General features: G+C 42.9%; 2 protein-coding genes across 4 annotated transcripts; one reads left to right on the top strand and one right to left on the bottom strand.

The window, feature by feature from the left end:
- The first annotated feature begins 3,382 nt into the window (after window positions 1-3,382).
- On the top strand, window positions 3,383-51,386 carry LOC117361138 (glycerol-3-phosphate dehydrogenase 1-like protein). Its single transcript, XM_033946075.1, has 8 exons — window positions 3,383-3,530; window positions 20,214-20,391; window positions 34,477-34,617; window positions 35,874-36,012; window positions 40,851-40,963; window positions 44,151-44,384; window positions 49,019-49,125; window positions 51,122-51,386. The coding sequence occupies exons 1-8, from the start codon at window positions 3,490-3,492 to the stop codon at window positions 51,216-51,218; spliced, it is 1,050 nt and encodes a 349-aa protein (XP_033801966.1). The 5' UTR covers window positions 3,383-3,489; the 3' UTR covers window positions 51,219-51,386.
- Window positions 51,387-61,247: 9,861 nt separating this feature from the next.
- On the bottom strand, window positions 61,248-138,601 carry LMLN (leishmanolysin like peptidase). Of its 3 annotated transcripts, none has more exons than XM_033945116.1 (17): window positions 138,404-138,601; window positions 134,192-134,289; window positions 134,083-134,113; window positions 133,432-133,514; window positions 115,045-115,162; window positions 111,879-112,057; window positions 110,998-111,103; window positions 96,637-96,731; window positions 96,117-96,234; window positions 85,640-85,747; window positions 83,003-83,079; window positions 82,562-82,672; window positions 74,480-74,612; window positions 73,334-73,493; window positions 71,030-71,160; window positions 69,587-69,797; window positions 61,248-63,313 (listed from the first exon to the last, which is right to left on the bottom strand). In XM_033945116.1, exons 1-17 carry the CDS (start codon window positions 138,584-138,586, stop codon window positions 63,213-63,215), a joined length of 2,043 nt encoding a protein of 680 aa, XP_033801007.1. In that variant the 5' UTR covers window positions 138,587-138,601; the 3' UTR covers window positions 61,248-63,212. The 3 variants fall into 3 exon arrangements, with proteins under 3 accessions (XP_033801007.1, XP_033801008.1, XP_033801009.1); XM_033945117.1 differs by having other exon boundaries at window positions 111,879-112,054; XM_033945118.1 differs by lacking the exon at window positions 69,587-69,797.
- Between the last annotated feature and the right edge of the window lie 5,578 nt (window positions 138,602-144,179).

Raw genomic sequence — 144,179 nt, 5'->3', positions numbered from 1 at the left:
GCTTTTGTTGCTCAAGTTAGGATAACTACTGCATTAAAACTAAAATTACTTGTCCTTAGTTTTCAAGGGCCAATCATATCAAAGAATGATGCTTATCAGGTTGGTTGTATCCCTACTCACACAAACACTTGTAACATTGACAGACTCTCACATACGCAACATACATGTCATCTATTCTAGTGCATACTTATTAAGGGAAATTAAAAAAATAAAGTAAAATTCTGGAATCTCTTGTGGCACACAAAATCTCTTTGGAGCACACAGTTTGAGAGACACTGCATTAGACATTAGAGACTAGCAGGATCCCTATAACAGCAGATTAGTCTGCCTGGGGCCCACTGATTAGGGAGAAAGCATTTTGTCTACGTGTGTCTTTATGCTGGGAAGGGGGGGTGGAGGACTTTTAGATGCTGGGGGGGATCAGATGGCAGGAAATAGTTATTGCCAAGGGAGAGTTGGTGATGGCACTAGTCTTGGCCATTACACCTGCCCTTTCAGCAGGCACTTAAGTGTGCCTTAGGGAAGGTGTAAATGCCGACCTCTCTCTGGCAGAGATATGTATTCTTCTAAAAGGGGGAATACAGGTCACTACTCCCTGTTTATGGATTTTCAAAAGGCATTTGATAAAGTGCCACATGAACAACAACTCCTGCGAGAACTGAACTGACAGCATCACATTTTAAATGTGGCAAATGTTCCACTTGTACCATCACTCAGGAACTTTCAAACGTCTTCATTCATCCACTTACCAGTCAAATTTTCAATCTAAAACATAGGACCTCTTGTATGTCCACTTTTGTAGTCTATGTGTTCATGTGTCCATGTCCTTTGATCTATGTTGGTCAGACCACTCGTCCTTTTAGAACTCGAGTCACTGAACACAAAAGTTGTTTGAAAAACAACAGACTACAAGCACCTATGGTCACACACTGCTTGGAACACGATCACCAGTTTACGGATTTGAAATGTTGTGTGATTGACCATATTTCTGATGAAAATTTGGACAGACAGCGGCGTTTGTTGAGAGCAGAGCAACAGTGGATTCATAGGCTGAATAGCGAAGAACCAGATGGTCTAAATTCAAAACTTGAATGGAACGCATTCTATTAACAATAATATTAACACTGAAAATTGGATACACAATAATAAGAAGAAGGGGACAGGGAGAGAGAGAGAAGAGAGAAAAAAACATCTTTTGACAAAAACATCTTTTGAAAAAAACATAGAAAAAAACATCTTTTGAAGAAAAAAACATCTTTTGAAAAACATCTTTTTGAATTCAAGTGTTATAAGTGTCAGTATTTTTCAACAACATACAAATACACATTTTTCAATTTTCTTCAGTATATACATACATTTTTCAATAGTGAAATTTGCCACGTATTCACTTCCGGGTTCATCACCCGGGAGTGCTATATTAATCCCAATACAGTCGAGGCGTAGCCATCTTTTGATCTTGAGATGCGGTTTGCGTCCAGCTTAAAGGTATGTCCTTGAGGCTTCTTTTCTTTAACTGGTTTATAGAGCTACGTTTCCAGTTTATTAATTGAAGCTTTGTTTAAATTTTGGTTGCAGTGTGATCGGATTGCTATACACCCTGAGGCAGCAGAGATGTGAAACGCTGGCCATCGTCGGTGTACCGATCAACCTATTGATAAGTGGAAATTTTCCTCTATCTTTATACCATAGTCCTGCTTTAAGTTCACTATTGTCGGGAGCTGGTCTGGAGGTTTTTTGCCAGTGAGGTGTTCGCCCGACCACCTTGGACCACCATTGTGGTGGTGGAAGGGTTCCTATCTGAGGCTTTTTCCTCCAGCGATTTGAAACTCCCTTAATTGGAACTATAGCAGCACTAACTTTTCATCACATCCTATTCATATTTTTAGTGAAAGTGTTTGCTATAACAGGACTTAATGTTTTACACCTCACTTCTTCTATATGGCAGGCTCATATTCATGAATGCCAGCAAATGGCCCAAATATGGGTCATGTAGTTCACCTATCTATCTTGCTGCAACAGGAGATATCTCCCAGCTGTAAAAATGTAATCACTTGCAGGGGACTGATTTTTTTCTTAATTTTTATCCTTAGCTGGGATAGATGGATGTCTGATCTGAATTTGATGTCAAGGCCAGGAAATTCATAACCTCCTTTCATTTTATCTTGGTTATTTATATGCTGCTTTTCTGGAGCTTGATGCAGCCTTTCTGCTCTGTGGAATTCAGCTTTGCAATTTACCTTTTCTGACTCTCTACTGCATAAATTACCTTGACTTCTGGAAGAAATTAAAAACACATCTCTTCTCCCTATAACCTCCTTCCTACCCATCATCTCAACAACATACGAACTGATGCAATATTGCAGGCATGTCCAACTTCAAACAGGTCGTGATCTACTTTTTCCGGCCAAAAGTGCCAAACTGCCAGGTTTTGGAAAGTCTGTCCGGGAACCCGGACAGTCCTCTAAAAAGAGGACATGGCCGGGTTTTTCCAGATGTCTGTTAACCCTATGGGATGTAGGAGAATGATGAAAACTTGAATACAGTCAAAGGACATGGAAAGGAAGAGAGAGGAACAGATGCGGGGGCAGATTGGGACGGATAGGGAAAATGCTTGAAGTACCTGTATGTAAACCACTTTGAATGTGGATGTAAAAGTACAAAAGGCATTTAAGTCCCAATCCCTCCCCCCCCCCCACACACACACACTTAAAAAAAAAAAAACAACCTTATATGGGTTGTGGGCATGACCCAGGTTAAATTTGGACCCACAAAAAATGGCAGGTCTGGCTACTTCCCTGGATAGTGTGTAACATAACATAGTAAATGATGGCAGATAAAGACCTGAACAGCTGTAATACTTGTGACTGACTATAGGTATACATTGTTTATGCAAAGTATCAGCATAAGACATTTAAACAAAATGGGGCCAAAAAGTTACTCCATACAAGAGAGCAAAGAGTTGAACTGAGAACCTGCCAGGACAGATAGGGAATATGCTTAGATCTTATTGCTAGTCAGTGTATAGTAAACCATTTTGATATATGTGGAGGAAACGCCTGTTTAGATTGTAAGCTCTTTCGATCAGGGACTCTTTGTGACTCTGTACAGCGCTGCGTAGCGCTATAGAAATAAGGAATAGTAGTAAATAAAAATGAACCGTAACGTTATTACTGTGGAGCCTCCTGAGCAGGAAGGAATATGCGCTGAATCCCGCTCAAGTCCTGCACTGCAGCACAAACCTCCTCCCATTCCTTTGAACACCCGCCCCACCTTCCTCACTCATTTGCATGGCCGGTGTGTCATTGGTTTGTGGCTGGAGAATTCCCGCCTAGCCGTCACACAATAGCCAATCGGAAGCTGGCTGGCTACCGGGAAGTTGGTGCTGGCAGGCAGGTGCTGGACTGGGGGGCGGGGGAGCGCGAGACTTACTTTAATGCTAAGAGGTTCCCTGGGCAGCGCGTGTATCCAGCCTGAGCTCGAGCCCTAGCGATGCCGCCCTTGAAAGTTTGCATTATTGGCTCCGGGAACTGGTAAGTAGTATCGGCAGGGTTCTGTCGTTACTTTGTCCCGGGGGATGAAGGCTGGCGAAGTGGCCCTGCATGTTTTTAATTACTCCCCTCTTTAAGGGCCGAGCCGGATGCAGAGCTCAGAACCCGTCTAGTAGCTGTTGCACAATAGTTGCTTTCAAAAGTAGGAAAGACCTTGGCCGTAAAAGTAACTTATGCATATCCCGCCTCTGATGTTTATTTTGCCATATTTATTTCTTATGCATCCAATATAAATAGAATTTTTAAAATATGTTGGTGAGACAGTTGTATTGCACTTTATGATTTTGTATTTGATTGTTTTCCTTTAAACTTTTGTGAAATTGACGTGTACAGCTTGGTCATAAGAAGGAGACCTCTTTTTGTCCCCAGGGGTTGGGGTGGGGGAGAAGGACAGATAAATTATAGTTACTCCTAGTAGAGTACTTAGAGAAGAAAGAGGACTGGACTGTTATGAAATGCCTTTTGTACCTGCTGACTGCCAAAGCATCTGAGAAGAAATTGTAAATAGTTCTGCAGTTAACCAAACTCCAAAGTTTAATAATGAGTTTGAGTTCATTCAGTTATACCTTGGACTTGGCCATTTCTTCAGCATGAGAGCAAAGCCTAGGAACGTTGCTGCCTACGTTGGCATTGGAGCGCTGACATCACTTCTGGGTCCTGCGCCTAGGAAGGAATGTCAGAGGGCAAGCCGACAGTGACGTGGGCATGCTGCTCGCATTGGAGAAGTTAAAAAAAGGTACGGGAAACAAGAAGGGGCACGTGTGCATGGCAGGGGGGCGGAGGAGGGGCGCCACTCACCCTAGCTACGCCACTGATTGAGACCTAGGATTGTAGGCTTACCGGAGTTATTTGGCCCCAGCCTATGCCCTGGACTGTGAGTTTCTGAAAGTGGGAAATATTCTTTTTGTGAGCCCTGGTTGCGGGTGACCTGACTCCAAAGAGCTGACCGGAGCCCAAATTGTGAGCGTGAGGCAGGAATCCAGGGCTACATAAGTTTAAATATGGATGGAAAAAGACTGAAAGAGTTTCAAAACTGTTCTTCACCGAAAAGGTAAAAACACGATTTCATTATTGACAAAAAACCTTACAAAAATGTTTACATCATAGACATAGAAAAAAATCCACTTAATTGGGAAAATGTGACTTGGTTGATGTCCAATAGAAGATAGTGTACTTTTTATATCTCAGGATGTCAACTCATATCAAACGCTTAACTGCCCATGACTGACACTGGCCAGCGTTTCGCTTGACTTCTTCAGGGCCACTGGACAAAAACTAGAGCACAAAACATAGTAATTATGTTGACATCTATGGATATAAACAAAAAACCCCACCTTGATTTTTACCTACTTCTGACTCTTGGGATCCTGTGTAATCAGCAGGCCTCCTTTCACATTCATTCACAAAATGGTGTTTATTTATAATGTTGACTTCAGATGCTATCATAATCTCTGCTCCTATCAGAGTACAGAAAAAAAAAGTTAAAATCATCCCTATGAGGATTTGTCACAGTTTAGAAGAAATAGTTCCAATCAATTCTGCTGTTTAATAATAATAACTTTATTTTTCTATACCGCCATAATCTTGCAACTTCTAGGCGGTTCACAAAGAAGAAGAGCTGTACAATCAGCGAATTACAGTAGATGAATGCAAGGTGGTTGAAAGACAACTAGCAAAAAAATGGAGGTTGTTTTGAAAAACAAAGAGGTTACTCCAGCTCTATTTTGTGAATCCCTTTACAGCTGTTAGAGGATCTGGGGATAGAGGACACGCATTGTTTCATTGTTTTAAGGTCACTAGTGATATAGATTCACAAAGGGATCCGATCCGATCTGTGTCCAAGGGGCTGATTCACGAATCGCCCTCATGCAAATAGACCCTTGGGCTCCAAGCGAAAAATCCACTCTCTTATTAACATCCTGCATTGATCTCCTCTTCTTGATGGCAATACTCTCTGTAAAGCCAAACACCACAAGGAGTTAAACTCATGAACTGCTTCTCTACAATGCATCAGAAATGGTGTCATTTTTTCAGTTTTAATGTTACTCTTATGCTCAAGGGCAAACCATACAGTAAACCACATAATCAGTCTGACATAATGTAGTATGTATTAGAAAATATTATCACTGGGATTGAGAATCAATGCAAACAGAGGTTGCAATTGTGATCTCACAGGTGGAACAGTGTCCACAGGCCATATGTCCTGTAGTGTTGTTTAATTGAAGTGAAGGACTCAATAGTTAGTCAGTGAATTCTGGTAAAGTTGCAACTATATGTCAATATTTCCTGATTGCTTGAGCTGTTCTTGATGCCATGACAGTTGTGCTTCAAAACACGTCAGAACATCGTTGTTATCACCTCCTTTTCTATTCGCTGACAAAAGCAAATCTCTGCTGATAAAATTTTGCACATTCATCACGATAAGTCTTTGGATATTCTCTATTGATGAACCTATCATATAACACTTTTGCTCGCTTCTTGAAGTCTTTATTATCAGAACAATTTCTGCAATACCACAGAAACTGCAAAAAAGTGAGGCCGTCTTTTAAAGCAGGAGGATGATTACTAGAATAATCTAATAAAGTATTTCTATCTGTCTTTTCAAAAAAGAGTGGGTTTTACTGTGTTGCCTTCTTTCAAAATTTTCACATCTAGAAAGGAGATTGCGTGAGTGAAAATTGTAGTGTATCAGTTTATCAGGGCATGAGTTCAATTAATTTATGTAAAGTAATTTTTATTGGAACAGACAAAAGCACAAGTGCCAAGATTCAGCCAAACAAGCAGTGCTGCAAAGAAAACAGTTTTATACCAACCAATAAATCCCCCCTCTCCCCCCATCTCCCCTACCCACACACAGACCGGAGTCCCCGAAATACAAAATTAAAAAGAACAACACAGATAAAATAGCTGTAGACACATTCAACAGTTTAAAACTCTACTGCGCGCCGCAGGAGTCATGGTATTCCATAAACGTTCCCAGGTAGCCGTAAATCGCTCCCCCCGTACTGTGGAAAGGTCAGGCACCTCGCGGCGCTCCCAAGTCGGCAACAAAATCATCTGAGAGCGCCACATAAAGATAGTAGGGGCATCATTGTCCAGCCATTTTAGAAATATACATTTCAGGGCATATAAAATGGACCACCGCAGAAAAGCCTTAAGTCCCAGTGGCCGCGGATGGTAGGAAGGAGGAATGCCAAACAAAAGGAGAGGCTGAGGTCGTATAGTCACATTCCAAAAAGTCCCTATGAAAGTAAAAAGTTGTGTCCAAAAGGCTTGAACAGCCGGGCAAGACCACAGCATATGTCCCAGAGCAGCAATCAATTAATTTATAAACTCCCTCAGACTGTCTTAAATATCTCCCTATACCAAAAAAAAGCATCAGTGAATCTCATCCACATCTTCTTCACCTGTAAAAAATGGGAAGAATTGTAATAATAATAACAACTTTATTCTTCTATACCGCCATAGTCGAATGACTTCTAGGCGGTTCACATCAAAAAAAGGCTGGACAATCGGCGAATTATATTCCAAGGAATAAAGTTGTACACACATTGTTCTTCAAAATGTATCAAAAAAGATTAGCTATAGAAGGTGCCATTGTGACACGCATAGCTCCACCAGAATCTGTTGTAATAATCTGTCATTGTATAGAAAAAAGTTCCTCTTCATAGCTATAGATGCTAGGTGAATAATAAACTCATCAGAGACCTTGCTGGTGTTGGTTTGATCCAGATGTGTTTTCACAACTTCTAATGATTCATCCTGGAGGATTACTACGTACAACGATACAATATCCATGGTAGCTAACCAACAGTCGGTTATTTCACAATTGATGTTTGCTAAATTCTTCATAAAATCAGTACAATCCTTGATGGATGATTTACTATTCTCCACCAGTGGATACAAAAAAAACAACAGTCAGCATACATTGAAAGGGGTTTCAGAAGAGAACAGTGGCTGGAAACTACTGGGTGGACCTTTGGTAATATGTATAACACTGGAATTCAAGGATTCCCCACATCCAAAAACTGGAACACTTTTCCAGTAAGAAAATCACAGGTATAACCTGCCATAGTTGCCTCATAAATCTCAGCTGCGGATCAAAAGTTGGATCGGTCGTCGGTTCTCTGTATTAATTTTTATTTAATACAGGCAGTCCCCAGGTTAAGAACGAGTTACGTTTTTAAAGCTGTTCTTAAATTGCATTTGTATGTAACTCAGAACTTGTAGATTTTAAGATTTTTACTGCTGCCAAAAGGGCCAACTGTACCTACCAGTATTCCCTCTAAGGTACAGCACTCGCAACTTCACACTGTTCTTAATGTGGCCACGCATCATTCCTGAATCTGCTTCAGGAGAAGTGTAGGAGTCTATGCCACTAGAAATACTGCTCAGTGAAATCAAATGAAGCAGTGACCGCGTTCTTAAGTATGAGTCATACTTAAGTCGGATGTCTGTAACTCGGGGACTGCCTGTAATTCATTGAGAACTTATGTTGTAACCTAACCTGTCTTGAATTACAATTGCTCCACCCAAAGGCATGAAAGTTTTCAATGTTGAGTTGATTTAGAGAGATTTATGAGAACATTTGCAACTTAAACTTGTTTTCCTCTGACAGAGAAACTGAAGAAATTGATCACTCTTTAGTGAAGAATAAGTCCAGGTGGATCCCTCTGGAGCCACTACAACCTGTGCTTGTAATTCCGGTGCTGTATTTCCTTAGCAGGGTAGGCTATAGGAGATGGGCCACCATTGTTCTTTAAGAGTTCAGTTTTTTGTATGAGTCAGCTCCTGAATCTAGGGATTGTGTTTCTGGTACTGGTTCTTTATTTGGTGTGGGGATTTTAGGAATTTTGTGGGTGTTTCATTTGGATTGTCTGTTGGAGTTGTTTTGTTTTTTTTTTGGGGGGGAATAGGGGGTTGCTATGTTGCATGTTCATGTCCCCTACTCCTATCCAGGAGGCTGCTAATTTACCTGGATACAGGTTCAGGAGAAGTTCTACAGGATGAAAATTCCTCTCCTAAGCTGTAAGACAGGGGTGTCCAATGTCGGTCCTCGAGGGCTGCAGTCCAGTCGGATTTTCAGGATTTCCCCAATGAATATACATGAGGTCTATTTGCATGCACTGCTTTCATTGTATGCTAATAGATCTCATGCATATTCATTGGGGAAATCCTGAAAACCCGACTGGATTGCGGCCCTCGAGGACCGACATTGGACACCCCTGCTGTAAGAGAAGAGTTTCTTGTCCTGGTGTGTAAAAATTGGACATAAAACACTACAGACTTTTTAAACAAAATCTTTGAGATTTATTATAATAAAGGCAAAGTAAATCCATAAAGTAGTTATGTGTTCAATTGGAAGAGATATGAAACTCGCATCTCTTTAATAGAATCTAGTCAAAGCTATACATTTTATCCTTTCTCTGACATTAACATACAATAGTCTGACGTGTAAGCTTCCTAAACATGTATATCCTGAAGAGCCTAGTTCATTTACAAAAACGTATTTTTCCCCAAATAATTATCCAAATTAACCCTTGATAGTCTGAACTAAAGATAAATTGCTTATGACATCTAATAGATGTCAGTGTTACTCCTTTTCTCCATATAAGAACTGACATTTGTAACCTTCAGCTATACATTATGTCAGTGGAAAGATTCTACTTCCTGGGTTATAAAAACAGACTTCTTAACATTTGTGTACACTCCTAATTAACTTTTTGTATGTTCATTATCTATAAGAAACAGTGGCTTTCACAAGGCATTCACATAATTATGTGTAAGTATATATATATATAAAGACAGTTTTCCTGTTTCCTCCAAAATCTTTATGTTTCTCTTCCAAGATCATTTAAACAATGGTATATGGATTTACTTAGGTCTTAGAAGTCACAAGTCAAACTTTTGAACTTCCTTAGCATCAGCAATTTAAACCTTCTAATCCTTAATTACAATTGCCTCAGACTGTGTCACTATAGATCCATCTGAGTCCCAAATCTTTAATATACACCTTATTTTGATTCATTCTTAACCTCAATTTTCTGCGACACCTTATCCATCGCACCTGTAAGTTTCTGAAATTCTTCAACACTCCGAAAGCCTGCCATTTTAAAAGTTTTTTAGACAAACTCTAGCCTTTCAGTCAGGGAGAATGAACTCTTGGATGTGTTCTCTGATTGCCTACTCCCAATCTTACTACGAGTTTAGAAAATCACTGAAAACCTATATGTTTGGTAAATTTATGCGATGACTTTGCTTTGTATCACTCTACATCAGTGTTTTTCAACCGCTGTTCCGCGGCACACTAGTGTGCCGCGAGATGTTGCCTGGTGTGCCGCAGGGCCGCCATCAGGGCAGTACTACCAGTCCTGCATTCAGGGGCCCGGAGCTGACAGGGGGCCCGAGGCAGGGGTGCTAGTAGCTCGCCAAGGCAAAGTGAGTCGATCACCCAGGACTCACTTTGTCTTGGCGATCTAATCTATCGAGCCGATAAGTCTTCTCCCCGACGTCAATTCTGCAGTCGGAGAGGAAGTTCGGGTCAGCCAATCGCTGCCTGGCTGGCCGGAACTTCCTCTCCGATTGCAGAATTGACGTCAGGGAGAGCATGCGTCGGCTTTGGGGCCTGTTATCCATCGGTGGGTCCTGTTCCCCGATGGCAGCGGCAGTGGCAGTGGCTTGGGGAACGGCAGGGAGAAAGAAAGAAAGGGGGCAGGCAGGGAAACAGAAGGAAAGAAGAGAAACAGAAAAAAAGAAAGAAAGGTCAGGGAGAGAGGAAGAAAAAGTTGGGGGAGGGAATGAGGTGTGGAGGAGAGAAAGCATACAGGCTGATAGAAGGGAAGAAAATTGGATGCACAGTCAGAAGAAGAAAGTGCAACCAGAAATCACCAGACAAGGTAGGAAAAATTATTTTATTTTAAATTTAGCAAAGTGGAGGCAGTATTACCACAGTTTTCAAAGGAATTTGCCCAAATAACTTAATAGTTAACTGGGTAAATTCCCAGAGATGAAAATTTCCCTTCACTTACTATGCACAGTTCTGAATTTATATCTGCTGTCTATATTTTACAATATGGTCACCTTTTACTAAACCGCAATAGTGGTTTTTAGCGCAGGGAGCCTATGAGCGTCAAGAGCAGCGCTGGGCATTCAGCGCAGCTCCCTGCGCTAAAAACTGCTATTGTGGTTTAATAAAAAGGATGGAGGGTATATTTGTCTATTTTTGTATGCTATAAAAACCAAATACAGAGAGAGACTGAGAGCTGTTGACGAAGAGCTACGTGTGTGTCTTTCTTCGATTCCAGCCAGAATATCAGCTTTGTGTTCAGCCAAACAGGCCCAGGTTTCGCACTGAATAAAGTATTTTATAATTTTTCACTATTCTGTTTACTTAATATTTCATAATAAAGTAATTATAAAATACTTTCTTTGTGTTTATTTGATTCCTATTCAAGAGAATTACTTTATATATAGTCAATATAGGCACAGAGTTAAATTTTTTAACATTTTCTAATGGTGGTGTGCCTCGTGATTTTTTTCATGAAACAAGTGTGCCTTTGCCCAAAAAAGGTTGAAAAACACTGCTCTACATTATATCATATTGTATTTTATGGCATTGTATTCTACTGATTTCTACTGTATCTTGCATCTTCACTGATATGCTTCAGTTCTCTTGTTGTGAACCGCCCGGATCTTCTGGTTGGGCGGTATATAAGAAATAAAATTATTATTATTATAAGGTAGACGGGCTATACATAACATGTAGCATTGTTGCTTGTATTGATTTGGATCTCTTTTTATGCATTTGTTGTGTATGTTTTTGTCTATCAATAAAAACAAATTTGATGGTAAACAGCTGGTCTTGACAGAATTTCATGCGTGGTTAGACCACAAAAGTATGAACATTTTTCAAAATTGTACCAAGGCTGGAATAGACGCCACGCCATAGTAATTTGCAGAGCAGACAAGAGTGGAGCAATTGCAATTCAAGACAGGTCAGATTATGACAGAGAAGTAAATTATGGTGCAATAAAAGCTCAACTTTTATTGCACATTGATAAAATCCTTGCAAATGTCAGCACTTACACATGTAATCTGGTATTTCAGAACCTAGGGGTCTAAGTGCCAACACATAGATATGTATGTGTGTGATACGCTGAGCAAGGAATTCCAGTAACATTGCCGCACACAGAGCCACAACACGCTTTGCTGATAACCAAAGAAGTTTATTTGCACTGTAAACTGATCCTGTTACTTCACAGGGTTGAGGAGCAGTTAGGCTTTTCAACCAACAAGAGTTAAATGTTCTAAACAGAAGCACTAACTGCCCCACCCCAAACACAGGGGTTTGCCAAAAGTCTCTTTAGCACAGTTTTAACTCTGTCTTAGAATACAGGTCTTCGCTATTTTAAGGGCTTACCTTAGCCACACTACCAAGAACCTGTCTCTCCCTTCATTCGTTTCCAGGACTCCTCTCAGCTTTTAGCTAGGGAAAAGTTCTCTCTTACTGAGCTCAGGGAAGTCTCTTCCTTCTGGGACCTCTCCTCCCACCGGATAAACTCCTCCCTGATAAACTCCGTGCTAGGGCATTTTATCCTTCTTTCTAGCTGAGTCCCGCCCCACTGCCCTACATCATTCTCCCATTTCGCCTCAGCACTGAGCTGCTTAAGAACATAAGAACATAAGAATTGCCGCTGCTGGGTCAGACCAGTGGTCCATCATGCCCAGCAGTCCTCTCACGCGACGGCCCTCTGGTCAAAGACCAGCGCCCTAACTGAGACTAGCCCTACCAGCGCATGTTCTTGTTCAGCAGGAACTTGTCTAACTTTGTCTTGAATCCCTGGAGGATGTTTTCCCCTATGACAGACTCCAGAAGAGCGTTCCAGTTTTCCACCACTCTCTGGGTGAAGAAGAACTTCCTTACGTTTGTACGGAATCTATCCCCTTTCAACTTTAGAGAGTGCCCTCTCGTTCTCCCTACCTTGGAGAGGGTGAACAACCTGTCTTTATCTACTAAGTCTATTCCCTTTATTATCTTGAATGTTTCGATCATATCCCCACTTAGTCTCCTCTTTTCAAGGGAGAAGAGGCCCAGTTTCTCTAATCTCTCACTGTACGGCAACTCCTCCAGCCCCTTAACCATTTTAGTTGCTCTTCTCTGGACCCTTTCAAGTAGTACTGTGTCCTTCTTCATGTACGGTGACCCTATTTTAGTCTAGCCTTACTTGCATACGTTCCAGTTCAGCATGAACTTGTCTAACTTTGTCTTGAGTCCCTGGAGGGTGTTTTCCCCTATAACAGCCTCTGTAAGAGCGTTCCAGTTCTCTACCACTCTCTGGGTGAAGAAGAACTTCCTTACGTTTGTACGGAATCTATCCTCTTTCAACTTTAGAGAGTGCCCTCTCGTTCTCCCTACCTTGGAGAGGGTGAACAACCTGTCTTTATCTACTAAGTCTATTCCCTTCATTATCTTGAATGTTTCGATCATGTCCCCTCTCAATCTCCTCTTCGAGACTTGGAGTCCACTTGCTCTTGGGCTAGCTCCCCCTGCTACTCAAAGGTACATGTCAGCACTGGTGAGGGAGGATCCCTGACCCCGTCCCAATGTGCCAGTTTAGAAACTTTTATATGTCTGTTTCCAATTAAATACAAAGTCTGCAATCATACAGCGCAATCAATTGGGGGGGGGATACTAGGGGATTAAGGGGCTGGTCTTCCCTAACCCATCCTGTAGGATGCTGACAAAAACAAGAACTTGTATAAAATCTGTAAGTATCTGAGAAACGGCCATAGATCTCCACATTGATTACTGTGATGATAGACGTGCAGACATTTTCCCTTCTGAAATGGGGAAAACACGTACTGTTCTAGTCTCTGGGAAACCACGCCCCTTGCCATATGCATGCATTTACACATTTTATTTATTTAATTTTCTATACCGTTCTCCCCGAAGACCTCAGAACGGTTTACATGAATTTATTCAGGTACTCGAGCATTTTTCCCTGTCTGTCCTGGGGGGGGGGGGGCTCACAATCTATCTAATGTACCTGGGGCAATGGGGGGGGGGATTAAGGGGCAAATTTTATAAGAAGCAGCCAAAAGATAGGCACCGTTCAGCGCCATTCAAGCACAATTGGGTGCTGTTTAGTGAATTCACGCCGAGCGGCACCTATTTTGGAGGCGCCCAGTAAAAAGGCCAGCTCTAGGCACAACTAAAAGTTAGGCGCCCATGCGAGCGCTTAAGCACGCTTTAAAGTGATTCTGTAAGAAGGCGCCTAACACACGTTTCAAGTTCAAGTTTTATTTTTCTTTGATGAATCGCTTATTTAGTTTTACTAAGCGAGATACAACATTAATAATAATTTTAAAAAAGCATGTATTTAAACATATCGTTTAAAATTTAAAATAATGGGTTAGACCGACAGACTTAGACTAATAAATACACAAGGTAAGTAGGGGTTGAACTACAATTCAATATTTTAAAGAACTGAAGAGAGCCATAAATGGAAAGAACATTAGGGAGGGAAAAGTGGAAGCCTGAAGAAAAAAAACAAAAACTAATGTGAAATTTGAACATAATTTAAAGATTAAAAGCATCTTTAAAAAGGAAACTCTTTAAGTTACTTTTAAAACGACTCAAATTATTTTCCTCTCTCACATGCTGAGGTAAAGTGTTCCAAAGTTGCGGAGCCATGACTGAGAATATATCATGCCGTCGAGTTCTAATAATTTTCAAGGAGGGGACTACCATGAGCTTTTGGTTAGTGAACCGGAGGGAACGCAATGTACTATAAGGGATGAGTAATTTATTAATAAACTAGTCTTTAAGCCCGTTGCATTAAAGAGTTCTAGAATATGTCTGTCTTTCTTTCTTTCTGTCTCTCTCCCTCCCGCTGTCTGTCTTTCTATCTGTGTCTCTCCCTGCCCCCTATGCAGCAGCATTTCTATCCCCCTCACTTACCTGTGCAGTAGCCAGGCAAAATTTGATAAAATATGGTTGCCAGTTATGATCCGGTCTGGTCAGTCTGGTCACTACAGTCCACTGTCGCCCATTATCTCTCTTCCCGTTCATGGGTCCTGTATTTATCTAGCCCCTTCCCTTCAGGCCCGTTATCCTCCTTCCAAATGGCAAAGTCTCCCTTCCCTTACGTAGCTGCTGTATCACCTCTCTAGCCCCTCCCCCACGGGCCCGTTATTTCGCCAGCTTCCTCTTCCCTCCCGCTCCCGCATCACTTATATTGTGTCCGTCCAACCGGGCCAGGTGCGAGTCGGTGGCGCCCAGCCCATGCAGAAATAGGAAGTTGCATCGGCTAAGACGGGCCCTGATGGGACTGAAGGAAGGCCCCGGGGCCGTCCGGAGGTGTTCATCGTTGTGGCCCCCATGGCAAGTCTGGAGGGCGGGAAAGAGCCGGAGCTGTGGCGGCACTGAGCGCGCATGTGAGAGTGGAACAGGGGGAGGGGGTTGGGGTTGCGGCGCGTGATCTTCTTAGCAGCTCTGACGGACGGATGGACCCTCGCTTTCTCGTACTTCGCTCATGGAGGTGGTCGGCAGCTGGCTGCGGTCCCGGCTGGAGTCCTGGTGACGTAGTAAGCGCACATGCGCACTCTTGCCAGCACAGCGCGACAGATCAGGGATCAGGGAAGCACGGGCTAAGAGTGCGCATATTAGATTGGGGTTCATTAGTGGAAAGGGTTTTAAATACTAGGAGGAAAATTTTAAAAGTAATACGGTGCTTAATTGGGAGCCAGTGGGATTTAATCAGAAGAGGAGTGACTTCATCATATTTTTTCCCGTTATGAATGAGTTTAATGGCAGTGTTCTGAATTATCTGAAATCGCCTCTTTTCTTTTTGTGTGATGTTAATTAATAAAGAATTACAATAATCAAGTTTAGCAATAATTTAAGAATGAATTAATATATTTAGTGATTTTGGCTCTAGAAATTTAGAGATCGAGTGAATCATTCGGAGTCTATAAATGCAAGATTTTATGGTATTACTTATGTGCCTAACATGCAAAGCGCGTATTTTTTTGAAGGCGCTTAAATTTTTAGAGGCGCCTTGTTACAGAATTGCACTTTCTTGATAGGCGCCTATGTTTCAATCGGTGCTGATTAAGAAGCTTAATTGAGCTTGTTAGGCGCCTAACTAGTTGAGTGCCTCCGAAATAGGTGCCTAACTTTAGGTACTGGTTACAGAATTTGGGCCTAAGTGACTTGCCAAGGGTCACAGGGAGCAGCGTGGGTTTGAAGCCACAACCCCAGGGTGCTGAGGCTGTAGCTTTAACCACTGCACCACTCTAGAAATCAGAATGTAGTAAAAATGAGCCAAATAGAGGACAATTGAGCCATTGTGACATCACTGATGAGGTTGGCTCTTAGGCATTGGTGGAATGAGGCATTATGATGTCACAATACCAGCTCTGGTTATCAGAGGCTGAAGCTTTTCACACTATTTGTTTATTCTGTTTTCTATACCATTCTCCCAAGGGAGTTCAGAATGATTTACTTGAATTTATTCAGATTCTCAAGCATAATTCCCTGTCTGTCCCAGCTGGCTCACAATCTATCTAATGTACCTGGGGCAATGAAGTGACGCCCAGGGTCACAAGGAGTAGCATGGATTTGAACCCACAATCTCAGGGTGCTGAGGCTGTAGCTTTAACCACTGTGCCACACTTCCTCCCATGTAAATCCTGGCTTTCTAAAACTGGACTTTAAACATTTATTTGATATACTACTACTATCCATTCAGTCGTGTCTGACCCTTGGATACTCTGTAGGCCAGTCCTCACTATGCTTCCCTGTTTTTCACGGCTTCTTTCAATTGCTTGATGTTCATTCCCATGTCTTTGGTCTTCCCCGCTTCCTTTTACCACTGACCATTCCAAGTTGCATCTTCTTTTCTAGTGAATTCGCCGTCATCACTTGTCCAGTTTGTCTGTTAATCTTACCTTCCAGGGACAACTCTGGGTTTATATGATCAAGATATACACATGTAAATCGTGAATAGGACTGCTAAAGTAAGGGCCCTAATCTAAATTAGAAAGATTATGTTTGATCTGTACATAAGTTCGCTCCCACGTGCCTTACTCTGCTCCCGCTCTGCCCCGAGTGCTCCCGGTCCGTGGGGGGAGGTGTTGAGGTCCGTCGAGAGGTAAAAGAAACTGAAACCGGCAAAAACAAACTTTTAAACTGTTGGGGAGATTCCGCTGAGCCTTCTAACTGGCTCAGCGGTGCACCGTCGGGAGGGGAGGGGGCGGAGTTCGCTCCCATGCCCAGAGTGTGCCTTGCTCTGCTCCGAGTGCTCCCAGTCCGTGGGGGGAGGTGTTGAGGTCCGTCGAGAGGTAAAAGAAAATGGAGGTAACTCTACCTCTATTGTATGCAGATGTATCTCATGCATATTCATTGTGGATATCCTGAAAACATGACTGGCTAGGTTTGTCCTGAAGACTGGGTTGAGAACCACTTCTCTAAACCCCTACAAAAACACTCCTGACCTTGGGTAAGTCACTGTCTCCCATTGCCTCAGGTACCCACTTAGACTGTAAGCTCCCTAGGGCAGGGACCTGAGTGTCTGAATATGTACCACCAGTGTATAATGCTTTATAGATCCATTAGCTCTATAAAATTGAGCATTATTACAAATTACAATCAATTAATATACCTAATGAAGGGTCCCTTTTATCAAGCTACGCTTGAGGTTTTTAGCTCGAGCCGGCGTGGTAAATGCTCCAACTCTCATAGAATTTCTGTGAACATCAGAGCACTTACCTCGCCAGCCCGCGCTAAAAACCTCTAGCGCAGCTTTATATAAGGTGGGGGGGGGGGTTAAATTAAAGGAAATATCCAGCTGTGGGCTGTAAATTCATAATAACCAAACATGCTTCTACTTGTCGTCAAAAACAAAACTGGTACATACGTGTAACACAAACATTAATACAGGGGCATTGCAACAAGTGCCCAGAGGAAAAAAGAAACTAATAAAATAAAAAATGAGGAGGAAAATGTCTTGGATCCAACCTCCACCCTACAGTGACAGGGTAAACCTCATAGGCATAAAAACCCTCCTCGCAATGCAAGTAAATCCACTGAAATTCCTCAGATCAACAAATAACAGGCTTAACTGTGTTAAAGGTCTGTTACACCATGACATTTTTATTTTTTAATTGCACCTGTTAACAGACAATTTACATTTTTGGCTGCATATCCCCATTAGCTTCAGCTAGCAGAAGAGTTTTCCAGTTAAACTCGGTGCACAGTTCCCTAGCGTACACATAAAAATTATATTTACCCTTCATGCAGTAAATAAATTGGATGTGAGCAATGTATGCGCAAGAAATATGTGCAGACACGGGAGAACATGCCGATTGCCACTGAAACATGCATAAAGTGTGCATTAAAGGCAGATTGTACCAGGAGGCGGAGGAGCATGCGCATTAGCCCCCAAAATCTATAAATAGTACACAAAATTGTGCACTATCCATGTTAGATCTCCAAGTCTGTAGGGAAGGAGGAGCTGGTGAGATCCACATAAATAAAATACTTTTAAGTACAATCAAGGATGCCCATTTGATAAATTCATTCAATCCTTTTTTGAGTGGTTTGGTCTCCGGGAAGATTACAAAAATATACTGGAACTTGTGCTTGACCAGAGACCTCTTGGATATGAAGATAAAGATATGAGTCCAAAAAGCCGCTTTGAGTGGGCATGTCCAGAATATGTGTCCTAATGATGCATTCAGACGTCTGCATTTTAAACAACACCTCTTTGCAGTGATCTGAAATAAAGATAAGGGGTGCAATGTAAAGGCGTAATAATCTTGTATTGCATTTTCCATAGAGTCATATTACAGCAAAAAGATTTCAACATTCCCAATGAATTCTTGCTAAGATCTTCCAAGTCTGTAGCTCAACAATTCGAGTGTTCTTTAAGGTGCATGTGGTAATATCTATCTGAGCGTCCAAAATATATGCTGATGATAACAGTTCATGGGTCTCTGAGATCAAATAGGCCAACTCCAATGTGCTGATATAATAACACAACTGAAAGTATGGAAAAATGTCGCTGGGCACAAGTTGGAATTCCTCTTTCAGTGTCTGAAAAGGTTTCATTGTTCCCTCATCTGTTAATACTCGGAAGAGATATTTGATGCTTTTCCTCTCCCATCTCAAGAATGCTGGGCTATCTCATCCTGGCAGGAATGCCCTATTGTGATGAATGGGTAGGAAATGACATTTATGGATCCATTTCCAAACCCTACTCAATGATGCAAAAAAAATACATAGTCATTTGCTATTGAAGAGGTTGGGGGCAGACTAGCATGGAGATATGTTCTAAAATGATCTTTGCCCAACACAGATAACTAGCAAAGTATTGGAAAAGTCATTAGTGTTGCAAAACCAATCGTTAAGGTGACTCATTCCACAGCCATTGCGCATGCAATTTAATTGAATAGCTAATTAGCACCAATCATTAGGTCCTTAATGATCAAATATTGATGCTAGCTGGGATTAATTTAAATTAACGTATGTGTATTTAGGCACAGAATTTGTGCATAAATTTTACATGCAACACCAAAGTGAGGGTGCAGCTATGGGAAGGTCATGGGCAGATCAGAGGGGGTTCCTGCAATTTATGTACACTATTTAGAATAAGGAGGGGGGGAGGATTCACGCCTAATTTAGGTACAAGCATTTATACCAGGGTTTAGTTGGTGTAAATCCTCGTAGCTTAAGGTAGTTCTGGGTGCCGTTTATAGAAGAGTGCTTTCTTTTTTCTGGCATCGATTTTTGGGTCCATTTATAGAATTTGGTCTAATATGCCGAGCTTATTTTCTTCAGTGCCATAGGCTAATTGGAATCCCCTTTCTCATAACTTTCATACTTTGAGGGGATTTTCTTCTCATATTTGATGTTGGATTTGTTAATGGATGCACGCACTGGATAAAATGCAGCAGATATATCAAGCAGTACTACAGTAAACCGACATTCAATTAACTGGCACTCTAAACCAACCAGCAAAAAATGTCTTCTGCGCTCCTAAGACAATGTCCAAAGTGGTGCTCCTGACTCAATAACTTCCCCTTCCTCCCTTCTTCCAGCCCCAGAGACATCAGCAGCCACAAATCTCCCTCTCTCCAGCTCACAAAGCATCGCGGCAGCCACTAATCTCCCTCCCTCCAACTCCTGGAGCATCGCAGCAGCCACCAATCTTCCTCCCTCCATTCCCGAAGCACCAGAGCCAGTCCTGACAACCCCCTCCCTCCATTCCCAAAGCAGCACAGCCGGTCCTGACAACCCCCCCCCTCCCTTCTTCCTCCCTCACCTAATGATGTAGTGACAGCTGGCAAGCATCGGTACACAGGCAGCTTGTGGCCAGCCCCAGGAGGACCCTTCCTCTGCCACGTCACTTCAATAATAATAGATGGGGTTCTAGCGAGTAACTAGACTATCTTAAAAATGTTCTACAATGATACCAGGCATATATAGAGTTATATAGAAACACATTCTTTTTACTGTTGGAAACTTTGCCCAGACTGCTAAAGTATTATGCTCTCATTTGGTAGATCAGTTCTACATACAGAATTTGCTGTCTTCAGGAGGTTGTTACTGGGGATCGATGCTCCTCTTTTATAATACCTCTTTGTCTCTTATTTCTCTTCTAGGGGTTCAGCTATTTCAAAAATCATAGGTGGCAATGTTAAGAAATCCAACAGATTTAACCCTGTGGTGAATATGTGGGTATTCGAAGAGCTCATCGATGGGAGAAAACTTACTGAAATAATAAACACTGAGCATGAAAATGTGAAATATCTTCCAGGACAGAAGTTGCCTAAAAATGTGGTGAGTTGTGCCATCTGGATTCATGCTCTAAACTAAACTAAACTAAACTAAACCTTAAGTTTATATACCGCATCATCTCCATGAATGTTGTGGAGCTCAGCACGGTTTACAATATAGGAAGAGAAGGAAAAAAAAGGTTTACATGAACTTATATATAGAAGAGAAGAGTAAGGGGAGATAGAATTACATTTTAGTGAAAAGCCATGTTTTCAGTTGCTTGCAGAATAATTGGAGGGAGCCCAGGTTCTGCAACGGGGTAGTAAGGTCGTTCCAAAGACCTGTGATTCTGAAGAGAAGGGATTTTCCCAGTTTGCCTGCATAGCGAATACCTTGTAGAGAGGGGAAGGATAATTTATACCTTTGGGTGGGTCTGGTAGAATCAGGACTCGAGGAGTTATAAAATAGTGGGATTAAGGGAGGAATACATTTTGTGACTCGAGAGCTGGAGTAGAATCTGTGATGCACTGTGGATGAAGATATAGCCAGTTTTCCTCCCTTCTGTGATGGACCTGTGGGGCTTGTTCAGCAATCTGAATAGAATGGAAGTAACTGAACAGGACCTGGGAATTATCATGCCAGTGGTTATTTGAAGATCTAAGGATTAACTTGTGAAGAGGAAGTTTAGTTTGTTTGCTGGAATAATTAATAAATTATCCTTTATTCTGCAACAACCGTGTTTCCCCGAAAATAAGACACTGTCATATTAATTTTGGGCCCAAAATTATTTTTGGGGTAGGTCTTATTTTTTTTCATGTACAGTGATCATCTCTCCCTTCCTCTCCTCCACCCCAATTCTTCCTATTTCCTTTCTCTCACCAACATGTGTAGCATCTTTCCTCCCCTCTCACCCATCCCCTTGTGCCTTCCCTCTGCAACATCTTTCTGTCTCTCCCTCCCTTCCCTTATGCAGTAGAACTGAAGTAAAAGGCTGCTTTGTTTACCTCATTGGAATAACTACAAGACGGCATTGTATCTTCCAAAACAGACAATATTTGTTTATTGTTAGTATAAAAAACTTACGGTATTACAGCAGCAAAGACATATTGGAAAAATGTATTGTCAGTTCAGAATATGCAATGGAGAGAAGAATGTGCACCCATATGCTTAGCAGGGGGCTAGCAGTTCCCCGTAGCATAAGTAAGTGAATCTCTCTGGCTTTACCTAGAATACACGTGTTTTTTATACAGAGCAATTCTTCCTTTGTTCCAAGAAAGTCCATCCCCGAATTCTGGTTATGTAATTCCCTATTGGTACATACAATAATGTAAAGCTAGCTCCTCCCCTCTGTCCACGCCTCTCTCACCTCCACCGGGGGCCTTGCAGAAACAGAGAACTGTTGTTGAACTTTCTTCTTTCAGCACGGAGACATGCAGCTGCTAATTAGAGGTTTTACAATTCTGTACATATTCGAGCTGGTGTCCTTGTAAGATGAAAAGTTGGCAAAGATGACCTTTCAACAATCCAGCTGTCTGGTTCCCATAGCTTGGTTGGGAGATAGGAAACCCATGGTTTGGTACCAAGTTCTTTCATCTCGTTACACCCACATGAGCAGAGCTCCTTGCTCATTATAAAAGTTTTATGGCTTTCTAGGGTGTCTGGCATATGAAGTCTATGAAGTCATACAGCACTGATAACAGTTCAGCAGAGCACTGATAACAGTTCAGCAGAACCTTGAAGGGATATCCTCCCAGCAGGGAAACAAGAACATCATTGTTAGCATTGCAAAAAGGGGCCTGGCTATGGGAAAATATGTCTGTAGTGTCCAGCATAGTGTCCAGCATACACAAGTGAAAAGATAGGTCTGTAGAGTCCAGTTGAATCATCTGTATGTCCAGGATATACATGTCAGAACCCTTGCAGCTTCTATCCCTCCCTCCTCTCCTCCCCCCCCGGTCGACCCTTCCATCTCTCCCCCACCAACATCGAGACCAAAATACCTTGTAACAAACAACAACTTTGGCAGCAATCTAGACAGGCTGCTTCGCAGCTTTCTCCCACCCAGGAGTTCCTCTGCTGCATCACAGATGATGTCATCAGCAATGCAGCACACGGAACGCCCGAGAGAAGGCCGCGAAGCAGCTGGTCTAGATTGCTGCCGACGTTGCCGTTTGTTGCAAGGTATTTCTGTCTCGCGGTTGGCGGGGGAGAGATGGAAGGGGTGTGCGGTGGGGGGATGCGGAACAGGGAGGGGCAGGGGGAAGCGCTGCTGCCAGTGACTAGGGCTTATTTTTTGGGGTAGGGCTTATATTAAGACCTACCCCGAAAATCATGCTAGGGCTTATTTTCGGGGTAGGTCTTATTTTTGGGGAAACACGGTACAAAAGCTGTTTAAAGATGGCAAGAAGTCAGGAGAGAAGCATGCAAGGCCAGGGTAGAACAGGTGGGTGGCAATGGGCAAATTTAGGGCAGGGAAAAGAAGTTAGGAACGTCACACTGGTTTCCAGGTCTAGGCTCATAAATCTATACAAATGAATGTCTTGCTTAAATTTATGAGCATAACTTTTAAACTCCTAAATTTAAAATGAGTTTTCACTATATATTCTGGTGGGAATCTCTATGTTACACCTTTAACATGGAATATTGCATGGCCATACAACAGGGACGCTACCGGAACTTTCTGGATGTTTGGGAGCCATTGGCTAAATTTTGTAAGGAGGAATAAATGAGTTTTATTTCATAGACATGTAAACATACACATCCAGGGAGGGTGGGGGGAGGAAAGGGAATTGGAATTTGATTTAGGGATTTCATGAATAGTTTTGTTAAGGTTTTATTTTAATTATATATTAGGTGGGAGGGTGGGGATAATATAATTGTACGTTGAAGTCTATAAGCTCCATTGTGCTTGTTTTGAATTATCCATATTTGTGAATCATTTGTTGCACAATTGTAGTTGAAAACTTAATAAAGAATTAAAAAAAACACAACAACAAACAACTTATTCTCCTAAGTTTTGTTGAAAATAAGATACAAAAGGGCCTGTTTACTAAGGTAGAGAGGGAATGCTGGACAGAGCCCCAGGAGTTCCAAGGAGCCTCTGCACTTAAGATGGGTTACTTTTGGCTGTTAACACGTAGCGCTTTTTAGTAAATATGACCCAAATTTACGAGTGTAACATAGGAGCGCATACAGAGTTACCAGATTTTTTGTTAAAAAAAAGAGGATCTGTGACCCTGCCCCATTCCGCCTCTGCCCTCATCCCTGCTCCATTCCAGCCCCCCAGCCCCATGCAAACCTCGTCTCTTCAGGCCCATCTTGAGGGTCTCTGCTCAACGCTTTTCAAATCTGGGACAAACTGCTGGGTTTTGAAAACCCGTCTGGACAGTCCTCTAAAAAGAAGACATGTCCGGGTAAATCCGGACCTGGTAATCCTAAGCATATATTTAGGATCTGAGCTGTTTTGAATGTCAGACTTTTAGATTGTAAGCCCTCTATGTAACTTGTCTTGTGTTACTACTGAGAGAGGTGTGAGCCAAATACAAAAAACTCCCAAAGGATGCAGCTCACAAGAAAAGAGTCTGCATTAGAGATCTACCGAAACCAAATCTAGGGCCCAATTTATCCTGCCTGCCCCCAAATAGGGACAGCCTCCACTCCCTCCCTCCCACTGTCCCCCCAACTGAAGGAGCTCAACTTCCTCCCTTCTTCCCCTCCTGAACAGAAGAAGCCCTCCTCAAGCCTACTGTATCACCATGGCTTAGTAGCTTGTAGGAGAAAGAGCAAATCCTAGTCACTTCTGTCCATGCCAGCTCAACTTCCAGAACTTCCAGCAGCAGTTTTCTGAGATTGCCACTGGAGGTTGTGGTGGCAGTTATGGGTTTGGAATCTGCACAGATACAACTGCAAAGATGCACAGGCAGGAGCAACTGGGAATTGCTGCTGCCCCTACAAGCCACTAGGCCATCAGGGTGGTCTGGGTGGCCTAGGGATTGCCTATGGGTGGGTCTGGGGGGTAGGGAAGTTGAGCTTTATTGGTTCCGGTGGGAGGAGGGTGTTGGAGAGCCAGGAAGCATAGAACCAAAAGCTTTGGCTTCATTTAAAAATGACCGTCCAGAAAAATCATTGTTTCGGGTAACTAAGGAATTGTTGGTACAGACTGAGTTAAATACTTTGCCGTTTCAGCTGAGCACTTGACAATCTTCTTTGCTAATAAGAAATCATTAAGCAACCTTTTCTACTCCACTGCAAATAACATCTAATGTTAATCCTATGGAGAAGGAATTAGTGCAGCAAGAATCAGCAACTGCTCTATCTGCTCAAGGGTTGGACGGGCTTTAACTTGTTAGATAATTATAGCTTAGAGAAATTTATTACCACATGTGCAGCTGACATCCTCCTATGTTGGACCTAATTCTATAAAAATTCATTATATGGAATCTCAAGTTTTTGCATCTTCAACTTCTTACCATGATTCATATACAGGCAGTTCCTGGGTTAAGAACAGGTTCCGTTTTTTTAAACTGTTCTTAAGTTGAATTTGTATGTAACTTGGATCCTAGTATTCTTCCCACCTTCTTCACCTCCTTGAGGCCCCTCTTGCATCTCTTTCCATCTATCCCACTGTTCCCTCTCTACCACCACATCCAACATTACTCCCTCTTCCCCATGCATCTCTACCTCACTCCTCTCCCACCATCATGTCCAACAATTCTCCTCTTTCTTCATCTCCCCATGTGCACCATCTCTCTTTCCCTCTCTCAGACACCCAATTCTCCCTTTCTGGTCCCTCACTCACCTCAGCATCTCTTTCCCTCCTGCCCTCAATTCTTCCATCCTATGGCTCATGCTCCTCCCTCCTTCCCTCCATTCTGTGCCCCTAGTACATGCCCCTCCCTCCTTCCTTCTATCATTTGTCCAAAGTTTGTGCTCACTTCCCGAGTCCCAGCATGCCCCTCTCCCTCCCTCCATTCTGTGCCTCAAGGAGAGATGGAAAGGAGAAGATAGTGGATGCTGCAGGTGGGCAGATCGGATGGGTCATGTGGACTTCATCTGCCATCATGTTTCTAAGAAAGTTTGGGATAAGTATATGAAAAAGGACATCAACTTGACATTGCAGCCTTCATGACCCATCAACCAACCACCCCAGTAATTCAAACACTCAATGGAACCTGGTCCCCATCCCTCTGGTCAGACCACTACACTTACAATTTCAACATCAACTGGACCAAGAACAAAACCATACCTAAATCCAAAAAAATAACATACACCTCACGCAAACATATCGAGCCAACCGTATTCTGGACAAAAATAGATGAAACACTCCAGGACTGCGACCCAAAAGACTTCATCTCTCACTGCAATAATCTAGCCACCAACATCCTGGACGAACTAGCCCCACTACAAACCAAAACTAGAATCAGTAGAAGATCAGACCAATGGTTTGACAACGATCTGCTCCAACTTAAAAGACAATGCAGACGATTAGAAAGAAAATGGAGAAAAACAAATCTAGATCAAATGAAAACCGCCTGGAAAAAAATTAACAAACAATATAAACTTCTACTAAAAGACAAGAGGAAAATTCACTACACAAATCTTATAGGCACAGAAACCCAAGATACCAAAAAACTATTCCAAATATTAAAAGACCTAACTGACACCAAACCCTACACGACCACTAACACCCCACCCCCCTCAGCTACCCTCTTAGCAGATCATTTCAAGAGCAAAATTACTAATGCCAGAGCCACCCTCAATTTTACCCCATCCCACCTAAACGAAATCACAATTCACCCCACAGAAAAAGAATCTACTGCAGCAGACAGAACATGGTCTCAATTCCCCAACATACAATGGTCTGAACTCAATAAACTCTACAAAAAAATACAGCCACACTTCCTGTGACCTCAACCACTGCCCATCATATCTCCTTCCCACCTCCAGTATAAAATTCCGTACTCTACTTCTGCAATGGTTACAAACTACACTCACAGATGGCATTTTCCCTACTGACCTCAGCGAAATCATCATTACTCCAATTCAAAAAGACCCCAAAGGACCAACGGACCAACCATCCAACTTCAGACCCATTGCCTCAATATCGCTATATGTCAAAATTACAGAAGGCCTAATAGCCAAACTCCTCACAAACTATCTAGACGACCATAACTTACTCCACCCCATGCAATCTGGATTCAGAACCAACTTCAGTACAGAGACATTACTAGGCTCCCTTATGGACACAGCCAGACAACATCTCAGCACAGGAAAAAAAATGCTTCTCATACAACTGGACCTGACTGCAGCATTTGACCTAGTTGATCATAACATTCTTCTTCAAATCTTGGATGCAATAGGTATCTTAGATAAAGTATATTCTTGGTTTGAAGGCTTCCTAAAATCCAGAACCTACAGAGTAAAATCAAACAAAGAAAAATCAGATCCTTGGTCAAACCCTTGCGGCGTACCACAGGGATCCCCACTATCCCCTACTCTCTTCAACCTATACACTGTCTCTCTCGGAGCATACCTGGACAATCTAGGCTCAACCACCTATAGTTATGCGGATGATATCACCATCCTCATACCATATGATCAGCCAAAGACCACCATGACAAACATACTACATCGAACACTAGAAACAGTTACGACCTGGATAAAAGAACACAAACTGAAACTCAACCCAGATAAAACTAAATTCATCCTCCTCGAAAATGACAAAGTCCCAACTATAACCAATTTAGAACTTAATTCAATGAACTATCCAATCCAAACCACCATAAAACTACTAGGAATGACAATAGACAGATGCTGTACTATGCAACCGCAAATAAATAAAACCATACAGAAATCCTTCGCAATAATGAGAAATCTGAGACAAGTCCGGAAATTCTTTGAAAGTACACAATTCCAGCTTATAGTGCAATCCCTAATTCTAGGATTGCTAGACTATTGCAACATCCTCTACCTCCCCTGCCCTGCCACAATGACCAAGCAACTACAAACAATCCAAAATACTGCTCTGAGACTCATCTACTCATTGAGGAAACAGGATCATATCACAGAGGCTTACATCAACTCACACTGGCTACCAATCCAAGAAAGAATACTATTTAAATTCTACTGCATGATATTCAAAACCCTAAAAGGAAACAGCCCAGCCTACCTAAACAATCGCCTCATCCAAGCAACCTCAACCAGACATAGAAAAACGCACTCCCCATTCACAACTCCCCCGATCAAGGAAGTAAAACGGACAAAACAATACGATGGCCTCCTAGCCACTCGAGCCGCAAAACTAGATAACCAAATCTCCAACCTACTGTTAACCACCCCAGACTACAAGATTTTCAGAAAAGAAATAAAAACTATACTCTTCAAGAAATTCCTGAAACAGTCCTAACTTCATTTACTCTTAACAACTCTAGAAATGACAATTGTTCTTCCATTGTAACCCCCATTTTTTATATCTTTTGTAACCCCCATTTTTATATCTTTTGTAATCCGCCTTGAACCGCAAGGTAATGGTGGAATAGAAATCTCTAATGTAATAATGGTGGCATCTCCTCACAATGACCTTAAATATGACTGCTTGGTAAAGACAAATTGAGACTAGAGAATGACACAGGGATAAATTGGCCCCATCTCAGCAGGAACTCAATTTCTCCGTCCCCGTGATTATTGTCGCTGTCCCTGCCCCTGCCCCATTCCTGCAAGCTCAGCCTTAACCGTACAAGCCTTGAACACTTATGATTTTAAAGTGTTTGAGGCTTGTGCAGATGAGGGCGGAGCTTGCAGGAACAGGTCAGGAAAAGGACTTGCGGGAACGGGAAAATGAGTTTCTACGGGGATGGGGGAAAATTTGTCCCCATGTCATTCTCTAATTGAGATGCCTGTGGTCCTTGAAACAAAGGGAAAGTGACAGTGATTGTCCAGGGTGACAGAGTCAGTGAAGGAGAGGACTCGACCTCATGTCACAGGAAATCTTACAGTTCGTTGTTGTAACCACCAAGCCACCACTCTTCTCATGATTTGAACAAATACATTCCACTGAGTTGGCTGGAAAGACACATGTGACATATAAGAAACCTCAGTGATTTATATTCCCTTCGGCATTTGTATGCGGTTGTCTCACCCCAACTATAGGGTGTGGAAACTGCTTTTGGCAGAACTATTCTGAAAACTGTGCCTGCCTGTTACTGCACTTTATTCTAATTAGAGGAGCAGACTTACTCACAGGCTTCCAATTATCCAAAAGAGCTTACAGTCTAATTCAGTACTTAAGGCCTTGGCCTTTACTCCCAGTCCTCAAGGGAATCCAGCATCTCTGGCTTTCAGGATATCTGTAATCAGATCCCATGTGCCTATCCCAAGCCCTTTTGAATTCAGACACAGTCTCTGTCTCCACCACCTCTTCTGGGAGACTGTTTCATGCATCTGCCACCCTTTCTGTAAAAAAGTATTTCCTTAGATTACTCCGGAGCCTTTCACCTCTTAACTTCATTCTATGCCCTCTCATTCCAGAGCTTCCTTTCAAATGAAAGAGACTCAACTCATGCACATTTACATTACGTAGGTATTTAAACATCTCTATCATATCTCTCCTCTCCCAACTTTCCTCTAAAGTGTACAGATTGAGATCTTGAAGTCTGTCCCCATACGCCTTATGACGAAGAACACACACCATTTTAGTAGCTTTCCTTTGGACCGACTCCATCCTTTTTATATCTTTTTGAAGGTGTGGCCTCCAGAATTATACACAATATTCTAAATGAGGTCTCACCAGAGTCTTATACAGGGGCATCAGTACCTCCTTTTTCCTACTGGCCATACCTCTCCCTATGCACCCTAGCATTCTTCTAGCTTTTGCTGTCACCTTTTCAACCTGTTTGGCCACCTTAAGATCATCCCATACAATCACACCCAAGATCATCACATACAATCACACCCAAGTCCTGCTCTTCTGTCGCACACATAAGTTTAAATTTGCCTGCTTCTGCTTTAAAGCGCTAAACAGACTTGCCCCTAAATACATAATTGACCTTTTCTCCTTCTCTGCCAACAGACACAAGAGAAGCTCTCATTCCTACTTCGTTTCCCCCCCCAGTTAGAGGTTGTAAACTGAAAAAACACCATGAACACCTTCTTTCACATCAAGCAGCATTGTGGGGTAAAGACCTAGATCAACTGCTTTCGCCCACTACTTATGAGGAATTCAGAAAACGTCTAAAAACTCAACTGTTCCTAAAGTATCTAGACAACTGACCCACTCATCTTCTTTTTCCTCCATAGTGATTCCTCTGTCCTATTAATCTCTTTCTCCTCAACAACGCATTTCTGGTCCTATTAACTCTCCTCTTCCCCCTCTTAAATTCAATCAATTTGTACCTCGCTTAATCTATTGTAAACCGCATAGAATTTAACGGTATTGCGGTATATAAACTGTTATTATTATTATTATTATTATAAGTTCTTCACCCCCTAAACTGTACCGTTCCCTCAGATTTTTGCAGCTCAAATCCTGCTTCTGTCACTGTTATTCTTTTTGGCCTGGGCAACTCACTTTATCTCCTGATGCTTTACGTCCTTGGCCTTCATTCTCAGCCCTTGAGGTCCACTAATGGCTCATGTTTTTGTGATTATCTGAAATGAATATGCATCACAGAGATTAAATGCAATGGAAGTAGCAGGTATTCAAAATCTCCTTCATACATATTCATTACAATCAGGGGTGTATCCAATTCTCCATTTCTGGGGGACCCAAGGGTGGACTGGGAGGCAACATTTCTTCCTCCTCCTTTCTTCTCCTCTACCACGCAAAACATACCTTTGCTTGCGAGGATGCCAAGGCCCTGCAAGCCAAATAGATACTATTCCCAAGGTACTCCCCTTCTGTTCTGGTGTAGATGGCTGAAGGAAGCGAAAGCTAGAAGGATGCTAGGTTGCATAGGGAGAGTTATGGCCAGTAGGAAAAAGGAGGTATTGATAGAGATGTTTAAATACCTAGGTAGCATAAATGCACATGAGTCGAGTCTTTTTCATTTGAAAGAAAGCTCTGGAAGGAGAGGACATATGATGAAGTTAAGAGGTGATAGGCTCAGGAGTAATCTAAGGAAATACTTTTTTACAGAAAGGATGGTAGATGCATGGAACAGTCTCCCGGTAGAGGTGGTGGAGACAGAGACTGTGTCTTAATTCAAAAGGGCCTGGGATAGGCACGTGGGATCTCTTAGAGAGAGGAAGAGATAGTGGATGCTTTGGATGGTAAGACTGGATGGGCCATTTGGCCTTTATCTGTCATCATGTTTCAATGTTTGGACAGAATTGGGTTATTTTAGTTTTCGTAAAAGAGATTAAAAACTTTATTTGATAATTTACATTCATTTTTGTTTTAGTAAATTTTACATTGTATACTGTAATTCTTTTATCATTATTGAAAGCTGGTATATGTGTGCTATTTAAATCATGTATTAGATTGAGGTTCATTTTCAAGAAAGATAAACATCCAAAAATGGTATAAAGGGGCAGACAGATGTTTTTCTTGCAAACTCTTCCAATTTGCTATTTTCAAAATCTATATTCTAGATGTATATCTATACTGTTCATCTGCAGTTCATTTAAATCTCAAGGGGTCATGATAGAGGCATGGTTTGGTTGGTACTAGAGTGGGCTTATGACTTGGATGTTTTTCTGCCATAATCAAACATTTTTGAATATGTCCAGGCGGGCATAAGTTAAACGTTTGGGGTTAAGCCTGTTTTAATAATGAATAAGTGCCAAAAAGGTGCCCCATGAAGGGATATAAGCATAACCCTTCCACACTTCTCCATGGTCACTGACCTCCTTCCAAACCCCCCCCTCCCCCAAGATATGTACAAAACAGTACATACCTCCCTGCATGACAGCTTTAGATGTCCTAGTAAAGCAGCAAGCAAGTTCCTGGAGAAGCCTGATGAGCAGTGTAGTCAACCATAGAGATGGGAACTCATATCCTTCTCCAACCACTACACTTATGGTGGAATCTGTGAGCCTTCCAAACTCCACCCAAATCCCACATGTGAACTGTCACCTACAGGGCAGACAGATAGGGTATCGTGTCTCAAACCTCACACACAGACACAGACACACACACACACACACGTCAAGGGATAGAAGATATATAGTTTAGGTGTCAGGAAGGTAGAGATAATTATAGTTTGGGGGTCAAGCTTTGGGAGGACATATGATGATTGTGTATCTGAAGGAAGGAGTCAGAAGATGGAACTATAGTAGAATTTATATTATCACAGCCTTTTTAAGAGATAGTGTGTCCAACTTGGAGCCCACAGTCTGCATTACTGCAACCAGGAATGTGTGATGTTCTGCTTGGAGCAGTGCAAATTGATATTTACCATTGGAGTTACCTTAGTAACTATCTTTCCGAGTCTCCAGTGCACTTAAATTTAGTTTATGTATTTATCCTACAGACCAACTGGCTGTGGGGTCCCCAGGAAAGCTTCAAGAAGCCCTTTTCTAGTCACTTTGTAATTGAAGATTAATAAGCACAGTGGATGTTCCATGTAGAAAAGTATATTAAAAGAATACTTTATTTTAATCTACCATGTTTTCCTGAAAATAAGACACTGTCTTTTATATTAATTTTGGGTCCAAAAAATGCACTAGGGTTTTTTTGTGTGTACAGCGATCATCTATCACCCATCCCCTTGTGCAGCATCTTTCTATCCCTCCCTCCCATCCACACCCCCTGTGTAGCAGAACCCCGAAAGCAATTTCATTATGTTGCATTAGATCTAATCTAATGTAAGCATTGTTCTTGTATGCCGCATCTTCCCTATAAAATAGAGCTTTAAATGGTTAACAAATAAACAAATTATAGCTCATCCTTGAACTGAATTTCAGATGTCATAACATTTCTGAAATAAAAATGTCTTGAGATCTTTGTAGAACAGATAATACGAAGCCATTCACCCTATGCAGCAGAACCCTGACGACCTCGCCAACTGATCTCCCCTGTGCAGTATCTTTTTTATTTCTCCCTCCCAGCCCCCTGTGTAGCAGAACTGCCGGGGCCTTCTCTCTGCCGCATTACTGATGATGTCATCAGTGACACGGCGGCACAGGGAAGGCCTCAGCAGGAAAGGCCGCAGCAGCCTGTTCAGTGCTGCTGCCGCTGCTGTTTTGAACAGAGGTATGTCGGCCTCGTAGTGGGAGGGTTGGTGGGGTTCTGCTGCGTGGGATGGGAAGGAGGGATGGTAAGATGTTGCAGAAGGGGATGGGTGAGGGGAGGAAAGATGCTACACATGGGGGGAGGAGGGGAGAAAGTGCTGCCAACTGCAAATTGGGGTGTGTTGGGGACATTCGGGAGGAGCTTCAGGGGTCAATCCAACTAGGGATATTTTGGGAGGTGGGTCTTAGTTTCGAGGAAACACGGCAGCACCAAGCATATTCTCATGAAGAAATTCTACATAAGTTTGGGTCTAGGACAATTCAGCGTGGCCATTTCAATGCTGAATCAATCATGATGAATTTTCCTACACCCTGCTGTCAGCTCAGGGGCATCATAGCAGCACCTGACCTTGTTTAGGGGGCAATGCCCTCCATACACCCCCCCAAACCAGGGATGCCCCTTACTCTTCCCCACTGCTCGAGTGTCACCCCCTCCCTCCCACTGCCGTTACTGTATACCTCTTGAAAAGTTTGCTGGCTCAAGGAGCATCTTCCTCCTACTTGCACCGGCCTTGGCTCCCCTCTGACACGACGTCCTTGTCCAGTGACTAGGAAGTGACGGCGGAAGGGAGCCAAGGCCGGCGAAGCAAGGGATGGAAGATGCTGCTCATGCCCGCAAACTTTTCAAGAGGTAAGGGGGGCAGAGAGGCACTGATGCCCCCTGCAAAATGGCATGGGGAGGGGCAGTCCACACCCCCGCTCCTCTTTACTATGCCACTGGGGCAGAGAGGAGGAGAGGCATCGATGGTGATGTGGAGAGGACGATTCAGCGCAGACGTGATGAAATATCCCACGTTGAAATGGCCACGATGAATCGTCCCATTCAGCAGAAGTTCTGTAGATAATATAGTATGGATGATTCTTATCTTTATCATGGGGTGGTTCAGTTGAGTCATATTGGCCCCGACTCTATAAAGACACTTAAAGTTAGGCGCCTGGATCAGCATACCTAGGCAATCTAGGTGCCTAACTTTAATTACTTAAAAAGCTTAATTGGCACCTCGTAACTGACTTTAATTGGTCGGTAGGTGCCTACCACTTTGAGGTAGACGCCTAGTCCAATGCAACTTCTAGAAAGTAAGCATGGTTAGGGGCAGATTGTGGGCATGTTTGGGATGTAGGTGCCTGTTTTGGACTTAGGCGACGATGTTTAAGCCAAGAAAACCCTAGCCTAAGGTTTGGACACCTACTGGTGCCTAAGTCCACGTTAGGCACTGCTAGACACAATTCTATAAACAGCTAACGGCACCTAACTTAAGACTGACATGCACTATGCGCCGCTTTCCTTGGTGCCTTTTATTTTAGGTGCTGTTTATTGAATCAGGATAGAAAAAGGGCATCTTTTTGGTGGGTGAATTTGTGTACAATGCACCGATATGAAAGAATTAATGCAGAATGTAGGGGTTTTAGTAGTGTATTTAATAAAGTTTGGAGCCCATTGACTAATTTTGTGTAATTATAATAATGTTTATCTTTTCTTTCCTTCTGTTAAATTACCTTTACACATCCAGGGGAGGAGGAGGTTGGAGGGTGGGGATTAAATATTGATGATGACATTTGGGTAACTTATTTTATTTTCATTTACATTCTATAATATGTTATGTTATTATTAAATATAGGGAATCTAGAAAATCTTGAATGATAAATATGTTACCCATATAGCTAATAGTGCATTGTACATAACAATTATTGTTCTTTTATTTGTATCAATAAAGATTTAAAAAAAAAAAAAAAAGGGCATCTAGGGCTGTAATAAAGGTGTTTATTTACAGAACATGTGGTATGAGGATTCATCTCTGGTCTCCCCCTCCCCCCCCCCCCCCCCCCCACAGTGGATGAGCCTTGGGTGAAGGTGACTGGGTAACAGGAAACTGTACAGAAAGCAGTCCACAAGCTGTAACTTGCCTTTTTAACCTTTAGGTTGCTGTACAGGATGTGACCGAAGCTGTAGCCGGAGCCAACATTCTGGTCTTCGTTCTTCCCCATCAGTTTATCGGCCGTGTCTGTGATCAGTTGGTCGGGCACATAAAACAAGGGGCATTTGGGATTTCGCTGATTAAGGTAATGTGTGTGTGTGTGATGCCAAAAGCTGAAGACCTAGGTTAAAAATGGAAGCTCAGCAAACACTGCACTGACAGATTGTTTTCCAGATGAGTCCAGCCTCACCTGCGTATGTTCCAGTTTAGCAGGAACTTGTCCAACTCAGGGTGTAACGTCTCCGATCAAAACTTTTAAATAGACGCTGCATGCGTCTCAAACATGTTAGCTGAAAAGTGAAACGCTGGCCACCGTCGGTGTACCGATCATCTAAGTTAAGTTGATAAGGTGTTTTTTTATCTATCACCCAGTACATTCATTTTTTACACTCTAAAACAGTGCATTGTCCTTTTAGTCTAAGGAGGTTTTTTGAGCCATTGAGGTGAACGCTCTACCACCTTTATTCCACCATTGTGGAGGTGGGAGGGCCCTTGTCTGAGGCTTTTTCCTCCATTGAGAACGGATGATTAAACCTGCACTTTGAATTTTATATACTCTCAGACAGTGTACATCTAACTTGTGTGTAAGTGTTAATTTATATGCATAAGTAGGAAGCCATCAATTCACTAAGCAGAAGAAGAAACACCGATTGGGTTTGCCGATCCGAAATGAAGCGACTGCTGAGGACCAGTTGCTTACTGTCCATGCTGACTCTCCTGCTCTCTGCTACCTTGAAATCCCAGTGTCGAGGTTACAGCCCCAACAATGAAAATAAAAAAATATAAAAATGTAAAATATTTATACATATGCATACGAACTTCCTTATATTCTGCAAAAAGCGCAGTGCTAAGCCATGGTTTTAACCCACGAGTTTAAAGTGTGTTTTGTTCTATAATCTGGCTGCACAAAAATGATTCCTTTTAAAATGTTCACTCATAGGGCCAGCAAGTAAAGTGCAGCCACCCCTCCCCCTTTATTTTAAGCTCACTTGTGCGAAGAGCAAGCGCATGCGCAAATGGCATCTACAACCAACAAGGATAATCTGCGCATGCATCTCAATCGATCTACAGCGATCCGAGGGATTGCTTGTGGGCATGCGTCAGATCAGATCATTTGCACGCTGAATCTGTAGTGAGTCAGTCGCTCGGCAAAACTTGGCTGCGAATCGCCCAACAATGATCCAGATCGATAAGTTTAGTGAATCTAGGCCTAAATCAACACAAATTACGAGGCATCGGCACTTAACTCATGCTTCTGATCCGAAAGCTTGAACACGCAGAAGTGCTTTTATCTTCTTGCTAATTGCCAGCTAATGCAATGCTAATCTTTCTTGTTAACAGGGAGTTGACGAAGGTCCAGAAGGCCTGAAGCTCATATCAGATATTATTCGGCAGAATCTTGAAATTGAAGTTAGTGTTCTGATGGGGGCCAACATTGCCCGTGAGGTGGCTGAGGAAAAATTCTGCGAAACAACAGTTGGTGAGTTGTCCTTTATAGCGAATGGTGGATGGATGGCTGGGGGTGACAGAAATTAAGCTGTAATGTGGTTGATTTTACGAGTGCTAAAGTCTCGTGGTTTCTGCTTCTTTGTCAGTGTCTAATCTATGCTTTATTATTTGCTCGCTGCTCTTGTGTGTCTTCTGTCTGCTGCTGCTCTTCCTCCTCTTCTTTCGCCTTCTTTCTTCTACCTTTCCCGCAGGGATTCTTCGGTGCTTCCCTCTCTCTCTCTTCTCCCACCTCTTGTGCTTATTGGTGCCCTGGGGTGTAAAGTCGCAGCAAATTGAAAGTAAAAGACATCTCTTTCAGTTTGTAGCTGCTTCGGCTACAAACTTCTCCGGCCCTCGAGTTCGGGTAGGGGTGGGGGCGCTAAGATTCTCACCCGAGTAGTTTTCATTTCTGACTTTCCATGATATGTAGGGAGCTGACTTTTTAAAAAATGAATGTATGGGCTCTCTAGTAGTTTTAATGCTTTACGTGTAATGTTAAATATCTCGTAGTCCGTAATCTTTTCATTGCCCTCCAAGTTTTCAGGGACCTTTTATATTAAAAGGTGGTAAAGAAAAAGGAGACCTGCTGCCCTTCCTATGCCTCCTTTAAAGATCCAGCTATAGAACTTAAGTGATAAGTTTATAGACTATGCCTAAATGGTGTTATATGTGTAATTAATGCTGATTAAGGGCCTTTATTGGCAGTTAAAGGCAATTAACTCATTTAAACATACCCAAGTTATCAGGTGGTAATGGGAACAGTTAAGTGAATTGTACACCAGGGAGGGAGGGTTCTCGAGTGGGCAGACTTGTTGGGCCGCCGTCCCTCTTCTGCCGTCTTATTCTATGTTTCTATGTTTCTAGGCTGTTCTCATAGTCATAGTATGGACTGATGGACATATTCAGAAACTGTTGATCTCCTAAATTTATGCTCCTAAGTTAACCTCCTAAATTTATGTCCTATTTTCAGCCAGACTTAGGAGCATAACTTTTCAGCTGAAAACTCATCTTAATTTATGAGCTTAAAAATTATATAAATTTAGGCCCGCCATTTGTTTGCCTAGATTTATGAGCCTAGTACTGAAAACCAGTATTATGCTCCTAAACTTTTTTCCCCACACTAAATTCACCCCTATTGCCCAGGGGTGTAGCCTTGGGCCCACCCAGCAGCGCTGCACCCTTGAAAGTACTGGCATAGAGGGAGCAAGTTGAGCTCAGGAGGCTCCCATGGTCCTTCTCTCTCCATACCTTAGAAACATAGAAACATAGAAATAGACGGCAGATAAGGGCCACGGCCCATCCAGTCTGCCCACCCTAATGACCCTCCCCTATCTTTCCTCTGTGAATAGATCCCACATGTTGATCCCATTTGGCCTTAAAATCAGGCACGCTGCTGGCCTCAATCACCTGAAGTGGAAGATTATTCCAGCGATCAACCACCCTCTCAGTGAAAAAGAATTTCCTGGTGTCACTGCGCAGTTTCACACCCCTGATTTTCCATGGGTGCCCTCTTGTTGCCGTGGGACCCTTAGGTTGCTGGCAGCAATTCCCACAGTCCCACTGCTAACCCAGAAGCCTCCCTTCTAACGCGTTCTGCCCAGGCAAAAAAAGCAGGAAGTTGCATCAAGTGAGGGCAGTACTTAGCAGAGGGTTAGGCATAGGCAGCCAATAGGAATTGCTGCTGCTGGCAACCCTTTGATGTAAAGGTTTGGAAGAGAGAGAAGGAGAAGCAGGACTGTGGGGGGGGGGGGAGAGATTCACGCTGACAGAGAAATTCATGGGATGGAGGAAAGAAAAGAGATGCTGCATATGGAGGAGGGGAGAGAGGTTTACTTGTTGGATATGGGGGTGGGGAGGAAGAAATGTACGGTTTGAGGGAAAGAGGATTGTTGGAGGAAGGGGAGGTGAGATGGGAGGGACAGAGAGATGTTGGAGGGGTAGGAAGATTTGTTGGACCTGGGGCACAAGGAAGAGAGAGAGATGTTGACAGTGGGCGAGAAGGAAGAGAGGCTAGTCATGGGATAGAGGAGAGGAAGGGAGGGAGAGATTGGAAGGAGGGGGAAGGGAGAAAGAGGGAGATGTTGGATCCAGGGACAGAAAGGGGTGAGGGAGAAATGATTGACAATTGGAGGAAGACTAGAGAAGGAAAAATGCTTTTATCATGGGGGAGGAGGCTGGAAGGAAGAGAGAAGGGGCAGGAAGATGTCAGGCTAGAGAGAGGAGAAAGAGGGAACAGGTGTTGGGCTAGAAGGTTACACTGGAAATGGTGTAACTATGTGGGAGAAGCTAAATTGGGGGGGGGGGGGGGGTGAGCAAAGACACAAATGAGGAAGGTAGTAATTCCAGGAAGTACAAATATGGTAAAGGGGAGTTGATTAAAGATGAAATGGAATGGAAGGAGTGGGAAGGAGTGAGATGGGGAATGGACAAACTAGTTGGTAAGAGACGGAGATGGTATTTGATAGCTGAAAAGTAAAAAGAAGAAGGATGAAATTTAAGTGACCAGAGAGGTAGTAAAGAAAAAAGGAGAGAAAAGAGTTAAAAAGGAAAGATCATTTTGGGTCTCATTTTCAAAATAGACAGACGTCCAAAAGACAGCATAAAACAGCACTTGGACATCTTAGTAGTCAAAATATCCAAGTGGGTATTTTTGAAACTAACTTTTTAGACGTCTTTCTAGTCGTTTTGTCTCCAGTGCATCCAAATCTTAAGGGGGCATGAGAGATGTGTTTTGGGTGGGCTTAGCATTTGGACATTTTACAGTGATAGTTAAAAACATTTTACAAAACATCCAGGACACAGTTTTGGACATTTGTGTTTAGATCTGTTTTTTTAAAATGAATAAGGGACAAAATGGTATCCAAACTGACAAGATGACTACTGGAGGGATGAAAATATGGCCCCCACACACTTCCCCAGTGGTCACTGACCCCACCCCCACCCCTCGAATATCTGCATGAAATAATACAAATCTGTCTTTATGATAGCTGCAGATACTATGGCCAGTCCTAGCAGAGCTGCAAGCAGGTCTCTGGAGTAGCCTGGTGGGCAGTTCAGTGGATTGCAGAGAAGGAGACCCAGGCCCATATGCCACCCTAACTGGTACAATTGTGGAAAGTGTAAGCCTACCAAAACCCTCTAAAAAAGCACTGTACTGCCATCTAGGTGACACTTGCAGACATAAGGGCTATTGGGGTGGTGGACAGGTGGGTACAGTAGATTTGGGGGGAGTTTTGGAGGGCACCCTTAATGTAAAGGGTACCTGGCACCCTTAATGTGAAGTTCACAGCAGCACCCCTTAGGGTGCCCCACTGCTCTGCTGGCATGTCTGTGTTGCCAGTCCATTAAAAATGCTGGCCCTTCCTACATGCAAATAGCTTGCTTCGGACATTTTTAATTTGGACATTGTTTCAATAATGGCAAGAAATTAGACGTCTAGCTGGGCCATTAAAAAAAATAAATAAAAAAATAGATGTATTCTAGGTTTGAAAATGGACATTTTCTCCACCCAGTTTTTGAATGGTTTTCTCAAAACATCCAAAGTTGGACTTAGACATCTTATCGACAATGTTCCTCCACTTCAAAGACAGGTGTAGTGAGGGAACAGAACAAGACAGCAGAGAGATGACAAATGGTCAGCAGCCACTCGAAGGAGAATTAGCAGAAGACAGGAAAGCAGAAAAGAGAACCACCATGATGGAAAAATAAAATGCCCAGAACAATGTATGTGATTATGATAACATAAGTGGGTGTAAGGCACAGACCCTCGACAGCCTCTTTTTTGGGCTATGCATCAAGTATACACCCAGAGCTGTTCCTATCACAGGTCAGGATTCTCAAAATCCCTGCATTATAAAGCGACGGTCTGCTAACGCAGCCGTTTTGATAGCGAATCTAAAAAAGCGAGACAGTCTCAAAAAATTGCGCAAGCAAATGAGGTCGGCGGACAGCAGCAAAGATTTGCTAAATTTGCATTTGCCCATCGCTGGTGCAGAAAAAACGCTGTCAAAGAAACCTCCCCAAAAAACAACAGCGGGAGAGATACTCAATCTCTCCTGCTGTCAACCAGCAACCCCACCCCCTGCAGCAGGTGAGATACCCACTGCCCTAAAATGCCCACTGACCTAAAATCCTGGTTGCGACTCCCCCTGCAGCAGGAGAGATGCTCACACTCTCCTGCTGTCTTAAAATCTCTGCCACGATACGCCCCCCTCTCCCTGCAACGGGAGAGATGCCCACTCTCCCCTTCTGGCCAGTGAGCCCCTCCCACATCTCCGCTGCCCCCATCCCCCTTACCTCAAATAGATAACCTGGAGGGACGTGGACTCCCTCCTCCCAGTTGCCTGCATCATCTAAAATGGGCCTTCCCCTCCCCGGTGCATTTTGTGATGCACTGAGGCCTGAGGCTCTGATTGGCCCAGGTTGTATAGGGCCCCTCCCCAAGCTGGACTACACTCTCTTGGCTAAGCAGTCTAGAGCTACACTAGAACTCCTGTGAGGAAGTGTACTTAAGGAGACCTGAGTTTCTTTTATCCACTTTGTCAAGGTGATCTATCTCAAGTTTTATCTTATTATTTATTATTCTTAAAATTTAAGGATAAAAGAATTGTCTTCATTCAGATTTTGTCAACACAATACAGTACACAGTTTAAATAATAATTACTATAAGAATAGGAATAAATGAATAGGTTAGAACTTGAGATAGATCAGATCCTTTTCTGGTCCCTGTAATATAGTTTAATATTGCCTATAATACCTCTGCCATTTGTATAGAGAGCCACACATATTTGATATAGAATCTGTGGTTGCTATTATTTTTTTGTTGTACAGGATGTAAAAATAGGGAGCATGGTCAGATCTTCAAGGAACTGATGCAGACACCAAACTTTCGAATCACAGTGGTGGAAGATTGTGATACCGTGGAAATCTGTGGAGCCTTGAAGGTTAGCGATCTAAGGATAATTTGTTAAATGGCATAAATTTTTAGATGTAACAAATCAGTTGTGGATTTCAGTAGGCGAGATTCTCAGGGCCAAGCTTTACTTTGGTTCTTTCATTTCCGCCTTGAACAATATATAATGTATAATGTATTCGAAATTAATTTTCCTATGAACTGTTTTCCTACCTTCTTCTACTCTATGTTTATAACCTAACTAATTTATTTTTCTCAAGTACTTTAGCAAGAATGTGAGCCTTTGGGACAGTCAGGGAACTCTAAGTACTTTCTCTTCATCTTAATTAATCTTACTTATTGCATTTCTTCTGTTTCTACTGTAAACCGCTTAGAACCTCACGGTACAGCGGTATATAAGAAATAAAAATTATTAATTATTATTAAGTTGATATGGCCAACTGTAGCAGGTCTTCTCCATGGACAGCAGGATACAGGTAATTAAAGCATGGCTAGTCACCAGGGGACCCCCACGCAGAAAAGCTTCTCTAACTTAGTAAATACAGAAGCTTGTGAGTTGCTTCACTGTGCGTACCTGCTGAGTCCCACCTGTTGCTCTCATGCGGTACAATATCAATCTTTGTATTCGTCTGAGTGGAATACAGTGCCTTGGGCAGGCAGATGGGTATGTGAGGATTTGTATCCTGCTATCCATGAAGAATACCTACTAAAGGTAAGTACAAAATTTGTTTTTTCTGAGGATAAGCGGGATTGCAAGTCTTCATAGCCTCCAGCAGAAAAAAGGTTGTGGTAAGAGTGGATAGCGTAGCTGGTTTTAAGGGTTGGACAATTTCCTGGAGGGAAAGTCCATGGTCTGTTTTTGAGAGGGACATGAGGGAGGCCACTGCTTGCCCTGGATCGGCAGTAAGGAGTGTTGCTGCTCCTTAGGTTTTGGCCGGGTGCTGGTGACCTGGATTGGCCACCATGGGGGCGGGCTACTGGGCTTGATGGACCATTGGTCTAACCTAGTGAGGCTATTCTTATGTTCTTATATTTGGTGGCAACCAGCCTTTTTACTCTTTTTACTTATAAATGCAGCAGAAATGGGCCTAGGTGAAATGAAGCTGGATTGTAATCCCCCAAAGAGATTCTGCAGGGTGGTTGCTTGTGCTGGTTAAGATTTTGAAGAGGTGTGGGAGGTGAGGAAGGGAGGGCATGAGCATGACATGGGGGTGGAGAGGTGCTGGTGCCCCCATCAAGATGGCATCCAGGGCAGTCTTCCCCCCCCCTTACTATGTCACTGGGTAAACCACCCTGCTAATAGTCTGTCAAGAAACCATCACATACATGGCAACCCCCATAAGTTTCGAGCAGGGACTGTCTTCTTTGTGACTGTACAGCACTGCGTATGTGTGGTAGCGCTATAGAAATAATTAATAGTAGTAGTAGTAATAGTAGGGAACTGACTGACCAAACCAACAGTTGTATCGGGAGTCCTTTTCTAAAGAAGTGGGCTATGAACGGATGACTGGATGTCCACATAACAGCCTTGTAAATTTCATCCCATTGAGGTTGATCCCAGTATATCTCGTATATTCATGCCATATTTAATTTTTTTTTTTGTAAATATATATTCCATTAATCCATTCATAATGTCATTAGCAATTTTTCTATCTAGAAGATCTTAAGCTCTTATCACAGATGCTTGGTTTTGCATTTCTCAAAACTGTGAAGATGGAGTGAGCTGCAGAAGACGGTAGTTTAAGTTTTTCACATGTGGACAGCTGATTCTCTAACCCTGGCTCTTATAAAGCTGTGAAAAAGTAATCCACTGGATCAATATAGTTCAAATCCAACTGTATGTTGTTTAGGACGCCTCAGCCCCACCACTCCACCACTGTAATAGATTTATTATAACAGCGGGAAGGCTGTGTGGTGCCTCATCATCGGCGGTCCATTTTTTAATTTTTAATTTTAATTTTATTTTTGAATGTTTTTATGGTGAATCATAAATATTGCAATCTTTAATGCTAATGCTAAATCTAGTAAAAGTATAAATATGACATGTTTCGCACTACACGAGTGCTGTTTCAAGGGTCTCCCGGGGCTGCCGCTGTCATCCGACTCCTGTTTTTAATTTTTTCAGTGATGGGCCATCACTGAAAAAATTAAAAAAAATTAAAAAAAAAAATTAAAAACAGGAGTCGGATGACAGCGGCAGCCCCGGGAGACCCTTGAAACAGCACTCGTGTAGTGCGAAACATGTCATATTTATACTTTTACTAGATTTAGCATTAGCATTAAAGATTGCAATATTTATGATTCACCATAAAAACATTCAAAAATAAAATTAAAATTAAAAAATGGACCGCCGATGATGAGGCACCACACAGCCTTCCCGCTGTTATAATAAATCTATTACAGTGGTGGAGTGGTGGGGCTGAGGCGTCCTAAACAACATACAGTTGGATTTGAACTATATTGATCCAGTGGATTACTTTTTCACATGCTATTGATTTATACTGGATTAAAGTCTTGTTTATAAATTTATAGCCAGTGACTATCAATCTTATAAAGCTGTGGCAGAGGTTTCTGAGTTATTGGGGTATGCTCGCTTGTTCCAGTGGTGTCGGCTTCTCTGTGGGTTTGGGTTACTGTTCTCATTGCAATATTACTGTATGTTAACGTGAATACCTGGTAGAGAATGACACTGGGACAAATTTGTCCCCATCTCTGTGGGATCTAGCTCCAATCCCGTCCTATCCCTGCCCCAGCCCTGTAAGCTCTGTTCTCATCTGCACAAGCCTTGAACACTTTAAAATCATAAGCGTTCGAGGCTTGTGCAGATGAGGACAGAGCTTAAAGGGACAGGGACAGGATGGTGATGTAGATAAGATTCTGTGGGTCAGGGACAAATTTATCCCTGTGTCAGTCTCTTGCAGAACCCAGTCCTTGGGATACAGTTATGATGAGTATTCATAAAACATATTTGCTTCCAATGAAGGCAGTGAATGCCAGTTTATCTCGCGCATATTCATTATCGATTTGCTAAAAACCAGACTGACTGAGTCCCTGGGACTGGTTTGAAAACTCTTCTAGTAGAGGCAGGAGGCATGCACAAGCAAGATAGGAGCTTACCCTGAGAATTTTGTGTCCGATTCTAAAGTGACTCAGTATGATGATAACACAGTTATCCAGGGGAGAGATTAAAACCTACCTGTTTTTCTTCTGGGGTCTAGAACATTGTGGCAGTGGGAGCTGGATTCTGCGATGGTCTTGGCTTTGGGGACAACACGAAAGCAGCAGTCATTCGCCTTGGCCTCATGGAGATGGCGGCTTTTGCAAAACTATTCTGCAAGGGACCAGTAGCCACAAGTACCTTCCTAGAGAGCTGTGGAGTTGCTGATCTAATTACCACGTGCTACGGGGGCCGAAACAGGAAAGTGTCGGAAGCCTTCGTAAAAACGGGAAAAGTAGGTGTTCAAGAAGAAGATGAGCATGTACAGGAGTGGTCTACCTTTGTCTATAGTTCAAAGAAGAGATTGGAACAACTTTTAGATGGCAACAAAGTTGGATTTTGATATTGTTTTTGCCCTCACCACCTCCACAGGGAGACTTCTATGTATATAACCCCTTTTCAATAAAGAGATTTTACAGCTACTCTCGAGTATTGCCCCCTTTCAACCTCATACCATGCATCCTTGTTCCAGCACTTTCTTTCTTTCCATAATTTCACCTCTTGCATTCTTGATAACCTCTGAGGAATTTGAATTTATCTTCCTGCTCTACACCTCTCCATATAGACTGCATAGATTTGATTCTTAAGTCTTTCTTTCTTTAGCCCTCTCTCCCAAGAGAGCTCAGAACAGGTTATAAATCAGATACTTCAGGCATTTTCCCTATGTGTCCTGGCGGGCTCACAGTTTATCTAATGTACCTGGGGTAGTGGAGCAGCGCTGGGTTTGATCCCATAACCTCAGGCTGCTGAGGGATTTTAGTATGGATTCGTCACATCTTAATTCTATAAACTTACACACACAACTTTACTTTCAGTGTGCAAGTTATAGAATACTGTTAATTATGCATGTAACTTGATTAACAAACTGCTAATTGTCATTAAAAGCCAATTGGCTTTAATTTGTGTTAATTGATGCTAATTAGCATGAATTAGCAGTTACTCAAGTAACTGTTCTGGCCAGCATGCCATAAAGTGGTCTATATATGGCACACAGAATTGGATGTCAGTATTTGGGAGCCAAACCAAGATGTGCATCTAATTAAATTGAGGCAATTAGTGCCAATATTTGGGTACTAATTGGCACCAGTTTGGGTTTGCACACGCCTCTTGTTATGCTCTAGTTTATAACAACATGCATGCCCAAATCTCATGGTGCGCCACCCAAAAGGGGGCATGGCCATGGGAGGAGTATGGGCAGGTCTGGGGCATTCCTAAAATTTTGCATGCAGTGCTATATAATGCTGGGGATGTGCGCTCAAGTGCCGAGAATTACACCTGGTTTCAGCAGACATAACTCCCGGTGCCCGAAACACTCAAAACTATTCTGTAATGAGCACTCATCTTTGAGTGTCCACTATAGAATTAACATTGAGTGCCAATTTCTTTGGCCCCAATTTTTAACTGCCATTTCCTGAATCTAGCTCTGTGTGTGCAAAATGCAAAGTGTGTATGTGCAGGAGGGCATTGGCCTGGGAGGGGCATGAGTGGGCCGGGACATGCCCAGCACTTGAATGCAGAGGTTATGGAATACAGTACTCCCCCCAAAATTCGTGGGGGTTCCGTTCCAAGAACCCCTGCGAATTTTGAAAAACCACAAATATGGTTTTTCAGCGGATCGAAGGCAGGAGAGGGCAGCTGGGGCGTTGATGGGTGCTTAAATTGTACTTACGAAGCCGGGCACATTTTCCGACCGCCTCTTCCTGGTACTGAAGTCATGGTTACACCAATCAGGAGCTGCTTTGATACGCCAGATAGCGTGTCAAAGCTGCTCCTGATTGGTGTAGCCATGACTTTAGTATATTACATTACATTACATTACATTAGTGATTTCTATTCCGCCTTTATCTTGCGGTTCAAGGCGGATTACAAAAAGGATCTATCTGGCCATTTCCAGAGGAATTATAGAATAGTTATGGAGTAGTCAACTTGGTTCATAGAGATGTGGCGTTTGGTTGTTTTAGAGAGAGAAGGGAGGCGTTAGGTTGATTTCGATTGTTGGATATTGGGGATTTTTTAAATAGTATGTTTTTTTTTTTCTTTTCTAAATGTTCTGTAGTCAGGGGTCGTTATCAGCAAAGTAGAGAGTTGGCGGTCTAATCTCACTGCTTGTGTGGCCAGGAGGCCATTATACAGTTTTTTTCCTTTTGACTTCTCTGATTGGGGGGTATGTGAGTGGAGCGTGGGTTCTCCTTTGTCTGGTTGAGGTGGTTCGGATTAGACGGTTGTTTAGGTATATTGGGCTGTTGTCGTTCATGGATTTAAATAGGAGACAGTAGAACTTGAATTGTATTCTTGCTTGAATTGGTAGCCAGTGTGAGTAAAGGTATGCCTCGGTGATGTGGTCATGTTTCCTCAGAGAGTAAATGAGTCTCAGGGTTGTGTTCTGGACTGTTTGGAGTTGTTTAATCATGGTTGCAGGGCAGGGGAGATAGAGAATGTTGCAATAGTCTAGGAGACCCAGCATTAGGGTCTGGACTAGGATCCAGAATTGAGTTTTGTCGAAGAATTTTCGCACTGGTCTTAGGTTTCTCATGATAGCAAAGGATTTCTGTATTATTTTATTGATTTGTGGTTGCATGGTACAGCATCTGTCAATCGTCATTCCCAGTAGTTTTAGAATGGATTCCATGGGGAATGTGGTAGAGTTGATTACTAGGTTTGTAATGGATGGTGTCTTATCATTTTCTAGGAGAATGAATTTTGTTTTTTTCTGAGTTTAGTTTCAGTTTGTGGTCTTTCATCCAAGATGTTATTGTTTCTAATGTTTTATGTATAGTGTCTGTCATGGAGGGTTTTAGTTGATCAAAAGGGAGAAGAATGGTGATGTCGTCTGCGTAGCTGTAGGAGATTATGTTTGATTTATCTAGACAGGTGCCGAGGGACGCGATGTAGAGGTTGAAGAGTGGGGGGGATAAAGCGGTCGAAAAATACTGCGAATTACTGAGTCCGCGATTTGAGTACCGCAAATTCATGGGAGTTTACTATACTAACAGTTATACACCTGATTGCCAGCAATGAGGTGTGAGCAGTCACCTGCTGGTGACAGGTCAGATGCACGCAAGACAACAGCGAGCAGACAAAAACGCCAAGACAAATCAGCGCAAAGATAATAGAGTGTGAGGCAATTGAGCACAAGGATAACTCAGCGCGAGGCAATTGAGCGTAACGATAACTCGGTGCAAGACAATTGAGCGCAAGGATAACTATGCGCAATGACAATTCAGCACGCCTCAAAATGGCACGTGGCGAACGAAGGGCACGCGCACGTTCAGCACGTTAACACGTGATCACGTCACCACGTTATCAGTATGGTTCCCTTGCCTCTTTGCGTTTTGAATATAAGTCACGTGAATGCATTTTCGTTACTATGGTTACGTTTCCTCTTTATATATGTGCTCAGAACAGTCCGCCTTCCTTTCGCTGCCTGACCGTGTCCGTTATAGGTAAAGCTCTGGTTTTGCTAGAACTTGATCTATAACGAATATTTGTCTTGCGCGGATTTTACTCGCCTCTGGTGAGAGCAACCATACTTCCACATTTCAGATTTCTTCATTTCCAGGTATGTTTATAGTTGTCTTCACGCTCAGTTGTCCTCGTGCTCATTTGACTTGCTCTCACTTGTCTTGCGCTAACTTGTCCGCGCACTGTTGTCTTGCGCACAATTGACTATGAACCTCACCCGCTACTGAGCTACCGTTAACTGTTTGTACCTAAGGCATTATCCCACTGCCTAAAATTAGGCAATCTGTGGAGAATTATCCCTGGTTTATATATCTTTGGCAACATGGTTTCCATATTATTTTTTGGATTAATAATAATTTGTTCAGAGGTGCGATGCAAAAGAGGAGAGCTCTAGAAAATACCAAATTTTGCCCCTCCCGCTTCATTGTTATCTAAAAGTTGGCCCATCTCTAGATCTATGACCTAATATATATGTAGTTAAAATGTAGAACTGTGTTAACCTTTTGGGCAAAAGACGTTTGACATTCCAGTGCCGCATATGGAACAAGGCAGTTGATGTAGAAATATTGAATTTTCAGTATGATGGACTGTCATCAGATGGGAGCAGCAGGCATCACTCTGCAAGCTCTTAGTGAGGGGTGCAGTTAAGAAAGGTTGGGGGGGGGGAGAAAAGCACTATGATCACAGGAAAAAGTGAAAGCCGTTTACAGGTATGGCTGTTGATGGGCACCCTTCCACCTTAGCCATTTGAAAGTCTTGTAAGAATAGAGCATGAGCTACTATGAATGCTTGGGGAAGCAGGGAGATTTTGCTATTGATGAAGGACCCTGAGGACAGTGCCAGCCATAGCCTGTATTTCTTGTACCATTTTTACTGTATTTACTTTGAAATATAAAAAAAAAACTTTTTGAAGGTACAGAATTAAGTGAGCTTGATCTTTTGTACCATAGCACGGGATTATGATATAACTTTGTGGTATTGTAGGTGGTATAGTAAGGGTGGGGGAGGGCAGCCTGACCCGGGCACCATCACCTCTCTGTCCCCCTACACCACACTTGCACCCCCCCATACCTCTTTAAATTTTCATCGGTGTGAGTAACTACTCTAGCCTGCTGCTTGTGCCGGCCTGGCACCCTCTGAAATCACTTCCGGGGGAAAGCCAGCGTGAGCAGGAGGCTGGAGAAGCTGCCCATGTTAGCGAAGATTTAAAGATGTACAGAGGTGAGAAGGGGGAGCATGAGTGTGGCATGTGGGGTGCAGGGGGGGGCGGGCAGAGAGGAGGGTGCCTCCCACCCTCACTTTGCCACTGAGTATTATCTAACCAAATTCTTTTATTAAAACGGTGTCTTGATTTGTTTGTGCAGTTTGTGTTTATGCTGCCAAAAGTAATTGTTTCATATTTCTCAGTCTATTGAGGAACTGGAGAACGAGATGTTAAATGGACAAAAGCTCCAAGGCCCTCAGGCGTCAGCAGAAGTTTATAAGATTCTAAAGCAGAAAAATATACTTGATAAGTAAGTAGCTGTTTTTCATTCTAGTCTTGCCCTTTCCATTCTGCTACTTTATTCTCTGAAGGAACCTTGAAAGTTGCTCTGGAGAATCGAGGTCAGTGGGGAGTAGAGGAGGGGCCTAACGGACAAAGCAGCTGGCTGAGAACCAGGGAAGTCGGCTTCAAATGCCATCGCTGCTCCTTTTAATCTTGGCCAAGCCACTTTACCCTCCAGTCCAAACTGTGATTGTAAACCCTCTAGGGAAGGAGTGTCAAAGTCCCTCCTCGAGGGCCACAATCCAGTTGGATTTTCAGGATTTCCCTATTGAATATGCATGAGATCTATTTGCATGCACTGCTTTCATTGTATGCTAATAGATCTCAAGCATATTCATTGGGGAAATCCTGAAAATCTGACTGGATTGAGGCCCTCGAGAAGGGACTTTGACACCCCTGCTCTAGGGACAGGGAAATCTAGTGGACCTGAATGCAACTGCACCTGAAAAAGACATAATCCGAATACATAAAATAAAAACGACTGTTCTAAAATACATGAGAAATGGACATCCAAGTACTGGCTATGTTCAGCATGAACAAAATGTCCAAACAATGAGGAGGACAAAACCAGGGACATAGACATCTTTGTGGCAACAGCGGAAAGTCCATATTACATATAAAATGCACACCAAACATTCAAAAGGAAGCAATACTGTAACCCATTGTCTTTTAAAAATAATTTTCAATAAATATCACACAATATGTCCACATCGTGCATATTTCCATAGTCACCAGGCTAGCTGGCCATCCAGATATTCAGCGGCACATAGCCAGTTCTCTTACTGAATATTGGTAGACAGCCAGCTACCATATATACTCTAATATAAACCCATCTGCGTATAAACCAAGATACCATTTTACCCCCCTTTTTAGGGGGAAATGGTAACTCAAATATAAACCCAGAGTTACCATTCCTCCTGTACATCCCCCAGGCATTCCTACCCACTCTCCCAGTGCTGTTCTTCAACTGCCCACAGCAGCAGTTCCACAGCTCTCAACCTTCTCCCTTGACCCGGTAATTTCCTCACCATTAGCTTGCCCCTCCTTCCCCCCTCCCATATTCTGCAGTAGGACCCCCCCAGGCCTACCATACTTCGCTGGTGGTCTAGCAGGGTGTTGGGGCAGGAGCGATTCTCACGAGACTGAGCTGCTGGAAGTCTTGGCATCCATTTTCAGCACTGAGAGAGCACAGGCAGGAACGGATGAGAATTGCTCCTACCCCAACGCCCCACTATACCACCAGGGAAGCACAGTAAGCCAGGGGGTTCTACCTCTGGGTCTGGGGGGAGGGTGGCCCATGCTTCTTCAGGGTGGGGTGGGGGTGAAGGGTTCATAGATGAAAGTGTGCAGGACAATCGCGCACGGACAAATGAGCTGAGACAAATGCACGCAGGATTAAAAGTTAAATTTAAAGCGCTCCGAGGGGAAAAATTACAGTTTCCTCTGTAAGTGTGTGTGGGGGGGTGTTTCCCCCCCTCAGAGCGCTTTAAATTTGACTTTTAATCCGGCGCGCTGATGTCCTGCGCACATTTGTCTCTGCTCATTTGTCCACATGCGATTGTCTGGTGCGCTTTAGTCCCATCACCGGGGTGAAGAGGGAGGGAAGGGCTGATGGCTGGTATTATTGCCAGTTCTGGGTGGAGAAGAAGGGATTCTCTTCAAGCATATACAGTAAGTATTGCTGAATTTTGGAGGGGAGGGTATATGCCTTCATTTTTCTGTTTGTGTGCCCTCTTTTAAAGTAATAGGGCAGCTGAAAATGTGCATAAAGATGTGGTTAAGTCTGTCGACAGAGGCTGCCCTGCTGCTTACTGACCTTTCTTACAGGCGGCTGACACTAGAATGGGCGAGTTTAACAGGTGGTATTTCTGCAGCCAAGATGGCTGTCAAAATATAGATAATTAAAAAGCAACCCATTTTTAAAATTCTTCTTCCGCTTCTTAAGCATTTTGTTGTCATTGCAGATTTCCATTGTTTGTAGCTGTTTACCAGATCTGCTATGAGGGGAAACCAGTGAAAGAGCTCATCACCTGCCTGCAGAATCACCCAGAGCACATCTAGCCCGACAAAAAGACTAACCCTCATATTCTCACTCTCCCTGCCTGCTGGATGAATATCGAAGAAGAGCAGCGGGATAGACAGACTAAATTGTCACACTTATCTGTTTGCATTTGCACAGTGATGTAGCTACAAAAATTATTACTATCAATTTTGTTTTGATGTAACAGATACCTTGTCTCATTGTATATTACCTACTTGAGGTCCTGAATGTTCAAAGAAAGGCGTAATGTTGCCATACTAGAACAGATCAAAGGTCCATCAAGCCCAGTATCCTGTTTATCCCAGGACAAGCAGGCAGCATATTCTTACTGATGGGTGATGGCACTGACAGAGCCCCGGTACGGACACTTCAAGAACTTGAAAAAAGTTCTTGACGCCTGCACCGCGCATGCACGAGTGCCTTCCCGCCTGACGTAGGCACGTGGTCCCTCAGTTTTAGTTTCTGTGGAGCTAAGAAGTTGCGTTTCAACAGCCGTTGAAGATTTTTTATTTCGCTGCCTTCCCGCTCTCGCAGTTTATTGACTTTTTGTCAGTTTCTTCTTTTCTTTCATTGATAGGTTCATTCTACACACACATAAAAATTTATACTTGATTTTTTTTCTTTACTGTTGTCGGTTTGGCCTAGTGTAGGGCCTTATGGATTTTCCTGCCCATTTTTCCTCCATGCGGTTGTTTTGTTGTGAACTTGTCTTCACTGACATCCTTCTATTATTTTAGCAATCACGGGACCTCGGCCTTGCCAATTTTTTTCATCCCTTACTTTTTTCCTCTTCAGCGCATTTTCATGTGTATTCTCCAGAAGCAGTTTCCCATCGACACCGCCAGGAATCCGGCACCAGTCGACACCAGTGATCTGGCACTGCTTCTCCAGTCCGCACTGCCTGTGATGATGCTTCTTTGGTAAGTTGGTTTTCTCCTTTAGACTTCAGGTCATTGTAGCAGTGAGTCTAATCCTGCCGACCTTGGTCATTGTAGCAGTGAGTCCAGTCCTGCTGACCTTTTTCAGTCCTCTCTCTGGCTCTGCTTTGACGTCGATGACTGTCTTGATATGGGCATGTTCATCTTGGAAGTGTGGAGTGACACCAATGGTACCGATCATGGACCAAGGGTACTGGTGTTCTTTTCTTTTCTTCCGGAGCCACACCTATGGTACCGATCATGGACCAATGGTACCGGTGTTCTTTTCTTTTCTTCCGGAGCCACACCTATGGTACCGATCATGGACCAAGGGTACCGGTGTTCTTTTCTTCTCTTCCGGAGCCACACCTATGGTACCGGTGTTCTTTTCTTTTCTTCTGGAGCCACACCAATGGTACTGGTCGGGGACCAAGGATACTGGTGTTCTTTCTCCTCCGGGAGTGGCACCGATGGTACCGGTCATGGCCCCTGGGTGCCGGTGCTTTTTTTTCTTTCTACTCTGGAATGATACCAGTCATGGACCAACGGTACCATTGTATTTTTCTCTTTGCTGCCCGATTGAGTTTTTTGATTCCAGGGACATTTTCACTTGATGACTCCTAGCCCGTGACACCAGTTGTCGTTGCAGTTACCGGTGTTGGTATTGTTCTGGTATGGGAAGGCTTTGCAGTCATCAAGATATATTTGGCCTTCGACTTTGACTCCTTGATGGTCTTGGCTTTTTTATTATTTATTTTTTTATTTTTATTTTTTTTTTTTTTTTTAAATTATTTATGATCTGGTTTTATTGTTAAAGATGTTAACGAAGTTTGCTTGAGCCATTTTGTTCTATCTTTTTACCCTACCTTTTGTACTTTCCCTTTTTTCTTATATAACCCGAAATTGTAACTTTTTAATTTTCCCTTGCCCCTCAAGTACGTTTTAAATGTTTTTAGTTTATGTTACGTAATTAGTTATTATGTTAAGTTTCTTATCTCTTTTTATTATTATATGTACATCGCTTAGTAATTGTTATAGGCGATCCATCAAAAGATTGAATAAACTTGAAACTTGAAACTTGAAACTTGAGAGGCTTGGGGTATCTTTTGGAACTACGCCCCATTCTCTCTGAAGTGGTGGGTGCTTCTTCATCACGTGCTTTTTTCCCTTCACTGGGGTTCGCAAAGCCTGCATAATTCCATGTTTTTTACAGATCCATTAGGGAATTTTCTTTAAATGCATTCCTTTGGGAGTTGACTTTGTAGTCATTTCTTTCCCTACAGAATTTCTTTTCCTTCCTTGTCCTTAATTCCTCCAGGGTGGTTTGCTTCCCTTCCTGGCTCTCTATGGGGACTTTTTTGGCACGCCCTATGAAGCAGTTCCCATGTGTCTTTGTTTCCTTCCTGGTAGAGTTCCTCCTCACAACTAGTGTGCAGACCTCTGTCTTTCTAGGCAGAGTGGACAAGGCTGGGGTCTGGTTAGCCAAACTGACTTACTAGATTCCTCTACTGCCTGAATGGTTTTCCTTGGCATTCATTGGTGTACAAATTCTATGTAGCCGCTTTTCCATTTGAGTACCTGTTTTTGCAGATCTGTTTTTTACGTATCTGGTCTGCATCCAAGTGTCTGTCTTTATCCACAGGATAGGTTATTGAATATGTCTGATTTGGGGAGGTGTTCCTGGGGCTGTGCTGGAACATGTTTTCTCTACCTTATGGACCTGGTGAGTTTCTCTGGCTGCATCTGTGTAGCAGTTTTCACTTTCACGGTGGCTGTCTTATCAGTCTTCATGTACTCCTACTAGCCTAGGCTCTCTGAGTTTTCTTCATGTGGAGGCTTTTTTTCCCTTCATCTTTTCACCCTGCTCTCAAACTCTGTTTACTTTTGCGAGTCTGCGTGGGATCTTGAGCAGCCTTCCTGTTTTCTCCTGCTACTTCTTGAAGAGTTTTCTTCGATTACTAGTCTTTCTCTTAATTGTCAAGGCCATTTGATGACTCTGTTTTTTCTGGATTTCAGACCTCATGGCTTTGCTGCCTGTTTTTTCCGGGAAGCTGCTACAGGCTTCAATTTATACGGCTTTCAACCATTCTCCTTACCAGTTTTGTTCTTCCCAAATCATTCAGGGGGTGTCTGATTGTGCGGGCCGCATTTATTCGGTTACAGGGCCTTCTTGTTTTTCCATTTTGAACATCCGGTTTTTTACGCGGTTGTTTTTTCCCCCCCCCGAGAGATGGTTCAGTTGTTTTTTCTCACTCATCTCCATTTCTGCTTTTCATTTTCCGTATCCGCATTCTTGTCTGTGTTTCTTTGGGGTACTTTTTCCCTCCACTCTTCTGAGAGTGTTTATTTTTTCATTCTTTTCAATCTGACTCATGTTCTTTTGAACAACCAGCATTCTCTTGTTTCTGTTATGCCACAGGTCGGACTACATTCTTATACTCCTCAGTGGTCTTTTGTTTTCCAGTGGTACCAGGTGAGGGCTTGCCTCTCAAAGCTTGTATATCTTTGATCTCCTCTAGTCTCTACAGAGGTTCCCTTTTCAATTTGTTCCCTCCTTGCATGGTCTTCATGCTTGCTGCAAATAATTTCTGCCTGGGGCGTTCATCTGGGCATTCTACAGCCTCAGGGTCTTTCGCCTGCCAGGCATCAGATTTTTCCCCATCTACTCTGTCCTCAAGTCCTCCTTCCTTGCACAGTCAATTCAGAGGTTTTACACTATATGTAATTGAGCAAGGAATCTGGGGCTCTCTCCTGTTATGGCAGGAGGCCCTGTTTTTGTGACCTTGGAAACGATTGGCCATCTGCTCTTGCTGATCTTCATGGGGAGCTGAGTTTTCTAGCAGCCATTTTCAGCAGGATTTCTTAATCCTTTTATTCCAGGATTTTTTTTTTGTCTGGCAATGGTTATTTTTCTTTTGGATTGGGCGAGCATATTTTGATATGCATTCCCTTCGCTTCTTCTCCTGTAGTTCTGGCAGCTTTTGTTGTTTTTCCTTATAGTTATATTACTGAGCAACTCTGTACAGCTGCCACCTGGTCCTCAGTTCATTCCTTCACTTCTCACTATTGTCTGTTTTTTTTTCTCTAGACGGGATGCGCACTTCGGCCATTATGTTTTCCAATTGTATTGCTTGACCAACTCTCCCACCATCCCATCTCTCTTAGCTTGGAGGTCACCCATCAGTGAGAATATCCTGCCTGCTTGTCCTGGGATAAAGCACAGTTACTTACCGTAACAGGTGTTATCAAGGGACAGCAGGCAGATATTCTCACAACCCACCCACCTCCCCAGGTTGGCTTCTTAGCTGGCTTATCTTAACTGAGGGACTGCACGCCTATGTCAATAACTTTTTTTCAAGTTCTTGAAGTGTCCGTATTGGGGCTCTGTCGGTGTCTTCACCCATCAGTGAGAATATCTGCCTGCTGTCCCTGGATAACACCTGTTATGGTTTCCAGCAGTGGCCAACCCAGGGCCCAAGTACCTGGCAGTACCAAAGAGTAGCAACATTTCATAGCTGAGATTGTGATGTCATAATACCTAAGAGTCAAACTAAGTGATGTCACAATGACTTGATTTTCTATACTCTGTAACATAAGAATTGACATACGAGGACTGACCAAAGGTCCATCAAGCCTAGTATCCTGTTTCCAACAGTGGCCAACCCAGGTCCTAAGTACCTGACAAGACCCAAAAAGACTAAAAGAGTTTATGCTAGCAAAATATGACAGCCAGCATGCTCCGGTACTTGTCACATTTTGGTAGGATTAGGAGACAATGAGGAAGGAAGAAATGCAGTATTTTCTAGGTCTTTCTGGTTAAAAGTATTACTCCCCTGGCAACTACATTCAGCATAGATGATATAGTGGTGTTTAAGATGCAATTTAAAATTGGTATATCTCTTCAAAAGAGCTGTTGGAGAGCACCAGGTGAGAGGCATTATACATGTGTATGGATATACTCATATAATAAAGCTGCCTGCTGTGAAAATCTAAATTTTCACATGTAGAATTAGTAACGGGCCCTTATACAAAAGGGTGTCAGAATTTGGGCTTAGCGTGTCTTTCCAGGGGAATTCCCCCCACACTAAGATCAGATTCAACATGGCACAATTTATGGCAGTTTTGAATGATTTTTGTTTCAGTTCATGTGATTATGTTTGCATTAGTGTAGGTTACTTGTAAAAAAAATTAACATAAGAGCATTTATTGCCTCTGTTTTAGCACATAAGTGCTCCTGGGTTGCTCTAATGCAAAAGGCAGTAGCTGGTTAATATTAGCTTCCACAATTATTCTCTGCCCCCAAAAATAGAGAACACAATTTAACACATGGTAACAGGTAAATACCTCAAAATATGTTTTGTGGTAGCCTGTTTTCTACACACTAAGGGCTTAAGAGCTTAGGCCTGGATTCACTAAACAGCACCACTAAGTAGGCGGCTGTAGGTGCCGTACCACTGCTGAATTTGTTTTAATTGGTTCAGTCAGCACAGTAATTAACTGCATCAATCAAAAACCAATTAAAAAGCCATAAAAAATGGAAGGTGCTATGCAGCACTTAAGGTTAATGCTGGAGGTGACCTGAGGCACTGTTAGGCGCCTCCAGAGCCACGATGCTCAAAGATAGAGACCAGTTATGTAGGCCTTGAAAACCCTGGCCTACATTTCTGGCACATATCTTTGCCAAGGCCATGATTCTGCAAGCAGTGCTGTCACATGATTGACATGCAGTCAGTGCGGCTTTTGCAAATGGACACTGATAATGGTGCCATTTGTAAAATCTGACCCTTCATGTCCTTTAGTAAAAGGGGCCCCTCTGTAAAACAGAGTTACCATATTGTTCTGAAGTAGAGAATGACACGGGGACTCGTTTTCCTGTCCCGGAGGGTTCTTTTTCTGCCCCGGCCCCATTCCTATTCCTGCAAGCTCAAGTTCTGTTCTCATCTGCACAGCCTCAAACATTTTAAAATCATACTGTTCGAAGCTTGTGTGGTTATGGCAGAGCTTACAGGATTGGGGCAGGGACAGCGACATTGTCCCCATGTCATTCCCTATCTTGAAGCTTAGCTCTTTGCAGCTGTGTTGTCTGTCTAATGTAAGCATTTACTAAAGGTGATATGCATAAGCTCCTTAAAGGGCAGATGTCTTCTTTTTGAAAGGACTTCAAATTATCAGAACCTAGAAAGACTCTAATCTTAATTCTATAGGTACACACTGAAGAACAAGTAAGAATGATGAAATTTGACAAACAGGAGCCAATAACTATTCCCTAACATACCCCCAGGAATTATTTATTTTCATACTAGAGATAAATGGAACCTTATCCAGGATCCATGGATGGCAAAAAAACATAGGATACCATCATATCCAGTCAAATAAACCAATTAATAATAATAACTTTATTTTTCTATACCGCCAACACTCAAAAAGTTCTAGGCAGTTCACAGAGTAAGAGGCCTGAACAACTCAGTGATATGACAAAATACTTAAGAAAGCACAGTACAATATTCCATTTATAAAACTGCAGTATGACTACTATGATGTAGACCAAGGTGCCCAAAAGGTCGATTGGAAAGGCAACACGAGTCGATTGCAGAGCCTATCCCGGGCTCTGCGATCAACTCACGCTGCCTTTGCAATCTACCAGGCTGATCAGCCTTCCTCTCCCCGATGACAGCATTGACGTCAGGGAGAGGAATACTGATCGGCCTGATGCTTCTGCGTCAGGAGGGCATGGAGAGAGGAAGAAAAAGTTGAGGGAGGGAATGAGGTCTGGAGGAGAAGAAGCATACAGTAGGCTGAAAGAAGGGAAGAAATATTGGATGCACAGTCAGAAGAAGAAAGTGCAACTAGAGACTCATGAAATCACCAGACAACAAAGGTAGGAAAAATGATTTTATTTTCAATTTAGTGATCAAAATGTGTCTTTTGAGAATTTATATCTGCTGTCTATATTTTGCACTATGGCTCCCTTTTATTAAACCGTCGAGAGCAGCGCGGGGCATTCAGAGCAGCTCCCTGTGCTAAAAACTGCTATTGCAGTTTAGTAAAAAGGGAGGGGGTATGTTTGTCTATTTTTGTATAGTTGTTACTGAGGTGACGCTGCATAGAGTCATCTGCCTTGACCTCTTTGAAAAAACCTCGGAATATAAATGATATTTAACATTTTCTCTGCATACAGTGTGCTTTGTATTTTTTTAAAATTTTATTGTTGGTAGATCATTTTCACTTGGTCATTTTAAAAGTAGCTCGTAAGCCCAAAAAGTGTGGGTACCCCCTGATATAGACATTGGTTAAGTAACAAATTTTTTGAACAAATAAGTCTTAACTGATTTTCTAAAAGTACAATAAGATGCAGTCTGTTAAATCAGCTTGAACTTTACCTGCTTGATAGGCCAAAGACTGATCAAAAAAAATTTTATAACGACAATTTTTAGGATTAGGAAAAGTGAATAAACCAGAACATTGAGTAACCTTAATCGGACTATACAATTCAAAATGAGAGAAAAGATAAGATGGAGCTAATCCAGATAACAATTTATAGCAAATGCAAGCAAATTTGAAAAATAGTCTAGCCTCTATTGACAACTAGTGCAGCGGACGGTAATAAGGGCTGACATGTTCCTGTTTTTTCAATCCAAAAATTACGCGGACAGCTGAAATAGGCCAAAAACAGTCTAGTTTTGAGGTTACAGTAAAAGACTACACTTCACCCTCCCCATTCGCGGTTTTGGCAATCGCGATTTCACATTCGAGATTTTTTGGGGAGGGGGAAAAAAAAAAAAAACATCGTAAAGTCTTCCCCCCCAGCATCCCGGCCTTACCTGGTGGTCTAGCGGGCTTTCGGGACAGGAGCGATCTTCCTACGCTCCTGCCCCGTGCAGAATGCCATTAGGAAATAGCTGTAGGGAGTTCCCATCGTAGTCTTGAGAGACTAATGGCGATTCCTAATGGCGATCGCTCCTGCCCCGAAAGCCCGCTAGACCAGGTAAGGCCGGGGAGGCAGGGGTGGGTCAGAGCCGGATATTCACGTTTTTTGCCATAGGTCCGGCTCTGCCCCTATCCCCCGCGAATCCGGAGGGAGAAGTGTACTTAAAGTTTTTAAAGATAAAAGGTAGAAATTAACATTTTTATCGGCTGTCATTTTGGAAATTTATTTTCAACAGTACTGTCACAAAATCATCTGTACTACATTAAAATGAAAAATGAATTTAAGAGAGATCCTAAGTCAAAGGAAGAAGTCTGAGTATGAAATAACAGGCAAACAAACAAAGCTTTATTCAACAACTGTTTTATTGAAGCACATTAATTTTTCATAAGTTTTCTTTCCATTACAAGATTGTATCCGAGTCTACACAAAAATAAATTAAGACAATTTGCAAACTTTAAATAACACAAAACATTGTTAGCCCTTAAGATACAATTCTATTCAATCCAAAATGTAAACTTTTATGTAAAACAGGTAATACTAATCAGACCCCCTCCCTCCACATCTTTTAAAGCAGCATTTCAAATGTCAGCAGAAAGTTGGCTGGTGAATGTTCCCCACACAGGTGCCTGGTTATAACATTCATACATTTTTATTTGCACTAGACAAATGGCATTGGCATCCTGAACAGTATAATGTACAGTTTTGGAAACTAACCCTGTCATTTAATACTGCAGATGAGACAATATTAATGGCTATGTATATTTCTTAACCAGTGCTACTTTTTTACTGTTAACAAGCTAGAGATCACTAACTTAGCACCCAGCCCACAACTGTGAAAGTGCATAATGCTTCTGGTGCTGTGCCACTCTCTTTCCTACAGCAGATCAAAGGACATTTTCCATGAATACTTTTGCCAAACATCACTAAGGGCTCCTTTTACAAAGGCGTGCTAGCGGTTTAACACACATAATAGCATGCACTAAACCGCTGGACGCGCTAGCCGCTACCACCTCCTCTTGAGCAGGCGGTAGTTTTGGCGTTAACCCCACTAGCGCGCCTTTGTAAAAGGAACCCTAAATGTGCACTTGAATTAAGCTGCATGCAAAAATATATGCATAAAATAAACTTGATTTGCAACTTTTTGTGTTGGATTTTATAAATCTACCCTTCACAATTAGAAAAATGCATAATGAAATAGGAAAAAAAGAAATTAAGGTTTTGATTTCATTAGAGATTATGATTGGCCCATTATTCCGAGTAGAAATATTCTCTACAATTTCTATGATTGCCTCTTTCCTCCTTTACAAAGCCACAGTAGAGAGTCCCAGTTTGGCAAATGCAACACAGCCCATAGGAACTGAATGGCCTGTGTCACATTTGCTGCATGGGAATCACTACTTTGTTAAAAGGGACAGATCGGTTTTCCATGCATAGTCTCCTCCCCCTAATCAGCTTGCTTTCTTTTTCCAGTGGATACAAACGCATGTTGTTGTTGACCCCTGCAAAAATTTTAACTCAGGGAAAAGGATGGGCAATTTTCAGACAACTTACTTCTGAAAATTGCTCTCTGCGCTATATAAATCCAAATGGCTTATGCTCCCTACAAATGTGTTCCATAAAACCTGAGGTAAGTTGTTTCTAGTTCACTGAGCTTTGGATTAGAAATGAAAATATCACCAGAATTACATCAGTGAACAAATGATAGAAAACTGAGGTAGTCAGTTCAACTTTTTTGTCCCTCCTGCGAAGGAGGAAAGAATACCTTTGCACCACCTTCAGCTCAAATTGCATTACCACCAGCAATGTTTATGGCTATCTCTGAAGTGAACAAAATTTGATCTTCCTAACCTGTGAAGTGCTCAGAATATCAGTATCTGAAGATAAAATATATTCAGGGAGTTTCTCCTAGATTTCCTCTCTCAAAACTAGCTGTTCTCTGGCCCACTAAGACCCATAAAACTGCTCAAATCCAATTTACTACTACTATTTTTTTTTTTTTAGTTTTGCTGCATCAGTTAAGAACATAAGAATAGCCTTACTGGGTCAGTTCAATGGTCCATCAAGCCCAGTAGCCCATTCTCACAGTGGCCAATCCAGGTCCCTAATACCTGGCTAAAACCCAAAGAGTAGCAACATTCCATACAGAATCTCAAAGAACAGCAAGATTCCGGAATCCCAGAGAGTAACATGATTCTAGAATCCCAAGGAGTAGCAACATTCCATGCTACTGATTCCAGGGCAAGCAGTGGCTTGCCCCATGTCTTTCTCAATAACAGACTATGGACTTTTCCTCCAGGAACTTGTCCAAACCTTTCTTAAAGCCAGCTAGGAGGAAGAGATTGTTCAGCATGTAACCTGGTGGTATTAAGCGGATTAGCTGAAGATTCTGCATATTGGAGATCAATTTGTCCCAAATGTAGTGGGCATTCTACTCAGAGAACTGCCTTAAGCATATCATTCAATGCTCCACAATCAACCTATCCTCTTTCATTTTCAAGAGAAAAGCGCAATTAAGAAAACAATCCAGACTACTGTGCTTCGCTGTATGCCAATCACACACACATGTAAACAATGTGGGGAAACATAAAAAGATCAAGTCCTAAGTCATTCACAGATACAAATATCAACTATTTCATAAAGTACAAAACACTCACTTTAGTTGAACCAAAAAAAAAAAAAAGCATTATTTTTCAAGTATAAAAAGCATCATGTTGGATGATGCCATTGAAATACTATTTTATTGCACACAATTAAAAGGGATAGTATTTACTGATTAAAGCAAAACTGTTTTGTATGAAGTTGAGCTGGGATTCGATGAAAGGTTAACAGGGTAATTCCATTAAAAGCAATTCATTATTGTCCTCAGACCTTTGAGAGACAGGCCACTAAGGGCTCCTTTTTCTAAGCTGTGGTAGCATTTTTACCGCATGCTCTAACCTCTGCGCTATGCAGAAAAACTAATGCCAGCTCTATGGAGGCATTAGCATCTAGTGCACGCTAAAACCACTAGTGCAGCTTAGTAAAAGGAGCCCTAAATCTTTTCATGTTGTCATAAAAACCTCTCCTGTGTCAGGTAACCAAAAACAGAAAAATCAGCCAACTTGTGGGTTTTCCTTTTTGCTTACTAGGCTGTAAGATCTTTACAAAATTCCAGTTGCTATCACTGGTAAAAGAAATTTCAAAGCTATACATGAGAGGGAAAGGGAATGGGGCTTCTACACTGCCTTTTTGGGGTTACACATTCAAAGCGGTTTACATATATACAAGTATTTATTTTGTACCTAAAAAAAGTGTCAGTCAATCTTCTAATATGTTGTCTCTCTGGTATCTAGAAACCTGCTAGAGGCTAAAGAACAAGATTTAGGGGATGAGTTTGCCTTTGGGAAAGTTTCTGAACTTTGGCATTTTGAAATTAGCAGAAAAAGTTCAGAATTAAAAGGTTTGGTTACATAATCCCAGATTGGTGTGTACCAAGCAAAGCCCGTTAATGGAATGAGTGTTAACGACATTATATTGCAAATGGACAACAGTGCCGCTTATAGAGAAAAGTAAAACAGAAACGAGTCACCTTTTATCAACTAAACCCAAAGTGCGTCCTGTGCATGTATGCCTCTGAGTATACAATTCATTAAATGGTAAACATCATCCACTCTCCATGGAACATAAAATACTGTAGACAGAAGTCTGACAATGTATGTTCCTATCGCTTTAGCAGGCTAGGCAATTAATCTGCTGAATACCCTAAAAATATGGCAAGGATCTGTTTGCAGCAGCAGCAGCAGCAGCAAACAGTTTTCCACATGCCACATACATCTCGGTAACTCCTGCTTCCATTCCAAGCCCCACAGCCATTGTAAAGGTTTCCAAAATGACCCTGTGCAAGTCTACAGGAGTACTCTTACAGATAAAAATGTGACAGCATTGTCAGGGATAACTGATGCCCTGGTTTTACTGCAAGAGGACCGGCACTTATGTGAGGTAACTCTGCCCTGGCTCCGTTTCAGTATCTACTTTCCTCTTGCCATAAAGTTGCTATGAACTGAATTCAAAAGTAGTCACTGTCACACACCAACAGCTCTTTTCCAAGCCTCTGCTGTCTCCAGTAAGGTGCTCTTTGATTCAAAGAGTGCAAAATCTCTGCAGATTTGTCCACATGCATGTCTCGTGGTCTAGTTATGCACACACAGGAGAATTCCCAACAGCAGAGGAAGCAGGTTAATCAGCAGCAGCCACAAGGTCACGACCAGACTCGAGGAACGAGAGCAGAGATCTACATTTAAAAACCACAATGTTACTTACTGAACACGTAAGAGAATCATATAATTGAAGATGTGAATTCCAAAACCTAATACATTTTTTATTCATACCGGAAACACTGCCTTTATAGATAGCCATAGGATGCGTGAAATTTACAACAAAAGACATTTATTTGTAAGCTATATAATTATGTTGAGAATTCTTGAAAATAAAAAATTGCATTTATCCAGAAAACAGTTTTTCATACTTAATTGTTCGTTTCTATAAATACTACATAATGTTCCATAAATTAGTTTCATCGTTTGACTGATCCCATATTTCTTATTTCTGTTCCTTTGGAACAGTTCATTCAGAACCTGCTCTTATTAGGCCTGATCCTCCGTCTCCTTTTTAAATCCCTCCTTCTAGTCCAGCCACTGTGGTGACCCTTTAGCCAGGGTATCCATCAACTATGCTAAACTACTCAGATATAGCCTTTTCTTCATATTTTGGTCATCTAGTTACACCCCTATGCTGTCAAATGCAGGTAAGTGTTATCAGAAGACATTTTTTGATCAGGTCAGCATTAACAGGAAGGAAAAAGAAAAAATGTTCTAAGCACAGATTACTCTAACAGGAAATTTAAAAAAAACAACAAACCTCATACTTTTACAAGCAAGGGAGAAAAGGGCTAACATAACCTACCCATGTAGGTCTTGGCTGCGTTAGAGGCTTGGTTTAATTTTTTTGATCAGCTTAGGATAAGATGCTAACACTGAAAAGTGTTTTATATTTTTTATCGCTATATATGTTTTCACTGGTTACTTCCTTCCTCCCCAAATATTCGAGTACAATCAGCATTGGACGATTAGGTTCTTACCTATGTTAATCTTCTCTGGAGTCTGTACTTATGAACTTATGGTGTTCAATCCAAATCTGTGAACTGGATTTTGCACAAGTGATATGCATAGCTTTCAGCACCTCCCACATTGGCAGTTTAGTGCCCCCTTCAGTTTTGTCCAAAGCAATCGATCACCACTGGAATAAAACACAAACAAGAAGAGGCATGGGGAACTTCCCTGCCAGCATCATACAGTTAGTTCTGTTTTGCTCTGCAGCTTATAAGAAAACAATTAGTAATAAACATGAAAAACATGCAAAAAAAACGTAGCAGGAATAATAGCCATCCTGCTGTGTGCAACAAGCACTAACACCAATGGAGCCAGAGGCTGAATAATGCACTTACATATACAGGACAATCTTATCAATTGGCCATCTGGCTAGCAGAAGAAGCATTTTGGGCTTGGAAGTGAGAAAGATCCGAGGCAGAAAAGCAGGCCTTACTTAGGTAAACAGAGGGTGGGCTGTACAGACTCCAGAGATTAACAAAAGTAACAACCTAGTCTTCCATTCTATTACATCTCCTCTGGAGTACGTGTGTATGGTGACATACTACAACAATGGCAATGTGTAGGGTGGGACAGAAGAGCGTGCCTGTAATACTGAGGCCCCAAAGGCGGTATCCTATTAAGCCACCAAATCTACTCTGTAAAATCTTGTAAAGGTATGAAGAGAAGAACAAGCTGAAGAGACTGATCGAGACTCAGCCCATGAAATGCGACATTCCTGGTAGAGTGCGCTCTCAGGGAAACTGGCAGCTGCTTTCCACAGGCGATGTAGTTGATGAGATGGCCATGAAAATCCATCTGGCAATATAAGCCTTGGATGCTGGCTTACCACGCCTGGACCGACTAGTCAGAACAAACAGATGGTCAGAAAGATGAAAATCATTGGTTCTTTCTAAGTACTGAAGTAAGGCACTTCACACATCCAGTTTCTATAATATCTTATCCTGTTTATCTGATCCCCTGGGTTGAAAAAGCAGGAAGACGAACCTCCTGGTTGACATGGAAATCAGAAACAACTTTCAGAGGGTTACTCCCACCTCCAAGATCCTGAGAAAGGGTTCTCTACAAGACACCTTGCAGCTCTGAAATGCATCTTTGAGCAACTCAAAAGGGGTTTTAGTAAGGCTCTTCAAAACTGTGTTAAGGTTCCACATCAGAAAAGGAGGACATAATGGTGGTCTTAAACAAGAGCACACATCTGAGAAATCTAGCCACGTTCAGATGAGCTGCAAGTGAAACTAAATCACTTTGTACCCTGAAGCATGAGAGGCCTGTTACTTGTACCTTGACCAACTTGCAGGCAATGACCACCGGAATGGGAGCACATAGCAGCTCCATCTGGTCTCTGTCACACCACTGTTGAAAAGTCTTCCAAGCCTTAGCATAGGCCGCCATAGTAGATGGCATTTTAACCCGCAAGATAGTTAGAATAGACTCTTTGAATTAGCGCTGGAGATTCTCCATAGGAACTGGTTCCTGACTGAGAAGAACGTGATGAAGAGGAAGTTTGAGGCCCCTGTTCCGCTGAAGATGGATGAGATCTGCCAAGGACAACATTTGAAACTTTTCTTTTACTAAGAATTAGTTCAAGTCCCTTAGTTATAAGATTGGATGTAGACCTCCCTTCTTCTTTGGGATAAGAAAATACCGGGAGTAAAAACTCTGATTCTTTTGAGCAGGGGGAACAATCTCTATGGCATTTAAAATAAATTATAGATTCTATCTTCCAAAGAAGACTCTCTTGGAGGATGATTTGGAGGAATAGAGATGAAGTGAAGAGAGTAACCCTGTTGAATGACTGAGAACTCAGTTTTTATCAGCTTCCAACATGGATGGTATTGGAGCCTACCTCCAATTGGCTGAGGAAGAGAGAGAGAGAGAGAGAGAGAGAGAGAGACAGACAGACACACACAGACAAAGGCTATGCTTTTGAGGAGCTGCCGGTTGAGACTTTTGGATGTTGCTGTTGCTTTTGCTTCTTCTGCTGAGGTGGAAGGGAAGCAGAAGGTTTGGTAGAATAGCGCCTCTTACTTGAAGAGGTAGTTTAGTTGACTGACACGCTGAGGGAGGTTTATTCTTTGTTCTGACCAAAGCATTCCAATTCTTTTCATGATCAGTTAACTTTTGTGTGGCCACTTCAATGGAATCACCAAACAGTTCTTCTCCCAAACAGGGAATATTAGCTAATCTGTCTTGGAGGTTGATGTCCATATCTGAGACCTCAACCACACCAGGCGTTTCATTGCCACTGACACAGCAGATGCTCTAGATAACTCAAAAGGCATCATAAGCAGACCTCACTAAATACTTTCTTGTTTGGAAAAGAGTGCGAAAGATGTGAAATTCCTGAAGATGATGTGCAGGAATATATTTGTCAAAGGAAGGTAGTTTTCATACTAGATGTTTCATATAACAAGAAATGTAGAAATTATAATTAAGGACCCTGTTCGCCAACATAGAATTTTGATAAAGACGATATCCAAATTTGTCCATAGTTTGCCACTTCTTGTCCAGATGGTGCCGAAGCATAGACCTTGAAGCAAAGGACTTTTTCAAAGTTTATTCCACAACTAAAGACTGATGTTGAAGCTGTGGTTTATTAAATCCTGGAGAAGAAATTTTATAAATAGAATCTAGCTTTTTCGGAGTTACTGCATTGGTCAAGGTTGTTTCCCAATTCTTATGAAGAGTCTCTTTGAGAATACCATGCAGAAGCAATTCTTTGGGAGGCTCATAATAGTCTAGTACTGAAGGCAGAGTCAGATTCTAATTTAACAGGCAGGTCTTTGCCTAGCTGCCTAATATATTTGGTAAAAGACAGTCTTTTTGTAGATCTGGTCTTTGGAGGAATTTTCTGAGGAAACAGTTCTGAAGGGGTGTCTTAACAGTTGCAGAACCAGAGAGATCACCCTCTGAAACAGACTGTAAATCAGAATCATAAAGAAGCTTTGGAGAAGGTGTGCGTCGAGGGGATAGATGTTTTCTATGGCTTCGGTACCGATCTAAAGAAGATGAGGAGGAGGTCCGGTGTGAAGCTCCTTTTCGCTTTGATGTATGTGACGGGAGATTGGACTTCAAACATCGAGTAGTAGAAGAAGAACGTCGATGTCTCGAAGAAGTGGATCAGTGAACCGATGGAGAACTGGACCTTTGATGTGATTGATGATCGATGTCAAGGAGTAGAACGTCGAGTCGAAGATCAATGATGACTCGAAGATCCATGTCGATGTTCTGCAGGAGTTGACTGCGATACCATGAGGCCTTGTGACAGTATGCTCAAATTGGGCTTGATACCGAGGGCGTCAATGTAAATGTTGGTGCAAGGAGTTTGAAAATATCACCAAAACAGCTCATCGAGCTTCTCCCTAAAAGAAAGCACTGGTACATCTGGCTAATCTGCCAGTACCATCGGTGCAGTGTCTTGCCTCAGAGAGGGTGAACTTGATGAGGATGCATACCTCAAAGGAGAGACAACCTGCAAGAGTGGACGTTGCTGCTTGGTCTGCATCAAGGGACTCTATGCTGTTGTGACCTGTGACGCTGACTGGGAAGCTGGCAGCTTCTTAGCTGACTTCCATAATGCTGCAAGATCTTCCGATACCGATGTTGATGGTTGTGAGGTCTTTTGAGTATCCATGGCCACACCAAACAATTTCTCCTGCTGAAGTTGATGACTTTTGATGGAGCTTCAATGAGAGAAATAGGCCTCTGGAAACCTACAGCACTTTTTAAAAACCCATTAACGGTTTCCAACATGGATGGAAATATAGCTTCAGCAAAATTAAACTCAATTTTGTCAGAAAAAAGAAGCCACGAAGGCCGAAGTAAAAAAAAAAAAAAAAAAGAAATGAAATAAACTTTCTTTTTACCGAAGAAAGAAAAAAAGAGTAGAGAAAATAACAGAAAAACCCCCCACAAAGGGGGAAGACAAGGCAAAAAACTGAACAGAGTTCAGGTCAAAACAACTTCTTTACTCCGTGGAAAACGAAGAACTGAGGAATCATGAACCTACGTCGGGCAGGAAGGCACTCACGCATTCGCAGTGCGGGCAGTTGCGAAGTTTCTAAAAACTTAAAGTGGCGATACACTTTTAAAGCTGTCCATACCGGGGCTCCATGAATGATGTCACCCACATGTGAGAATAAGCTGCCTGCTTGTCCTGGGATAATGACTGTTATAGAAGTATTTAGTTATTTCAATGACATTAGTCTTTATTTCTAGGACACTGAAGTATTTGGCTAGGAGGTGCAGCAAATGAGCACTTCTAAATTTCTTCTCATCTTTGATACATTTGCAGCATTGTCTGTGACAAAACTGCATACCAGACATTTGAATTTTGTTTATATTTTATTATAGTTTTTGCAGCTACTTTCTGTAAGTATTCTGTTGTATGTACATTTCATGAGGTATCAAGCATTTTATTACATGAGAGCTTGGGAGAGTGATTGGGAACATGCAATACCCCTAAACATTTAGAAACTATATGGTAGGATGTGTCCTCTTTAGGGATAGCAGCTTCTATTGTGGAAAATGGGTACTACGTACTACTGCATTGGTACTACACCCCAGTACTGTCAGCAAAGATATGATGGGGCAGAGAGGGGCTCTGCTGGAGAGTGTGTTGGGTGGCGGGGACCTATTTGCTATGTAGTGCGAATGTATGTAGGTGCGAGTTTTTTGGGAGTCTGATTTGGGAGAAATAACTAGGATCTTGTGTAAAGATGTACCTGCATCTTGGTGTCATGCATTATCTTGGCATGAGCTCAATTTGGAGCAGGGGAATCCAGCTTTTGTAAGCTGGCTCTCACAGCTGCATGTCTTGTGCTTGCAGCTCAATGGAACCAACCTGTGTCACCGATTGGCAGATGGTAGTACAGAAACTACAATAGTGGAAGCATTTGTTATCAGCTCACTGCCCTCCAACATGGGAGGAACATAGCTATGATCAAATTTGGAGGAACTTCCTCTTAGGAACTTAGTTTTTGGATTTTGGAGAGGGGGGTAGAGAGATTATTCGTAATAATTTCTGTTTGCTCTCTAAGAATTAGGCTTAGGGGTTTGGATGGGAGGTGGAAGGGGAGGGTAGAGTATATAAGTTGTGTAGATTGTGTGTGTGTGTGTGGGGGGGGGGATAGACGCTATCAAATGTGCTTTTTGTTTATGTGACCGTTGGCTGCTTTATGAGCAGGTTTGCTTTTATAATGATATTGTTGCAGTGTTTGCTTCCTTTTGTACTGATTCTGCATTTCTCAATAAAAATCTTTTTAATTAAAAAAATCCAATTTAAATAAAAGAAAATTTGATTTAAATAAAAAAGATCCAATTTTTATTTTTAAAATCATTGTTTTTTATCCACCCTGCTGTCCCATTTCTACCTTTCACGATGGGGGCACACTTACCAATAGGGCTGACCCTTGTCTTGTTGACAGAAGGTGGATCTCGTTCCGGAGGACAGGATTCACAAAAGTCCAAACAAGCAGGGCAGATCAGATTTCCGGTGTATACCCAGTCATTCATCTCAATACTGATTTCTAAGATTTGACCTGCACGACTACATAAATAAGCTGTGGCCCTGAACCAAATTTTTAAGCCTTGAGAAGAACACGAGATCTTAAAAACAACAACAACAAAAAAGACAGACTTGTGTGAGCTACAGAGCAGACATCCAGATGCAACCCAAAGATCTTTCTTTTCTTTAATCAACACTCACTTAGAAAAAAATACAGTAGTAAAAATATTTCCAGAGTGACAAAATGTATTGCAAATTGCCGTGTAAGAACAAAACACTTAGGGCTCCTTTTTCGAAGGTGCGCTAGCCATTTTAGCGCACACACTGGATTAGCACACGCTAGCCGAAAAACTACCGCCTGCTCAAGAGAAGGCAGTAGCGGCTAGTGCGCGTGGCATTTCAGTGCGCGCTTTTGCATGCATTAAGGCCCTAGCGTGCCTTTGTAAAAGGAGCCCTTAAACATCTATCCTCAAAAAGACAGATCTGTGCCATCAAGTTTCGTGTTATGGAAAGATATAGAGAAACTTTAAGGACAAATTAGTAAACTGCAAACTAGTGCTGCCCGATTCAGAGAAAAATATTTTGATTAGATTCGATTCACCCTGTTGAATCGATTTTTCAATTCGATTCAATTCACCGATTCTCAGCTTCCATCCCCAGCCCCCAAGACTCACCAGCCCCCCTGTCGATTCTTAGCTTCCATCCCCAGCCCCCAAGTCTCACCAGCCCCCCTGCCGATTCTTAGCTTCCATCCCCAGCCCCCAAGACTCACCAGCCCCCCTGCCAATTCTCAGCTTCCATCCCCAGCCCCAAAGAATAAAAATAACATCCCCCAAGACTCACCAGCCCTCCTGCCGATTTATTTACTTACTGGACTGTTTGTGGAATCGTGGGGAAGAAAGGAGAATGGCGGGGAGAGAGACAGCCAAAAATACTCTTTGCTGCTGCTGAGGTCCGCTGCACGAGTTCTGCTCGCTCGCCGCACCCACGTCCTTTCGTTTCTTCTGATGTAACTTCCGGTTTCGCAAAACCGGAAGTTACATTATGATGGGAACGAGTCCGGCGGCCTCGTCTGGTGGTGAGAAAAAGCCTGAACTTGTCTTGGGGCTGAATCGTTGAGTCTGCTTTTTCACAAAAACGAACCGATTCAAACCGATTTGAATCGTGAATCGGGCAGCACTACTGCAAACACTTTCGTATAGAGTGGTTGTGCTAATCCAGAAACAACCCCCCACCACCACCACAATCAAATCAATGAAAATGTCACTGAATATTTCCTTCTGAAGCCAAGACAGCATTTTCTTAATAACTTAGAACCTAACACTATGGTTACCTGATAGCATCCACTACCCCAGTCAGGATAGGTAAGTTTCTTGGTACACTGTTCCATGGTAAAAGCTGATTTCTGTATTAGGCACACAGAGCTGGGTCCATATGTTTCTGCAGCATAGTTTCTAGAAAGGTCTGAGGAAAATCAAGTTGTATATAAGACAAGGTGCTTGACTTGAAAAGCAAATACGTACAAAACTCAAATGCATATCCAAGCACTTAATAGGCAACACTCAGCCATAGCCTTGTTGTAAGAAACTCACGGATGTAGCGGTATATAAGAAATAAATTACATTACATTACATTACATTGAGTGTGACGATAAAGAGTCAAAATCAAAGACAAGTTAGAGCCCTCCAAGGGTTTCAAAACCAGATACCAAGAAGTCAAATCAAACACAAAACATAATTGTGCACAAAAAATACGAAAAGTAGGAGAGAGGGGAGATATGCCACATTTAAAATGTCTCTGTGGTATTAATGTACAGGAGGAAAACAATGGAATGAGAGGGCATAGGAGGAAGTTAAAAGGCTGTAGGCTCAGGAAAAGTCTAAATACTTTTTCTGTATAAAAGGGTTGTGGATGCATGGAAAAGGCAGAGAGTACAGAGTCAGATGGCTTTGACATTTCTTAAAGCAGTATTGGGGGGAGCACTATTTGGCCTCCACTATCTCCAAGATCCTCATTTATACAGGAAGGTTTTCACAAGTTTCCTGATCTCTTTCAAAAGTGGATCTGCTTTTCTAGTTACTGGAATCTCCTCATTTGACAAACGAAGCACCCATAGAACGGAAATGCCAATTACAATAGGTTTTTCACCCGGACGAACTTCTGAGTTGCCAGCCTTTAGGTCATCCTCCCAATCAGCACTTTTTATTGTGGCATAATATCGCAAATAACTTTCCGGGCCGGCTCTGACCCACCCCCACCTCTCTCCTGCATCCTGGACCTTCCCTGGTAGTCTAGCAGCAAATGTGGTTATGGGAACCTATTCAAAGTTCTGAGTCAAGCACATTTAAAGTGTACACTTACAAATACTGAAAGCCAGTGTACAGCAGACCCTCAATATTCACAGGGGTTAGGGGCAGAGCCAGCCTGCGAATACTGAAATATTGCAAATAATTTTCAGGGCTGGCTCTGACCCACCCCCACCTCCCTCCTGCATCCTGGACCTTCCCCAGACCTTACCTGGTGGTCTAGCAGTGACTCGGGGCAGGATTGATCGTCCTACTCTCCTGCCCCGTGCAGAGCTGTCATCAAAATGGCTGCTGTGAGTTCTCGTTGTAGTGTACTTCATTGTACACTGTGGAAATACTTTTAAAGCAGGCTGCCTAGAAAAAGTTCCAAAAGCATGCCTTTTCAAAAGGCAACGGACGTATCTGTCTTTACAAAAATAGGCTCCTAGAATTATCCCCAATAATGCATAAATGCTCCTGTACAAACTTACACCTTCTCCAAGGTGAGTGTTACTATGTACGTGTACAGCACGTGATCCTGAGAAAGGGCTCTCTACAAGAGACAGCTTGCAGCTCTGAAATGCATCTTTGAGCAGCTCAAATGGGGCTTTAGTAAGGTCCTTCAAAACTGTGTTAAGGTTCCACGTCAGAAAAGGATGACACAGTGGTGGTCTTAAACAGAGCGTACCTCTGAGCAATCTAGCCACATCTGGATGAGCTGTAAGTGAAACTGAACCACTCTGAAGCATGAGAGGCCTCCTACTTTTAACTTGAGGGAAGCCACTGCCAGGCCTTTCTCCAGACTGGCTTGCATGTATTTTATACAAGTACACACCCCGGCACTGCCCTCTGAATGTCTATATATGAACCATCTGTGAAGGCAGAAAGAAGTACCTCCTGCCTGTCTGACAAAGCTCCATCTCTCTGGATGTAAAGCACGGCACCATGTGCACATTCACTCACAATTTTATAATGGTCATTTTCTCTATGTAAAATACACTTTGTATGCAGAAAAATGCTTTGGAAGTTACCTTCATGGGAATAATTGTTTTTAAAACAGGCCATCTATGTTGAGCAGCAAATATGTGCACCAGTTATACCAATTTTCAAATGGAAAGTGCATGCCTACTGTCTCTGAAAATTACCCCACTGAAACTACAAGCACACATTAACACAATAACTAGAAGACAGTTTCAGAAAAATTTACAAGCATACTTTTAGATTTTCAAAAGTATGCATATAATACCAAAGTATGTGCAAAATGGTATTACACGCATCCATTCAATTTTACAAAAAAAATCTGCATGCTTTTAAAATTGCCTCTGCATAAGTAAAAGTACAGGCCAACTAACCTGGCTGATTTTCTGGTACTCTACAGTCTGAGCCACGTTGATATCTCCCACTTAAATGCCAACTAAACTCTTGGCTGAAGGGACAAAAATCAGCTATTTCTACTGCTCCACCGTAATAGGGCAACTCTTCTGCTGGTACGCCATTAAGCTGATCAAAGTACTAGAATGCAAATATTGTAAATACATAGAATCACAAAAATACAAAATGCTCATGAAAAGCAGTGCCAAGTTATAACAACACAATATGGCAGGGGTGTCCAATGTCGGTCCTCGAGGGCCGCAATCCAGTCGGGTTTTCAGGATTTCCCCAATGAATATGCATGAGATCTATTAGCATACAATGAAAGCAGTGCATACAAATAGACCTCATGTATATTCATTGGGGAAATCTTGAAAATCAGACTGGACTGCGGCCCTCGAGGACCGACATTGGACACCCCTGCAATATGGGATCTATTCTAAACCTGTCTGACTAGCACCTGTATCCCAAAACAGAAGGAATGTACACACCAGAAAGGAAACCCTGCCAAAATGGCTGGCTAATATGTCTTTGAATTTATGAACTACAGTATTGGTTTCTGAGAATCTGCATAAAACTGAGAAGGCAGATAGCACATGAAATATTATAAGTACCGGTAGTTCTTCAGATGCATTTTTCCCCAATTGCATTAGTGAAGACTTAAATTATATTCCAGTTGATAGCCATGCTGAAGAAAGGATTGCTGACTGGGTGTTGATGAGTACACTGTACATAAACCTTTCATAGCCATACAGGGTTTCAAACTGAGGCCTGGAAAGAGACCCAGGTTGCTGTTACAGCTTCTTAGGTCCCTGCATATTTTGCAAAATCTGATCTTTTCTTCCAGGTATCCTGGCCTAGTCCTAGGAGAGCTTTTCACTGGTCCAGCAGTAAGCCAGTCCCAGCTGGTGATGGTACATAACTCCAGATGCTACAAAGCTCAATGCAACAGATTTTTGCGACCTACTTCCTACTCTTTTGTTTTTCAAAATTTGAGAGATTTGGGAGTCTAGTTATATTTAATACCGAGAACCTATTTGGCTATTCTTTCACTGCTAAAACCTGTGAAAGGGAAAAAAGTTGAAGCACTGAACACATGGTTTGTTAGTGGACTGGATAGCACATACCTGATATTCCTGAGGTAAACGCTTTGGAAACTTCTGTAAGTTGCACACCGCTACTGCACGTTGATCTTGTCTACACATCAGCTGCAGAGGATTACTCCTCAGATTATCACAGTATGGCCTTACTATTTCTTGTCTGCAGAAATAACAACAAAAGTTCAGCATGCACTATGTTTTTAAAATGCCAACTCTAATATCAGTCTGGTGGTTCAATGACAGAACTGTAACAAAAACACTTTCACCAAAATGGAATAAATAAAGGTATAACAGTAATAAAACACAAGCAGAAACCAATCTTAACGGAGGAAAAAGCCTCAGACATGGGCCCGCCCACCTCCACAATGGTGGAATAGCGGTGTTCGGGCGATCACTTCACTGGCACAAAACCTCCTGTTTAGATGGTCCTAGCAATGTGTTTGAAAATTGCTTTCAGAGTTGAGTGAAGTAGAAGAAGATAATAACTTAACTTTCTCCTTTAAGGATCGGTACACCAACGGTGGCCAGCGTTTCACTGTCAAACTGCCTCAGGGTGTAACAAGTCCGATCACACTCTTTTGAGACGCGAGTGGTGCTGAGGCTGCAGCTCTACCACTAGGTTACTCGTCATCTCCAAAAAAGAAAAACACCACTCCTCTGCACCAGATGCTTGCTTTTTAATTTAAGAGCTCTTACATTAGATCTATTTTGTTGCAATGACGGTTTAGTGTTACCAAAAATAACAAATTGTGAATCTAAGGAGACTCATAGTAGGATGCACTAAGGCCACTTTTTTTTTTTTTTTACCGCAGCTTAGTAGAAGAACCCCACAGTAAACATCCAGCAGTGAATGGCAGCTATCTCTAAGTCAGGGCTCAACAAATCCCAGGCACCAGGTCGCTATAAGCAAAAAAAAAAAAACAAAAATCAGACCTGGCATCTAAGGTTTGGAGGCTGAACCCAAGCACATCTGCTGTTTCTTCATAAGAACATAAGAATTGCTCTGCTGGGTCAGACCAGTGGTCCATCGTGCCCAGCAGTCCCCCAACACTTCCCTCCCACCCTACAATTCTTCCAAACCTTTGCCGGTTGCAGCAGCCATAAATACACAACTGTCTGCAACCAGCCCTGGAACAATTCCTCTCCTGTGGCCTGTCAACACAGCTGATCTGGTAGCGCTATAGAAACGGAGAAGTAGTAGTACCGTGTATCCCCGAAAATAAGACACGGTCTTATATTAATTTTGGGCCCAAAAAACCCACTAGGTCTTATTTTCAGGGAAACAATGCCCAATCACAAACCCACAGCATCTTTTTATTCCCCCCCCCCCCCGTCGTGCAGCCGAACCCCCGCTGACCCTTCCAGCTCTCCCTCCCCTTGCCAACCATTACCTTCTTCCAAACAGTAGTGTCGTGGCAGCAATCTAAACGGGCTGCTTTGGGCCTTCTACCGCCGGGGCATTGGGTATGCCGCATTGCTGATGACATCATTAGTGATGCGGCAGAAAAGGCACCGAGCAGTGAGTTTAGAGATTGCTGCTATGACGCTACTGTTTGGAAGAAGGTAATGGTATGTTGGTCTCGTGGTCGGCGTGGGGAGGGAGAGATGGAAGAGTCGGCCCGAGGGGGGGAGGGGCACGATGCTGTTGCCTGCAAATCCAGCCAGCACTTCAACTAGGGCTTATTTTTGGAGTAGGGCTTATATTAAGACCTACCCCGAAAATCATGCTAAGGCTTATTTTTGGGATAGATCTTATTTTTGGGGAAACACAGTAGTAGTGGTGATAGCATGCTTTGGGAAGGACTTCTGGGACTGATTTACTGAAGTTTCTTTTTTTATGTAAAATCTGTTTTATGGAAAAGAATTGTGATATACAAAGTTGCATACAAAGGTCAAATCGTTTATGACTGTAACTAAACAAGAATCTTTAGTCGTCACTTTAACACTCCCCACCCCCTACCCTCCCTATGAACCAAACAGCATGACACAGAACACAAAAACAGCTTTAGTAAATCAGTTTCTAAAAGAGCTATTGCTGATCTGGGAAGGGATTCTTGCCCCCCTCCCTCCCCCCAAAATTCACTGTGGACAATATTGGAGAGGTGGAGGAGAACCAAGAGAGGTCTCAACTGCTGGTTTCTAGATTTAATAAATATTTATCAAGGCCTGCTCTAGGTGATACAAGTTTTTATTAAAATTTGATTGAGTCACTTATCTAAATTCTAAGTGAAATACAAAATTAATATATAATTTAAGAACATAAATACAAAAAAAAGCATGAACACAATCAGTTCTCAGAAAAATAGAGCAGCATCTACCAGCATTTAGTACTAATTAAATGTTAATGGATTTTATAACTCCTGAAATTGCGTCTATTAATGTTTACTGTAATTTTTGATATATCACTCTTCATAAAAAGTATCAATGTGGTAGAGTAATACCACCCTGCCTTTTCCTGCTAATAGAATTAATGGTAGATCATCAATGATGCATCCCTTTTATTTATTGGTAAATCATCCTACTTTGCATGCTGCTTGAAAACAGAATATACACTACAATATTTGTACTTCACACACATGCACTTTGACAGCTTTGGAAGATTTCAGTCTCCCATGAAATACCCCTCCAATTACAGCTCAAGGGAGCTTGTGTCTTAATTAAAAGATAACATTTTCCATTCATTAATATACACCATTTCATTGGTCATATAGCAATACCCTCCAGTCCCAACCTGGCTCATGGCCAAGACAACAGTTAAGAGGATGAGATGCTAAAGAGGAAGGGGCTTTATTCACAGCTGGCTCAGTAAGTGTTTTGTATAGACTACACTCCTACTAATAGAGAAGTGTGAGGTCCCTTCCCACTCACAAGAGTACTTTAACAAGCAATTTACACTAACGAGGTGTATGGGAACAGGGCTATTGTGAATCCCGCAGGGTCTGTGGGAATCCCCTCCAGACTCATAGGGATGGAAGGAGTTCCTCTGGGGATCCTGTGGGGGCCTATCTGCCTGTGTCCTCCTGAGTCCTGAGTTCTCTTCTCTAGAGCTTCAACAGGTTGCTGGCAGTGGTTCCTCCTCTATGTTGTTGATAGCTGACCCAGGCAGCTTCCCTCTGATGCCTTCTGGGCCAGCTGCCAGCAGTATAAGAGGAACCACTGTTGGTGGCAAACAGAGAGATGCTGCACAGGATGGAAAGGTGGGAAACAAGAGATGCTGCATGGGCTGGAAAAGTGAGAAGGGAGGGAAGAGAGATGCTGCACAGGCTGGGAGGTGAGTGGATGGGAAGGGAAAGATATGCAGCATGGTACTGGAGAGGGGTGATAGAAGGAGAAATGTTGGTCATGGGGCCAGTGGGCAGTGGCAAAAGATGCTGCACAGGGTCTGGAGAATGAGAGAGGAAGAAATGTTGGCTGTGTCAGTAGAGGGGGTGAGAGATGCACACCCTGGATCCCCTTATCTCTCTCTTTCTTTCCTCACTCCCTTTGCAGCGAGAGAGAGAGACACATACAGATATGTTGCACATGGATGGGGTTGGGGGGGGTGGAGGAGAGAGGAAGAAATGCTGTGCCGGGGTAGGGAGGGGAAAAATAGGGAGATTGATCCAGGGCAGAAGGGAGTGAGAATGCTGTACAATGGGAGGGAGGGAAGAGAGAGGGAGAAATGCTGGGCCATGATAGGAGGAACCAAAGGACAGCAACTGTTGAAATAATTTGCAGAAGACAGGAAAGCAGAAGAGAACCAACTTGATGGAAAAATAAAAATCTCCAAACACCAAAGGTAAAAAGAAAAATTATGTTCTTACCTGATAATTTTCTTTCCTTTGATCACAGCAGATGAATCCAGAGACGAGTGGGTTAAGTTCATCCACCAACAAGCAGAAATAGAGAAAAAATAAAGCTGAGCTTTGTGATATCTAAGATGGTAAGCTCACTGGTCTTCTAGTATTCCTCAAAACAAAACAAAACAAAACAAAACAAAGTAGCAGGATTCTCAAGAAGAGTCAGATAGTGGTTGAATTCATCTCCTAGTAGACTGCAGGCCGATCCCTATGGTGCAAAGGAGAAAATTGAAAGGAACAAAATGCAATATCAAGGGCAGGACTCTGGATTCATCTGCTGTGACTAAAGGAAGAAAATTATCAGGTAAGAACATAATTTTTTCTTCATCGTCTTCAGCAAGTTGAATCCAGAAATGAGTGCGATATAGCAAAATAGTCCTTGGTAGGGGTTTGGGGGGGGGAGGAGAGAGAGAGAAAAAAAGTATGTAGAATAAAGGACAGACCTAGCTAAGCAGTCCACTATACCCCAGGAAATGATGGATAGGCCAAGGCAGAACTGGTGAGGCAACATGAGGGCTGCCCAAGCAAAGGAGCAGTACCCTGGACCAAAACCACTGTATACCCAGCCTTGGAAGAGTGAGAGCTGCTCTACTCAATGGAAAGAAGCAAACTGGTAGACCTAGGATAGAAAAGGTCAGTGATGACAACCAAATCTAAGCTGCCAAGGCGCTCTCCGAAATGCGATGAATGAGCAGAGCTGGCAACCAAGGTTGGCCCCAGAAAAGAATGGGCGCATGTCTCCCTAGAGATGAAGCTGCCCCATGGGTATGTAGTGGAGTCAAAGAGGGTGCCTTGCTCGGCTGCCAGCAAAGAATGTGCACCTAGATATGGGACTGCACCTAACTGCAATGAGGGAACAGCACCTAGCAGTCCGCACAGCTGTGCTCGACAGTCAGCAACCGAACTGTGCTCTACAATGGAGCTCAGCAAGGACTCCAGGGAAGAATCAGCGTATGAAGCAGTACCAAGAAAGGATCTGGTGTGGCATTCTACAGCAGAGATGGAACTGAGCTGAGCATGCATTTAAAGCAGAAATGGAACTGAGCTGAGCAAGTATTCAAAGCAGAAGACTGCCTCCAGAGATAGAGTCACAGGAGCAGCGCTCAACAGGCAGCTATAGAACTGGGCCAAGCAGGCATCCAGAGCGGTGGAGTACATCCAGAGATGGGTCCAAGCTAAGCAGGCATCCAGGCGAAGAAGGCTTTGGGAGTGGCTTTCTACATTCAAAGAAATGGAGTCCTGTTAACAAGCAGTTGGAACTGAACTCTACATCCAGCGAGATGGAGCTCTGCCAACATTGTTCAGGTTTTTGAATATTGTGTCTTGAAGAGTAGTATGTGCGTATTTTGTAAACCACTTAGATTTGTAGTATATAAGAAATTTTTAAATAGATAAAAGTACAGCCAAAGAGATGGAGCCATGCCAACAAAGAGCAAGAGCCTCACCCCCACATCCAGACAGATGAAGTTGTGCCCATGGGCCAGTAGAGCCACACTGCACATCCACAGAGATGGAGCTATAGCAACATATAGAGCTAGGACTGTTCTCAACATCCAGAGAGATGGAGACGTGCCCAAGAACCGTTAGCACTGTGCTCTACAGCAAGAGAGATGGAGCCTTGCCAACATTCCACAGGAGTCATGCTTTACATCTAGAGAGATGGAGCTGTGGCCACTCTCTACTTCCCGACAGATGAAGATGTGCCCAAGAGTTGCACTCTACATCCAGAGAGACAGAGCTGAGGCCATAGAGCCAGAGCTGCTCTCTACATCCAGACAGATGGAGATGTGCCCAAGGGTCACTGGAACTGTGCTGTACATCCAGAGAGATGGAGCTTTGTCAGACAGGCAGGAGGTGCTACTTTCTGCCTTCACAAATGTAGCTGTGCCAAAGGGAAGTAGCTGCTCTTGATAGGCAGGATGCACCTTGCTCTCCATCTAGAGGTGGAGCTGTGTCCGAAAGGCAACATCAGAACATAACATTATACTTATAGACCGTGTTACCAAAAAGTTCTATGCGGTTTACAAAAGATTACAAACATTAAACATAATCGTGTATTTGAATGAGTCAGCTAGTCAGGTATTTGGAGAAAAGAAGTTTTTAGCTGTTTTCTAAAATGTCTGTAAGAAACAGCTGTGAGCAACAATGATCAAAATTCTTTTTCATGAGAAACTGCCTGAGATGCTAAAGAGTGATTTAGGAATTTCTTGCTTTTACAACCTTTTTACAGAAGGGAAATTGAACAGAGTATGAGTTTTTCTACTGAATTTGTGTATAGCTATGGAAAAGCTATTAGCCAGATAAGTAGGGGCTGCACCATATAAAACCTTATGGGCCACACTCTACTCCCAGACATGGAGATGTAGGTGGCACCTGCCAAATCGGCCAGTGGTGCTATCCTCTACTTCCTGCCATGAAGCAGAGATGATGCAGCAGGAGGCACTGTGTCCAACAGCCTGAGATGGAGCAGTGAAGATCAGGTAGGCTGCAAGACCCCTATATCCTGAGATGGAGAAGAGCAGAACTGTGGAGCTGTGCTGAAGAAGCAGGCGGCGCCACGCTCTCTCTCTCGAGATGCAGCTGAGATGAACAAACAGATGGCCACACCCACAGATTGACCTACACTCACCATTGAATAAGAGAAGCAAATGAAAACCAGCAGATAGAGAGATAGAGGCTTACGCTAAGACCACATATAGCAGAGAACTAGGATTACTGCCAAAGACAGATTCATGTGCTGAGGCTAGCCATTGCAGCCCCCCCACCTCTATGTTCAGAGGGGGGACCTTGAACCAAGGGCACATATAGCATGTGTTAAAGTGAGCTATGGAAGTTTCTTGCTCTACATCGAGAGATGGAGATATGTGCCAAGGGAAAATATGCCCACTCAGCATGCCCATACATCCAGCAGAGAAGTGGAGAGAGCATGAGTACAAACACACTCCTCCATACAGCAATGGCCAGGGCCTCCTCAGTCTACAATAAGGAGCCTCCTTGCTTGCCAGAAACTGGAAAGCTGACTCACCTGGGTTTAGCAACTGATTTTTGTCCCTACACAACTCTCTAATTTACACGATAATTTTATAAACTAGTTGTCTGTAATTCCTGATAGCAAATTTATTTATAATTTGTAGCTGAGAGCAAGAGAAACAAGGTAGAGACTGGAGAAATAACCACAATGCAGCAAATCTTCTATTTCCAAAGCTGTTTAAAACTTACATTTTTTAAAATAGAGTCCTTAATATTCTGTTTCCAGCTTCTACTGCCCAAGTAACACAAACAATTCTCTTGAACAGGACTCTCTTAATCATGGCTCCCTTCAGAACCTGGTACATTAGGGGCCATTCGGCTGATGGTGGTGATGTTTAGTAACAGATTCCTTCAGGAAGTTGTAAGCATTTTACCGATTGCCCCATGAGCCTCAAATGGATCTGAGAGAATGGGTTCTCCCAAAACAAGATATTCCTTTTCTTTAAAAGAAAATTAAGTCACAAGCCCCACTCTTTCCTCAATGACTCAGGGTTATTAGCGGTATATAAGAATTAAATTAAATTAAATTAAAGGAGCCTAGAAGTGAAAAAAAAAAATATAAAGAGTCACCCTGCTTAGAAATGTAATCCCCACTAAAATGGCTAGAGTATTACATTCATCTTCGGATGTGTGTTGGTCTTGTCATCAGCAACTTGGAGTTAACTCTCTTGCAACTTCTTTATACATGCCCTAATATGCAAATTTATTGGTCAGCTATCTGGTCCAGAATACAAGTGATAATGCATATGAATAATAATATGTTACCTTTGCCATATAAATCTATCATACTGCATTCCGCAAACCCAGATATCACATTACCAGCATCATTCAATAAAATCTTTGATTCTATGATTGTGCTAGCCATTCCATCATATTATCTGCAATTAACTCTAAGCTTAACTTCCTTGAATGGAGGAACCATCTCTGTGTTATTAGGAAATATGAGGAAATAATAGCGATTAAGCAAAATAATATTGCTTATTTTACTAGAACGTGGGCCCCTTTAGACGAGTTCTATAAGGACTTCAATGATAACATTAATTGACCCTTTATGCTTTGAGAGTACGAAACTTTATTCTATTGTAGTACTGTATTATTGATACGCTATATATACATTTCTGCAATGTAGTACTGTGTTTCTGTAGTTTATTTTAAAAATTCAATAAAATATTATAAAAAAAGAAATGTCCCTGTTCAAACTAACATTGACATTTTAAGTACATGTAAGAAAATATTTTACCTCTTTTTCTGTTGGGCAATCCAGAATTTACAGCTTTTCATTGCAAAGTCACAGCCTTTATTACGACCCCAATCCAACTTCCCAGCCATGCTGTAATTGGCTCTATACCAACTGCAACAGTACATCAAACTGTCAGTACTAAAATACTTTAAAAGCCTGGAAATTATTCTCCAGGAACATACAGTACCAACATATAGCATACATAAAGACAGAAAAGAATGTAAAGTTTGTAAAATTTCCCAAGAGAATCCATTAAAGCAGCGACAGTGAATATGATAAACAACCCTAATTACAAGGGAAGGGGGGAGAATACCCGTTGAACTTGGCAGCTGCGCTACCACTGCTGTGAGAACTGAGGTAGACTCAGATGATTGTGACATCTGGAAGAACTGGCTGGTACAATACATGTATGTACATTTTTTTTTTTTATGAACTACTTGCCCTGTATCTTCCATTAAAGCTAGAGTGATCCTAGAGAAGACTCTGTTCTGTGTGTGGGATCCTGTCATTGCTTCATTCTGAAAAGAAAATAAGTACCAATGAACCTCAGGAGAAATGATTTATTATTATATGATGAACACAATGAAGTATTTTCACAAAATTTTAGTTTTGCACAGAGCAATTCACAACAAGCTTAACATTTAATTGTATTTAGACAATTGTATTTAGCTTAATATTTAAATTGTATTTAGACAAAGATTCTTACATTTTTCATTGGTCATTCCTCCTTCCACCTCCAGGGGAAGACAATTGTCAGAAAACATTCGGAAGACATGAAAGAAACTATCTTTTAGTGTTGTTTTCAGGCATATCCTTCCTCAGTCCACCAGGATATGCTTTCCTAGTGAGTAGTGGTGCTGGCAGGAGGGCACTATAATGCTGTAATGTAATGGATAGTGTGCAAGACATGTTTGTGGAGTATGCTGTAGATTTTTCTACATATGAGATGCCTCCTTTTCATGTGATTCTGGGTAAATCTAGTTAGAAGCATAGTGAAAGTTAAGGCCATGCCCAATAGAAACTTATGAAAAGTTGGAACACAAATATAAATAAATCTGAATATGGATTGCAGCCAAGGCCAGAAAAACACTACAGATTAATATTAAGGAAAAGCATAATAATATTCTCTTTATGTATTTTGCTATTAAGTCAGATCATAGAGGAAATCTGGTATTAGATATACAACACACTTCTAGAGGTATTAATGACTCCATTTTGTATTAATCTTCCTCCATTTTGGTTTCTGTCCTTCTATGTGCCTGTTCGTTAAAGGATTCGCACCAAAAGATCCTCATGGCCTAATTGATACCAGATGTTCTTGAGCTGGTTAGCTTGATTTTACATTCCAATGCTGGATATAGAAGAAAATCTTTCTTGAATAGGCTTTGAAAGCATAATTGATTACGAATGAAATATGTCATCTGATTTATGAATGTTTGGGGCCCCGAATGTGTGAGAGAATGTGAGTGATTATGAATGTGAATTGTATCTTTATGTATTTTAAACCTGAAGAAATCCTGAGAAGACAACATCTGCAATTTGACCTCTCTGACCTTTAAGCTAGGCAATTCTCTCTACAATGTGACATTCCAGGAAGCCTGGTGTCTGTTTCAAGGCTTCTTTAAGCCCATATTAAGAAAGTCTCAGTAAAGGGGGTCTGGGTCTTTTCTTGTGGGTGTCAGTGAAATTTGAAGCTGTCAGCGTTACTGAGTCTTGATTAGAAAGCTGGTTTGAGCTAAACTGTTAAAAAAAACTATTGAGAGTAAAAAAGTGTTCACAAAAATATGATTTGTAAAACTTTTTTTGAGCCTGGCAACTATGTTAAAATAAATTTTTTTGTTCAAACCTAAGGACGGCCTCTGTTGGCTGATTGGTTGACAGGTGTGATGTCATTCTAGGCACTGCAAAAATATATAAGTGAACCTGGTGGCAGGGGTTTCCCTGAGACCATGTATTGCTTCAGAAGAGCAATTTTCACGCCTGACGGGTCTCCATTACACATATGCCTTCTGATATGAGAATTTGTAGTTAATATTAATAAACAATATTGGACTGGTAATATATATGCAATTGTCATTCCTAGGCAACTAAGGGCAGGGTTTGGTAAGTTATCCTGTTCACTAGCCAGACTGATAAGGTTTCCTATAATACACAAGGCAGATTAGCTGGCTCAGAATGACATGAAAAACCTCACAGAATTCATCTTTCTAGTTTTTCTCGTCATGCTAGATCCTCAGAGATAAACTGTTCTCAAAGGGAATGCTTTCATGATTGCCTGCAAAATCTGTCAGCCTAAAAACGGCATAGGAAGAATCTTGAAAGTCTACATGTCAATATTCAGCCCCTCTACCCTTATCACCATAATTTGAAAATGACTAAATTTACATGTTTTCAAACTATATTATACATCAGAAGCAGAAAACCTGTGAGAGAATCCATGGAACTGTTGGATGATCAAGGATAAAAGGAGCGCTCAGGGAGGATAAGGCCATAGTGGAGAGACTGAATGAATTCTTTGCTTCAGTCTTTACACAATGTAAGAGATCTACCTGAACTGGAAATGGTTTTCAAGGGTGTTGATGCAGAGGAACTGAAAGAAATCTCAGTGAATCTGGAAGTTGTACTAAGCCAAATCATCAAATTAAAAAGTGATAAATCGCCTGGATCGGATGGTACTAAATACTCAAACATGAAATTGCTGACCTGCTGTTAGTGATCTGTAATTAGTTGCTAAAATCATCTGTAGTACCTGAAGACTAGAGGGTGGCCAATGTTACGTTGATTTTTAAAAAGAGTTCCAGGGGAGATCCGGAAAATTGTGGAACATGTAGACAAACATGATTTCATGAGACGGAGTTAGCATGGGTTCAGCCGAGAGAGATCGTGCCTCACCAAATTACTTGACTTGTTTGAAGGTGTGAATAAACATGTGGATAAAGGTGAGCCGGAGTTCTATTCTTTGGTAAACTATTATTTTGATATGTAAAAAGTCATCAAATGAAATGGAGAAAAACTTAAATATATATCTTGATAAGCAAAAATACTGCCACATAGGACTGAATGTCCCCAAGTACTGACCTCCAGTAATCGTTTTTCCCAATGGTTGAGCTCTGTGCCCAGACCTCCTTGATTCTCAAGCTCCATTCCTTCAAGAACTGGGCAGTTAAAATGCTTCCGAGCCTCCTCCTATAAATTAAGTTTACCATTAGAACAGCTTAAAATACTAAACATGAAAAAAAAAAAAAAAATTATGCACATGCTTTGTTAGTATATGGAGAAAACCCAAAGTTACTTACCTGTAGCAGGGATTCTTCAGAGACAGCAGGATATGAAGTCTTTGCAAAAGAGTGACATCACCAATGGAACCCAGTACAGAACAAAGGAGTTCTATTCTTTGGTAAACTAAGGTACGAGACTGAAGTGGTCCTGTGTAACAGCAGATGAAAGTGGTGCACATGAACGGTGAGCCTGCTCAAAATTCTAGAAATCTAGGTTTGGACTCTGATTTATAAGATGACAATTGTACAGAATATTGTTTGTTTTTATACTTTAATAAAATAAGTTCAGTATAAAACTATTTGAGGCTTGTGTGGATGGGATCAGATGGTTTGCAGGGACAGGGCGGAGACAAGGACAATTTTTTTCCCTGTGTCATTCTCAAGTATGTATCCTGCTGTTCTCAGAAAACACATGCTACAGGTAACTTGGTTTTCTCCAAGGATAGGTAAGATATGAAGTCCTTACAACATGGGATTCCCTATCTACAGGCTCCCTTCAACAGAAGAGAAAAAAATGTATTTTGCAAAGACAGTGCTTTTTTCTGTTTGCTTGTTTTTCTTTACACTGGTAATAAGCATAATTTTTTTAAAAGGCAACCTGGAACTGAAAGAAATGGAGTTAGTTTCTAGTCCTATAACAGATTCTTGAGAACTGTCTGGCTAAACCATCGGACATCCTGCTCTAAGCAATAATGAGATGTGAATGTATGACCAGAATTACAGCTCTACAAATCTATTTCACAGAGGCTGACCTCAAGTGGCTACTGACCCTGTCATAGTTGTAACAATCCTCAAAAATCAGGACTGCTTGCATATAATTAAGAGAGATGCAATTTGTTCGCCATTTAGAGATTTGCCAACAGAAGGCTTCTGGGTCAGCCACTTATGTGCAGCACTTAATCACTGTGTGCACCGCCCACCGCAAGGAGCACTGCTGAAGGAGCGAGTATGGCTCCAAGAAGATTGTCACGGAAGCGGCAGGCAGGAACGCGAGATCCCAGGCAGCAGTGGTGGATGGATGGACTAAAATTGGCAGCCAGGCCAATACCCCCTAGGATACATGTACCACAGGTTGAGAAACACTGCTATAGAGCATTCAATTTAAATGACATTGTGGCTTACTGTGTAGAAAAACAACCTCTTGCTAAAAAGGTATTATTCTGTTACATTTCGTGAAAGCTGAAAAAGTGATATAATAAGTCTTAAAATGAGAAAATCAGTAGAGGGGAAGAATATTGTCAAACCAATATGCCAGTAAGCATGAAATCTCCTTAAAGATTTAACAAGGAAAGTGTGAATGGATTTAATATCGTTGTTAAAACCGAAAGTTGGTTTAGTGTTTTTTATTTTTTTTTATTTTTTATTTTTTTTGGGGGGGGTTAAGTAAAGGATATAACAGTACTAGGAATGGGATCTATGAAAGCATATGCCTAGAAGGAAAGTAGTTGAACTTTTAAACCAACTTTTGATTTTAACAAGGATATTAAATCCATTCACACTTTCCTTGTTAAATCTTTTGCAACTGTTAAAATGCACCTTTTGCAATTCTTAAAATGCCAGTGTACTTTTTTACTGTCTATGCCAGGGCTCTGTGGATGACATCATCCACATGTGAGAATATGCTCTCTATTTGTCCTAGGATAAATATTGGTAGGACAATAGACCGATTAAGTTAAAACGCCAACACAACCTTAGGAAGGAACTTTGCACAGAACTACATGTAAAAGTTTCATATAAGGTGGATCAGTTACTAGGCCTACAGCTCGCTCACTGCAAACTACAGTTGCTACCACCAAAAACAAGAGCTTTCAGGTCAAGTACTTAAGCTGACAAGTATTAAGCAGCTCAAAAGGACCTTTTACCAACTGGGTTAAAACAATACCGAGGTTCCATGGTACTGCGGGAGACCTCAAGGGATGTTTCAATAGAAGCCCCGCATAAATTGAACTAAAGGGTTTCAGAGATGAGTTTATTTTCTACAAGGTGATGATGTGCCAAATGCGCTAAGCTGTACCCCGAGGAAGCTGGTCTTTAAAGCTAATTCTAAAAGACAGAAAACATAGAAACACGATGGCAGATAAAAGCCAAGTGACCCATTTAGTCTGTCCATCTGCAGCATCTACTACTCCTCCTCCCCCCAAGTGATCCCATGTGCCTGTCCCACGCTTTCTTGAATTCACCAGGAGACTATTCCAAGCATCTACCATCCTTTTTGTAAAAATGTATTTCCTTCGATTACTTTTGAGCCTATAACCTTTTAACTGCATCCTATACCCTCTTATTTCAGAGTTTTCCTTCATTTGAGAAAGGTTCATCTCCTGTACATTAATGCCACAGACCAATTTAAAAGTCTCAATCATATCCCCTCTTTCCCACCTTTCTTAGCAGTCAAGTTTTAAAAATGCTCAAGGTGCCGACATATATGGTAATAATAATAACAACAGTTTATATACCGCAGGACCGTGAAGTTCTATGTGGTTTACAATGATTAAAAGATGCTACAGATTGAGTGGAATTAACAAAGTTCAGAGTTAGTGATTAACAGTTCTAAAGATCATTTGTTGAGGACTAAGATATGGTAGAGGGGGATCAGTTACAATGGGATGTGGGACACCCACTGCTCAGTTAGTTTAGCAAAGCAAGAGAGATTGGCAAATACAGAAAAAGCAGGAGAAGGAAAAATTATGTTCTTACCTGTTAATTTTCTTTCCCTTAGACGCAGCAGATGAATCCAGAGACCAATGGGATAGCTCACATCTACCAGCAGGCGGAGATAGAGAAACTGATTAACAGGTGGTCCTATTGGCTGGCACTCCTCCTGTCTCATCAGTATAGCTCCTTGCCCAAGCACACATAACCAGCAATAGGCATAGCATGTAAAAAATTTCTTTCCCATAACACATGCAATAATACAGAAAACAACCTGCCATAATAACAAACTGTGAAAGTTGCAAAAGAAAAAACCGAGAGACAATATCCAGAAAGGGTGAGGCTCTGGATTCATCTGCTGCGTCTAAGGGAAAGAAAATTAACAGGTAAGAACATAATTTTTCCTTCCCTAGCAACAGCAGCAGATGAATCCAGAGACCAATGGGATGTAGCAAAGCAATCCTCAATCTGGGTGGGAAGCAAATGCCGCCTCCGCAACAACCGAAGCACAAAACGCCCCTACCGCATGCGCCCCCACATCCAAGCAGAAATGTGGAGAGAAAGCACTCTCGGAAGACCAATTAGCCACGAGACAAATCTCCTCCAAGGAAAAAACCTCTGGGCCGAGCCCAAGAAGTAGCCATCGCTCCAGCGGAATGGTCATGAAATTCTTTCGCCAACCGCTTCCCTGCCAGCAAGCAAGCATAAAGAATGTCCTCCTGGACCCATTGAGCGATGGAGGCTACAGACGCCGCCAAATGTTTGAGGTGTCCCTTGAAGAATACAAAAAGGAGATATAAACAACTAAAAGTCGTTAGAAACCGAGCTCACAGAGAACGCTACGTACATATCAAAAAATGCAGTGAATAAAAGCACTGCTCCCAATTTCTCCTCCCAGGAAGAAGGAAGGAAAAGCGAGCATGACATAAAAGAAAGGATGACACCCCCCTAGAAAGAAATAATGGTACCATCCGAACTGATACCCCATATTTCGGAAATCAGAAATAGGAATCCCCGTTGAACAAGGCCTGCAACATAGAAAACTGCAAAGCTGAAACATGGCCACAAGAAACCCCATGTTCAACGGCACAGCCCTTTAGAGTCCCAAAAGACAAGGATGAAATGAAGCCTTTGGTAAACTGAGAAGAAGTACGTGAAGATTGTACTCCAAACCGGGCTTTCTAAGAGGCGCATGAATATACCACACTCTGTTTAGGACCTGAACTACATGAAGCTGAGAAGTAAGCGAAGAGCAATATACCTAGCCCTTGTAACAAGCCAAGAATGGCACTAGAAGCTGAAGGGAATTGAACGCTAAGCCCTCGGCAATACACCTGTGCCAAAAAGGAACTCTGGAGTGGTTCAAACGTTAAGAAGCACTCAAGAAAGGAAAAACCTCCAAAAGGAAGCAGAAGCCACAGGAGAAGACGTCCGTAGCACCTGGATAAGAGAAGAAACAACCTGCTTCGCATAACCCTTACACGTCAGCCAAGATTTTTCAAAAAAACTAGGTTGTAATACTAAAGTAGTACAAATATCCATGTTGAACGGACCCTAGGCAAGCAAAGCCGGAGATACCAGGAAACTTCTTAGTCCGGCTGTCGAAAGACTCAACAAATACGCAAAGTAAGGATGGCATCGCCAATCCAGAGATTCTACAAATACTGTGCCCGGAAAGCGAGCTCGAGGTGGCAAATCCAAGCCATCATCAGCCAGCGGAAAACACTGAAAAAGAGAAGGCAGAAGCGAGAAAGGAGCCATGCAGCTACCCCCTCTAACTCCCAGTTCCTGGGCACGCCGAAGAAGCTAGGAAGCTTAGAATTGAGAGACGAGGCCATGAGGTCTAGGTCAAGCAGATCTCACGTCCATAAAAAGAGCTAGAACGCTTGAGCCACAAATCTCAATATCCAGGATGCAGAAGATTACACTATTACTAACATGCACACTTTCCAGAGCATACACAGCGCTGTACACTGTCACATACAAGAAATGGCACAAAAACTTGGATATGGTGAATATCACAATGAATACAAAAAACATTTTCACCAAAAGGAAAAAGCTGAAGGTATATAATAAACAGAAACACAAGCAGAGACCAGTTTATACGGAGGAAAAAGCCTCAGACAGGGGCCCACCCACCTCCACAATGGTGGAATAACGGTGTTCAGGCGATCACTTCACTGGCATAAAACCTCCTTCTATAGTGGTCATAGCAATGTGTTTAAAAGTTATTATTTTCACTTATATTTTTGCTTTCAGATTTGAATGGTGAGAGAAGATAATGACTTAACTTTCTCCTTAGGGATCGGGACACCAACGGTGGCCAGCGTTTCACTGTCAAGCTGCCTCAGGGTGTAAACAAGTCCGATCACATTCTCACTTTCATGTGGACGCTCGCTTACGTCTCAAATGATCCTAAGATCTTAGGATCATTTGAGACGTAAGCGAGCGTCCACATGAAAGTGAGAATGTGATCGGACTTGTTTACACCCTGAGGCAGCTTGACAGTGAAACGCTGGCCACCGTTGGTGTCCCGATCCCTATGGAGAAAGTTAAGTCATTATCTTCTCTCACCATTCAAATCTGAAAGCAAAAATATAAGTGAAAATAATAACTTTTAAACACATTGCTATGACCACTATAGAAGGAGGTTTTATGCCAGTGAAGTGATCGCCTGAACACCGTTATTCCACCATTGTGGAGGTGGGTGGGCCCCTGTCTGAGGCTTTTTCCTCCGTATAAACTGGTCTCTGCTTGTGTTTCTGTTTATTATATACCTTCAGCTTTTTCCTTTTGGTGAAAGTGTTTTACATACAAGAAATGGGCCATGCTCAGATTCCGCGGAGAGAAAGTCTATCCAAACTCTTATCCTGATCCATAAAAGGATCTGCCAACAGAAGACGAAGATGAGAGTTCACCCATTGAAGCAGAACAACTTCACCTGCCAATGAGTACAACACCTACTGCTCAAGCAGTAGAGAAATACCCCCATCCTAATACTGACCAAAAGGACCCTCAGCGGCAATCCGGAAGAATGATCTGAAGCTCCAAAAAGGTAGCCTGACCCTGCTCAAGAGCAGAAGAATGAATAAGTACTGAGTCGCCTCTGAAGACCAGACTCCAGGAGCTGAGGATGGAAGCCACGGAGCCCCCCAACCCGACAGCCCGGGATGGTCGGTGGTCATGAGATAGTCCAGCAAAGACCGAGGCATGCCTTGAAAAGAGAAATCACGCTGAGCCACCAAATCATACAGAGTGATGCAGGAGGAGCATACCAAATAATTGGTGCCCTGAGAAACCGGGAACCACCAGAACAAAAGCGACTGCTGTAGCGTAAGAAGGGGAAAGCAAGCCGAAGTCCCCAGTGGAGTCAGCAATATGGATCCCAGAAACTGTACAGAATCCCATACTCTTGGTCATGGTAAGCGAAGAAGAAAACCAATCTGAGACCGAGACCCCACGCCCAAGTCTCCGGAAAGAAACACATGTCTCTCCTATATGAATAAAAACATCACCCAGATATACCTATAAATAGTACAGGAGAAAAGAGCGCTGTGCAAATTCAAAGATGCACGTGAGGAAAAGATATCACCCTTTTCGTGTCAGTCAAATGGCTCGACTGGAAGTCGTCCGAATCAAGCAGGTAGTCAAGAAGAAATTAGATGAATCGCCTGGTAGCGCCAAAACGGTACCACCGCCCACATCACCTAAAATGTTCGTGAAGCCTTGGGTAGGCGAAATGGCATGTGCCAAAACCGAAAGCGCCGCTCAGAGAGGCAGGCAAACCAAGTGCCGATTCGGAGTCCATAGAGTCTGCAGAAATGTGTAACCCCGAGAAACTATTTCAGAAGAATGGGATTCAGCCTGCCCAATGCCCCTGTCTCGGGCACCATGCAGTAAGTGGAACAACGTCCCTTAGTTCCTGAAGAACTACAAGAACTGTCCTGAGGACCAGTAACACTTAAAAGGGAAACACAAAACATAGAGACTCCAAGAACGAACTGGAAACCTGAGGAGGATGCAAAGATGCAAGCATCCTGAAAAATCTTCACAGCCTCCTGACCTGACATTATAGCATCTTCTCCCTCATGAGAAAGCCTGAAGAGTCATTGGAAGAAGTCAAGATCCCCTCAGAATGAAGTGCAGAAGGTCAAGGAATGGCAGGATGAGACTGTAGGATCTGCAAGAAGAGTCTCCTAGGAAAAATCAAGTTTCACAATACTGGAACCATGAAAACAGTACTAACCCCATGCAACATGAGCGAAATACGTATGTCCTTTAAAGTGAATACGTACTAGACTCAATCAAGGTGTTGCATCTACCGCCCTGTGGAAAACAATAGCATCCTTACAGGTAGCAGACAAAGCTCACATCGCTAATGAGAGCTTCAGGGATGAGGCTAACAGCCACATAGCGCGTGATCCTCCGTGGGTTTGATAGAATAGGTGACTGGCTCCTGGTTAAAAGGAGCTGTACAGCCCTTCCTGTCTGTTCAGGGGGGCCCGTCTAGCATGTGCCATGAGAAAATGGTGACAGGAGAAACCAGCGTGATAAGCATGGAAATATGAAGTCCAGGCCCCCTCAGAAATAGAGAAAGAGAGTCCTAGCCGCAGTAAGATGCGCAGTGTCATTATGCCCATAGAGACAGCCCGAACTTGGAAACTGTTTGTACTACCTTTAGGCATATATATCCTGTGCCACTACTAGACACATGCAGCTCAGCTCAGAGGCCCAAATAAGGACAGTTACCAACAGACAAAGGCTCAATCTGCAGGGACCCCCAAGAGAAACAATGAGATACCTGTGTGAAATACAGGGCACTATCTTACTGCTGATCTCACCGTGCTGTGAGTTGCCATATGTCGCCCCAGTCCGGAGACAAATCGAGACTGGGTGACCTAGCACAGGTCAGAGTCTCTCTGGTAAACCCCTTGAGTGCTAACCCCAGAGTCCGATTAAACAAGCAGCTTCCTTCAAGGGAGTACAGCAGGAACACAGACATAGACATATAAAGCTGCCCAAGCTTGTCCCAAAGCTGGTGAAACACATACAACTTGTCTGAATCGGAAAGGAGAGAAGCCTCGGCATACCCTGACCAAAGTCAGCTGGAAATAAACTACCGGAATGCCGCAGCTCTCCCGCCATCGCCGGAGACCCAAGCGCACGCCTGATTCTGACACGTGGCCGCTGCATCAACGCTCCTAGAAACATAGTCGGATTCAAGCCCCGCAAAATTTACCCTGCCGCGGCTTGCATAGAAATAAAATCAGACTCAGGGAATAACCAGAAGAACGGCCCACAGCGCCAGAAAAAACATGTCCCATCTCATGCTGCACATGGCCGTGACAAACACCGATGAAAGAGAGCCTCAGAATAAACAGGACTACTGCTGCACTGAAACCCAACAATGAGAACAAGTGCGAGCAAGAAATCGCACCGCTACTGCCGCGCTGTAACCAACAAGGACACCAAGCACGTGCATGCAAAGGGTGGGAAGTCCCAGCTCCCTCCAAGGATTTCTAGTCATAAAACTTAGCCACAATAAAATATCCATGCCTTAAATGTACGATGACCGAACCCACAGTACTAAGACTCCCAAACAGAACCTGAAGTTCAAACAACTGTAAAAGCCAGACATACTCACAGCTTGTTGTTAGGGCTGGTTGAAGCCAGTTTGCAGCAAAAGCATGGCATAATGTAGCAACTGTGGTCTCTTTTTTTTTACAGAGAAGGGAAAGAAGAAAAAAAATTGAGACCCAGTCAGACCCTCTAGCAATGGAGGGAGGGTGAGGCAGGGACAAGGGGGGGCCCAAGTGTAACCTCTAAAGCCGGCACCGTTCAGCCGGACACCCCTGTCTCACTGAAGAGAAAATCTCAACAGGAGAAATAGCACTGCCAGCTCACTGAAGAGAAACCTCAACAGGAGAAACAGAATGGCAGTCTCACTGAAGAGAAACCTCAACAGGAGAAACAGAATGGCAGTCTCGCTGAAGAGAAACCTCAACAGGAGAAAATAAAGTTCCAGCCACAGCCAGAATTCAGGAGCTAGTTGAATAGCGACCTTTTCCTGCTGGGAGATAGAGATTACTGATGAGACAGAAGGAGTGCCAGCCAATAGGACCACCTGTTAATCAGTTTCTCTATCTCCGCCTGCTGGTAGATGTGAGCTATCCCATTGGTCTCTGGATTCATCTGCTGCTGTTGCTAGAGAAAGGCGAATTCTGGGAAAGAGAGAGTAGAAAAGGCAAAGAGAAAAAGACCAAAGATCTCACGGCAGCAACTGAGCCACCAAACAATCCTCACCACCCTGACACTCTTCTGCAGTCAGAAATTCCACTTAAGCAGCAGAACTAGCAGCTGCCCAAAAAATATTGACTACTACTTTTGTCCCAACGTATCTACAACGTGTCTCCTTTTACTTCCGCTTCCGGAAGACACTTAAGACATCCCTTTTCTCCTCATAAGATGACTCTAGCCCCTCTGTCTCTACTGATCTCTTTGCCTCATTCACAATTCCTAATGTTAAAACACTGTACAAAGTGTTTTGTGAGCCACATTGAATCCTTGTTGAAAAATTGCAGGATATAAGACCTCTATAGTATAGTATTAGTATAGTATAGTTGTCAACTGTGAATTCCAAGCAGTATCAAAATTCAAAATATGTACAGCTTTATTTCATGCATTCGCAGTAACAAAATGTGAAATATGCCTTTTTTGTTTCATGAAATTTCTGAAAATAGCATGCAGTATAATTTGTCCTTACTCATAGTTTTATTTGGTTTGTTGTTCTCAGTTTAATTCTTCACAAAACACTATATTTGGAAATGAAGTCAAACAGGTCTTCTAGGTAGACATTTAGCCATATGAAATGGTTGAAAAAGAGTTCAACACGTCAGCCAGCACAATATACTTGAGGAAGACATCATGGCAGAATGGAACAATGGCAGGTCATCATTACACAATTTACTGCAGTCTCACCACAATCTCATTTATTCATAAATATACAAAGAAATAATTGTATAACATCCAAGCCAAAGATATGAACAAATTGGAGATCAAACATGAGGAGATCAAACAGAGCACAAAGCTTAAAGGGCAATGTCTCAACTTAACCAATACTGAGGTAAATGCCTTTTTCTTGTAGCCTTTCACTCCATTAAGCAAAAGCCCTTCATCTATTGGATCACCTCTGTATAATCCCTTCCCCCCCAAATCACTGAGATCTCAATTAGAATAATGAAGAAACATTAAAGAGGTAAAAAAAAAAACCCCAACAAAAAACAATTAGGTGACCATTTATCACGTAATTGGGAATGAAAGATACAGGTCAATTACTGAATGCAATATATCTCAAGTTTTGCACTAAAATGATTCGGCTACTTTTCCTGTCAATACCAAAATGTATGCATTATGAACTGAACCACACAGCGACATCAATGGAGGAATGCAACTCCATAAGTGCCTCAACAGAATAATTTTATGCCAGCAGTAACATTTACAAAATCCTTATTTTCATTAATATTAAAAAACCCAGCTAATGTTTGGATACCTCTATAAAAATAAATTCACATTCATTGGTGGCAAGGATAACAAAATCTGTGGCAACCCTCTTTCAAAGAAATACTTACAATAACTCGCGGAGTCACTAAGAGAAACACATCATGTTGCAAAATCTGATTGCCTCGCACATCCCATGACCTTACTGCTTTACGAACAACCTTGTTGCTCCACTGATATAAACCAAGACTGTAAAAAAAAGCATTGTTTTAGACAAGTGAAAGGTTTTCAAACGTTACAGCTGAAAAGAACAAAAAAGGCCTGAACACCTTAGCAATAATATACAGCTGCTTACACTTCAGGAGCTTGGACTAGTTTAAGAGAAGATGCAACAACACTAATTCAAAGGAGCTGATGAGGTCTATAAGAGAATCCCATTCAAAAGTAAGACCCAAAACATTTGGAAAAGTTTACAGTACAATGCCTTCAGCCAGAACAATCTCAAGCGCTCAGTGGCATAAGTTTTTGTGAATAATCTACCACACCTTGAGAACTTACTATAAAAAACTATTTCTCTCAACTAGCTATATAAATTGCTATGAAGAAAGGATAAACCGGATATTTTTCTGAGATTTTAGAAGGTAAATCTACCTTGGGTTAAACGATGGGAGTCCTGTAGCCTGCCTTGCTGTCCAAGGATTTCCATTATCATCATAGTAAAAAGCAAACAGCCCAGCAGAAAAACCCTTTGAAGAGAATGTGTGTTACTCAGTTCCTTTATCAGAAGCGATGATTTAAAACAGAAAAGTGAAAAATCATACAGCAAAAAATATATAGGCAAGTGTCACGTTACTGAATGCAATATACCTCAAGTTTTGCACTAAAATGATTCGGCTACTTTTCCTGTCAATGCCAAAAAGCACAGTTACTTACCGTAACAGGTGTTATCCAGCGACAGCAGGCAGATATTCTTAACGCATGGGTGACGTCATCGACGGAGCCACGGTATGGACCTTTTTAACTAGAAAGTTCTAGTTGGACGCACTGCGCATGCGCGAGTGCCTTTCCGCCCGACGGAGGAGAGCGTGGTCCCCAGTTAAAATAAGCCAGCTAAGAAGCCAACCCGGGGAGGAGGGTGGGACGTAAGAATATCTGCCTGCTGTCCCTGGATAACACCTGTTACGGTAAGTAACTGTGCTTTATCCCAGGACAAGCAGGCAGCATATTCTTAACGCATGGGTGACCTCCAAGCTAACAGAGAGGGAGGAGGGATGGTTGGCCATTAGGAAAATAAATTTTGTAACACAGATTGGCCGAAGTGTCCATCCCGTCTGGAGAAGGCATCCAGACAATAGTGAGTAGTGAACGTGTGAACTGAGGACCAAGTGGCAGCCTTGCAGATTTCCTCGATGGGCGTGGAACGGAGGAAAGCCACAGAAGCAGCCATAGCTCTGACCCTGTGGGCCGTGACAGCACCTTCCAGTGAGAGACCGGCCCGAGCATAACAGAACGCAATACAGGCAGCAAGCCAGTTGGAAAGCGTCCGTTTAGAGACAGGACGACCTAGACGGTTAGGATCGAAGGTCAGAAAGAGCTGAGGGGACGAGCGGCGAGCCCTGGTACGGTCAAGGTAGTATGCAAGGGCACGCTTACAATCCAGCGTGTGCAACGCCTGTTCCCCAGGAAGAGAATGGGGTTTAGGGAAAAAGACAGGCAACACAATGGACTGGTTGAGGTGAAAAGCCGAGACCACCTTGGGAAGGAATTTAGGATGGGTACGCAGAACCACCTTGTCATGGTGAAAAACAGTGAACGGTGGATCGGCGACCAGTGCATGCATCTCACTAACCCTCCTGGCAGAGGTGATGGCAATGAGGAAAAGCACCTTCCATGTTAGAAGTTTGAGCGAAGTTGTGGCAAGAGGCTCAAAAGGGGGTTTCCTGAGGGCTGATAAAACCACATTCAGGTCCCAGACGACAGGAGGAGGCTTCAGAGGTGGTTTGACATTGAAGAGGCCTCTCATGAACCAGGAAACCAGTGGATGAGCCGTGAGAGGTTTTCCGAGGATAGGCTCATGAAACGCAGTGATGGCACTGAGGTGGACTCTGATTGAGGTAGACTTGAGGCCAGCGTCGGAAAGAGAGAGCAAATAGTCCAGTACAGTTTCCACCGCTAATGAGGTGGGATCGTGATGATGCAGTAGACACCAAGAGGAGAACCTGGTCCACTTCTGATGGTAACATTGGAGGGTGGCCGGTTTCCTGGAGGCATCCAAAATGCGACGGACAGGCTGAGACAGATTCTCTGGAGAGGTCAGCACGAGAGAAACCAAGCTGTCAGGTGGAGCGAAGACAGATTGGGATGCAGTAGAGACTGACGTTACTGCGTAAGTAGGGTAGGAAACACAGGAAGAGGAATGGGCTCCCTGGAGCTGAGCTGAAGCAGGAGGGAGAACCAGTGTTGGCGAGGCCACCGAGGAGCGATGAGAATCATGGTGGCCCTGTCCCTGCGGAGTTTGGATAACGTCCGCAACATCAGAGGTAGTGGAGGAAAGGCATAGAGGAACCGATCCGTCCAGTCGAGCAGGAATGCATCTGGGGTCAGACGATGAGGAGAGAAGAGTCTGGAACAGAACTGGGGCAGCTGATGGTTGTGAGGCGCTGCAAAGAGGTCCACCTTCGGAGTGCCCCAGCGAGCAAAGATGGAGTGGAGTGTTGAAGGGTCCAGAGTCCACTCGTGAGGTTGAAGGATGCGGCTGAGATTGTCGGCCAGGGAGTTCTGTTCGCCCTGGATATAGACAGCCTTGAGGAAGAGATTACGGGCCGTGGCCCAGGTCCAGATGCTGAGAGCCTCCTGACAAAGGAGGCGAGATCCGGTGCCGCCTTGCTTGTTTATGTAGTACATGGCGACTTGATTGTCTGTGCACAGGAGAAGAACATGAGGGCATAGAAGGTGCTGGAAGGCCTTGAGAGCATAGAACATGGCTCTGAGTTCCAGGAAATTGATGTGATGTTGACACTCCTGAGGGGTCCAGAGTCCCTGGGTGCGTAGATCTCCCAGGTGAGCTCCCCACGCATAGGGGGAGGCATCCGTGGTTATGATCATGGAGTGAGGGGGTAGATGAAAGAGTAGACCCCTGGAAAGATTTGAGGAGTTCAACCACCATTGAAGAGATTGCTGAAGAGACGATGTCACAGAGATGGGATGAGAAAGAAGATCCATGGCAAGAGTCCATTGAGGTGTCCTGAGGTGGAGTCGCGCCAGAGGAAGCACATGGACCGTCGAGGCCATGTGGCCCAGGAGGACCATCATCTGTCGGGCAGGAATGGAGTGATGAAGGAGCACCTGACGACAGAGGTGGAGCAGGGTCCGTTGAAGGTCGGAGGGGAGAAACGCCCTCATTAGTGTGGTGTCGAGAACTGCTCCAATGAACTGAAGTCGCTGTGTGGGAAGCAGATGCGACTTGGGGTAGTTGATCTCGAACCCCAGGAGATGGAGGAAAGAGATGGTGTGATGAGTGGCTTGTAGCACAAGTGGAGACGTAGGTGCTTTCACCAACCAATCGTCCAAGTAGGGGAACACCTGGAGGTTGTGAGACCTGAGGAAGGCCGTCACCACAATAAGGCACTTGGTGAACACCCTGGGCGATGAAGCGAGGCCAAAAGGTAGCACTTTGTACTGATAGTGACGGTGCTGTATCTGAAACCATAGGTAACGACGTGAAGTCGGATTGATTGGGATGAGAGTGTAGGCCTCTTTGAAGTCCAGGGAACATAGCCAGTCGTGTTGAGAGAGAAGAGGGTAAAGCGTGGCAATGGAGAGCATTCTGAACTTCTTCTTGACCAGACACTTGTTGAGGTCCCAGAGATCGAGGATGGGACGAAGGTCTCCTGTCTTCTTGGGAACCAGGAAGTAGCGGGAGTAGAATCCCTGACCCCTTTGGTCCGGAGGCACCTCTTCGATGGCATTGATGATGACCTCCCAACGGCTGAGGAAGATTTGGAGGCGACCTCCGATAGGCTGAGGAAGAGGCAATGATGATGGGAGACTGGCTATGTCCTGGAGGAAAAAGTCAAAAGGGCTGAGATGGTTTTGACGGAGGGAGAGGCTTGGCAGGTTGGTGGGACTGTGAGCGAGCCTGAGATTGATGCTGTTGACGAGGTCGGCGAGGCTGCTGTTGAGGCGGGTTGAGAGGTCTGGCCGAGAACCTGCGCTGGTAGGAAGACTGCGCTGGTAGGAGAACCTGCGCTGGTAGGTGCGAGCAGGTGGAGTCTTCTTTTTAGGTTTAATCAGAGTGTCCCACCTGGTCTCATGTGCTGAGAGTTTCTGGGTTGTTGAGTCCAGGGACTCTCCGAAGAGTTCATCACTCAGACAAGGTGCGTTAGCCAAGCGGTCCTGGTGGTTAATGTCCAGGTCAGAGACTCTCAGCCATGCCAAACGTTGCATGGCCACCGCCATGGCAGATGCGCGAGAGGTCAGCTCAAATGAGTTGTAGATGGAGCGAACCATGAATTTCCTGAGTTGGAGGAGGCTGGAAATATGTTGCTGGAAAAGAGGGACCTAACGTTCAGGGAGGTATTTCTGTAAGGAGGAGAGCTGTTGCACCAGATGCTTCATGTAGAAGGAGAAGTGGAAGGTGTAGTTGTTGGCTCTATTGGCTAACATGGCATTTTGGAAAAGGCGCTTACCAAATTTATCCATGGTTTTTCCCTCTCTGCCAGGAGGGGTGGAGGCATATACACTGGAACCCTGAGATTTTTTCAAAGTAGATTCCACCAGGAGGGACTCGTGGGGCAAGTGAGGCTTATCAAATCCTGGGGTTGGAATAACCCGGTACAAGCTATCCAATTTACGAGGGGCTCCAGGAACCGTGAGGGGAGCTTCCCAGTTTTTATAGAAAGTTTACCGTAAGATGTCGTGGAAGGGCAACTTCAGAAATTCTTTGGGAGGTTGCTCAAAGTCTAGGGCATCGAGGAAAGCCTGAGACTTTTTAGAGTCGGACTCTAAGGGAATGGAAAGAGCTGCTGACATCTCCCTAAGGAATTTGGAGAAAGAGGATTGCTCTGGTTTGGAGACGGTGTCGGTCATGGAGGGTTCTTCGTCGGTTGACGAAGCGTCCTCCTCGGTACCGTGAGGGGAGTCTTCCCACAAATCTGGGTCCCTAACGTCGGGGTGCGTACGTTTGGGCATCGGTGTGGAGGGCTCGGCATGGCGGGTCTTTGAAAGAGATTTGCCTGAGCGCACCGAGGCGGTACCGGGTGAGGAAGACCAATGTCGTTCCTGGGACCGGACAGGGTCGGCAGCATCACGGGTATGTACTGTAGGTGTTTCTGCCAAGAGCACCGGCATGGAAGTATTAATCGGTACCGAGGGGGTCGACACCGATGGGACAGTGTGAGGCTCGGATCGGTCCCGTACCGGAAGGTGCGGTGCCAGCAACGCCGGCAACAGTTGTTGGAGCTGTTGTTGCAGCTGCTCCTGTAACTGTGTTTGGAGTATGGTCGCGATGCGGTCGTCCAAGGGAGGCACCGGTACCGCTTTTTTCTTCTTTGGTACCATAGGTGCCGCTCTACGCTCCGGCGATGAGGAGGCCGATGATGAGGCACTCACCGAGATCGGAGCGGAGCGTTTGCGGGGCCGGTGCGGTGCCGGGAGGGCCGGTGTCGCAACCGTGGCAGGAGGGCGCTCAAGGGAAGTGGGAGTCTTCTTAGCTGGCTTACCTGGGCCCAACGACCCCGAGGAAGGGTCCGGTGGTGTTGATGTCGTCGGTGCCGACTTTTGTGGTGCCGTCGACGTCGCAGCCGTTTCCATGGCGGATCCGGTACCAAACAAAATATGTTGCTGGATCTGCCGATTTTTCAAAGTACGCTTTTTAAGCGTAGCACAGCGGGTGCAGGTGTCAGCCCGATGCTCTGGACCCAAGCACTGGAGGCACCAATTGTGTGGGTCGGTGAGGGAGATCGGGCGTGCACACCGCTGGCACTTCTTAAAACCCGGTTGAGGGGGCATGAATGGAAACACGGCCTCCGCAAAATCGAACCCAGAGGCCTGTATGGTGGCAACAGGCCCCGCCGGGGCCGGCCTGAAAAAATAAGGAAAACTCGCTGAGTTTTTTTTTTTTTTGAAAACAAAAATAAAGGGAATCCGATAAGAAAAAAGGAAAAAAAGTGAAAAAATATGCGAGCGGGAAGGCAAAAATTAGTTTTTCAACGGCCGTTGAAAACACATGCGTCTTCTTCGCTCCGCGGAAACGAAGAAACTGGGGACCACGCTCTCTTCCGTCGGGCGGGAAGGCACTCGCGCATGCGCGGTGCGGCCAACTAGAACTTTCTAGTTAAAAAGGTCCGTACCGGGGCTCCGTCGGTGACGTCACCCATGCGTTAAGAATATGCTGCCTGCTTGTCCTGGGATAATGTATGCATTATGAACAGAACCACACAGCGACATCAATGGAGGAATGCAACTCAACAGAATAATTTCATGCCATTTACAAAATCCTTATTTTCATTAATATTCTTTTAAAAAACCCCAGCTAATGTTTAGATATCTCTATAAAAATTAATTCACATTCATTGGTGGCAAGGATAACAAAATCTGTGGCAACCCTTTGAAGAGAATGTGTGTTACTCAATTCCTTTATCAGAAGCAATGATAAACAGAAAAGTGAAAAATCACAAACAGCAAAAAATATATAGGCAAGTGTCACAAGAGGTATAAAATAAATTGCTAAAATGAAGAACACAGTCCCAGAGATATAACAAAAAAAAAATCCATCAGCCTTTCAGTTTCATTGAAGTGTAAATTTATCATCACTAGACATTATCAGAAAGTGTGTGTGTTTGGGGGGGGGTACCTATATGGAATGCAATGCCACATAAAGCCAGGGGTTGAATTTTAAATTACTGAGGGGAAGATTCTCAAAGTATCGTGGTAAAAACCGACGGGCCTCAGTCAAAGCTATTCTTGTAACGATTTTTAAAAGGCAAGTCATTTTCCAAAAACAGCACATGCAAATGAGGTTCGTGGAGCAGACCATAGGTTCACTAAATTTACTTGAGATGAGTCGCTGGTAGTAACAATCAGCATATGAGCAATATACACCCACATATTAAAAAAACAACAACAAATCGAAGATCAGCAGGAAAGATGCCCTGCAATGGGAGTGATGCCCACTCCCTCCCGCCATCGCCCAACCCCCCCACCCCAACCTACCTTATTCAGGAAGTTTGGCCAGATGATACCTACCCTCTGGCTGGCAGGCCCACCTCTTCCTGGTGCATCCTGGGATGTGCCGTGGAGGGGCCTAGGGCTCTGATTGGCCCAGGTTGCTTAAGGCCCCTCCTATGGGAAAGGTCAAAGGAGAAGTGAATGGCGGTAGGGGGGGGAATTAAAGATACAGGGGAGAAGAGCTTTCAGCTGAAAGTATGCCTAGAATGTTGATACACTTGAGCTGGTCCAGCCTTGGGTGTTGCCTAATATTTTGGGTCTTTTGCCTTTCTCCTTTTTAAATTTTCCTCATCTTTTTGGGGTTTTTTTGTACTTCTGCTGTTCTACTTGTTCATTTCCAGACCGAGTTGTGAATGCTCAACACCTCAGCATACAATGCTTTTAATTTTTTTCTATACATTTTCTATAATTTTTTTCTATACATTTTTATTTACAAGGAGGGTGTTACTTTCTGTTTCACTTCCAGCTCTTTTTTTATTTTTCAATCATCACTGGTTGGACTCAGTGATATTCACCACATGATTTTATATATGATTTATCTTTAAAATCAATAGATGATCCTTTTATATAATTTATGGCCCCATTTATATTATGTTTTTTTGTTTCAAGTGCTAAGTTTTCACTTAGGCAGGCTCTCTCGTCCTGGAGCCCAGCTTATATAGGAGTTAGTGATGGATGTATTTCCAAGTCTTTCTCCTGCCATTCCTGTTCCTCAGAACCCCCTTATTCCTTAAATACCCTTAAATACCCACACTCTTATTTTATAGTCTGAAGACCAGTTGCTTACTATCCCTCCTCCCTTGGAAGGCCAACTCAACTGTTCTTGGATCTCAGAATTCTACATACTAGCTCCCTTCCTGTGGTATTTCTATTCCACGGTACCACCACTTGAAGTGGAGGAGTGGCAGCCTTAGTACCCTGATGTTGCAGGTTCAAGCCCAGCGCTGCTCCTTGTAACCCTGGGCAGTTCCTTTCTCCTTGAAGTCAAAGGCATATAGAGAAATATAAAGGTAAAACAGATACAAACACACAAGAGTTGAAAAGAATTACAAGAGCCATACTCTGCATGCTTTCTCCACTTGTTTTAATGCACATAAAAAAGGGAAAGGGATTTGATATATCACTTTTCTGTGGTACAATCAACACGGGGTTTTTTTGTACTTGGGGCAATGAAAGGTTAAGCGACTTCCTCAGGGTCACAAGGAGCTGAAGGGAACTGAATCAGGTTCCCCTGGTTCTCAGCCCACTGCACTAATTAGTCTATTCCTTCAAAGGAAAACCAAAGTTCTAAGTAATGTTTTCTTAATTGGAATAATATTTCCATCCTAGTCCGAGAACCATGCTTTCACTAAAAGTCTCTGAAGGGTAAATGTGTCATAAAAAAGCAGCCAAAAATGTGAAATTTTAAATCTCACATTCCATGTAGGAAGATGAGCCTCCTGGCCAAGAAATTTATTCTGCAGTATTGGACGGATTCCGGATCCTCCGGCGTTTTGGCATTGGAGGAACCAGTTGCATCAGTTGGCTACCTGGGAGGCAAGGGATTGGGAGGGTCTAGGAAGCAGAAGATAGTTTTCTTGAATGTCTGGGAGCCATATCTACAGTCTTTACACCCAAAGGGTTGAAGTGCGATTTTACAATGGGTGACCTGATCGGGATGCTCAGTTTGCTGGGGTGATAGAATGTTCGTGCTTCCTGGTGGGATAGGGTGGGGAGTACCAATGGGGGAGGAGGGGGTTCTGGGGAAGGAGGGGGGGTTCTTATGGTTCTTGTACTTAGTCATTGGTTTCTGTATTGGGGATGAGTTGGGGAGGGAGGTGGAGTGGCTTATTCGGGGCTCATCAGAGTCCAGGGCCTTGGTGGGTCATTCTGCCGACTCTGGCCTTGTTTGCCATGAGTCGATTGACAGGGGGAGTTTTCTTGCTGTTCTTATCTCCTCTATGTATTTGAGATTCTGTAGAATATGATGCTTCAATATTTGTACTATGAATCTTTTGTGTTTCACTGTTTTGATAGCATTATTGTCTGCATCAATAAAAATTGTTTGAACATAATCTCACATTCCATTTTGTCACCTAGACCAGTTGTTCCCAACCCTGTCCTGGAGGACCACCAGGCCAGTCGGGTTTTCAGGATAGCCCTAATGAATATGCATGAGAGAGATCTGCATATAATGGAGGTGTCAGGCATGCAAATCTGCTCCATGCATATTCATTAGGGCTATCCTGAAAACCTGACTGGCCTAGTGGTCCTCCAGGACAGGGTTGGGAACCACTGACCTAGACAAGGTAAAATTATGTCTTACCTGTTAATTTTCTTTCCCTTAGACGCAGCAGATGAATCCAGAGACCAATGGGGATAGCTCACATCTACCAGCAGGTGGAGATAGAGAAACTGATTAACAGGTGTATTTATTGGCTGGCACTCCTCCTGTCTCATCAGTATAGCTCCATGCCCAAGCACATTTGACCATCAATAGGTATAGCATGTAAAAAACTTCTTTCCCATAATACATCGGAAACAGCACCGATATAGAATACAACCATTAACAACAACCAATCATTAAATGTCGCACACGCAGACATCGACCGCCAAATATCAGAAAGGGTGGGGCTCTGGATTCATCTGCTGCGTCTAAGGGAAAGAAAATTAACAGGTAAAAACATAATTTTACCTTCCCTAGCAACAGCAGCAGATGAATCCAGAGACCAATGGGATGTAGCAAAGCAATCCTAAACCTGGGTGGGAAGCAAATACCTCCTCCGCAACAATCGAAGCACCAAAAAACCTATATTGTATGTGCTCGCACATCCATGTAGAAACGCGGAGAGACGACACTCTCGGCAGACTAGTAAGCCGCGAGACCAATATCCTCCAAGGAAATCACCTCTGGGCCGAGCCCAAGAAGCAGCCATTGTTCCAGCGGAATGTTCATGAAGTTCCAACGCCACCCGCTCCCCTGCCAGCAGGCAAGCATAAAGAATGTCCCTCTGGCCCAATGAGCGAGGTAGGCATCGGACGCCGCCATACGCCTGAGGCGTCCCTTGAAGAATACAAAAAGGAGATATAAACAACTAACAGTTGTTAGACATCGAGCTCGCGGAGAACGCTAGATACGTCTCAAAAAATGCAGTGAATAAAAAGCACTGCTCCCACTACCTCCTCCCAGGACTAAAGAAGGTACAGCGAGCATGACGTAAAAGAAAGGATGACACCTCCCTAGAAAGAAAAAGTGGTACCATCTGAACTGATACCCCATAAGATGGAAATAAGAAATAGGCATCTCCGTTGAACAAGGCCTGCAACATCGCAACTGCCGAGCTGAAGACATGGCCACAAGGAATCCCATGGTGAACGGCCCAGCTCTTTAGAGTCCCAAAGGACTAGGCTAAAATGAAGCCATCGGTAAACGTAGAAGAAGAATGTGAAGATTGTACTCCAAACCAGGCTTTCTAAGAGGTGCACGAATATACCGCACTCTGTTCAGGAACTGAACTACAGGAAACTGAGACGTCAGCGAAGGGCCATATACCTAGTCCCTGTAACAAGCCAAGAATAACACAAGAAGCTGAAGGGAAGTGAACGTTAAGTCCCCAGCAAAACCCTAGTGCCAAAAAGGAAATTTGGAGTGGTTCAAACTTGAACAAGCGCCCAAGAACGGAAAACCCTCCAACCGGAAGCCGAAGATACCGGAGATGTCCGTAGCCTCTGGATAAGAGAAGAAACAACCATCTTCACATAACCCGTACACGTCAGCCAAGAGTGACCAAAAAATTAGGTTGAAATACTAAAGTAGTACAAATCTTCACGTGGATCGGATCCTAGGCGGGGAAGGCCGGAGAAGCCATGAAAATTCCGAGCCCAGCTGTCGAAAGACTTATCAGAACCGCATAGGAAGGAAGGCGCCGTCAATCTAGGGATTCTACACATACTGTGCCCGGAAGGCGAGCTCGAGATGGCCAATCCAAGCCATCATCAGCCAGCGGAAAACACTGAAAATGAGAAAGGCAGCGGCGAGAAAGGAGCTATGCAGGAATCCCTTCTAACTCCCACTCCCTGGGCCCGCCGAAGCAGCTAGGAAAAGTAGAAATGAGAGACAGGGCCATGAGGTCCAGGTCAAAGAGATTTCATTTCCCTAAAAGGAGCTAGAATGCCTGAGCGCCAAATCCCAATATTCAGGATGCAGAAGATTATACTAGTACTAACCTGCACACTTCCAAGAGTGTACACAGCACTGTACACAGAAATATGCACGATATGGGCCAGGCTCAGTTTCCGCGGAGAGATAGTCAACTCACACCCTTAATCTGATTCAAAAAAGAATTTGCCAACAGAGGACGAAGGAAAGAGTCCACCCCATGAAGCAGAACAACTTCCCCTGCTAACCGAGTACAACACCTACTGCCCAAGCTGTAGAGAAAAATTTCCATCCGAATACTGGCTAAAAGGATTCTTAGCAGTATTCCAGGAGAATAATCAGAAGCTCCAGAAAGGTAGCCTGACCCTGCTCAAGAGTAGAAGAATGAACAAGTACTGAGTCGCCTCCTGAAGACCAGACTCCAGGAGCTGAGGAAGGAAGCCCTCGAGTCTCCCCAACCCGACAGCCCGGAATGGGTAGAGGACAAGAGCAAGTCCAGCAAAGACCGAGGCAAGTCTCTAAGAGCGACATCGCCCTGAGCCATCATATCTTCCAGAGCGAAGTAGGAGGAGCATCCTAAATAAATGGATCTCAGAGATACTGGGAACAACTGAAACTAAAGTAACAGCTTTAGTAGCAGAAGGGGGTAGCAAGCCGAAGTTCCCAGAGAGTTAGTAAAAAAGAACCCAGAAACTGACTAGAATCCCATACTCTTAGACCAGACAAGAGACGAATAAATCCACTCTGAGACCGAGACGTAACGTCCCCGTCTCCGGAAGGAAGCTCCTGGCCCTCCTATATGAACCAAAATAACATCCCGAAATACCTCGAAAGAGTACCTAAGAAAAAAAGCGCTGCAAATTTGAAAAAGTACGAGCAAGGAATTGCGGAAAAGAAACCAACCTTTTCATGTCAGTCAAATGGCCTGACTGGAATTTGTTCTAACCAAGCAGGCAGTCAAGAAGAATCAGATGAGTCGCCTGGCCGCGCCAAAACGGTCCACCGCTTACTGCTTCTAAAACGCTTGTGAATCCAAGGGTAGGCGAACTGGCAAGAACCAGGACCTAAAGTGCCGGTCCAAGGGAGGCAGGCAAACCTAGGGCCAACTTCTAGTCCCTAGAGAAACTGTAGATCCTCTCCCAGGTTGCCAGCAGAAAAGTGTAACCCGAGAACTAATGCCGCAGAATGGGATCCAGCCTGCCCAATGCTCCCGTCTTGGCCACCCTACATTCAGTGGTACCCCAAGAACTACAAGAACCGTCTCGAGGACCAGAACACTTCCAAGAAAAACACCAAACAGAGACACTCCATGAACAACTGAAAATCTGAGGAATATGCAAAGGTGCAAACATCCTGGAAAAAACATACACCACTCCCTGATCTGATAGCAAAGCGACGACTCCCTCATGTGAAAACCTGACGAGGCCATGGGAGAAGACAAGATCCCCTCCGAATGAAACACAAGAGGACAGAAAACAGCATTACGATCACAGCAGGAACTGGAAGAAGAATTCCAGGTGAGTAATACCATGTCCTTGGGAACCTTAGTCAGGACTTAACCCCTGACCCTAGGCAGATACATGCCGTGCTTTCAAGCGCTGAGCTATGTGGGAGACTGGTCTGACAACCGGATTAATTCCATGCTACGAGAGCGAAAAAGACGTATGGGCCATAAAGGAAAGACGAACGAGATGCAATCAAAATATTGTATCTACTGCCCTTAGGAAAACCACAGCAAATGAACAGGAATCAGGCAAATGCGTTGTGACTTGCCCATATGACAGGTCCTGACCCTGGGAGAGCCGAAAGAGCTGACAGAGTGTATGCAGTCCAAGGTGGCCCAGGGAAGACAAATGATGGGCCTAGGAACACAGAAAAAAAATAGTTACGCCCGAAGGAAATCGGAAATATCCCCTATGTCCCAAAGACTGCTACAAAAGTCAGGAAGCAGTTCAATAGCGCCACCAGAGACCGTCAGGGCAGCCCCAAAGGTATCAAAAGTAAGAAAATCGCTGAACATACAAAGTGTCACCCATGGGAGACCTCGAGCGAGATGCAGAGATTCCCAAAAGTGAAAAACCTGGGACCTCTCCTATGACTGACCAAATTAGGGTGAGACACGGCTTCTACCAACCCCGTACGGAGGGAAGCCGAAACTGGGGGGAGAAGAATAGCGCCAAACCACATGCAAATGGGGCTACAAAATTAAAAAATCCCATAAGAGATCACCGAAGCACAGCCATTCAATCAACTCGGGAGATTCCCCCACCTTGGGCTCCAATATGAACTCAGGATAAACTGTAAGCTTCTGCCGTCGCACTCGACCGGAAAGGCCGAGAAGCAACGGCTGAGCCAATAGAAGCCGGATATCAGAGAAAATACTGAATGCCGCGGCCTCCTCCCCCCCAGAACAGGAGCGCTAGTCTTTTACTCAGAAAAGCCTGCGGCTCTTAGCCGGAGACTCAAACACCGCCGTGGCAAGCGGCATACGCCACGTTGTGACGTGCTCCTCCGAGCCAGCGAAAACACCCATGCTGGTATCGCCGGCTTCATGGAACTGGGAGGAAACAACAGGGAGACCGAGAAAGGTGCAGAGAGAAAGAAAACCGCCGAAACAGACCAGAAGAACGCCCCATCGCGTTTGTCAGCGTCGGAGCACTCTTGCGATCCAACAGCCCACGGAAGAGGCACGTTCTCTCTACTCTATATTACCCCGACCTCAGCCGCGGCCCCTGCCAAACGACGGGCCGCCTCAGCGTACCACGATGCAAATGCGAGGATACCCCTCCGCCCACACAGGAAACTCCCAAGCGTCTCCCGTGCGCGGGAAGGCAGCAGTTCCTCCAACCGAGCCCAAACTACAACGCGGGGGCTCAGTCCACTCACCTATGCCACAACAAGAAAATACGCTCACCAAAGTTTAGCGGCTGAGAAAAGAGCCAACAACCGGCTAACCACGCGATTGATCCCCGAAGCACCAAACACCACCAACAACCAACAAAATATAATTTGCAATGCAAAGTAACAAAAGGTATACTCACAACCCAGCATACAAGGCTGTAAGCCTCCGGTAGGAACAGGGTGAGTACTACTAAGAGTACCCAATCGTGGATAGCAACTGCAGTCTCTATTTTTTTATTTTTAGGGAAAGAAGAAAACTAGAGACCCAGATAAACCCTCTATCAGAGGAGGGAGGGTGAGGCAGGGACAAGGGGGGGCCCAAGTGTAACCTCTAAAGCCGGCACCGCTCAGCCGGACACCCCTGTCTCACTGAAGAGAAAGAATCTCAACAGGAGAAATAGAATCAATTGTAAGCTCACTGAAGAGAAAAAATCTCAACAGGAGAAAAGGAATTTCCAGCCATCATCAGAATCCAGGAGCAACTGGAATAGAGACTATCCCCTGCTGGGAGATAGAGCATACTGATGAGACAGGAGGAGTGCCAGCCAATAAATACACCTGTTAATCAGTTTCTCTATCTCCACCTGCTGGTCTCTGGATTCATCTGCTGCTGTTGCTAGGGAATGGTAAATGTTATTTAAACTTTCATTAGTGCTCAAAGGAGCTTTCATGCTTTGAGTTAAAAGAAAGCTAAGTCAAGAAAGCACTGGAGAAAGAATTTCTAGTAGAAAACTATAAAGTCTTACCAAGGCATGAAGAATTTCATGCTTCACTGTTGACAACATTCCCACAAATTCCTGTGCTTGAGTAGAGATCATACTTGGACACAAATTTGCATATCCTGCTATTGGCCTACAGAAAAACACAATTTTTTCTTTTTTTATTCAACCCATAAAAGCAAATGATGTAATACTTCATGCTATTACAAGCAGTAAATAGCATTACACCAAGATCATAAACATGAAATGTTCAGTATGTTGAATAGTCATGAGCATCACTGTTTCGCTATATCTCTGATCAAATACTGAAAACTTGAGGCTGCATGTCCCATTGAACCAATAACCGTACCAAGAAAAAAACAAAACAAAACAAAGTTGGGCATTCAACTGAGAAATGAGCATGTCACCAAGTCAAAAAATGGGTGAATTAATCCATAATAATAATAATAACTTTATTCTTGTATACCGCCATACCCAGGGAGTTCTAGGCGGTTCACAGCGATTTATCAAATTATCAACATATCAGAGTTTACAGATAACAACAATAAAGAACAATTGACATAGAATGATGTCGTTAAGGTTAGCTGGAGAAAGGAAGAAAAGGTTGAGGGTAGGGGGGAGGGATATTACAGTAAGAAGGAGAGAGAGGGGATTTCAGTGCATAGTAGAGAGGGGAGATTCAGTGCATTGTAGAGGATGGGGTGTCAGGGGTTGTGTCCGTGGAAAAGGGGCATTCAATAATTTATCTACCTGAGTATGACCACTAAAACCCCTGAACCCCTAACAACTCACCCCGACACCCCTAGGTTAATGCCACCAAAAAAGCAAGACAAGATATTTTTCAATCCACATTACTGCGAAGTATGAATTCTAATTACTCATTAAACACAAGATGAAAATTGGTTTACCTGTCCATTTCTGCTTCAAGTTGACAATATGCTGCATAAGCAACAATATTTTCCTGGCCACACCTTTCGGTAGACAGAGCACTAACATACAGTACAAAGTCTGCATCCTCAACACCTTCTCTGTTGGGTACACCAACAGGTCCACAGTAATAGTCATTTGCTCTGCATATCATACACTGCTAAAACAGATCAGTGAAAAAGAACATGAAAAAACAGTCTTTAAGGACGTGTAGACTTATGACATTATTTATTCCAGAAAACTAAACATTTCTTACTAATCAGAGAACAACGAACGGCATATTAACTAGACACCAATTACCTGATGTCTAAGAAGTGGGTACTAGGCCTATGAATTCTCCAAAAGGGATGCCTCCTTGTGGCCCTCTTCTGTGCCCATGTGAATGAGAAGCATGGTTTGTGCACTACTGGGGTTCACTGTATGAGCCTATTTTATGAAGGCACAAAGTCATGTGCATTTCTTTGGATCCTGCAAATAGACACTCTTATAAAATTATCCCCACATGAAGCTTTGGAACGAGAGACTAAAGGAAATAATATACTTCTCACATTTTTAGGTTCAGATTTTACTTGTACACTTAGCAAAGCCAGAAAACATAAATCCCCAACTGTCATATGTACAGTTCTGGTTTTGTTTTTTGCTTTTTTTTTTTTTACCCAGCAATTTTTTCCTTCTCCTTTGAGCTTCCAGCTTAAATCAGAGTTAGATCTAAGAACTGACACCATCCATTTTCATTCGCAATTACCTGGACTACCTGGAGATTTTTCCATCTAGTTAACTTAGCCCATGAATTAGAGCCACAGACCATACACCAAAGTTCCTTATAGAACTTTCAAATCATGGATCCTGAATCTGGCCATTAGGTATGACTATTGTGCCAACTTCCTCCCTGCTGGGGCCAGGTGAATACTATTTCTGCATCATTCTCTGAGGAAGCCGGAATCTGGAATTTACCACTAAGCTATGAGGTGGGCTCCACAGATCGAGGCCTACAGTATACTCTAAATATAAACTGAGATTTTTCCAAAAAAAATGGCCCAAAAATGGGGGCTTATGTTTATATTTGAGCCACCACAGTTGTTGTCCTCCTGTTCCCCACTGAACTCCTGCACCACTATCTTGCATGCAGGCTGAACCCACACAGAACCGCTATCCATAACACATGCACCCTCACCAACACTAAGGTCAGTACCGAGCAGACTTGCACGGTCTGTGTCGGTACATGTCTGTTTGGTTGAGGATGGGCTGGGGAGGGCTTCAATGGCTGGGAGGGTGTAGATGGGCTGGAGTGAGCTTTGACAGAGACTTCAGTAGTTGGAACCTAAGCACAGTACTGGGCAGAGCTTTAGATTCTTGCCTAGAAATAGCTAAGAAAAAAAAATTAAAAATTTAATTGAATCAGGTTTGGCAAACTGGATGGACTATTTGGGTCTTTATCTGCCATCATCTACTATGTTATATGTACCCACACTCCCAGCCACTGACCTCCATTCACCCAATGGTGCCGCTGCCGCCAATCCGCTGATCTCCATGCACAGCCCCCACCCCTCCAGAGACGCTGACCTCCATGCACAGAGTCACCCATCCCTCAGAGTCACCGACTTCCATGCACAGACCCATCCACTCTCCCTTGGAGTTGCTGACCTCCATGCACAGGCCCGCCCACCCCTTGGAATCGCTGACCTCCATGCATGGCTCGCCCACCCCTTGGAGCCACTGACCTCCATTCATGGAGCCGCCTACTCCCCTGAAGTTGCTGACCTTCATACATTAACAGGTACCCGATAATCCACTGACCTCCAAGCACAGACCTACCCCCCCTCCCGGAGCCACTAATCTCCATATACCTGTGGGTGGTGCCACTGCTGCTGATTCTCTATATGTTGAACCAGTGCGGGACCTTGAACATCTGTGCTTGCTCAAGGCTTGCTGGCTCCCGACCCCTCCAAGATTCTGAGAGAAGGCAGAGCTGGCAGGCCTTGAGCGTGTACAGATGCTTAAGGCCCCGCATCGGATCAGCATACGGAGTTGGCAGCAGCAGCAGATGTCTTCAGCGCGGAAAGGTAAAACTCATTACTGATAGATTAATAAACATCAGTTTATAGTCTGCTCTGATTAAGCTGTTGAATTGTGGTATTTCATATCTGGTAATAAACATAAAGCATAAACATTCATTCACTGAAAATAAACTTTCATTATCTCTTCATGGAGTGTTTTTGTTTCCTGATGTTCTTAAAACTGACAACAAATTATTGTTGGCTGCAAGACTGCTGAATAAAATTAAGCTCTCATTTTACAGCATATCACAATCATACAGTACAAAGAACAAACAGCACTTTTTGAGGCATCAACCAATAGCAAGGTCACTTTAATAAAGTTTGATGACCAAATGATATACAGTATGACATTTTTTTTTAAATTTCAGTTTGGCATATTTTAAAAACAGGCGTCTATTTGCCATAATTTTTTATTGCAACATATTTAATATGAGCAGTAAATTTTTGGTCCTGCCCACTTCTGCTGCTGATATTGCAAACCAATATGACTGGGATGCCTACCACGATAGGGGGTCATTTCCAAAGTTGTTAACTGAATAGAGAGTTACCCCTTTACAAGCTCTGGGTGGACTTTTTTTTGTCTGGGTTAAAGTGGAGGTCAGGGATGGCTGAATCAGACCAAGGTTCATTGAGCCCAGCATCCTGTCTCCACGTGTGGCCTGTTTGGGTCACAAGTACCAGTACCTAGCAGATCTAAAAACGTAGACCTCTCTCTTGTAGTTCAAGTCTAGGAATGAGCAGTGGCTCTCCTAAGTCTAAGTTACTACACCTCAGAGAATCAGCCTCACAGTATCTGAAATTAACAGATATTGTTTAAACTGTTGTTATTGTAAACGTTGTGTGGTTCTGCACTAAAAAAAATGCATTAAAACTTATGGCAAGGATATCTAGTCTTTGTAAACTGGCTCATCAGGATCACCCAAGTTTCTAATCTCGGTTTAAATTCGAGTCAACTTTTTTTTCCTCCTTTTTTTTGGGTGGGAGGGGTGGAAGGGTCAGCTCGGTTTATATTCCAAGTATATACAGTTATACCTCTAATGCTTGCAATTGAATTAACAGAAAAAAAGTGTACCATAAAAAGTTTAGTTACCTGCAAGTGTTCCTCGGGAACTATAACTGGACCACATCTTGTGTACTGTGCACAGGCTCCACTGCAGTACCTGTGAAGGTCACCTTTCCTCCTTAAATACTGATCGCTTGCACATTGTCTTTGTGTATTGTTTAAAGAAAACAAGAAAAGCACATATTGTATTGATATATCCACATATATTCATCTGAAAAATTGTGTGTAAATAAAGAATGCAGCTTTGTGACCTGTTTTCTTTTGCATAAATTCAGAAATTTTCAATTTTCTTTCCTAAGTGCTTTCCTTTACAATTCAGTATGAAAACGCTTGTATGCACTGACAAAGGTGACTTACACCATATCACCACAAATGTATGCAATAACTGAGAGAGCTATTAGGAGTACTTGACTTCTATAGAACAGACTTGTGTAAATGTGAAACAGATTCTTACTAAGAATGTCATTTTCAGTAATTTATAGCAATCTAAATGAAGGTGTCATAAAACAAATTGTATGTAGATATAAATCAATCCACACTCTAAAGAGTTTACAATTCAAGTGGATACCAGAGGAACCAAGAAATAATCTGAGCTACCCAAGGTCACAGTAAGTACCAATAAAAGAAGCAGAACTTGGAAGTCAGGCTAACTTAACTATTCTTCTCTGTTGCTCTTGGAATTTATATACAGTTTAGGTGACAAAAACAGTGTCGGTCATCCAGCACAGAAGTGGCTACATGTATGGTTCTGAAGCATTGAATAATCAGGTACTAGCTATCATTGCTGTGAATTTAAGAATGTTATCAGCCATCTTAGGCCACTGTTCTTCAACCGCTGGTCCGCAGGAAATTTCTGTCAGTCCGCACAGGGCCAGCAAGATTGCTGCTGCTGCTAAAGCCGACAGGAAGTCTTCTTTCTGACGTCAATTCTGATGTTGGAGAGGACGTTCTGAGCCAGCCAATTGCTGCCTGGCTGGCCCAGAACATACTCTCCGATGTCAGAATTGACATCAGAAAGAAGACTTCCTGTTGGCTTTAGCAGCAGCAGCAGGGCGGTAAGAGCAGGGGAAAGGAAGGAGGGAGGCTTTTTTTTTGCCGGCATTGAGGGAAGGAGGTAGGCAGGCAAGCAGGCTGGCTTTGGCCAGGGAGGGAGGGAGAGAGGTAGACAGGCAGGAAGGCTGGCTTCTGGGGTGGGGGTGGGACAAAGTGTGGAAGGCAGTGAGAGGGACATGGGAAGGATGCACTGGGGGCACTAAAGACAGGAAGGGGCATTAAGGACATGGGAAGGAGGCACTGGGGGCACTAAAGACATGGGAAGGAAGCACTGGGGGCACTAAAGACATGGGAAGGAGGCACTGGGGGTACTAAAGACATGGGAGGGAAGCACCGGGGGCACTAAGGACATGGGAAGGAGGCACCGGGAGCACTAAGGACATAGGAAGAAATGAGGGATGGAATAGAAAGGGACAATTCTTGGGCCTGAGTGCAGAAAGAAAGGATACACAGATAGAAGGAAACGCAACCAGAGACTCATGAAATCACCAGACAGCAAAGGTAGGAAAAATGATTTTTTTAGTGATCAAAACGTGTCAGTTTTGAGAATTTATATCTGCTGTCTATATTTTGCACTATATTTGTGTATTTTTCTATAGTTAATGAGGTGACCGAGCTCATGGAGATGTGGTGGAAATGGGGTTTTTTAATTTTAGTCCTAGTAGTTTTCCGGTCCACAAAATAATTATTTTATTTCTGCCGGTCAACGAGTGTAAAAATGTTGAAAACACTGTCTTAGGCCATTAAGGTCTACCTGTAAAGACCTTCTTGATGTTCCATCATTTCTTATTGTCAGACTTGAATATTTGTCCTCTTTTGTATATTGCTAGGTCAGTAAGGAACACACTGCCATTACAGCTGAGAGCACATTTTTAGAAGTGTGAAGACCTTTCTTTTTGGCAGGCTTTTGGAGATTTTTTTTTTTTAATGACTATTAGATGATAACTTATTGCTTACAGAAGATAAGGCTCAGTAAAATTTATAAATTTGATATTTTGTGTTTTTATTTGTCTGAAAGTGAAGTAAAGAACATAAGAATAGCCTTACTAGATCAGACCAATGGTCCATCTAGCCCCGTATTCTGTCTTCACGGAGGCCAATCCAAGTCACAAGTACCTGACAAAACCCCAAATAGTAGCAGCATTCCAGAGCTGAGATTGTGATGTCATGTTGCTTCATTTCACCAATGCCTAAGAGCCAACCTCATCAGTGATGTCACAATGGTTTGATTGTCCTATACTTGGCTCACATAAGAACATATGAATAGCTTTATTGGGTCAGTTCAATGGTCCATCTAGTCCGGTATCCCGTCTTCACGGAGGCCTATCCAAGTCACAAGTACTTGGCAAAACCCCAAATAGTAGCAGCATTCCATGCCACCAACCAGGGCAAGCAGTGGCTTCTCCCATGTCTGTCTCAACAGCAGTTTATGGACTTTTCCTCTGGGAACTTGCCCAAACCTATTTTAAAAACCAGAGAGTTATTCTAGTTTTTATTAATTTGTTTTAATGTATTTTAACTATGTACATTTTGTTGTTTCTCACCAAGAATAGATTGTAAGCTCTACTGAGCAGGGGCTGGTCTCTTGAATGTTTTAAAGTACAGTGTTGCATACATCTTGCAGTGCTCAAGAAATTATAAGTAGTAATAGTAGTATTACGAGGGGGTTCTGAAAGGTTCTCAGCCCAAAACAACTTCCTAAATTCCGAGTGTTATTTTGCCACTGTAGCTAAAGAGAGTATTATTTTATTTTGCAAAGTGCCAATTTGCAGAATCATAATATTATGTTTTGATATTGTTTCAGATCACCATGTCAACAAAAAGTGTGGAATTTTGTTGCTCATAGACATTCCTTAAATAATACTAGATTGGCTCTTCATATGTTGACTTTGACAAAATCCATCTTTAGATGCGGAGAAGGCATTTGATCGTGTAGAATGGACCTTTATGTACCAAGCAATGGATTGGTTTGGGGTGGGTTCTGGATTTATACAAATGATCAAAGCTTTATATAACTCCCCTTTGGCTAAATTGTATATAAATAATTCTTTTTCAGAAAGTTTTTGTCTGAAAAGGGGAGTTAGGCAGGGATGGCCCTTATCTCCTCTCTTGTTTGATATTGTTTTGGAACCCTTATTTTTGGCTATTCAACAAACAGAGGAGATTCAAGGTATTCCTTATGCTGGTCGTGAGTATAAAGTTTCTGCATATGCAGATGACATTTTGCTTCATTTGAGGAATCCTGAATCTACTATTCCACATTTATTGGACTTGATTGAAAGATTTGAAAAATTTTCAGGATATAAAATAAATTGGAATAAATCTGAAATTCTTCCACTTAATGTACATTCTCAAAAAGGTTTGTTTGATCAGTTCCCTTTTCTTTGGAAAGAAGAGGGTCTAAAATATTTAGGAATATGGATTTATAAGACATTGGAAGAAACAATGAAAATAAATGAAAAATCTTTATTATTAAAGGTTACAGAAATGTGTGAGCAATGGAATCTGTTACATATATCTTGATGGGATAGAGTTCAAACAGTGAAAATGATGATTTTGCCTGTGGTATGATATCAAATGGGAATGTTACCAATCTATTTTCAAAGTTCTTTCTACAAGAAATTGAATAGTATTCTCATAAAATTTATTTGGATGGGCAAAACTGCTAGAATTGCTTTAGTATCTTTACAAAAATCAATTGTGGAGGGAGGGGTAAATTTCTCAAATTTTTATAGGTATTATCAGACTTATATTCTGCATCAGGGTATGTACTGGATCCTACCTGACCTCATGGATCATTATCCAGATTGGTTAATTTTGGAATGGAAAATTATGTCCCCAATGCGTTTCTCTCATATATTAGACATTAAACTACTCAGTTACACAAAGGATAATAACATCATGTTTTGATACTTCGAAGACCTTGAGATGTATAAATAACAGTCTTTGTGCCAATCCCTATGGCTGAATTCCAAGATACAAATAGGCAGCTCTAAAATTGCCTGGAAACTTTGGATGCAAGTAGGCATAAGAACATTAGAGGATGTTGTGTTAAATGGGAAACTGCTGGATTTTTCACGGCTGCAACAATCTTTTGGTATTTCAAAATTACAATTTTATAAATGGTTGCAACTGAAGCAGGCCATTCAGAAAGGGTTCCCCGAGTGGCGTAATTTAAAAAATAATTACAGCTTGCAGTTCCTCTGTTTTCAGGCAGACATGCTAGGACACCAAGCCACCAAGTGATATAAATTAATATCTGAACTTATGAATAAGAAACCCAAAAACGCTCTTAGAGACATTTGGAGCATTGAGATTAAGCTGTATATTTCTGTATCTCGATGGCCACGTATTTGGTCTTGGAGGATGAGGTGTACAGCTTTAGCATCTATGAAACAAACATGTTTTTTTCTGTTGCATCATTCAAAGTCTAATAGATGCTGGCACTGTCATCTAGACCAGTGGTTCCCAACCCTGTCCTGGAGGAACACCAGGCCAATTGGGTTTTCAGGCTAGCCCTAATGAATATGCATGAAGCAAATTTGCATGCCTATCACTTCCATCATATGCAAATCTCTCTCATGCATATTCATTAGGGCTAGCCTGAAAACCCGATTGGCCTGGTGTTCCTCCAGGACAGGGTTGGGAATCACTGATCTAGACATAGGAACATTGGATCATTTACTGTTTTATTGCCCTAAGATACTGGTTTTTTGGAAATCGATTTGGGGACATATTACTAATATTTTAGAATCTGAAATTCCTTTAACCTATGAAATAGTAATCTATGCTACCATTTTGTATATCAAAGATCCCCTAGATAAATATAAAAGAAGTCTCTTTTTAATTATGAGAAGTACAGCTATACAATTGATTACATGTAACTGGAAAAACTGCGATTGTCTAAATTTTGCATTCTGGTGGGCTAGTTTATGTCAAATATATAAATATGAAAAAATGAGAGCTGATCAGTTAGGGAACTTTAAAAACTTTAATCTTTTGTAGATTTAATATAATTATACATTCTTGTTAGAATAATTGCACATCCAGGGAGGGAGGGTGGAAGGAATATAAAGGTTATAATCAATTATTATTATGGATGGGGGAAGGGTGGTTTATAAAGTTTAAAATATGTCTAAGTGGGTAAATGTGTAATTTTATGTTTAAAATATGTAGTGAATTACGGAATTATGTTAAATTTATAGAAGATACATGAATGATAAAGAATAATTTGAGTGGGAGGGTATTGATCTGTAAGAATCTTGTAATATTTTAAGTGATGTCTATAGTGTAAATGTTTTATTTACTGTTCTTCACTTATTGAAATTATTTTAAAATGAATAAAGATTATTAAAAAAAAAGAAAAAAAAAAGTGTGGAATTTTCAAGTGTGGAACCCTGAGCATTCATGAAGTTCCTATTCCTGCAGAAGAAAACTCCAAAGGAAATCCATGAATGTATGATGCAATGCCCATCATACTCCAAAGTGAAGAAGTGGTGTGCAAACTAAGTGTGGAGATTGAGACTGAAGATGCAGCAAGGTCTGGGAGACTTCAAATGGTGTCAACTAAAATTACTGCTCACAATCCAATATCACAGCTCTCCATCCATTAGTTAAAAATAAATAAATAAATAAATAAATAATTAAATGTGTAAAGTGCTCAGACCCTACAACCAACTTTGTTCAGTGTAATCACTCAAGTTTGGTTGCCAATGGGACCATCATCGCCTTTACAGTTCCTTGCCTCCCTGAGTCACCAAATTTTAAATCAATTCATCGCTATAAAATGGTAACTTATCTGAAGTTGTAATTGTAGATGGGAGGCCTCTTGTTGATCACGTTGGCAGCCATAGAGTAAAACCCTGAAAAAGTGCTTGTGTTTTGAAAGTGCTGATCCTAAGTACTACTGTGTGCCATGCCAAGAAACCGAGCCCCTCGACTCGAGTTTCGTGTCCTTCATCAGGAGGGGTCTCTAATAAGTATGATAAAATAATAAAAGAAAATGTAATCAGTATCAAATCTTCTATCCTTTATTGTAATACAATCTAACACTACTTCATATGTGCATCTACACTGAAGCAATTATTCCCAACTCCACTAAACTTTTCTCTAATTAATAATCGCATTATATTAACCTACCTTCTCAAGGCTGATACACCCCCGGAGAACATCCAGATTGCAAACCAATCGATTTCAGCATTTAAACGACGTGGGACCAGTGTGGACCAATTGAAAATAAACCTATGTTCTCTAAGAGATAATAAGTTTGTCAGATCACCTGAAAAAGCAACTGCCTGGAAAAGGCCCGTATATCTGAAAGCGTCAATGGAATGACTCATTTCCAACCAATGAGATACTAATGGGGCCCTGACCCTACTCCTGTGAATGTTACTCAAATGTTCAGTAATGCGAGTATTAATTTTCCTCAGTGTGGCCAATATAATATTTGCCACAAGGGCAGACTCACAGCCCGATCTGGATGTTCTCCGGGGGGCTGTATCAGCTGTGAGAAGGTAGGTTAATATGATTATTAATTAGAGAGAAGTTTAGTGAAGTTGGGAAAAATTGCTTCAGTGTAGATGTACATATGATGTAGTGTTAGATTGTATTACAATAAAGGATAGAAGATTTGATACTGATTACATTTTCTTTTATTGTATTTATTAGAGACCCCTCCTGATGAAGGACACGAAACTCGAGTCGAGGGGCTCGGTTTCTTGGCATGGCACACAGTAGTACTTAGCATAGATGACTCTTGGGCTCTGCAACCTCCACGCTCCTGCACTGGGAAGGACCACCATTTACTCCCAACAGATGGACCCTTTGGCCATTCCTCAGCCCTAGAGAGCAAAGGGGAGGTTAAGCCAACTGCTCCTGCCCTTCATATGTGGCACGTGATGCAAGGGTGCTCTTTGGGCACCCATCCAGCGCATATCTGGCATGAATTAGGAGTAAATAAGGACTCAATCACAGCCAGTTTTGAGGCAAAATGAGGTGATTTGAAAGTTCTGGAGAACTTTAAAAAAACAAACCACAAATCGGGAAAACCAAGATGGCTGTTGTGGCAGCATGTTAATGCCATAAAATGGATCAAAAACATCAACTAAAATTTTTTAAAACCTGCGATTTTAGGATTTTGAAGATGGGGAATCCTAAGGTGCAGAAAACTGAGAAAAAAAAAAAGGTTTTAAAGACCCCCCCTAATTTTCCCCGTAGACTGTAACAGCTTTTTCTGGAAATGTGCTGAAGCTGCCTCAGCTCCAAACGTAGCTGGAAGTGGGTGAAGAAATCACTGCCTCAAATGGAACAGAATCTTCAGGATGCTAGTTGGACCAGTGTATGACAGTCTCAAACCCCAAAAGAGGGGGGGGGAGGCAAAATATAGGCGGCACCCTGCGGGACCCTGATGAGCCCCTTATGGATGCCCAACAATCTGCACTCAAGCCCCTGTGACGCAGTAGGCAAGCAATGCTACCAGGGGAACTGACCCTGAGTTCCAATAGGTTTCTGCAAGTTGGCCAACAGGTACCACAGAGGGATTAGCCTGTCAATTGCAGACCTCAGCCTGCTTCTTCTCCACACATTTTAAACTCCACACTCAACCAAATATTGTTGAATGGACTAGTACTTTTTCAATGGACATTCAGAATCCACCTTTTCATAATAAAACTGGTGGTGTTAAGTGGTACTCTTCATCATTCCATCTTTATATTAGAGTTATTAATCTTTTTTTTTTTTTTAAACCTTTTATTATAAATTAGAATAACTTATCTTTTATCTTTTATAGTTCCTTATCGGTTCCCCTTCCCGACGCGTTTCGCATTTCTTTTTCAAGGTTGGGGGAACAAAAGTTAAGAGTAAACTTTTTCCATTTCACTACTTTTGATAGCAAGCGGCAGTAGTGAAATGGAAAAAGTTTACTCTTAACTTTTGTTCCCCCGACCTTGAAAAAGAAATGTGAAACGCGTCGGGAAGGGGAACCAATAAGGAACTATAAAAGATAAAAGATGTTATTCTAATTTATAATAAAAGGTTTTAAAAAAAAGATTAATAACTCTAATATAAAGATGGAATGATGAAGAGTACCACTTAACACCACCAGTTTTATTATGAAAAGGTGGATTCTGAATGTCCATTGAAAAAGTACTAGTCCATTCAACAATATTTGGTTGAGTGTGGAGTTTAAAGTGGGGAAAGATTTATTTATTTGAATGGTGAGTCTGCTAATTGTGATAGAATCTTCTCCACGTAGGCAGAATTGAAATCTCAACAAGGGGAGCTGTGAGCACTGAAATCCATCCAAAATTCATAAAAAATACCCTCCCAAAAAAAGAAATATAAAGATCAGATCAAACACATTCCTTCCAGCTCATGTGCACAAGGAAAAACTGAAGGGGGCAGTAGAGCCCACTAGTGAAGGAGGAAGGATTCAAAAGCTGGAGTGGACTCTTTCTGCATAGCTTGTGAGCACTGGGATATTACCCATTCTTCCAGAATGAAAAATCTGTTGCACTAGAAACTTGTTATAATATTATGATCCTGAGACAAAACAGTCCATGCAATGGCAACACTCAGGTTCTCCAAAGCCAAGGAAATTGGAGACCCAAAAGTCAGCAGGAAAGGTCATAGCCAGTGTTTTGGATCAGGAAGGTTTAATGACCAACTAATCTCCCAAGGGGCCAAATAATGCAGACTACTACCGTGTTTCCCTAAAAATAAGACCTACCCCAAAAATAAGACCTAGTATCATTTTCAGGGTAGGTCTTAATATAAGCCCTACCCCAAAAATAAGCCCTAGTGCCGGGATTCGCCGGCAACTCTTCAACCCAGCCCCCTCCCCCCACCGCGCAGCCGAACCCCCTACTGACCCTCCATCCTTCCCTCCCCGATGACCGCAAGCGAGCCCTACTGAAGCAGCGTTGGGCCGGCAGCACTCTAAACAGGCTGCTTGGCCTTGTCCGACGTTACAGTAATGCAGCAGAGTGAAATCCCCGATGGACAAGGCCAAGCAGCCTGTTTAGAGTGCTGCTGGCCCGACGCTGCTTCAGTTGAAGGTAGGGCTTGCTCGCAGTCGGCAAGGAGGGAAAGATGGAGGGTCAGCAGGGGTTTGGCTGTGCGGTATGTGGGGTGCTCAAGGGTTTTGCTGCACAAGGGTTGGGAGGGAGGGAAGGATAGAAGCTGGGCAAACTTCTGCTACACAAGGGGAGGGGAGGAAAGATGCTGCACATGTGGGGGAGAGAAAGGAAAAAGGAAGAATTGGGGTGAAGGAGAGGAAGGGAGAGATGATCATGTGCACACCTCAAAAATAAGACCTGGTGCCTTTTTGGGCCCCAAATTAATATAAGACACTGTTTTATTTTCAGGGAAACATGGTATTGTAACTTGCTATGCCGATTAAAGGAGGCATTGAAAGAATAAAGGAGAGGGAAGCTGCAGAAATTTCTCTTTCTGCAAGACAATGCACCTGCTCAAAAGGCTGGCAAAACAATGGAGAAGGTTTTGATGCATTTGGGGTTTCAGTGCATAGACCATCCATCCTACTCACCAGATCTTGCTCCTTCTGACTATTTTCTATTTCCAAACATTAAAAAGAGTTTGAAATTTTTGAGTAATTCAGAGGCGATTGCAGCAATGGAGTAGTAATTCAGTGACCAGATGAAAGAGTAATTTTTGGGAAACTTCACACACTATGTGCCAAGCGTGTTAGACTTAGGGATGAATACTTGAAAAAAACTTGTTTCATGGCTCCACATCATTCTCTTCTTGGTTGAGCTGAAAACTTTTCAACACCCCCTCTTTTAGGGAATGGGACTTGATATATTGCCTTTCGATGGGCCCAATAGGAACTATATGAGGATCAGGGGCTCCTCAGAAAATATATATGAAGGTTTATAAGGCATACACTGTAAAATGAGCCATAAGAGCAGAGCTCCGTTATGTAATTAAATCCTTGGGAATGGAATGTTAAGTTGCTTACAGCTTGATTGTCCTTGATTGCCTTGTGACCTGATAACAAACAAGTATTAGCCTGCAAACTGCTTACTGGACATCTGCAGGAAATCATGAAAGTGGAGGGGCTATTGTGAACTGGGGTTATTAAGCAATGTGGGAAGAGAACAGGGAACTGAGACTTGAAATGGCCTTTAGACATAGAATGGGCAATGGGTAAACAGGATCAAATATTCATAGAAACATAGAAACATAGAAAATGACGGCAGAAAAGGGCCATAGCCCATCAAGTCTGCCCACTCCAACAACCCTCCCCTAATCTACACTCTATCACTCGTCCCAATCTGCCCTCCTCTATGCTACCCTCGTAGGGATCCGACGTGGGCGTCCCATTTATTCTTAAAATCTTGTATGCTGCTGGCCATGATCACCTGCTCCGGGAGCTCGTTCCAATGGTCCACCACTCTTTCAGTGAAGAAGTACTTCCTGGTATCCCCATGAAATTTCCCCCCCCTGATTTTCAACGGATGTCCCCTTGTGGACGAGGGCCCTTTTAGAAGGAAAATGTTGTCTTCCACCTCTATTCGACCAGTGATGTACTTAAACGTCTCTATCATATCTCCCCTCTCCCTACGTTCCTCGAGAGAGTATAGCCGCAACTTGTGCAGCCTGTCTTCATACGAGACATCCTTGAGCCCCAGGATCATCCTGGTGGCCATTCGCTGAACCGACTCAACTCTCAGCACATCCTTACGGTAGTGCGGTCTCCAGAATTGCACACAGTATTCCAGATGAGGTCTCACCATGCTTCTGTACAGCGGCATAATGACCTCTGGCTTCCGGCTAACAAAGCCTCTACGGATACATCCCAGCATCTGTCTAGCCTTAGATGAAGCCTTCTCTACTTGATTGGCTGATTTCATGTCTCCACTAATGATTACCCCCAAATCCCGCTCTGCTGTAGTCCTGGACAAGGTTTCACCATTCAGTGTGTATGTCTTACACGGATTATTGTTACCAAGGTGCATGACCTTGCATTTTTTTCGCATTAAAGCCCAGCTGCCAGGTTGTGGACCAATGTTCCAGTAAAAGCAGGTCCTGCCTCATGCTGTCAGACAAATCATTTTTACTTGCGGTGTCACTCACAGTGTTACATAATTTAGCATCGTCGGCGAATAATGCTATTTTACCTTGAAGCCCCTCAGTCATGTCTCCTATAAACATGTTGAAAAGGATCGGGCCCAAGACTGATCCCTGCGGCACTCCACTGGTCACCCTCGACGTTTCAGAGAGGGTACCGTTAACTAACACCCTCTGAAGTCTCCCGCTTAGCCAGTCGCTGACCCATGCAGTCAGTGTATCACCCCAATCCCATTGATTTCATCTTGCTCAGTAATCTACGGTGGGGGACGCTGTCAAAAGCTTTGCTGAAGTCTAAGTACACGACGTCTAGGGACTCTCCCAGGTCCAGCTTCCTAGTTACCCAGTCAAAGAAGCTGATAAGATTGGATTGGCATGACTTACCCTTGGTGAAACCGTGTTGGTGGGGGTTGCGTAGGTTCTCCTTATCAAGGATCGTGTCTAGTTTGTGTTTGACTAGTGTTTCCATGAGCTTACTCACAATCGAAGTGAGACTCACCGGTCTGTAATTTGCAGCTTCTGCCTTGCAACCCTTTTTGTGCAGAGGAACGACGTTAGCTGTTTTCCAGTCCAATGGGACTTTTCCCGTACTGAGAGAGAGATTGAAGAGTACGGCTAACGGTTCCGCCAGAACGTCACATAGCTCTCTGAGCACCCTTGGGTGCAGATTGTCCGGTCCCATGGCTTTGTTCACCTTGAGTTTCGATAGTTCGTCGTAGACGTCACTGGGTGTAAACTCGTGATTCTGAAATGGGTCTCTCGAGTTATGCTTCACCTTTAACTTTGGACCTGACCCTGGCGCCTCGCAGGTGAAGACTGAGCAGAAGTACTTATTTAGTAGTTCGGCTTTATCTGTGTTCGATTCTGCATATTTTCCGTCAGGTTTTCTGAGGCGTACTATTCCATCTGTGTTTCTTTTTCTATCACTAATATACCTGAAGAAAGATTTGTCCCCCTTTTTAATGTTATTCGCTAAGTTTTCTTCTACTCGGAGCTTGGCTTCTTTGACTGCCAGTTTGACTGCTGACGACTTAGTCATATATTTTATTTTAGCCTCTTTACCCTTCGTGCATTTGTAGTGAATGAATGCTCGTTTCTTGTCTTTAACGAGGTCAGATATCTCTGAGGTGAACCATTGAGGTCTGTTTTTAATTCGCCGTTTACTCACGGATTTTATGTAACGGTCTGTTGCTGCGTGTAGGGTTGATTTCAAGGTTGACCACATAGCCTCCACATTGTTGGTCACTGCTTTGTGACGCAGTGCTTGATGGACAAAATCCCCCATGCCTTTAAAGTCAGTACCTCGAAAGCTGAGAACTTTTGTTGTCGTGTTAGATCTATTGAACCCTTTCTTGAGGTCAAACCATATCATGTTGTGGTCGCTGGAGGCCAGCTTGTCGCCCACTGATACCTCCGAGACACTTTCTCCGTTGGTGAGTACCAGATCCAGTATCGCCTGGGCCCTGGTAGGCTCCAATACCAATTGTTTGAGTTGTGCTCCCCTTATGGAGGACAATAGCCTTTTACTTCCGCTGGTAGATGCTGAAAGTGTGTTCCAGTCTGCATCGGGCATATTGAAGTCCCCTAGTAGTACCGTATCCCCCCGTAAAGTGATATTCTCAATGTCCTTGATTAGTTCTGTGTCTTTGTCTTCCAACTGTCTTGGAGGTCTGTATATTACACCAAGGTATAGGGATTTTTCGTTGCCTCTGGCTAGGTTAACCCAGAGGGATTCCCCGGTGTACCTGACATCTGTGATTCTCGTAAGTTTGATGCCTTCTCTGGTGTATAGTGCTACCCCTCCCCCTACCTTTCCCTCTCTGTCTTGACGAAGCAAGTTGTAACCCGGTATAGCCATATCCCACCCATGAGAGTCCGTGAACCAAGTCTCAGAAATTGCTACCACATCTAGGTCAGCAGACATTATTTCAGTCTCTAATTCCAGAATTTTGTTGCCTAGACTGTGTGCATTAACATACATAGCCTTCCATACCCTGTGTTTGCTAGGCTCCCGAGGGGAGTTTCCCAACTGAACTAATGTGGTACCTAAAGAATTGTTTGCAAGGTGACTACATACCTTGGGTGTGGAATTGGAGTAGTGTCTCCCCTCCTCTGGATAGTTATTTACTATACTGGTACCCTCCCCCAACTTACTTAGTTTAAAGCCCTGCTTAGTAGTCGAGCCAATCGGTGTCCGAAGACATTCTTACCTCTGCTGGTTAGATGCAGTCCGTCTGATCCCTGTCCGGCAGGCAGCCAACGACGGAATGAGGCCGGATTGGCCCATCCGTCCCAAAGCTCCGCCTACTGGTGGGGCCTAAGGCGCCTGGGCCAATCAGAATAGGCCCGGGAGCCTTAGGTCCCTCCTGGGGGCGGGGCCTGAGGCACATGGGCCCAACCCGACCATGTGCCTCAGGCCCTGCCCCCAGGAGGGACCTAAGGCTCCCGGGCCTATTCTGATTGGCCCAGGCGCCTTAGGCCCCACCAGTAGGCGGAGCTTTGGGACGGATGGGCCAATCCGGCCTCATTCCGTCGTTGGCTGCCTGCCGGACAGGCGGGGTTGGCTCCCGTCTGTCCGGCCAACTACAGAAAGGTACGGGGAAGGGGGGTGGGGGTGTCGTGGGGGTCGGCCAGGGGGGTCGCGGGTCGGCTGGGGGGTGGGGTTAGGGGGTCGCCGTGGCCAGGAGGATTTAGGCTCCCTCCTGGCCCGAACAACTAGGGGGGGGGGGGGGTCGCCAGGGCCAGGAGGACTTACCGTAAGCACCGTAAGGAGGTAAAGAAGGAGATGTTAGGGCATGTAAAGTAAGGGCATGTAAACAGTACCCGGCGTATAAGACGACCCCCGACTTTGGGGAGGATTTTAAGGTACTGAAAAGTCGTCTTATACGCCGGCAAATACGGTATGTTTTTAGATGTATCTAAATAAAAATAATAACAAAAAATTTATCTTTTTTTATGTCATCTTAGCATATTTTATGCTACAGAACGAATTATTTTTTTTAACATGTATTGTTATGGGAAAACGCGTTTCACATAACGAACTTTTTGCATAACAAACTTGCTCCTGGAACCAATTAAGTTCGTTGTGTGAGGCACCACTGTATGTTGTTTTGTAAACTGTCTAGACCAGGGGTGTCTAACCTGCGGCCCTGTGAAGTATTTTGTGCAGCCCTGGTCGAGGGCGATGCAGTGTTTTCCTCTGCTGCCCCCGGGTGTTTACCGTCTTGCCAGCTCCCTCCTCTGTCTTGCTGCAGTGTTTGTGCAGCCCCAGAAACATTTTTTCAGCCAAAAGGTTGAACACCCCTGGTCTAGACTTTAGGCAGTATATAAATTTTTAAAATAATAAATAAATAGAATGTGCTAACACATGACCAAATACATGAATCTGCCACTAATCACTCATAGCAACTGTGGTAATAAATATAAACTCATTCTGTGAATTGTGACAGTTTTCAGTTTTCTATCTTGATGGCAAAACAATTAAAATTTTTCTTTGTCCTTATGTTGTTTTGTAGTAAAGCCTGGACTTGGCAAATTTTTAAAATCCTTAGTAAACTAGATGAGGCATTTTTTATTTTTTACAATTTGGGTTCAGGTCTCCATTTTCTGATGCATTTGGATTTAAAATAATAATTAAAAAAAATTATCCAGTGTCCATATGTACATAAACTATAAGAGAAAGTAGAAAGAGAACATAGGTGACAATATCTGGAAAAACTAAGAGAAGCTGGTAAAGTACTCAGGAAAACAAAGATGCAAATGGTAGAAAAAATAGTCAATACAGTACAATAAAATGGTGGTGGGAGGACAAGAATTCTTTTTTAAAGATGTTTTAGTAAAAAATGACCATGTGTTTTTGGTGGAAGCAAAAATTTGTATTTTGTCCTATTTGTCTCCATCCTTCCCCCTTCCCTTAAATAAGGTTTTTCCTTTTCTTCCCTCTACTACAGCTTAGAAGAGCTTAGAATCTAATAAAACAGACAATCTGGACAAGTAGGAGGTTAGGGAGCTTCTCAGGCACGGGTGTTTTACAAGTGAGTGGAGGTTAGGAGTTAAAAGCAACTTCGTAAAAATAGGATTTTAGCCTGGATTTGAGTATATGTATAGGCAATTATTCTAAACATACATGCATGAAATTGACACATAAATGTTAGTGCCTACTTTACAGAATTACCATAACTGCCTGCTATTATGAGAAGTAATCCATTAATATACACAGAAAATGAAGTCCAGCATAAACTGAAAAGTCCAAATTATGAATAGGACAAAACGTCCTATGAAGCAAACTAGATGCATATCTCCTTGAGAGAGGCATATAAAGATATGGTTGGCTATAAAATAAGCCAGGTGTATACCTGGCAGGGCCTCCGCGTGTGCGGATCGCCGGACTTGATGGACCGAAGGTCTGATCCGGAGATGGCGCTTCTTATGTTCTTATGAATAGGGACATGGATGCCTTAGTAACAGCATGAGAACACCCATGTTATAAAGTGGCCACAAAGACCTCTCTGTGGTGTAGAGGAGGAGCTTAATGGTTAGAGCAGTAAGCTGAGGTCCAAAGGATCCAGGTTCAAATTCCACCACTTCACCCATCTATGAACTGCCCCTACCTCTGAGCCCATATCTTATAATCCCTGGTGGTCTAGCAATGTAATTGGGGCAGGAGCTCTGCTCTCAAAATGGCTGTCACGATCAATGCATTGCTCCTACCCTGATTAAACCACTAGATTACTAGGGGGGTCTGGGGGAAATAAGTGTCTACTGTTTGTATTTTTTTTATACTGTGACTGAAAAGTTGCAGTTATGATCTTGCACAACAGTTTATATGCACATAAATGCTTTTGATACAAAATTTTAACAGGAATTTAAGTCTATAACATTTGGAATAAGAAGCTCCTTAGGAATTAGTCTCTCTGTGGAGTTATGATGTCAGTTGTTGTTCCGAGTGTGGTACAGTCAGCCACTATAAAACCACCATGGCTTTTAGTTTCAGTTTTCTTTAGCTGAAGTCTATGTATGTGGAGGCTATTTTACTTGGGATGTAAAATATAGTCTTTCATTATTATTATTTTTTTTTTCAATAATTTTTATTGAAAATTTTTTATATTACAAACATACACTCCAAACAGAACAGTACATGGTCAACAGCAGACAACGCAAGGACCTCTGTGTTGATCCTTCACAGAGGCCTAAAAGACCCACCTCCCCCCTCCCCCCCACTCCCAGAAGACCCACTTAACCCAAACCCCCCCAACCCAGCACTCCAGTGTGAAAAGTTCAGGAGAGAACTTCTGGCCCTATGGGACAGACCTTCCCATACAGGGGCCAAATTCTCTGAAATTTCCTCCAGGGACCAGGACCACCCTTACGTACATCCAGGTATTCAAATTTTAATAAGGTAAACAGTTCATTTTTCCACATCATTACGTAGGTACCTCATGTTGACGCCACAACACAAGGATACATTTTCTGGCCAATAAGGATGCTTTGTGAAACAGCAAATTACCCCTTCTAGACAAGCCCAATGTAGTAACTTGGGAAAAAACGAAAATATCTGCCCGCAGAGGAATCCACTTACTCAATATAGTTTGTAAATACAAAGCAACAAAAGACCAAAAGGTCTGAAGTCGGTCACAGGACCGAAACATATGAAGCAGGCCTGCCGGGGTGGACTGACACTTAGGATACCGGGCATGTAATGCAAACCCAGAAAAATAAGCCTGGTATGGAGATAAATACAGCTGCAGAAGAAATTTGCATTGCTGTTCCTGCAAAACTATAGAAAAAGTCAGCCGAGGCAGATGTTTCATAAGAAGGCAGAGGCCCTCCCTTGTGACTGCTTGGAGGTAGAAGCTGCCACACCCTCATAGTCCCAGGAAGCACTAAAACTCCCCAAACTGGTTCGATGAAAAGACAAACTAGTCCTGGTCAAGCGGGAGAGAGTCTGAGTCTTACTCACCATATCCGCCATGTCGTCATTCAAAGTGGCAACATCTAGAGAAGAGGTAATGAGAGACTTGACAATAGTAAAGCCAATCAGTGGCCTCCAGGAAACCCTCCACTTGCAAGTCCTGAAAGAACGAGGCACTCCTTCTGGCGTCACCACATCACACACATAACAAAGTCCCCGAGCACTCCAGCGCTATAAGTACCTTTTTGAAGCATCAGGGTCCAGATCTCGGTTACCCCAGAGGGGCAGCAAAACTGTAGACGTAAACGGCAAATGCATTGCCAACATTGTCATATGGATTGCAACAAAGGATGACTTCTAGTAGGAAAAATTCGGTGTGGACGCTTTGCATGACGATAGTAGAGCAGATGGGTGGGTGCCATCAATTGTTGTTCAAGAGTGACAGGAGTGTAATGTTGGGTGTTTTTTTTTTATCCAGTCCACCAGGTGTCTGAGAAGGCAGGCTATGTTGTATCGCCTCAGGTCCGGCAGTGCCAGTCCCCCACGCCCTACATTTCATTATTTAAATTATATTCTGGCTTGGATACTGTCCAGTTGAGTTCAGCCCGTGGCAGGGCCACTAACCCCCAAACAAGCTTCTCTCTGCCATTTAAACTGTTTGAATATCCATCCCTGTAGGTTTAGTAGAGGGATGCAGACTGCAATCTCTAAAAATTCCCAGTGGCCTTAGGCTGCAATTTTGGTAGAAACTGAAAAAAGTTGTTTGTTCGGCCTCTAGCCTGACCCTTATGAGGGGGTGCTAAAAAGTTCTCAGCCCAACCAATTTCCTAAATTCTGAGTGTTATTTTCCCATTGTAACTGAAAAGAGCGTTATCTTATTTCATTAAGTGAATTTCCAGAAATGAAATTATGCGTTTTGACATTATTTCAAATCATTGATTGAACCATACTCATGTCATTCTCTTCTTGGTTGGGCTGAGAACTTTTTAGCATCCCCTTATAGTTGTGTTTTCCGGTACATTGCTAGGTCTTGGTCTGCCAAATTAAGCAATGTTTTTGAGCATTGTCTTTTTTAGCAAACTAACCCTTAGTGGTGTGTTAGGATGTACCTATAGGGGTCAGGTGTTACCATTTTAAAGATTGGGCTCTGGAGGCAGCGGTGACTGCACATCAGTGCTGCCTTTAAAGGTGAGTTGGAGGGTGAGAGGAGTGACCAGAGCATATTAGTCACACCATAATTATATGGAAAATTATGCACACCCCTACAACTTAAAACAGGCCCAGAATAGGGCCTTTTCCATTTCCAGATCTAAGTCATCCATTATAAAATTACCCTCAATATTTGTATGTGCTATATTTACCTGCTCAGCAGAATAGTACCGGTGGGTTTTCGAACTTGAAAGGTCTTTTGCAAGTAAGAAACAGCTTGGGGGAAAAGTTTGTTCTAGGAAAAAGATAAAAGAACCACTATTTAAATTTGCATACCACAGCATGATTCCACTAAAACCTTTACTGCCACTGGCAAGTGACTTATTATGAAAATTAGATACTTTTGATACATTTCTAGAGGGAAAAGGTATTTGTTAACCTCTTATAAAAGTATTGGTATAAAACAGAAAGAGAAGTCACCTTAGAGATTTTCCATTAAAACTCATTTATCCATCCACTAAACCTTATTCCGAGTTCTGTCCTCCCTTTATTATCATTTTGTAAACTGCTTATTTTATGATGGGTGATATATCAAATAAAGATGGACTATTAAAAAAACTGTACAATTCAGTGTTACCAAAAACTTAGACAAAACGGTAAAATTCCAGCAAAGATTTTCAGCTCCTTTGTTTCTTATCCTCTCATATGTTCAAATTTGCAACTATCTCAGGTGTATTAAATGCATATATCAGAAGCAGAAGTGGCAAAGAATGCAAATCTTTCCAACTCTTAAACCAAAAGGTCCTGATAGTTTTGCCTCCTTGCGATTAGGTTAAGTCAATATGTTGGTTTTTTTTACATACCTTCACAAGTTTTCTTTTTTCCGGTAGTAAACTAAAAAGAAAAAAAGGAGAAAATAATTACTTAAATGTCTACATACGTTTTTTCTTAAAGTTCTGAAACTGTACATACTTTTCAACACTTGTATCATATACAGTCTTCACTCTTAATTGCTGGTCAACATTTCTCTTGAAAATATGATTTGGACTGAGATGAACTTTGTAGACTACCTAGCAGGAAAGAAAAGTTAAATTAGATAATTAAGGAGTCAAGCAGCAGCTTAATAAAACAGGGAAATCTAGGTTTAAATCATGCTGATGCTTCTTGCAATCTTGGATTTTATATATTACACACTTACTATACCACTATGAACGTACAAGACAGAGCTAAGCGGTTTACAGTCTAAAATTGGAAAGGAAAAGAACACCAGTATGCCAATAGGAAAGAGAACTTCAAGGATACAGCATGTGAAGTAGAACAAGAACAAAGTGTCTACAAAAGAGGCCTGATTGCACGTAGGCCCCAAATCCTTACACTAACCAGAAGGAAAGGCTTGAGAAACAATCAGGTTTCAAAGCTACTTTGAATTCTTTGAAAGAAGGAGAAAGAATTCCAGGTAAAAGGGGTTGATGAGTGTGGCATAGTGGTTAGAGGTACAGCCTCAGCAGCCCGAGGTTGTGGATTCAAACCCTGTGCTGCTCCTTTTGGCCCTTGGTTAGTCACTTAATCCTCTCATTGCCCCTTATGGCAAGATCAAATTGAGGGAGAGAATCGGGAACAAAGTATTAGTGGCACTTTATTTTGGGATGGGGATTTTGGTTAAAGGGAGAGATCCCATAATATGTTGTTTCAGAATTAGGTTCAACAAAAGTAAGGTAGTCAAACACACTGAGAACCAATTTTCTAAACACAAGCATACACCTGAGGATCTAAAGGTAGTTCAGGTCATAGAAGTAAAAGACTTGAAAAGGAACAACGAAAATAGAGATGCTCAAATGCTTGAGTAAAATGGGTTAAATTACTGTGAAAAGTTTGCACAAGAGCAATTGCTATGCTTGTGCCACTGGGTGTCCAGTGGCCCAAGTAGTACCTTTCCTTTTGGGGTGGGAAAAGAAGAACTGCAGAATGTAGTATCAAGACACTAATGCCTGGGAAAAGAAAGAATGCCAGGTACTTTCCCAGATGTTACGTGCATTGCACCTAAATGATAGAAAGGTGCCAACTGCGTTCTCCAAGATAAGTGGGAACCACACCGCCTGCCTCTCACGGCAGGGGGAAGAGTTCACACAGAACCTGGGTGAACTAAAAACTTGCATTAAAAAAAAGAAAAGAAGAACTACTTTGCTCTTGTGGTGCCGAGAGCTGATCTATGGTGGTATTGTAGAGGGATGATCCTGAGACCGTTACTTCCCCCAAAATGGAATGGTACTTGTGCATTTGTACAACTGGCTACATCATTCACACTAGCATTTTAGAAAAATCAGAGTGAGACATACACTACAGTTAAACGAAATACACTAAAAACTTCATTTGATGATAGCAAATACATAGATGCTATAGGGCAGGGGTGCCCACACTTTTTTGACTCGCGAGCTACTTTTAAAATGACCAAGTCAAAATGATCTACCAACAATAAAATTAAAAAAAACACAACGCACACTATACGCATAGAATTGTTAATTATCATTCCTATTCCGGGGTTTTTTTCAAAGAGGTCAAAGCAGATGACTCTATGCACTGTCACCTCAGTAACAACCATACAAAAATAGACAAATACCCACCCTCCTCCCCTTTTACTAAACCACAATAGCAGTTTTTAGTGCAGGGAGCTGCGCTGAATGCCCAGCGCTGCTCTTGACGCTCATAGACTCCCTGCGCTAAAAACCACTATTGCGGTTTAGTAAAAGGGGACCATATTGTAAAATATAGACAGCAGATATAAATTCAGATACATTTTGATCACTAAATTTAAAATAAAATCATTTTAACTACCTTGTCTGGTGATTTCATGAGTCTCTGGTTGCACTTTCTTCTTCTGACTGTGCATCCAATCTTTCTTCCCTTCTTTTAGCCTGTATGCTTCCTCTCCTCCTGACCTCATTCCCCCCCCCAACATTTTCTTCCTCTCTCCCTGCCCTCTCTTTCTTTCTCTCTTCATGCCCCCTTTCTTTTTTTCTGTTTCTCTTCTTTCCTTCTGTCTCCCTGCCTGCCCTCTTTCTCCCTCCCTGCCCTCCCCCAAGCCACTGCCACCGGATAACAGGCCGCTGGCCAAGCTCTCCCTGCTTCGGGCCCACAGCATTCCTCTCCCCGACGTCAATTCTGCCGTTGGAGAGGAAGTTCCGCTGACCAGAACTTCCTCTCCGACGGCAGAATTGACGTCGGGGAGAGGAAGGCTGATCGGCCCAAGATCGACCTATTGGGAGAAATGCTGCCGGGTCCTGCCTTTGAGGAAACAGAAAATAGGCAGGACCTGTCAGCAAGAAGAGCAAATCACAAGCTTCACTGACCTGTCTCCCGCTTTAACCCACGAACGGGGCTCTAACATGTGCGTGCCGGCTTCCCTTCTCCCCCCCCCCCCCCCCCCCCGACATAACTTCCGGTTTCAGAGGGAAGAGAAGGGAAGCCAGAACAAGCACACTTTAGCCCCCGGAGCATAAGTTCTTCAAGCCGTTTTTTTTTTTTTTAATGTTGAGCAGCGGTGGCAGCAGCAGAATTCAGGAGCGGGCTAGTCAGGAGGGGAAAAAAAGAGAAGGGAAGGGAACCTGCTCTGCGATCGACTGGGGTCGCCTGAGTGAGCGACCTGTCGATCGCGATCGACGTATTGGGCACCCCTGCTATAGGGGTTCCCAGATGAGTTTAAAGCTAGAAAACAAATAGCAGCAGGATTCGAATCTGCACTGTTTTGGTGGTCCACAGTAAATAAGTTTCTCTGGAGTGTTTCCTTGTGGCCCAACCTTATCCGACACAGAAGGAAGTGTGAAAAGCTGCGATTGACATCTGCAATATGCTCTCGAGTACAAGGAAACCCTATAGTTCAGCATATTATCCCTAATGCACTGAAACGCGGGTTAGTAAATCTAGTCCTTTGAGTGTAAGCCTGCTGGGAACAGGTAAATACCATATACTAATAAGAGTATATAAACTAAATCTAAATAATACACGGTAACAGAATTAAAAATCAAACAAACAAAAAAGATATGGGATAGATAAAGAAGATCCTTATTTGTGAAAAGCTGAAGATAATGCCAGGGATCAAGTAGACTCTACAGTACTACTGTGAAAAGGGGAACAAACGAACATAAGAATAGACTTACTGGGTCTGACCAATGGTCCATCAAGCCTAGTAGCCCATTCTCACAGTGGCCAATCCAGGTCCCTAGTACCCGGCCAAAACCCAAGGAGTAGCAATATTTCATGTTACCGATCCAGGGTAAGCAGTAAAACCTTGGTTTGTGAGCATAATTCGTTCCAAAACCATGCTTGTAATCCAAAACACTTGTATTCCCCATAAGAAATAATGGAAACTCAGACGATTCGTTCCACAACCCAAAACTTTAATACAAAATATTGTATGTACTTGTATCGCAAGACATTGCTTGTTTATTACATTACATTATTGATTTCTATTCCGCCTTTACCTTGCGGTTCAAGTTAAAGTTGTTTATCAAGTTAAAATTTAATAAAATGTTTTGCTTGTCTAGCAAAACACTTGCATAGCAAGTTACTTGCAATACTTCATTTCTATAATTATGATGTATAGTTCTTTTTTTTTTAAATCTTTATTTAATTTTCCCAAAACTAATACAAAGTGGCAGGAATTATACAGACATTAATAATCAATGCAAGCACTTAAATTCCATCAATAACAATGCAGAAGAAAAATATCCCTCCCCTCTCATCCAACAATTTAATCAAGAAATAAACCAAAAAAATATCCCCCCACCCACCCCATCCTGGATATGTATAAAAATAAACAAAAAGACAATAAAAGGCAACTTTGTTGAAGTAGCAAAAGATGTCAACGGGCCCCAAACCAAATTTAAAAAATTGCTATGCCCCAACATATGCTTCTAACACTAAGGCACCCCCATCCCAGGAGAAATAAAACAGCCTTGTTGTTTTTTACCAGTTAAAAGATAAACTACGTTTCCCCTCCAATTTTATACTACTATAAAAAATAACCAGGTTTTACATAATCATAATGCCTACAATATCAAATGCTACAACCATTCTGTAGTCGTTGCAGGATGACATTTATTCTGTCGCTCGTCCCAAGGCCTCCCTTCATGCCTAGGGCTCTTCCTGCTTCACACCTTTCCGCCTCAGACTATGCCGAGCACTTACCTCGTCCGGACTGGGGATGCGGTGTTTACAGATCCTGCAGAACGCCGACGCGGGGCAATGCAAGAGCACCAACGCGCCGACCGCGAAGACCCAGGCGGAGCCCGTCCAACAGTAACAGCAGCCGCGGTCCACCCACCAGGCCGCCATGGTCCGTTCCGCGGCGCCACCGGCGTCGTTTTCCATGGAGCGTGACGTCACCACGCCGGCAGACACCCCAACCCGCGCGCCTGCTTTCCGGAGCATCAGCGCCGTTTCCAGGGCGCGTGACGTCATCGCGTCAGCTAGTCCTGCCTCATCTGAGTAGAGGCAACCTTGAGTGTTCTAAAAGGGAAAGGGGTGGGTATTCGATCGACCAGCCTTTCTGTAGTCACAATGAAACCGTTTTGCATATTACATACGGGTTCTTATTTTGTAGCTGGAAGTGTGTGTGTGTGTATATGTGTGTGTGGAGGGGGGGGGGTGTTAAATGATTTTTGCTCAGAATCACAAAGAGCAGCAGTGGGAAAAGAACCTAGTTCCTCAGGCCACTGCACTAAGGTGCTAAACCAGTGGTCTCAAACTTGTGCCGCCAGGTACTATTTTGAGGCCCTCGGTATATTTATCATAATCACAAAAGTAAAATAAAACAGTTTCTTGATCATATGTCTCTTTATCTATAATGACAATATTATTATTAAGACTTAGCCAAAAGGAAAGATTTATAAACTATAAAGAGTTTTTACCTCATGCAGAATTGTCATTTCTTTAATAAGACATTATTTTTTCTCCCCCCATGCTTCGAACACACATTCCATTGTTCTTGCCACTTTCTGAAGAAGTTCTGGAAGTTGATTTAAAACATTTTATCTTTCATGGTCATTTTGGTTCCTGTGCAGGTCTAACAAAGCCTTGCACTGGAACCATTCTCCAGCAACTTAAAAAAAGCCATTGAGGGTAGAGTACTGCATATACATTCACCTTCCCACTAAAGTTGCATAGAGATAGAAATTTTTACCCACCCATCCCCACTGGAATCTCCTCCATTCCCACCCATACAAAAAAATAAATAACTGGGTATGGGAGGTCACATTTGCCAATCATCATTCACCACATGCACAGTGATTGGCAAGTGTGACTCAGTCCTGACCCTGATCAGCAAGGAGGGTGATCACCTCACAAGGAAAGGATAGGTAGGGTGGACTTACACTATACTCCTGCAGGAATTCCACAGGACCTGCTTCCATCCCCACAGGAGTCCTGTGGACCTGGAAGGACTTCCAATGGGAATCCTGCTAACTCTGTTGGCATGCAGCTCTCTATTTCATACCTGCTGTCATCAAGCAGGACCAAACCAGTTTATATTTTGCCACAGAGCAGAGATGTCACACTTTGTGGATTTCCCCTTAGATCATCTCATTGCTGTAGCACCTTCACCATATTTCTAATTATTTTTCATATAAGTGCTCACAGGGGGCTAGGGTCTCTCTTCACTCTTAATACTGTCATCAGGGTACACACCAGGTATTTCAGGTACTCCAGGCATCCACTATGCTCTTTGTGAAAAAAAAGTTACTTGCAAATGTTAACCTAACTCTGCAACCACAATTTTATTACAGCGCTGGGTTAAATTTTTTTTTTTCCATACACACACTTTAACAGTAGCATAGTTAGATCTGGGTGGCCACAGGTCCACCCAACAGCAATGTTTCACTCTCTTCTCTTCCTCTGGTGACCCAGCCCTTGCTTAATTCCCAAAGTTTCTCATGTACCTCAGAGGTAGCCCGACGGCCGAAGCAATTCATCTTTGCTGCAGGTTTCCCTCTGCCGCATCCCGCCAGTGAGGAAATGAGAAGTGATGACAGCAAGAATGGGACACTCTACATGGCAGAGGGAAGCCTGTGGGGGCTGCAGTGAAGATGAATTACTGCTGCCACTGGAATACCTCTGAGGTATACTGGGGGATTCAGAGGGGGCAGATGCTAGTGTTTGGGGGCAGAGGGGTTTGGGAAGGACAGAGGAAATGTTGAGCTATGGGGGTAGGGGAAAGGTGTTAGAAGGGCCCACTCAAAATAGTAGGTCTAACTACACTACTGGCACACAGGAAGAAATATTTGGGTACCTGAATAAATTCATGTAAACTGTTCAAAGCTTTCTTGGGAGAACAGTATAGACAATTGAATAATAAAGGAAATCAATATGTGATTAACGCATGACTTATATTGGCTTCTGTCCGCCACTGCACAGTTGACTGGCTCATTTCAAACTTCCTACCAGCTCTACTCAGCACAAAACATCTTGCATACCCACCACTACCACCACCAAATCATTTTTGAAGAATACTAGTATTTTTGAGAGTTACAAAGCACATTGAAAAGATTACCCAACACACACACACACACAAATATTTTTTTTTTTTACCACTTAATTGCAGTGTTTGAACTTTAATAAACCTGGAACAATGAGTCAAGATTTTCAAAATAGCATTCAAAAATAGTTTTTCCTGTAGATCCTAATTTCTGCTCTTCACTCACCATTCCACCCTACTATCCCCCACCCAAACAAGCAGGAGACTCCATCTGCAGTTTGTTCCACACAGGCCTCTTTTGCTGCTCTGCCACTATGAATTCTGCTATGCCTCCACTCCTGCTCCTAACTGCTTTGGGCTTCTGGTTCCAATCCTCTAGTTTCAGGCTGCCATAGCTAATGTTTCAAATCTTTATTTTAATGCTATTCCATGCTAGCTGCTTGTACTACAGCTAACACCATCCCATAAAACATCAACTGGAAATTAAGTCCATATACACTACATAAAGTGGATTTGGTCATGTGATTTATAAATATCATTAGAGAGGACGTGAAAGTTGAAATTATATTTCATTACATCCTGCAGATCAATACAGAGACATGTGGGCTATGTCCATTTACCAGCAGGTGGAGTTAGAGAGACTAGTGACTGAGTGCTGCACAGTATCCTTTAAGCAGAGCTCTTTCATTCTCTCTATCCTGTGCAATTTTCAGAATGGTGCTTGCTCCTAGCCTGTTTCCTCAAATTGAATTAAGCTAGGGGTCTTGTTTTTTTCTCTGCCAGTCTGTTGGCATAACTGGTGCTGCAGGTCCCTCCCTGCTTCTTCTTCCTTCCAGTATGGCTGCACGCTTTAAACTAAACACTTGGCAATTAGAACTCTTGCCTCTTTAAAAAGAAAAAATATAAACGATAAAGGGCATTAGAGGAAGGTTTACCAGAGAAGGTCTGGGTTTTAATGTACAGTGCTGAGTATGTCTAGAAGCATTATCGAAATTATAAGTAGTAGTAGGGTGTTACTGTGAGCAGTCATTTTGCTGTGCTGCTTCAGTTGCTCTGCCTCTGTCTACCACAGTCTCGTGGAATCTGTTTGCCTGTCTTTTCATTCATGCCTGCCTGGTGGGCTGCTCTTAGGCTCTGCTCCCATTGAGCAGACAAGGCAGCAGGGACAAGGACCTGTACTGCCTGCTCTTTGGCCGCTTCCCGCTCCTCTCATGCTAAGTCAGCCCAGGGTACTACACTGGGATGGCTGGAGGGGAACACGGACAGAAATTTTGGCAGACTCTATATATGTCCACTTTCCCATGGTTGCTATCTGTGCTCTTTCAATGTCCTTTTTAGAACACATGTCTCTGCTCAACTTTGATAGTATATATAAAAATAAAACCAAACAAACTAATCACAAGCACAGAAATGCAGATTCAAATTCTGCTGTTCAGGCATACTTTCAAGACATTATGGGCTAGATTCACAAAGCAAACTGATCGTGTACCGATCGGGTTGCGACCGCACTATTCACTAACCTCTCCTGCGATCCGCCTCAAATCCATGCATGCAAATGAGGGGAACGGCCTGCAAAGTAGGCAGAGACGCGATTCACTAACCCAAGCCCTGCAACACCGACTGGTCTGGCCAATCACAAACAAGCGATTGCTGAGGACCAGTCGCTCAAGCCCTTTCCGGCTGCCCTGCTCTCTGCCCTGTCAGCACCGATCTCCTGCTGCCCCGACTCTCCCACTGCTTGACTTTCCTGCCTGCCCCGACTCTCCCACCCTTCCCCACAGTACAAGCCTGTGGTTTTAACCCAGGGCTTAAGCGGGTTAAAATCACAAGCTCCAAAGTTTAAAAAAGAACCCCCCCCCCCCAAAAAAAAAAACAACTCTGCCAGGTCTGGCGGTCTAGCTGTAGAGCAATATGGGCAGGCAGATGGGGGCATTCCTCCGATCGCCCCCATCTGCATATTCAACTTTGAAGAATTCATTGGACCTGCCCAGATCGGGCCCGATTGGGCAGCTTCGTGAATCTAGCCCTAGGCCTCTGCTCAGCTTCTGCGCTTGGTTGTTTGCCTTCCTTGTAAAGCAGCTGTCAGGCCTCTTTAGCAGCTCCTTTTCTCACCATTATTTAAGTGTACTTTTTCTCACAGCTCTTGTCACTCTATTACCACTTTAAAAATAAAAATAAATCAATGGAGCATATTCTGTCTAATGTGCTAGCATTCTCACTATTTCTGTCTCCTTTTGGCAGATATGCATATCCTGACGGTTCCTTGCTGGGTTACATGTTGACAGTTTCTCCTATATTTCTTAAGCTGCTGGAGTTATGTCACATCCTTCAGTTTCCTTCCTATCTTGGCTGTTTGGGTCAGCCAATATATGTATTAAAAATGTATAATGAAAAGTGAAAATAAAAATAGACAAGACATCTAATGATGGAGAGGCGCTATCTTGTCATTCTAGCTTTCCTACAGAGGCATAGACTTCGGAGAGAAGGTTGTGGGTCAGCCACATGCAGCGGTTGCAATAAGTGTGACTAAAGGTAGGAAGGAGTAGCCCAGCTGAACAGCCCTGAAGGAAGTGAGTGCGGCCCTGAAGCGAGCAATTAGGGAGGAGGGGGGGGCATGATCTGGGAGAAAGGGGGGGAAGAGTGTTGGGACACGATTTTGGGCCATAGGCTGGAAGGGAGGGGCCATGAACTTGGGACACAAGGAAGGGAAGGGGGCATTAACAGGACATAAGAGGGAGGGAGAGTAGAAAGGAAAAATTGTTGAGCATCAGTGTGTGAGTGAGAGGGAAAGAGATAGTGCACATGGGGAAAGGAAGAAAGGAAAATTAGCATTGAGAGAGGAGAGGATGGGGAATAGAAGGATGAGATGGAGAAATGTTAGATATGGTGGTGGAGAGGGAACAGAGGGATAGATTGAAGGGGATGCAAGGGGGCAGAATGTTGGACATAGTGATGGAGGGAGAGATGTGGCATTATGCTGTATAGGGATGATAGAAGGAGAAATGGGCATGGGGCTGGTGGGCAGTGGTGAAAAATGCTGCACATGATTCAGGGGATGAAAGAGGGAGAAATGTTGCCAATAGGGGTGGAGGAGAGAGGAAAAAAAGTTGGACTTATGGAGGGACAGAGAGATGTTGGTTGGGGAAGGGAATGAGGTCCAGAAAGAAAGTGTGCAGGAGGCAAAAAATAAATAAATATTGGATGCATAGTCAGAAGGAAGTGCAACCAAAAACTCATGAAATCACCAGACCACAAAGGTAGGAAAAAATTATTTTATTTTCAATTTAGTGATCGAAATGTGTCAATTTTGTGAATTTATATCTGCTTTCTATGTTTTGCATTAAATTTGTCTATTTTTCTATAGTTGTTACTGAGGTGACATTGTATATTTTAAAGTCATCTGCCTTGACCTCTTTGAAAAAAACCCTCCAAATATAAATGATAATTAACATTTTCTCTGCATACAATGTGCTTTTTTAAAATTTTGTGGTT

Source organism: Geotrypetes seraphini, chromosome 5 (assembly GCF_902459505.1).
Source record: "Geotrypetes seraphini chromosome 5, aGeoSer1.1, whole genome shotgun sequence".
Lineage (NCBI taxonomy): Eukaryota > Metazoa > Chordata > Amphibia > Gymnophiona > Dermophiidae > Geotrypetes > Geotrypetes seraphini.
Note: the sequence above shows the minus strand (reverse complement) of the source record. Positions and strands in the feature narration are given on the sequence as shown.

Bases quoted from the DNA above. Each gene is read 5' to 3' on its own strand.
- LMLN (XM_033945116.1), bottom strand. From the start codon at position 138,586: ATGGAAAACGACGCCGGTGGCGCCGCGGAACGGACCATGGCGGCCTGG. The intron at 83,080-85,639 runs GTCAGTACTTGG...TTTTCTTTTCAG, and splicing joins GGGAAAAACGATTACTGGAG to AATGAAGCAATGACAGGATC. The intron at 74,613-82,561 runs GTAAAATATTTT...TTATTTCTGCAG, and splicing joins ATTGCCCAACAGAAAAAGAG to ACAAGAAATAGTAAGGCCAT.
- LOC117361138 (XM_033946075.1), top strand. From the start codon at position 3,490: ATGCCGCCCTTGAAAGTTTGCATTATTGGCTCCGGGAACTG. The intron at 36,013-40,850 runs GTGAGTTGTCCT...TTTGTTGTACAG, and splicing joins ATTCTGCGAAACAACAGTTG to GATGTAAAAATAGGGAGCAT. The intron at 44,385-49,018 runs GTAGGTGTTCAA...CATATTTCTCAG, and splicing joins CCTTCGTAAAAACGGGAAAA to TCTATTGAGGAACTGGAGAA.